The sequence below is a fragment of the Sminthopsis crassicaudata genome, chromosome 3, assembly GCF_048593235.1.
Source record: "Sminthopsis crassicaudata isolate SCR6 chromosome 3, ASM4859323v1, whole genome shotgun sequence".
Taxonomy (NCBI): Eukaryota; Metazoa; Chordata; class Mammalia; order Dasyuromorphia; family Dasyuridae; genus Sminthopsis; species Sminthopsis crassicaudata.
In genome coordinates this window covers 516,330,588-516,474,766 of record NC_133619.1, presented here as the reverse complement: position 1 = coordinate 516,474,766, position 144,179 = coordinate 516,330,588, and the positions used below count along the sequence as shown (strand labels likewise).

The 144,179-nt window shown below is 36.6% G+C and overlaps 2 protein-coding genes and 1 long non-coding RNA gene across 4 annotated transcripts in view; 1 reads left to right on the top strand and 2 right to left on the bottom strand.

Annotated features, from left to right (window-relative positions):
• Positions 1-25,914: 25,914 nt before the first annotated feature.
• On the bottom strand, positions 25,915-27,729 carry LOC141563285 (uncharacterized). The gene is made up of 2 exons (XR_012488385.1): positions 27,409-27,729; positions 25,915-26,195 (listed from the first exon to the last, which is right to left on the bottom strand). It is a non-coding gene; the product is annotated as an uncharacterized LOC141563285 (long non-coding RNA).
• On the top strand, positions 27,717-89,983 carry GDPD4 (glycerophosphodiester phosphodiesterase domain containing 4). Of its 2 annotated transcripts, XM_074304141.1 has the most exons (18): positions 27,717-27,754; positions 29,373-29,519; positions 36,211-36,302; positions 37,185-37,254; positions 38,438-38,646; positions 44,719-44,822; positions 47,017-47,110; positions 50,054-50,113; positions 54,854-54,952; positions 55,031-55,124; positions 56,145-56,222; positions 65,885-66,030; positions 73,501-73,583; positions 75,338-75,488; positions 81,828-82,052; positions 84,161-84,318; positions 88,336-88,483; positions 89,897-89,983. In XM_074304141.1, exons 4-18 carry the CDS (start codon positions 37,209-37,211, stop codon positions 89,981-89,983), a joined length of 1,782 nt encoding a protein of 593 aa, XP_074160242.1. In that variant the 5' UTR covers positions 27,717-27,754; positions 29,373-29,519; positions 36,211-36,302; positions 37,185-37,208. The 2 variants fall into 2 exon arrangements, with proteins under 2 accessions (XP_074160242.1, XP_074160241.1); XM_074304140.1 differs by lacking the exon at positions 29,373-29,519 and having other exon boundaries at positions 27,728-27,754.
• A 28,820-nt stretch (positions 89,984-118,803) lies between these two features.
• MYO7A (myosin VIIA) overlaps positions 118,804-144,179 on the bottom strand; it is a 152,982-nt gene continuing 127,606 nt past the window's right edge. The window contains exons 39-49 of the mRNA XM_074304138.1: positions 143,982-144,135; positions 142,866-143,021; positions 141,633-141,738; positions 139,716-139,829; positions 137,260-137,347; positions 134,306-134,412; positions 130,846-131,031; positions 129,605-129,721; positions 123,841-123,924; positions 121,392-121,511; positions 118,804-119,635 (exon numbers count right to left, since the gene is read on the bottom strand). Coding sequence (XP_074160239.1) covers positions 119,546-119,635; positions 121,392-121,511; positions 123,841-123,924; positions 129,605-129,721; positions 130,846-131,031; positions 134,306-134,412; positions 137,260-137,347; positions 139,716-139,829; positions 141,633-141,738; positions 142,866-143,021; positions 143,982-144,135 — 1,322 coding nt within the window. The 3' untranslated portion in view covers positions 118,804-119,545. The remainder of the gene's footprint in view (positions 119,636-121,391; positions 121,512-123,840; positions 123,925-129,604; positions 129,722-130,845; positions 131,032-134,305; positions 134,413-137,259; positions 137,348-139,715; positions 139,830-141,632; positions 141,739-142,865; positions 143,022-143,981; positions 144,136-144,179) is intronic.

Below are 144,179 nucleotides of genomic sequence, written 5' to 3'. Positions count from 1 at the left end.
AAAGCCACTAAGTGTCCAATAATAGTGTTTGAAGTCACTCATAAAAATTTTAATCTCGGCTCTGAGCCAAAAACAAAACAAAATAAAACTTTTTTCTCTTCTTGTTTTAACATATTATACAGTGGTGATAAAAAAAAATTTAAATGGCACAGTTCATATTGAAGTGGGTTGGGAGGTCCCTTTAAGAAATTGTATTTCCTATTGATCTGTGATTTCTTTCAGATTCCCAGACCCTCCTCACTGAGGCATATCCTCCCCAGTCCAGGATGCTAGAGCCTTTGATTTAATTACAAATCCTGGTCAAAAGCATCCCTTTAAATATAATATGCTACTAAGATAGCTAATATAATAAGCTTCCATCAACTAAGGCCTTCATTAGCATAATTCTTATCTAGCAAAACAAATTGAAACATTGGATGTATCTAAAAATGTAATGGACATTCTCTATCTCTCTAGTCTACCAAGAGATGGAGGAATATGATTAATCGTCAGTCATTTATTAGTCAATCCAGTTTTGTCATTTTTTCCCTTTATAATGTTTAATTTTATCAATTGTTCTCTTAGTTCTGCTCACTTTATTGTATATCAGTTTATAAAAGTTTTTAAAGGTATCTCTGAATTTATCCTTTTTCATAATTTTTAACAACACAGCAGTAATATTTCATGTTTATGTGCAATAATGTGTCCAAAGATCTTTCAATTATTGAGCACCACTTGTTTGCTATTACATAAAGTATTTCTGTGAAATTATAGATCTTATCCATTTTCCTTTGATCTCTTTGGGGAATATGCCCACTGAGATAAAAGGGTATGCATAGTTTAGTGACTTTTTTTTTGTATAATCCCAAATTGTTTTCAATTTTTGTCAATTCTATCAACAGTCTCTTAGTGTACCTGTCCTCCCAAAGCCCCTCCAATGAGAAATCTACCAAGGAGAGTTTCACCTGCTTAGTAAATCTGACACAAGCCATTTCTACTAACAATTTATAGTCTAATAGACAAGACAAAATGCTATAGAAAGATTAAATAAGGGTACAAAGTTTAGATAGAGGTTTTAAGTGACTTCAGCAGAACAGTAGGAATGTCATACACTGGAGAATTCAAGCTGGTCAAGGGTCAAGAGATACTGCTTTTAAGAAACAAATTTACATTTGTATGTATATCTATATTTTATTTATACCTATCTTTTGTTTTTCTTCCTGCATCCCAACTCCAGGTCCCAATCAGAAAGCCATACTACTTGACAAAGACTATATATATATATATATATGTATATATATATATATGTATATATATATATATGTATGTATATATATGTATGTATGTATGTATTCATGTATATATATTAGAAAAAAATAAAGGAGGGACTAAATCAGCAAACCATTATCGTAGTGAAAAAAAATCTGAAAATAAATAATGTTCCACTGCCATGGATTTCCTAATTCTTCAAAGCACTGAGACCTTTTGGAATCTAGTTTCATTTTTTGTTTGTTTGTTTGGTTTTGCTTCATTTCTCCCCCCCATTGCTTGTTGGTCTCATGGCCAAGCCAATTCTTACTCTGTGTCTCTGCTTATGTTTATTGTGACATTTTACCTTTAATCAAGGATTACTTCTTCAGTTTCTCTAACCATATTATGCTTTATTATTCTTAGTTATCACACTCCTGACATTAATCTTCTTACATTGCATTCTCACTATCTTTGTGTTGACTAGATCTTAAATGGATAAAGTACTCTGGTCACCCTGGTTTTCTTCTGTCTGAGTATGTGTGGAAGGGTTAGGGGCTCTAGTACATTGTTTATTGCCATCTTAATCAGAAGTTTTTATAAAATGTTTCCAAGTTGGTGCCAGGAAGCCATCCAGATCCTCCCAGGTGCCCTAAATCCTTGTGGACATATTCTTAGGGAAGATGATTTTCCTCAATACTAGAGTGAAAAGGAGGAAGTCATTTAGGAACAACAGGACCTGGACTAGTTCTTAATTGTTGAATTCTCTTGGTAGATGGAAGACATAGGTTTTCCTTTTAAGCCCAGTGAGAATTCAGGCAGTAAATAAGTCAGTCAATAAACATTAAGTAACTACCATGTTCCTGGCATGGTGATAAACATTTAGGATACAAATGTAAAAAAAAGAAATAATCCCTGCTCTCAAACAGTTTATGGTTTAATGGGTAAAGACAATAGTCCAAAAGAAGATGAAAAGTTAAGGGGAGGGAGAGCTGGGCAGCATGGGAGTCATAGTGGAGAGATCTAAAGGAGTATAGCTGGGTGGACTGGGAGAGATGGCTAGCCTGAGGGCTCTCCTTGAGACCGGGCTTCTGGGCTGCATCTTCTAACATCATTTACATCTCTTTACATTCTCAGGCCACACCTGTGGACAAGACCATATAGTTTTCATTTATTTATTATAGTTTGTATTTATTGGATTGTATAGTCTATGCAGAGAATACATCAGCCTTGAAACTCTCTGTCCTAGAAGCAGAGGCACTCAATTAATTGGTTGAGCAGTTTTGCAAAATGACTGCCACAGTTCATATGAATTGTGTGCTTTTTAGTAGAGGAAATAGAGTGGAAAGGGAGGCCTGGCAGTTATCAGATTCAATAAAACAAAAGTGTTTTAATTGCCTATTTGTTCAAGGCACTGTGTTAACCTTAGGGCTAATTTTTTTTAAGTCCTGCTTCCCAAAAAAACTTAACCTTTCTGTTTGGGAAAGTGGGTAACATGGCATTGAAATAAAGATATGAAGAGGTACAAAATGTAGAGCTACAAACTGGCAAGAAATTCTTGGTATTTGGAAAGAGCAAATAATCTTGAAGATCAAAAACTATTTCTGAGGAAGGCTTTATTTTCACTTGGGTCACGAACTAATTCCTGTGCTTCTTGGGTGCTCTAGTCAGAGGGGGAAGAGGATTTTCTTTCAGCTTGTAAAGAAGAGTGCATTTTGAGTCAAATTAGTGAAGGAAATTTCTCTGTTTCTAGTTGTGATGTTGATGCATTGCTTTGCCATGATTAGTGTGGGAACAAGAGAGCTAAATGAAAAGTGTCTTTCTAGTTAGGAAGATGGATTGCTGTTCCATCTCTTCTCCTTAAGGCTGAATCTATTCATAACAAACTTTAGTTCTTTCTAAAACATACAGATCATCCTATAGCAGAAGAGGAATATACTGGTATAGAACTATCTTTCCTGGATTCAAAGGTGACTTACTTCGTTACTTTCTATAAGGACTGGCTTGGTTCAGACAATCCTGTCCTTCAAGAGCAGAGCAAACAGAGTAGAAGGTATAAGAGGATGGAATCTTAGAGGCATAAGTACTTTGTTCTGGGGAAACTGGCAGGGACTATCCCCTTTGGTTCTTTTTTTATGGGAGAGAAAAGTAAGAGTATAGACTTTTGAAGGAGCAAGTACTAGACTTCCACAAACCTTTATTAACTACTAGTTATATACAATAGAAGGTAGGAGAAAATATTAATTTTTTTCCTTAAATCGAACTCTCTGCCTATAGAATCAATGATCTTAGTTATAGGTCACAACACCTCAACGTAGGCCATCCATGTATTGCAATTAGAACCTTGACTTCAGCAGTAAATATATAGGCAGATTTTACCATCAATGTAAACGTAAGCCCACTGATGACTTAATTCATTTGTCCCCAGGTATATATTTAAAGGAATATGTCCTAAATAATTGAGATGTGATACCTAGGAGCTTGAAGATGCACAGTGAGATAATATAAGTGATTTATCACAGATGATGAATTATCTTTAAATGCTAATTCTATATGATCTTCTAGATCATCCTCTGAATATCTTTTGACAGGACACATTTCACTCAATGGACTTTTGCAACATATTGTTGGTAAATCCTGCATTCTTCTTATATGAATATAATCCAAATTGTGACCACATATTACAGATGGCCTCTATTGCAGAATTTTATTCTGCTTTTAGACATAAAAGATTGTAGCATGAAAGAGGTACTCCCAATTCATCCTGCTCCTTAGAATAAAAGCAAGTTACTACTACACTTTACTCAGGAATAAATCCAAGTATGAGTAATCTAAGATCTAGTCTATGTCTACCTGCATATAAGTCAGAGTAAATCACATCCTTTAATGGTGAAATAGATCCTTTATTTAAATATATTACTGATGTTAAAACATGGCAAATGTCAATGCAAACATTCATAGGAATATCAGAGCCATAACAATTCTATTTACTGTACAAATAGCACAATACACTTTAATATACTGGGCTAATGTGATAGACTTTTTTATGCTGCAACTTGTATAACTGAAATGGGTTAAAAATGGACTCATTGCAATATATATTTGTAGATAATAATGGAGTGGTACTTGATGGATTTGACTATAGATATGTATAATAGATTATACTATAGATAGTATAGATATATATTATAGATGGCTCTCTCTGCTGTCAGGCTTTCTTGATTGTCCAATTTTCCAATTTGCTTAAGCTTATTCGATGCTCCTTCACAATAAATCCACTGTAAGGAGCTATAATAAACTTAATGATGACAGTCTGTTGTTTAGTATATACTGGAAAACTTTCTCTAAATAAATCTTAACTAAGTTCTGCTCTTGAAATACAATATCAGACATTGTTCCTAACATCCAAGTTAATGTGGAGCTAGTTGTTGCTTTTTGCCTAACTTTAAGAAATTTCCAAATTGTATAAAAAGTTTCTTTTTATAAGCAGATACCACAGCTTCTTTATCACAACTTAGTTCTAATAATGTTAGGGTGGATTTTGGAGATATCTACTACAACTCATCTTGACTCAATCCAGAGTTTCTGATCTATTTCATCATCAATTAGATGTGCAGCTGTGGTATATGGATGCTATATTTCAATTATTCTTTATCTCCTAATTGTGGTAATTTCTACATTAAATATGGTAACCCCTGATAAGTAAGCCTAAACTGTCAGCTAAATTCGTCTGCACCTATTTTAAGAATACACATATAGCAGGTTTCTGACAAAAATTGTTTACCATCCATTGTTTTCTGAGACATCACAGCTATAGAAATTAGGTTGCAAGCAAAGATAAAGGCTTGCTGAAAGTGTATTGTATGACCTTTCCCTGATCTATTGTATGCAGTCATGAAATCTGTTGGGACATTAATAAATGTACTCATTGTATTCATATTTCCAGCAAGGCCTTCTTTATGTCCTGCCATACTGGGCAGCCTAGGAATTAAAGTTCCTCCCATCATGATATCAGGAGGAACAGCTGAAAGGTCTTTCTCTTCTAAGAGTCTTTTCAATTATATAGTTAAATTTCTCTATTCAATGACATCCTTGATTCTAAACCAATCAAATAAATAAACAAATGTTCAGCCATGTTTCCAATTCTGGTCTGTGGCAGATTGGTTATACTATCCCTATTAACTTTAACTTGCGTCTTGGGTCCCAAACAAAATATGCTAGATTATTCTGCATTCAATAAAATCTTATCCAGAGGTTTGAGGATAGAAAATACAATACTCTCATTCATGGCAGAGGGATTAATCTTTCTGAATAAATGAAATTACTCAGCAATAAAAGGCATTGTTACTTCTTCCAGTTTTTGTCCCCATTCTGTGTAATCTAGATCATTAACTTTTAATAAGTTTGCGGTCCTAGCAGTACAATTTGTAAGGATATTCAATATTGACATGTCCATATTCAGTCTTCACTAGTAGTTTGTTCATTACATCTGATCTGTATCTTTTGCTTTCAGATACAATATCTCCAAAGCATAATCTCTGAATAGCTATAATTATAATAGATTTTTGGAATTTATCTAATAAAAATAATCTGTAAGCCACATTACTCATTTCAAATATTGTACTCATCACTCTTGGATAAAGCGGCTCCAGTGTGGCTAGATCTGATGCTAAGATTTTTGCCATCTTTGTTAACAACATAAAGAACAGGTGAGATAACTGATTTAGCATCCACAAGCATGGCATCTTCTTCCTATTCCTTTAAAACACTTTTTGGCCATATGGACTAACTAATGTTAAGATAGATAGGGTCAGCAATTAGAGCAGTATAGTCTTTAGAAAATGGAAACAATCTTGATAATTATATTAATTGTATTCCTTCTTCAATGGAAGTTTTAATTACAACAAATTAAAAGAGTAAAAGGTCAGCAACACCTCTAAACACCTCTAAACAGAATGGATGGAGCAACTGCCCAGTAGATAACCCATCTAAAGTAGGCTCAATTATTGATGTTGCAATTATTCTATCACACTGTGCCATAACTCTTGAGGCATCTGATATAACCCTCAGCCTATGATTAACATAAGCCATGGTGAGTGATCTGATTGTGGAGCAGCTTCAGTGATGATATAGTACTGGCTAATTTGGAATGTAAATTAGGAAATATCTCTCTAATGCTGTTTGATACTCTAGACGTTATTGTGAAGAGATTTGGTATACAACTGTGCCTTTAAAATACTGCCTGTTCCCATATTCATAGAGAAAGTAATTAGTCCAACATTCATCCTTTTTTAGTTCATGGTTCATTGCTTCTGCATGTTTCATAATTAATTTTAATATGTTATTGATATAGTTGGATTGTCTCCTTACTCTAGAATGAAGCCTTTCACATTTATATCCTCAAGAACAAGTAATTCTGAGCATGATGACATAATAGTCCATAATTTTTGAATCATTCTTTCTCCTGCTTGTTTTGCACCATGAATACGGGTTCATTGATCCTCCATTGGTGTTTTGTCAGGAGATTGTTTAAGAACATTGAACTTGTCTTGAATTATAAATGTCCATCTGAGTCTTATACTTCCTAATTGGAAAAATTGCTCTCTCCCTTGTAATGTATTTAACTATTTACATAAAGCTTTTTTGGACTTCTGCTCTGAAGTAATTGCACTAAGATGAATAATTTAAATTAATTACAAATTTAGTATGGTCAATTGAGACACTAGCCAATTTAGCCAAGGCATTGTTTAATCTTACTGACATCATTGTTAAAGTGGGTTTGAATATATTAAATGATCCAATTCTTGATATTCATTCTGAAACAACTTGATATACCTGATTGGACAATGACTGAACACTAAAATACTTATCTTTCCTTTTTAATTCCATTTCTTTTGGTACTAAAATAGTCAAGTAGTGGTTCATATCTATTTGTCCAAAGCAAGATGGCTCTAAGATCATGAGTGTATCATCCAAAAGATCATCAATTAAGGCTTTGACTAACCTTTTGGCTCCACGAATAAGAGGATGTCTTAGAGATATTTTTAAACTTTTCCCTGTAAACTGCTATATTATATTCTTGGTCCAATGTTCTCTTGTTTCAATACCAGATTTATTGGAATCCACATCATTTATGGTGGGATCTAAATCCAATAGTTTCTATGTTTCCAAAAGTTAGATGTCTTCAAATTTACCATAGGATGCATCTTGCGGCCAAGTCATATTTGTATTATAATGAGCCACTCTTGGAGAAAATAATAGACTATTTGGCCAGGTTCCGTGTTTAAACCTTTGTTATACTCATCAATAAAAAAAAACAAAAACATTTTTAATCTTTTTGCCATAAGCAACCAAATCAAAGAAATATCTTTTCTTTAATTTCATGTTATGGAATTGCTCTCTACCACTATCTTCCGAATTGATTTCTGGTTAGAAATATATTTCGTAAACTGAGAAAATTTCCAAAGCAATTGTAGGAGTAGTAGATACAATAGTTTCTATTAAATACACAGTTTCTATACAATAGTGTTTCTAATCAAACATCCTTTGATCCAGCAGTGTTTCTACTGGGCTTGTATCCTAATACAATACTGTGTATCGTATAGAAATTATCTCTGAGCAGAGGTGATACATAGTTGAAAGCAGCTTCTGTAACATGTTTGAATTCTAAAGGTAAATCTAGACTGATAGGATTATAAATGAAATGCCCTTGATAAAATTGAACTATGGATTTTGCTTCTTCAAAATAAGTGTCTGTCTCTGCAATCACAATAGCCATCATCAGTCCAGTTTAAGAACTGCAATATCATTAGATGAGAAGTAGTTCATGATATAAAATCAGTGATGTGGCTTGATATTATAGTAAGTTCACTTGAGACTTAATAGTATTGGCAAATGCTAAAAAATGGTGGTATGACATCAGACGTTATACATTTTTCTGGCCTCACAAGTACCAGAGGCTGGATAAAATCCATAGATAAGCTTCCTAATGAAATATTTTAAAAGTTTCTTTGATGAGTAAAATTGATTTTATCCCTCACTAAATTCAAACATGTTTATTAGATTTAGGATCTCAGGTCTTACTAGACAACTATTTATTGCATTTGTTTCACTCTTCTTAAAATCCAGATCACATTTCCATGATCTAGCTATGATTGCAGACATACCCACTGCAGCTGATGATAAGGTACACAACAGCAGTTGAGCCCTAAGATAGGATGTGAAAATCCGGTAGTAGTAATGAAATAGTAACAAGTTGCTTGTTAATTAAATTCTATCAGGCATTCTTTTATAATATTCTAACCACACATTTGATAATATGCAAAATGCAATTTCTGTCCCTAGCAGTGAAGTTTTAATGTCTGATATCTCTTATTATTTTGGTTTTCATGATAATAACTACTTTGATTAGTCATGGTGATTCCTATTTAACACAAATACTTGTTATATATGTGTGTGTAGTTTACATGGTTGAATATTGGTAGATGTGTTGTGGAGGTTTAGGACTGGTGATCCTGGTTTCCTGAGTTTTTAGACAAATATTGTTAATCTAAACAAAGTAGACAAAGGCCTCTAGGAGCCTAGTTTCTAGTTGAATCAATGGGTAACTTGGCATGGGGGAAATAACATGGACTGGTGGTTCTAGGCAATGAATTCCTGAGATTTTGTCAAAGGGAAAGAAAACTATTTGGGGAGGACTAAAAACTTTTGCATGCACAAATTCTAAATTCACTGTTACCAAGAATTCTTCATGGACTGTGTGGAATGCTCCTATCCCTAGTAACCAGACTTTTTTGGAATAAGATTTTCCTTTGGCATTTGTGTAAATAGGTGGGTGGACATCTTCAGAGAGGTCTATGTTTCCGTGGTGAGGATGAAGTCTGGTTGCTATTACTAGGCTAATTCTCTGGTAGAGGTGATTTATTCCCCAAGATAAATGCTAGATACCTTCTGGGGCAAGGAGTTGGGTGATATTCTACATCTCTGCAGTTACATCTCAGTTTTCTCAGGCTATACCTATGAGCAAAAAGAAATAGTTATTACTAAGGTGGAAAAGTCCATCTCAGAGTGGAGAGAATTTCCCATCTTCTCTTTCTGGACAATGAGGTATTCACTTCAATGGTGTAACAGTTTTCCAAAAAGACTGACCTGATTCTGATTACTTGAGTCATCTATATGTAGAAGAGGTAGACCAGAAAGGGCAAGAGGGTAAAATACCCTAAGGAGTATTCGTTGTCTTGGGAAAACAGTAGGAAAACTGTCCCCATTGTTCTTCCTCATGGAGCAGGAAGTAGGAACTTCATGAAAGAGGTACCCATGGATAATTAAGAATTTTGTTTCCTTTTCCGTAAAAAGAGGCGAGACACCAGGATTGGCTTCAATAAACAGTTTTTAAATTCCCTATCATGTACAAGCAGTGTGTTTAGCTTGGGGATATAAACACTGAAAAACCAAAGAATTCCATTGATTAGAGTTAAGGGCACGGGAAAGAAAATCATATTGGAGAGTTGAACATTCTTATCTGTGGAAGATTTCTAAGTTTAGTTACCAAGAGCTCATTTGATATTTCCTGGGTATACCAGTTGCCAGTAAATGGTCTTTTGGAAAAAAGATATTTCTGTGCCCTGTGCATAAAGAAAAGCCTACCTTTAAGCCAATTACTGAAGGAAATGTCAGTTGTTTTTAATTGTGACAATAGGGCATGATCTTGTCATTACTAGTCTGGAATCCTTTTGTGGAGGAGAGACATTCTTATCTCCCTGAGTGAAAAGTGCCTTTTTGTGGTAAGGAGATGAAGGTGGTGATATACCTTTTAATCTGTTAAACATCTCATTTCTCTGAAACTGTATCCATAGAAAAATCATAGAGACCACAAGAAGTTTGGTTAAGAAAGGAAAGAGTGATAAAGGGCAGTGACTAAAGTGGATAGGTAGGGACAGTAGAAAATTTTTTAAGGATGGGTGGAGACTTGGATATATTTGAAGGCAGTAGGCCAGGAGCTAGTAGAGACAAAGAAATTGAAGATTTAAGAGTAAAGGATGACTGAAGAATGCAATCTACTGGAGAAAATGGGAGAGTATGATGCTATAGGTACTAATATAAAAGATTTGTCTTTGGCCAGGAGAAGAATCACCTTTGTCAGTGACTGGGGAAAAGGAGAGAGTAGGAAATAATATTTGGGATGTTGAGACAAAGAGGAGGGAACAGGAATTAATTTTGGATGGCCTCAGTTTTGTTTGCCTTTTTCACGGTAAAGTAAGAAGTAAGGTCCTCAGGTCAGAGAAAAGGAGGAGGAAGAGTTTGGGGGTGGAAAGGAGAAAAAGTTTGAAATAGCTTCTCTGGGATTTAATTAAGGACTGGTTAAGTTTGAAAAATATGCATTAGTAATTTTTCAAAGTCAGCTTTGTTGTGGGATTTCCTTCAGCTTGATTCAATTTCTCATGAGTAAGACTAGAAGAGGCTATTGGTGAGACTAATTCAGAGCTAAGGTTTGTCTAGAGTAAGTGATTATAGGACCAGGGGGCTAAGGGACTCAAGAATAGTCTCAGTGAAGGCAAAGAAGAAAAAGAAAGGTGAAGCACAGCGACAAGTTGAAATGATAGCAAATTGTGGTATGATAAAGGAATGTCAGAATTTCTAATTAGGAAAGTAAAATAATTGTGGGTAAAGAGAAGATCTAATAATGTTTGCCCAAGATCATTATGCGTGGCTGAGGTATGGTGAAGGACTCTAGAAAGCTGAGAAAATGGGAGAAAAGGAAGTCTGAGGGAGCATCAAAGTCCTTTTCATAGGAATGCAGGAGCTGGGAAAGAGGAGGTATAGAATACTTGAGGAAGGAGGGAGAATGACTTAGGGGGTCAGTGTACTAAGCATAATTTTGATATAAAACTTGCTGGGTGAACTTCCAAAGAGAAAAATATGCCGAATGAAGGAGGCAAAAAAAAAAAAGTCTGGAAGTGACAACAGTGAAAAATCATTCTTTTCTTTTCCCCTCTATCACCAATGATTGAGTTGTATGAGAGAAGGTACAATCAATGCTGGAGAGACAGTCTTTAGAAACAAGTGTCATCTGAGATCAGCCAGGTGTCTTTGGAGACTAACCTTTGGAAAGAATGAGAGGGAGAGGTTCAGGATGAAAACATATAGAACATAGTCGGATTGGGGTTAGGGGAAAATGGAGATGAAAAACCTGAGAAGAGAGAAGTAACAGCTTTCTTCCAAGTAGACACTGGTTAATTACAGGGATGGTAAGGAAAATAGCAGATTAAAAGTGGGTTTTAGATGGTTTTAGATTTAAACTTAATTCTAGAAAAGTCTGAGCTCAAAGTTATGGTCCTTTACTTTGGAAGCAGGCAAAGAAGGATGGAACTGATTGGAGGCATCTCCTAGAATTCAGGGCTTCAGCCTGGATCCTTCCAGGTACCAGTGACCCTGCTTTCCTTCTCTAGAGTGTGATGACTCTAGGCTGACATAAGGCCCTGTTGAAAGACCATTTATTATATTCTAGCATAGTGTTCTCAAACTTTTAGACCTCTGGTCCCCTTCATGTTCTTAAAAGTTTTTCAGGACCCCAAAATAGTTTTTGTTTAGATTTAAAATATTTCTCAACTCATTTAAATAATAATAAGCCCATTATATGATAACATGAATAAAATGTTTTATGAAAAATAATTTTTCCAAAACAAAATTTTAGCAAGAAGATTGGCATTATTTTGCCTTTTTGCCAATCTCTTTCATGTCTGGCTTAATAGAAGACAGCTGCATTTTCCTATCTGCTTCTGTAATCAATCTGTTGTGATATGTTGGTCTGGTTGAATTATAGTCAGAAAATGTGATTTCACAGACATAGGCAGTTGGGAAAAGGAAGCATTTGTAGGTAATTATTGATATTTTTAGACACTACATCCAAATATAATAAGTGATAGTTTGTTAAAGATTAGTTGCAGTGTGGACTGAGATAATATCAAAAAACTTTTCATTCTCTATTAAGTGATAATCCATTCATCTGTCTTATGCTTTTAATGATTTTCTAATATCAGGCATTGGTCATTTGAAAAATAATGTTGTGCAGATCTTCCCTATGTAGACGCATTTTATGATGTAATATCTGAAAATCACATTTGTTAATATCACAACCAATCTATCAGAAAAGTCTTTGTGTTGGGAAGTTGTCAGACTTACAGCAACATATACAAGCTTTCCAAAATTCTCATTTTTGCTGGAAAGCCTGAATTTTATCATTGTCAACAAATATTTTCAGTTGTTTTCCAATGAAGTGACAGACTCACTTTATTTGTATTTGAGAAAACATCTGCCGCATATACAAGTCTGTACAGTTTGTCCATCACTCTTTGAAGTAAAAATGGTGTTCCATTAAAAAAAAAAAGTGGCTAGTTTAGCTTCCAATAAAAAAAAATTAGAACAAATGCTTTATCTTGGGATATCTATCTACTTTCAGCATGCCATAGAAGGGCTTTATTCTGACTTTCTATTTCCTTATACAGAATATAAAATATATGGGACTATAAGGGTAACCTTATACCCTTGATAAATGCAGGTGACCCTGCTTTCCTCCTCTAGAGTGTGATGACTATGGACTGCCATAGGGCCCATGTCATTTTTACTTCACCAGGGGTGTTTTTAAGTGAAAGTGGTGGTGATTTTTGTTTTGTTTTGTTTTTTAAACTGTGATCTCATACTGTTTAGTACAGTAATTAGGTACAGATTAGTGTTATCAACTGGATTTGTGCTGCGATAAATGAGTCTGTAGGACCCTAGGTGAACATCATTGCCAGTTAATTCCCCATCAGCTTGCTCAAATAACTGCAAGAATGATGACAGCACAAATTATATAGCCTCAGGATAACTCCACTGTATACTAATAAGAGTAAAAATAGGCAAATAATGTCTTAGTATTATTATGAAAATAGTTTTGGAAAAAATTTTACCCATTCAAAACTTTCATGAAAAAGACCTTTTCATAAGACCTGGAGAGGGTCTTAGGGACCACCCCTCTGCCAAAGTCTGGAGATCATACTTTGATAACCACTTGTCTCCTTAATCCCTGAATTTTTTCTAGATGTTTCTAGTATTTTTTTCTTTGAGAAGTTCTGGATTTTAGTTATGACTTTTGTAGGTGTTTTCAGCTTGGTGGGTTTTTTTGGCATATAACCAATGAATTCTTTCTATTTTGACTTTTCAGTCTGATTTTCTCATTCTAGTGAAGGATATATCCACCACATTCTTTCCAGAAGTCCGCTCTGTGCTTGTTTTTCTCTTTGTTTCAGTGATTTTTTTTTTTTTTCTGAGGCAATTGGGGTTAAGTGATTTGCCTAAGGTCACACAGCTAGGACTGGTTAAATGTCTGAGGTCATATTTGAACTCAGGGTCTCCTGAGTTTTGGGGCTAGTGCTCTATCCACTGTGCCACCTAGCTACCCCTTGTTTTTCTCTTTGTAAAATGAATATGAGATATATAATGAAACAATTTTTTTCACTCTCTGTTATATATTAGGAATTCTGTTAAGCTGGAAACATCAAAGCCCCCAAACAAAAGGCTTAAATTTCAAGAAGCTTACTTTCTGATAGCATGATTGGTTAACATGGCATTGGGATAAAGAAAGTGAATGGTGGTTGCAGGCAAAAAATTCTTGGGATTTGGGGAAAGTCAGAGAAAACCATTTTGGAATAATCAGTTGTTGTATATGGAAAGTTTTCTGGAAGGTTCACTGGTTTTAAAAGCTCATCCCATGCTTCCAAATTCAAGATGGCCACATTTTTGGGAACAATATTTACCTCTAAAATCTTTGTAAAGAGATTCCCGTCTTCATACAGATGATAGCAGGAAGCTTCACCTGTGGTACTAAGAGGTCTTGGCCTTTTTAGCCTAGTCCTTTGGTGGAGATGAGAGACATACATATCTTCAAAATTAAATGAAGCACTTTGTGCCTGAGAGGTTAAGGAGGTACTCTGTATCTTCTAATCTGTTTGGTATTTATCTTCATTATTTCAGACTGAATCTACAAATAAGCCAATTTGTTCCTAAAAAAATGAACACGTCAGGCCTCAACATAAGAGACATATGTTGGTTTTTTTTTAAAAAGGAATTACTTTGTTGAGCATAATGTGCCCTTTACATATTGAGCAGGTAGGTTAAAAAAAGGAAAAATGTGAAATCTCCAAGGTAAGGCTACCTTGTCTTTGGGGAATCAAGGAGAAATGGTCTTCTGTTCCCCTTCTTCATTGGGAAGAAATCAACAGTATTCTAGAATTCAGATGTGTAATTTGGTCCCTTAGCCTTTTTCCCCCTCTTCTCTACTATGAAGGGCAAGGGGACATTTTAGATTTGCTTCAATAAACTTTACTAACTTCCTGTCATACAAAAACAAAACAAAACAAAGCAAAAAACACTAATAAGCTTAGGGGGATTAACACTAAAAATAGAAGGAATTCCTATGATTGTGACAAAGGGAGAGGCAATTATTTGTGGGGAGACAGCCTGAGGCAAAAAACTTGTCTTTGGAAGGATTCTGGGCTCATTAATGGTAGCTAAGAACTTATCCCCATTTTTCTTATATACTCTAGTTCTCCATAACCATGTCTTCTGGCAAGGCAATATTCCTTAGACATATGTATAAAGAAGTGTACATTTTCAGACAGATGAGTGTAGAAAGCTTCACTCTTTCTAATAATGTTGATAAGGCCTGGTCTTGTGTTTACTAGTCTAGTCCTCTGGTGGAGATGAGAGATGCTTACCTCCCAAACTAAGTGAGAGGAGCCTTTCTGATCAGTAAGTTGGATTGGGGATATGGAGGGACTAACATAGCTGTCATCTCTCTTATTTCTCTCAGGCAGCAACCACAGATAACAAATCATAGTTCTTCATAAAAACAGGTAGCTTAGACATTAGCAAAAGAGCAGACGGACTACTTGGCATTGTTACTATTTTCAACTCTGGGGTACACTCTCCTTATTGGTGGAACAGTATTCCAAAAGGAAAAGACAGATCAGAACAGATTAGGAGCAGCTGGATTAGCATCATGTCTGCCCTGTATTTCCCTAATTGTTCTAGATGTTTAATCAGAGGACCGACTTGATAAATGTTGCACTCCTTCTTGTAGAAGAAGTGAGGCAAAATCAGTATTCCAAAAAGAATTCCAAAAGTAGATTCTGTGCCCTTTATGGGTAGAAGAGGCAGGCCACTAAAAATAAGAGTGAAATTTCTGGGGCAAGAGGAGGAATCAATCCTGGAGGAACCAATGAGAGGATTGTTCTAGTTGATTCTTCCTTAGCCTTCTGGGAGTCAAAATTGTATCTATGGACTCAGTCTTTGTTGTCTCCTCTTCAAAAAGGATTGGAGGTGGAAGGGGCTGTGTTAAGCTGGAGGATATTAAGACTGAAAAGCCCAAACTAAATAGTCAGCCCATGGGGAGTTTAGGTGTAATCTCCCACTCAAAGCCTACTGATTGCCAGGGCCATACATACCAATCTTCCAGGATAGACATGGAGGTGAGACGGATATTAAAGGTGCCAAACAGCCTTTTATTGGTAATCTCATTGGGGGTTATCAGGAAACAAGAGCAAGTGTATGTATGTCTCTGTCTCTGTCTCTGTCTCTGTCTCTGTCTCTGTCTCTCTCTCTCTGCTTCTCTGACTTTCTCTACATCTCTACTTCTCTCCACATTCTTTTCTTTTGCCTATGGCAAAGCTGGCCATTTATGACTTAGTCTCCTCTGGGATTACCCTGTGCCTAGCACACTCAGCACTTCGTAGGTGGATCCGAAGAAGGGAGGTACCTTCTTCTATAGCATGTGAAATTTAACAAAAGGATAAGCTGAGGTAATTCTTTACACAAGATATTATTTATTAACAGTGGCATGAACCCTGAAATTAAAATATAGGTCAAATGGTACAGTCTCTGGCCAGAAAGTCCCAATTAAAGATGCAACTCAGTTTTATAAGTATAGAATAAAGAATAGAACAGAAGTCATATTGTTGGCTAGCATCATAGAGATTGGTTACATCAAAGTATGGGGGGCCTAGCCTCACTGTGGAATGAAGATCACCTCTCTCTATTCTGTAAGGAATGCTTTTGTGAATTCTATGGGTCTTAGCTGCATTCTGAGGTTACAGATATATATATTTTTTTAACAAAAGCTTTTTATTTTTTAAAACATATTCAAAGATAATTTTTTCAACATCAACCTTTGCAAAACCTTGTATTCCAATTTCCCCTTTCCTTCCTCCCCCTGCTAAATGGCATGTAATCCAATATATGTTAAAAATGGGAAAAGTATATGTAAATTGAATATAGGCATACATATTTTTACAATTATCTTGCTGCACAAGAAAATCTGATCAAAAAGGAAGAAAAATTAGAAAGAAAATAAAATTCAAGCAAACAACAACAAAGAAGTGAAAATGCTATGTTGTGATCCACACTCAGTACCCACAGTCCTCTTTCTGGTGTAGATGGAGCTCATCATCACAAGATCATTGGAATTGGCCTGAATCATCTCATTGTTGAAAAGAGCCGAGTCCACAGAATTGATCATCTTAGATTCTTGCTGTTGTTGTGTATAATGACTCCTGGTTGTGCTCATTTCACTTAGCATCAGTTCCTCCAGGTCTTTCTGAAACCATTCTGCTGATTGTTTCTTATAGAACAGTAATATTCCATAACATTCATTTCCTATGACTTATTCAGCCATTCTTAAACTGCTGAGGGGCATCCATTCAGTTTCCAATTTCTTGCCACTACAAAAAGGGCTACCACAAATGTTTTTGCACATGTGGGTCCCTTTCCTTCCTTTAAGATTTCTTTGGAATATAAACCCAGTAGGAATACTGGTGAATCAAAGGGTATGCACAGTCCTTTGAGCATAATTCCAAATTGCTCTCCAGAATGGTTGGATCAGTTGGATCAGGATTATAATTTCACCAACTAGTTTTCCCATATCTCCTCCAAGATTCATCATTATCTTTTCCTGTCCAGATATATAGATTTAGCAGATTAGACAAGATTTTCTTTTTTAAAAAAGACGGAACAATTTCATCTACTGATGAATTCAGCTACTGAAGGATAACATATACACCTTATATGAAACACAGGAATGAGATCTTGGTAATGGTGAACTTAGAAATCTTCCACAGACAAAATGTTTTGATTACCAAAATGATTATTTTTCTGTTTGCTCCAGGATCTTAATAAATGTTTGGGAAAGTGAATCCTATATCTTAATGTATAGGAAGGAAATCAGGTTTCAAGAGTTCAAAGCCATAAAGGCCATTTTAAGGAGATTCCTACTTTCTCCCACTGAGGAGGAAATGCTGAGATAATATTTTATGAGAGTGTTGAGAACAGATTTTTCTTTAACTGTGATTGTGGAAAGTCTATCTTTTGGTATCTATTTTCAAAAGAGAAAGGGAATTGAACTTTTGAATATGGTCTTCACTCAGAGATCTTAGGTTTTTTATTTAGAATATAGAATATGGTTACAGAATGAAATCACTTACAGAGTAAAAAATCAAATATGAATATAGAATAAAATCAAATAAATGAATGAAAGTTCTCTCACTTCTGCTCAGGAGTTTGGGAATAATGCTATATAGCTTTTAACCTGTTAGGATTTTTACTTTTTTCAGTGTATATCCATGGACAAATGGGCATTTTTGTTCCTATGACATAAAAAGACAGATCAGAAGAGATTAGGAGCAGCTGGATTAGCATCATGTCTGCCCTGTATTTCCCTAATTGTTCTAGATGTTTAATCAAAGGATCGACTTGATAAATGCTGTCCTCCTTCTTGTAGAAGAAGTGAGGCAAAAAGAAGTGAGGAAATGCCCTGAGAAAGCATACTTTTGTCCTGGAGAAACTTGAGAGTGAATCTACCCTGGTTAGTTCCTCCTCAGTGGGAGAAAGTAGGAATCTCCTTAAAATGGCCTTTATGGCTTTGAACTCTTGAAACCTGATTTCCTTCCTATACATTAAGATATAGGATTCACTTTCCCAAACATTTATTAAGATCCTGGAGCAAACAGAAAAATAATCATTTTGGTAATCAAAACATTTTGTCTGTGGAAGATTTCTAAGTTCACCATTACCAAGATCTCATTCCTGTGTTTCATAGTAATCACAGGGAGCCATGTTTTTTGGAAAGAATATTTTCCTCTTGCATGGAAAGCATACATCTTCAAACAGGTGAATGAAGAAATTCTAGCTACTTTTTGATAGGGCAACAGAGCTTTACCTTGACATTGTTGTAGTCTAGCCTTCTCCAGTATGGAAGACATTCTTCTCCCACAAGCTAAGTGAGGGGTGACATTTTGATGAAGAATTTGAAGTGGTATTATGAAGCTTCCCACATGTGTGATAGCTGTAGAATGTCTTAGGGTTTTTTTTTCCCAATTTGGGTTAGGTCCTAAGAGGATGGCTACTATTCATTCCCTTCCACAACCTTGGACCTTGGAAGGTATACCTCCCCCAGAAGTCCAACAGTAGACATAATTAGCTTTTAATTAATAGTATTTTAAAATATGGCCAACTAGGAAGAATCACTAGAAACCATCTGTTCATTTAGGACACACACTTCCACAAAAAATACATACCTTCTACCAGAAGAATTGGCAAAAATTTAAGAATGCAACCGGAATGGAGCATACATATAAGAAATCCATGTAGCAAAAAAAAAAAAAAAAAAAAAAATCCCAGTCCTAGTACCCTAGAACCCAGAAGTTTTTCTTCCCCTCTGGGCTTTCTCTCTGTTACTTCATTCTGGATTGCCATGGCCAACTCCCTCCTGAATCCATGAATTCACAGGTGACTATATTTTCTTGAGCTAGCGGTCACACATCATGGAATTGATTCCATAGTTGGCAGTCTCTCTGTCTCATTCCATGGTATCTCATTTTCTTTACTGTCTTTGAGTTGACTAACCATCTGCTTTTTTTTCTAACAAGAATTACTACTGCTAGATGCCATGGCTGATTTGGTGTGGGGGAAAAAGAAATGCTGTTGTCCCCAAGATGGATGTTCCCTGAGTACTCAGGGGCTTAGTTCTTCTTCCACTCCTGGCTCCCTGCCTAGATTGGATGGCATTGCTTACTGCTCAGGGATCCCAAATTTTCTTCAATAAACCTTTATTAAGTGATTTATATGAAAGGTTATGTGTCAAGTTTAAGAATATGAGAATTAAAAAGAAATCACACATGAAATAGTTCTGGCTTTCAGGCACATTTTGTGTCAAACACTATGTCCTTAAACTTATGTTCTAAGGAATGAGAAAGAGATCGCCCAGAGTGAAGTGGTAACCAGGGATGGTATTTTGGTTTGTAAAAACTATAGGACTTGATATGTGAATCTATAAGAGGGTAGATGGATACTTTGTTTCCTGGAATGATGATGATGTTGCTTCAGTTATGATTCCAGAACTGGAAAGAAGGTGGGATGTGGGGAAGATAGTACTGAAGCATGGAGGCTAGTGAAAATATAGTGGCAAAGTGAATAGGAAGTTTTCAAAGGAAAACATGCAACCTATTAACTGCTCTCCAAAAAAAAATGTATCAAATGACTAATAATAAAAAGCAAAGTAAAACAACTCTGAAATTCTACTTCACAACCATATCATATTGACGAAAAAAGCTGGAGATTTTCCTGGAAAATGGGAGTACTAATGCAACTTTGTTGGAACTGGTTTGGTGAGCACATTAAGAAGACCAGAACAAGAAGAAAATTCGCAGCAGAGTCAACATGTGGCATTTCTTGAACACACATAGAATTCTATCAGAAATTATGCCTCAGACTTTACACCCTAGTTACTGATAATTAGCACTTGTACTTTGGAGTTTTGAAATTGGAGATAATATAAATACTTGCCAATGTCCACTGATTAGCTGTGATTTCAGCTCAGAAGAGATTTAATAAATAAATAATATTATGCCTGAGTTAAGATCAATAAGGAGACAGAAATTGGTGAAGTAGTTTTATATATATATATACTTACATATATATTATTATCCAATTTATATATATATATGCATATATATATATAAATTGGTAATAATACCAGTATTTATTTATATGATGTAATACCTTGAATGTAATTTCATGTATTAAGACATGTGCTCATTGCTCTTTGTTCTGATTCACATTTGTTTTATTATTTTGCTGCTTATATTTACTTGTTAGGGCCATTTTATAGCTATGCATTATTTGATAGTTGTTTATCTGCTAATGCTACTCCTGTTTGTTGCTGAATATCTTTCATCCTATTGATAGTTTAGGGAGAATGAGGTGGTGTGGTAGATAGAGTGCCGGACCTAGAGCCATATTGAACTAGACCTGAATTCAAATCTAGCTTCTGATACTTATTAGTTGTATGATCTTGGACAAGTCACTTAACCCTGTTTGCTTCAGTTTTTTCTAAAAATGACTAGAAAAAGAAATGGCAAACCATTTCAAGAAAGCCTCAAATGGGATCACAAAGAATTGGACATGACTGAAACAACCCAACAATCACATTGTTAATATTTTATTACTGCCTTTCTATTATGTTCACCCTTCAGGACTGCAAAGAACAAGTCCTAATCATCAATAAGTATGGTGTTAATTCTGAGTCATGGATATGTAGGTACGAATATGATATGAACATCTAAAATGTTCTGCATATAATTTAAATAAGCTGTTCAAACAGCTTGTCAGGAGTTACTTTACATTGAACTATGCCTGTTTTATATATATATATATTGCCATTGAGGACTTAATGTAGGTTGCCCTACATGAGATGTGGGAATAATTGCTTTAAAGTATTTACTACATATTTCAGTGCTTGAGAGATATAGGTGTAGATTTCCAGTTCAGTGATATTAAAGCAGCTAAAAGCAGAGACTAGCTTTCAAGGAAAAAGATATGAGAATCAGCCATATTCCCTCCAACCCTGTCCAGAGATGGGATAGAATCATAATCATTGAGCCTTTTGAATCATTGCTCCTTTGCCTTCTTTGACCTTGGAGAACATCTCACATGAACCACAAGTACTGACTCATACATTGGGAACCTTTCCTAATTTCCAGTGGGAAACCAAGAATGATAGGATAAAAAAAGGGAATGGGGATATACATTTGTTAAATGTTTACCATATGCCAGACATTGAATTAAATATTTTACAAATAATATTTTCTTTTACATTTTAATTCTGTTAGAATACTCTGTTCACATACTGGGTTTCTGAATCTGTGAGTGCTGAGGAAGAACTGGGAGCAGTAAACCATCTTGAAGAATGAGCGGGAGCCCAACATAGTGTAACATAGCAATATAATAAATTCTTTGTTTTCATATTCTGTCACTTTTTCATCCCCTTAAACTAGACTTGGGATAATAGAGGTTAAAAGCTGATTTTAAGCAAAAATCTTAAGCAGAGTTGCCATAAATGGGGAAAGTAGGCCAAATGTTTATATCTTGAGAGCCCTCTATTAGCCAATGGTGATATTGCAGTCTGGTTTAAAGAAAAAATGTGGACAAGCTTTTTTCATATACAGTGTCTGAATTCTGTATCTTAAGAAGAGTGCTACTTGGTGGTTAAGTCGGATGTTGCACTCTGAGCTAATTCAAACCCCTTGACTGAATTTTTACCTGTAAGTTGGTTGTTGTCTTTTGTTCTCAAAGAGGACCAAAATGACATCACCATGTTAAAGTTGAGTTACAGTGTGTCTGACTGACTGACCTTGATCTCAGAATGCTCTGCCACAGGTCAGACACAAATTGTCCCTATGAACATTTGGGGTGGATTCTCTAACTTTGTGCACCTGGTTTCTTCTGACCTAGTTCAATTATGCTAGTCCTGTGCCAGTGTCTCCCATGAGAGCATATAAAAGCCAATATTCCTACCTGACTGTAACTTATTGGTATTAGTTCTTATATGAATATATATATTTCCATATATGCATATTGTCACAAGTCAGATACTTGGGTTTTTATTACCCTCTCTGGCATTGATTACCTTTGTGACTCAGTCTTTTAGTTTCTTTCTCTTTGAAAGTGAAAATTCAATAAAAGTTCAACAAGCCACTATGAAGTGTTTGCTATGGGATGCACTATGGTAGGTGAGGAGGATACAAAGATATGAAGAAATAGATTCTGCTTACAAAGAAATGACATCTACAAATTCACAGATTATAATCTGTATTATAATTATAATTAATAATAATATTAATAATAATAATGTAATTATAAAGTACAAAATCATTTAGGAATGTGGGAGTAATAATAACTAGTAAGAGGCATGGAGCAGGGAAAACTTTGTATAGGTTATAACATTTATAGTACTGTTCACTTTTCTTTTTTAAGTCATGTCTGACTTTTCATGACCCAATTTGGGGTTTTCTTGGCAAAGATACTGTGGTGGTTAATTGTTTTCTTCTCCAGATCATTTTACAGATGAGAAAACTGAGGCAGATGGAGTTAAGTGATTTGCCCAGGTTCAGACAGCAAGTGTCTGAGGCCAGATTTGAAGTTATGAACATGAGTTTTCCTGTCTCAGACCAACAATCTGTCCATTATAATACTCTTATACTATTTAGCTTATGGTTTTATAAGGACAAAGATTTGTGATTTTTTAACTACAGAAGAAATGGGAATTCTTTCTAGCTTCTCAAACCCTCTGTGCATTGGTATTAGCCTAGGACATGAGGTCTTGACACTGTATTAGCCAACTTGCATTAAAATTTCTTTTTGATAACTGTGTTTTAATATAGTTGGTTTTCTTTCAAATATATGATTTTCTTTCAAATCCTTATTTTATACATTTAAAAACATGCTTCTGAGAAAGGGTCCATGGAATTCCCCAGATTGGCAAAGAGGCTTTTGACTTGTGTAAGGTTAAATATCTCTGGCATAATCCTATCCCTTTTGCCTGAGGCAGATTCTTTGGGACAGAAGAGAAATAGTTCTGGGAGGAATCGGGGTGTTTTGTCAGATGAATAGGGGAAGAATGATCAAAGATTCACTTTGAGCTTGGGAACAGAGAAAAAGAACATGGAGATTTGAACTCAGGTCCTCCTAACTCCAAGTCCAATACTCTATTTACTGAGTTATCTAGCTATTCATAAACTGTCACTAACTCTGATATATTGACTAGAACTAGGATAAGCTGTGCTGGTTCAAGGACCAATGGGGTCTGGGTTGAAACATCAGACTGTTGATGTTGGTTTCTGTAGTTAGTAACTGCAGTCAAAGAGTGATACTAAATGCCCTTTGCTAGAAGTTATCCAGAACTTGGAGAGATGTCTACTGGGAGCCCTACCAGCTAGGACCGATAAAGACTACAGACATTTTTGGGAGGTATTTGTTTTTTGGAAGGAGCTTGTTATCCATGAGTTTTGATGAATGCTCCATTTCCCTCAGATTTTCAGTATTACTCTCTTTTATTTTTTGCTAACTTCATGCTAGGTAGTGGCAGTGATTTTTTTGGATAACTGCTATGAACCAGGGAGAAAAGGGATTTGCAATAAAAATTTGGGCCTCCCATGTGTTGGGAGGCTTTTAATATAAAGATTGTAATTGTTGAACCATTTTTTTGGTGCCTTTCCCATGGGTAGTAAAGACTGATGATAGACAAGAATTGCATGATTAGCTCCAACATCAAACTTATCATATGATCAAATTATCTTTTACTTAACTTATAAGAACATCAGTTTTAAAATGTGTCTTTTGGAGGCTCCCCCCCAACCTTTTTGCTTGCTTTTAATAATATATACACATATGTATGCATACACACATATGAGTTGGCTCTGTTATCTCTCCAGCCGAAGTTTTCTTCTGATGGGGTGTGTGTGTGTGTGTGTGTGTGTGTGTGTGTGTGTGTGTGTGTGTGTAAAATGTCAGTTTGGGAATTTTTCTGAAATCCTGATAGGAATGAGCCTCCAATGAATTATGGAGCTACTGTTTCATAGCAAGTATGTTCCTCTTCATAACCCTATAGTATTTTACAGTTTCCCACAAGCTTAACATATTTCATTTGATCATCACAATGACCTAAAGTAGGACAGGTGTTACCCCAATTTTATAGTGGAGGAAATGAGAGCCACAGGTATAGTGACATAGCATCATAGAGAGGATCCGAGGCTAAATCTCTCAGAATGATTTGAAGATAAGCATATTTTCCCTTATATTGAAGAACAGAACATTTTCCCTTATATAATATTGCTTTCTCTCAGAATCATTATTAGGATATAGGGGCTGAATCTTAGAAACCATTTTGTCTAGTCTCTTATAGTCATCTTTAAACTCAAGCTGCAAAAGAAAAATAACATATTAAAAATGATGATTTAAGAATAAAATTAAAAATAAAAATTCTTGCAATAGAGGTATAATAATTGGACAAGAATACAGATAAATCCATGTAAGGAAAATGAAAGAGAAAAATTGGGACTATCTCCAAACAGAGAAAGTGAAAAAAGATCATCCCAGTATAAGATTCATGTGTCCAGTAAAAGTCATTATGACTGATCCAGAATGTGACCTTTTATTAAAGGTTTGCTCTACTCTCCCTTTTATCTCTTGTAGAAAAAAAAAAAAAAAAAACACAAAGACCTTTGGTGAGAATCAGCCTGTCTGATTAGGTATGGGATCAAGGAAAAAAGATGGCATTGGCAAGGAAAAGGGACACATCTTCCAAGATTGGAGCAAAGAAAAAAAATGGGGATGGAGGATAGAATAATACTAAAATAATTTGAAGTGTGGAACTGGGGAGAAGTAGTGGCTTGAAATGAATTTCAATGAAATATTGAGATAAAAGTATTGAAAGAGACGGATGAATGAGAAGGAGGTTTGGAATAGCCCAGGTGGGAGAAGCTAGTGAGAGATCAATAAATGGATTAATAGTAAAGAGCAATTGGGATACAGTTGAGATTGGATATCGCAAATTTATAGTATATCCAGCCAGCAGTTGAAATTTGAACAGCATAAATTTGTAGAAGACCTTGCCAGTATGGTTGTGTGATTTTCTCCAGGTTGTGTGAGAGTTCCAGTTGTCTGACTCCTTCAGTAACATTTGATCAGGACTAGAAAAGGCAAATGATGGCAATTATACTGGATTGAGTTTTAGAAAGGGATCATTTATGACAGTTGAAAGTTAAATTTGTAACTAAAGTGAATACAAAGATGATGACTTGGGAGAATAGGAAGGATGTTAAGAAATGACATCTGACACCCTGGCAGAAGGGATGAGATAGATAAAATAAAAAAGCAGACACAAACTACATTGTATAAGCAAACACCATCCCCTTCCCCCCTCTATTGATTCTGAGGGCATCATCATATATAGTAATCAATGTTCATTCATTTATTAATTTGAGAATTCTTGAATACCAATAATGAGGTATAGACCACTGTGTTACTAACTGGAGGAAATAGAAAGATAATTATAACATGGTGCTTGCTTTTATGGGATCAATAATTTAGCTACCCTGAGACCTAGAAATGGTAAAGAAGACAGGAAAGAAGGGGTATGATATAATTTAGAAAAAAATAATTCCATCCAATATATATTTCATGAATTAAAGAACTCCAAACATTTGAGGACATTAAGTTTTCTTGATGATCTAGAAAGACTCATTAAAGAAAAGAATTTAACTAAAAATATATTTTCCATCCCATTTTTCTCTACTGGGGAAAAAAGAAAATAAAACAGAGTCAAGCAGAACAAATTCTTTATTGGCGTTGTCCAAAAATACGTCTCAATCTGCATCCTGAGTCCATCTTTGTTCCATCAGGAGGTGAGAAGCATGTTTTATCGTTGTTAGAAAGACTTATTTCTTGAGAATTATAGGAAGTTGAGGTTAGAGAGACTCGTGCAGTAGTGGAAAGAACGCTGGATCAATTGGATTCTGATTCTACTTCTCTACCCCTCTTCATTTGGTGGATTTGTGACCTTGGACAAATAATTTCGCCTCTCCGATCCTCAATTTTTTCCTCTATAAATGAAAATAATAACATTTGCACTACCTCCTTCATAGAGTTGTTACGAGGCAACTATTTTATAAACTCTAAAATGCTGAGTTATTACCATACTCTTCAATTTAATGACATATTCAATTAATAATTAACTATAATACTCATCAATTTAATCTTATATTCAATTAATAATTTTAATAATTATAAACTATACTATTAATTATATAAATTATAAATTATTTTTATTTAGTTATTGTATTTATTTTATAATTTAATATTTCTTACATTGAATAATTTTGAAATTTCTTTTAAGTTTCTAGAGGCAACTGGTAGAATAATGGATAGAGTGATCAGCCTAGAATCAGGAAGACTTGGGTTTAGATTTGGCCTTAGACACAAACTGTGTAATATCAGAAAATCACTTAAACCTCTGCCTCAGTTTGCTTAACTGTAAAACACAGGTAATAATAGCAACTTACCTTTTTGTCAGGATCAAAAGATATAATATTTGTAAATTGCTTAGCTGGAGCTCTATCATATAATAGTAGCTATATAAATGCTTATTTTCCTTTCCCCTCTACCTTTAAAATTAAATTTTATTATATTTAGTTCTTATCCCATTTATATTTTCTAAGGTCCTTATTCTCATAGCCATTCTTTATAATAAAAATTAAAAGCCAGTCAATAAGCATTTATTAAGTACTACTAAGTTCAAGGCACCGTGTTAAGTATCAGAGATACAAAGGCAAAAGACATTTGGCCTCACGGAACTTACTGGCCAGCAGGGAAGACAATATCTAAACAGCAATGTACCTAAAGGATAGATGCTGTGTTAATGGCTGGTGATCTTGGAAAGTAGAGGGGAGAAAAAAGGTGAAAAAAACAGTCAAAGAAACAGCCAGTACATGGAAAATTCTGATATTTTTGGTACTGCTCTCAACTTCTGCAAAGGAGGAAGGAAAGTACCTTCTCCTGCCTCTTCCTAGAGCCAAGCTTCAGCTTTGTAGTTTCACAGCCTTGAGTCATCTTTATAATTTACAAATTCTGTTCTCCTCAACACATTTTGTGAAGGAGGCAGATCTTATATCGACTTCCCCTCTTTTGAAGCTGAGAAAATTGTGGTTCACATGGGTTTAGGAATTTTTCAGAGGCCCCATAACTGATGTGTCAAAGTTGGGACTAAAAACACATCTTGGGATTGATAAAATCAACATTTCCCCCCTCTATACTCACCTGCTGACTCTAATGGCAGGACTTCACACACTACTGCCGATGGGGGAGGCATAAGTTTGGAGTGCAGGGAGCCCATGATCATATGGGGCCCATGAGAGATATCTGCTCTGCTTTGTTGCCAGACAGGAAAGGCTCCCTCATTCTTAGGCTTGTGAAGAAGAAAGGTGACTTCATGTCTCTCCCCAGGAAGGGGGCTCCTTCCCACATCCAATATCATAATGGGAAAGTCATCAAGAGCTAAGGGAAGGGGAGTAGAATCAAGGACCACTGGTAGGAGGAGGAAAGGTTGGCGTTGCTTAGCAACTGCCACTCTAGTTGCCGACACTTGGAAAGAAAGTCTGGTCAGGTGAGCAGTTGGCCCAGAGAGGATGTGGGACTAGGAGGCAGGGGAAACTAGACATATTAGGGGATGGGAGCCATCTCTGGTCTGAGAAATGAGCAAGGGTGGCCCTTCATTTCCACCTTGTGTTTATGTGTTTCCCTCAGGAAATATTCCTCTTTACCACCTTCCCTTGTTCTCCCCAAATCCCTTTATACAGAATATGTCCACAGATTTAATGCTACCAGGACTCTGGCATCCAATCTGAGGGAAAGACATCAGCCTATCAGACTGCTGCCATCAAGATGAGGGTTAGGGCAGAAGGTGCAAGAAAGGCCCAAGCCTTTCCTGCATCACACTATATTATCTGGAAGGGATTAATTAAGACTGATGTAGATCAGGTTCTCAAACTACAACAGGACCTGTTTTTAGCTATTGATAAGGCTTAGAGTGGGGTAGCAAAAGGCTGAGAGTCTAGGCACTGATCTAGGAGAGGCCTGTTTTGAACTATGAACCACAGGTTATTATTGTCTGGAAATCAGAGAAAGATGGGTAGGGCTGGAAATCACCTCTCTCCTTACTAATTCATCTGTGCCCTGTTCTTGCCAATACAACTTATGCTAATAGTGAGAAAAAGGGCTCCTTCTTAGCTCAGCATCTCTTCCTGAGCTGCAGGAGAAATATCAAGAGTAGTAAATAGCCACTTTTTCCTCTTCTTCCTTTTCTCCTCTCTTCATCTTTTCTTTCTTTTTTCTCTCTTATTCTATCTCTTCCTCCACAAGTTAGAAGTGTGATTCGAACTCAAGTTTTTCAAGCAGAGCAAATCAGCTCCTTCCTAAGCAAGAAAAACATAAGCCATGGTCTTTCTTCTTCTCTTCATCCTTTTCCTTTCCCTCTTCCTCTTCTCTTCCACTTTCTCTCCTAAAAAATTCTTGATTTGGGATATATATGACCTGGGTTAGAGTACTAGCTTTACTATCTTATTTGATTTTTGAATTTGTCCAATTCAGCTTTTCCTTTCTGGACCTCATTTGTTTCTATACAATGAAATGTTGGCATTGGACAATTTTAAGGTTGCTTCTCAGGTCTCAAGTTTTGTAATCTTAGGGATATAAAACCATACAAGAGCCAGCAGTTCTTGACCTAGATCTGTGAATTAAAAAACATTTAACTGTATTTTAATGTAATCTATTTTATGTGTACATCATTTTTTATTTTATTTTATATGTCAAAAAAACATTATAGTGAAGAGTCTATAGGATTCGCCAGATTGCCAGAAGATTCAAAACACAAAAATGATTAAGAACCATCTCCTTAAGCAAATTAAAAAACATGTGTTGCCTGAAGATCCAAAAGGAGAGATTATTCCTGTGGCACACATTCAAATAATAGTTTAGGGAGGAAGGGGGCATATTTTCAGACAGAGGAGCCTCTGGAAGAATTGCCCAGTTCTCAAAATCCAAAAGGCTATAGATTTTAAAGAATTTCTATGAAAACTCTCCCCATGAAGAAAGGAATATCCACCTTTCAGCCCTAAGTAGAGAGGGGAAATCTTGGCAGACCCTGCTTGCTTTTCCCCAAATCACTTGTATAATAATCATAAATTTTCACCTTTCTTTAGAGTTCTATGGATTTTTTGTTTCAGTCATGGCTGACTCTTCATGACCCCATGTGGGATTTTCTCTACAAAGATGCTAGAGTGCTTTGCCATTTCCTTCTCCAGCTCATTTTTCCAGATGAGGAGAAACTGAGGCAAACAGAATTAAGTGACTTGCCTAGGATCATATAACTAGTAAGTGTCTGAGGCCAGAGTTGAACTCAGAAAGATGGGTTATTTGTTCACAAAAACCCTTCAACTTCCATAATGCAAATATTATTTTTTTACAGATGAATAGACAGAAGCTTGGAAAAGTAGAGTGAATTGTCCATGTTTATATATTTTATGTTTCTGCTGCCTCCAGGTTTCTCAAATGCTTAGTTGTTGGCAGGTTATTTTTTGCTTGTTTTTTACAAATAGTTCTCCTAAAAAGATTTTTGTAGAGAGGTCTCTCCTCCCCCATTCACACGCTTTCTGGATGTAACCTCTTTAGGGTGGCTTGTACTACTTGGGTGAATGGATCTGCACATTTTTGTAACATGTTTAGTAATTCCATCTGCCTTTCCAAAACAAAGCATCACAAAGGTTGTGTGATATAGAAGCACTATAGTAACATCCATACCTGTGTGACTATAAAACATGAGTTTTATAGTCTGATGAAGCAGATTTAAAAGGATCCAAGTATTTAGTAATTCTGTCTTTGGTAGGATAGTTATGGAACATATGAATGACTTATGAGGATCCTCCCAGTTGAAGAGAGAAAACAGAACAATGGGCAGGGGATTAGTATCTATCCCTGTTCTTGGAAAGGTCACTCTCCTCTATATGTCCTATTATGCTACTGTGCTTCAAAGAGTACAAGGAAATGCTAAGGATAGGGTTGGCTACATGAGCTTATTAGAAATAAGATTATATCTATGTTTTTAATCTAATAAAAAGACAGGGTTGGAGTAAAGACTACCAGTTTCTCCATGTTGGTATTTGGGTTTTTTTCTCAGTGCCTCAGCCTCCTAAGCCAATTATCTTGTCCTTATTACTTGCCCCTTCAGATTTTTTACCTTCATTTGAAGGGGGGAGGGGAAATAGCCTCTTCTCAGTTCTCTGTGTTCTTTTTTCTCCCCCTTGAAGCAGATAATTGACACAGGTAGAACACTGAACCTGGAAGCATTTGTCTTAAACCCTTACTAATTGTGTGTCACTTAACTACTATTTGGCTCTGTTTCCTTGTATAAAATGGAAATAATAGAAGTACCTGTCCTCCCAAGGTTGTTGTGAGAATCAAAGGAGATATTTGCAAACACTTTGCAAATCTTAAAGTACTATGTAAATGTTAGCAATTATGAGTATAAATTCTTAAAACTCCCAGTGTATGGGGAAATTTCTGCCTTTCAGCCCATATTACAGGTCAGTTTCCTGTCCTGTGAGCTGGAAAGAAATATGGCTTCCAGACATAAAGCTTATGATTTGGCTTTATCAGGTTTTAAGTGACTTTGGCCACTCTGTGTAAGAACCTTTCCTGAGGAATACTTCATTTTTTAAATGTCTTGCCATTTATAATCTGTAGAGGGCTGAAACTCCAAAAAAGTGTACTTGAATCAGACAACTGAGCACTTAAGGCTAATTACCTATTCAATGTGAGACAATGACTCTATTAGCATATATTTGGATAAATGGCTTTTCTTACTGTTGGTGCTTGCTGAATGTTTGGTGTTAAGATAATCATAGGCAAGGATTGGAGGGTGGAGGGAGAGAGGCCAGAGGACTTGGCTGTAGGAGGAGGAAGAGAGAGACTGGTGACTCTGGATTCCAGAATGCAGGATTTTGCTTGTCTGCCTTCTTCATTTCTCCTCTTAAAGACCAAGGTCTTTAATTTATCCTGACTCTGGCCAACCCTGAGATCCTCCAGGGAGTGAGCCTATACTCCACAATAATCAAAAGATCATCATTATCTCTGTTACATTTGTCAAAATATCTTGGGTTTTAGGGTGGAACCAAGACAGCAGAGACAAGATAAAAGACTTTTCTGAGTTCTCCCAAATTCTCCAAATAATGGCTCTAAAATTAATTCTGAAGTGGAAGGACCTAAAAAAGGACAGGGTAAAAACAATTTTCTAACTCAGGACAACTTAGGATGTCAACAGTAAAGTTCTGTTACGCTGGGGTGAGAGTAGAGCAGAGGCTATACCTCCAAAACCAGCAGCAGAAGTTGGGGACAACTATTTCAGTAATGGCAGCTTCTAGATCTCTAAGTCCACACATAGAAAAGGGATTGAGCAACTGATCAGGAGATTATGGGTTCTTTTGCTAGCACTGGGTGCCGGACACTGTTGCATTGTCCATATATGGATCTGGGTCACAGGCCCAGGCATACCAAAGCTTGCAGCCACAGGGAAGTATGGGCCCTAGTCACAGTTCCAAGGCTGAAAAGAATGCTGTGGTTGCTCACAGACCAAAGCCTAGGCCAGGAGAGCAGTGACCACATCATACCACACTGGAAGAATTGGAAACTAAAAGATTTTCAGAACTAACTCTGAAAGCAACAAGAAAGGCTTGAAACTTGAGACAGTGCTTTCTTCACGCTGGGAACAGAACCCAACTTTAACATCAAGTTAAAAGTTAAGAAATAGATTAAAAAATGAGCAAATAACAACAAATGAGCAAAAAAGAACCTGACAGAGAAAGTAACTATGGTGAAAGGGAAAAACTTAAAAGAAGAGAACAAAATCAAAATGGCTGTATACAGAACCTCAAAAACTTGGGTCTAAAGCCCAAAAGAATTCCTGAAAGAGCTTAAAAAGGATTTTTAAAAATCAATGAAAAGGTTGAAGAAAAATTAGAAAAAGAAATGAGAGTGATGGGAGAAAATAATGAGAAAAAAGTCAATAGCTTGGTAAAGGAAGCAGGAAATTAAGAAAATAATTTTAAAAGCTGACTAGGCCAAATGGTAAAAGATATACAAAAATTCATTGAAGAGAGGAAAGCTTTAAAAAGCAGAATTGGTCACATGAAAAAAGATGTACAAAAACATAAAGAAGAAAATGACTCCTTAAAAAATAGAATTGGCTAAAAGAAAAAGGAGGTACAAAAGCTCACTAAAGGAAATACCTTAAAAATCAGAATTGGACAAGTAGAAGCTGATAATTATCTGAAATATCCAACAACTATAAAACAAAATCAAAACCATGAAAAACTAGAAGAAAATAAAAAATATCTCATTGAAAAAACAACTGATCTAGAATACAGATCAAGGAGAGATAATTTAAGAATTATTGAATTATCTGAAAACCAAGATCAAAGAAAAGAGTCTAGATATCAGCATTCAAGAATGTATCAAGGAAAATGGCCCTAATAGTCTAGAACCAGAAGGCATTATAGAAATGGAAAGAATCCACTAATTACCTCCTGAAAGGCATCCCCAAGTGAAAACTCCCAGGACTATTTTAGCCAAATCCAGAACTCTCAAGTAAAGGAAAAAATATTGCAAGCAGCTAGAAAGAATTCAAATATTTTATGGAACAACCATCAGGATAACACAAGCTTTAGCAACTTCTACACTGAAGGATTGGAGGGATTGGACACAGGACAAAAGAGCTAGGATTACACAAAAAGAATAATCCAGAAAAACTGAGTATAATCCTTTATGGGGGAAATGGATATTTAATGGAATAGAGGACTTTCAGACATTCCTGATAGAAAGACAATAGCTAAATAGGAAATTTGACATTCACATCTAAGACTCAAGAGAGAGAAGCATAAAAAGGTAAACAAGAAAGAGAAATCAAAAGGAATTCAATAAGGTTAAACTCTTTCCATTTCTACATAGAATGATGATACTTTTAACCCTTAAGACCTTTCTCATTACCAGGGAAGTTAGAAAGAATATATAGTTGAATATGATGGAATGATATCTAAATAAATAAAATCAAAGAGTAAGAAAGTAGAATGCACTGGGAGAAGAGGAAAAGGGGAGGTAGAATAGTGTAAATTACCCCACATAAAAAAGAGTTTCTGTGGTGAAGGGGAAGATGCTTGAACCTTAATCTCATCGAAATGTCTCAAAGAAAGAATAACATATACACTCAGTTGGGTATAGAAGTTTACCATATAAGAAAGTGAGAGCAGAAGGGAATAAAAGAAGGGAGCAGTGCTGATAGAAGAGAGGGAAGATAGGAAAGGCATAATCAGAAGCAAAACACATTTGAGGGTAGACATGTAGAAAGGAGAGAGAGAGTAAGATGAACAGGAAACAAGGTTGTGGGAAATACACAGTAATCATAACTGAAAAAAATTATGGCAAGTTTTTCTGATAATATATAAAAAACAAGTCAAATTTATGACAATAAAGAGCCATTTCCTCAGTGATAAATGATCAAAAGAATGAACTGTTTTGATATGAAATAATCAAAACTATCTAGTGCTCTAAATCACTATTGATTGCATAAATGAAAATTAAAACAAACCTGAGGTATCACTCCACACCTATCAGATTGACTAATATGACAGAAAAGAAAAATGACAAATGTTGCATGCGATATGGAAAAATTGAGACACTAATGTACTGTTGGTAGAATTGTAAACTGATTGAAAAAAGCAATTTGAAACTATGCTCAAAGGGCTATCGAACTATATACATATATATATATCTTTTGACCTAGTAATACTAAGTCTATATCCCTATAACACACAGGAAAAAGACATATATACAAAAATATAATAGCTATTTTAGTGGTGACAAAAATTGGTAATTGAAGGGATATCCATCAAATGGGAAAATGGCTGAACAATTGTAGTATATGATTGTGATGACACACTATTGTACTACAAGAAATGATAAGCAGGATACTCTCAGAAAAATCTGGAAAGACTTAAGATGAACTGATGCAAAGTGAAATGAACAGAATCAAGAAAACATTGTACACAATAATATTGTGTAATGGAACAACTGTGAAAGACAGCTCTTCTCATTGATATAGTAATCCAAGACAATTTCAAAGAACCTATGATAAAAAATGATAGCCATCTCTAGAGAAATAATGGAGAACAAAGCATATTCTTTTTTATTTTCTTTGTTTTCCTTTGGGGGATGGTCTGTGTTTCTCTTCCCCTCCCCCCCAACATATCTAATGGCATAGTTTGCATGACTATACTTGTATAACCTATTATAAATTACTTGCCTTTTCAATGAGGGTAGAAAGGAAGGGAAAGAATTTGAAAGTCAAAAATAAAAAAAAAAAAAGATTGTTAAAAGTTGTTTTTACATGTAATGGACTAAAAATAAAATATTAAACTTTTAAAAAAGAAATCTTGTGTTTTTAACATATATAGGGGAAACACCCTGTTGGAGGTGTTAAGGTGGCATTTTGCTTATCCCATTTGTCAATAAAAGTAATATTGCACTCAATTATCAAATATTTATTAAGCACCTTTTATATGTTAGGCACATTAGCAGCTAGAAAAGCAAAGAACATGAAAATATCCTTTCCATGAAGGAATTTATATTCTAAACATTCACCATTCTTTTTAGTCAGAAATGATGTCTGCTATGTAATATTGTATGGGGAAGCTTGCTTGATTTTTATCAAGGATTTCCCTGACAACTCTCTGCCTGTCTATCTACCTACCTACCTGTCTCTATAGATATCTAACTACATAGATATTTATATCAGTATATCTCTATATCTATAGATACCTATTATCTATGCATATCCACCTATAGATACCTAACTATAGGTATTTTATCTCTATTATTTTCATAAAGATTTTCTAGAGGTAGGAAAGTAGGCATAAGGATCAATAATTATTGAAACACCTTTTTTTTTTTTTTTTAGGAAGTAGTCTATGATTTTTTTCCTCTGAGAATTGGGTATTCTCCATTTCAGTCAGTCATTGGGAATTAGTACTTATTAAATGCCAGACACTGTGCTAAGAACTGGCTATACAAAGAAAAGCAAAAGACTCTCAAGAAACACATAGTCTAATGTATATTGGTGGGACAGAGAGAACAACATGTAAATAACAGTGGAAATAAGATATATACAAAGTAAATCTGATCTCTCACTGCCCTTAACATTGTGTCTTTGTTTATGCTTATCTGTCCTAGATAATGTTCTCATTTTTAGTACTTTTTATATTTCCTCATGCAGCATGTCAGGAATATTATACTCTAATATGTATTCTAATAATACTCTATGATATACTCCAAATGCAGTGGTTCCAATTGTTATTAGTGCTGAAAAAAAGTTTGTTAAAAGAAATTGTGACTATTTTAGGAAGAAGGAAGAAAAAGGAGAAAAATGAATGCTAAATTAAAATGGTCTATATAAAATTGAAAAAATGCTATCAAAATTTTATTCTGAAAAAAATAATAGATCTTTAATGTTTATTTTTTGGTTTACCAGTTTGATCCTAAATGTTCTTAAGATGATTTGACTTAATTGGCTCTTGTCAAGCTTTTTAAAAAAATCTATCCTTCCCTCCACTACTCCTTGCTATTTTATGAAATGAAAATGCTTTTAATATTTTCGGTCAGATTGTATAGACAGATTTATATTCAAAATCCATATTGCCTTTGGCTGCCATAACTATATAGTAAAGAGATTAAGATTTTCTGATTTAGATGACTTCTAAGATCTTTAGAAGACTTTGTGAAGACAATGGTGATGGTGTGGCTATTTGTTCTTTCATGCACTTCCTTTATTTATTTATTTTGTTATCATCAGCATGTTTAAGTCCATTTGTTGTTTCTTCAAATGTGTAACATCTCTTTACATCTGACAGCAATTTGATTTTGAATTTTGTCTCGACAATTTGATGGTCATTCCATATATTAAAAACTGATTCAGAAATGTTTTTTATATTGGTAACCTAACATTTGTTATTTTTTTAGGCCATAATCCATTTCATTGTGACCTTATTTGATGCTTTCCTTGTTCCAGCACCTATAACTGATTCTCTTCTTGAATAAAGTGTTCATGTGAGGTAATGAATTCAAGATGTAGAATGAAACATTTTGTTTTGCCTGATCCTGTATATTTCTTGTAAGGTATAATTTTGCTATTTTTTTTTTCTCTCCAAAGAGAAAATAAATACTTGTTAATTAAAATTTTGTTTAAAGAAAGTATTGGTAATTTATAGGCTTGAGATTTATTGGTGATTTATCAGCTTTTTGACCACTCTTATTTCTTATTCCAGAATCATTTCCTGTTTTTCCCTTTGCTCTTCTATTACCAAAGTCACAGAATATTGAAGTATATAGATTTCATTTTCAAATGCATATCTCTTAACTCATTGAATTTCTCTATGTCTCCTTAAGCTCTGCAGTATGTTTGTTGCATATTGGCTACAAATATTTTAATAACGGTTCTTAAAAAAAAAAAGAAATACATGTTCATTCAAGGATCAATGGAAGGATTAGTGAATTTATAGTCAGAGGAGTTGGTACAAATCCTGGTCCTGCTATTTACTATTTGTCTGACCTAACATGTATCTCTTCATCTTTATACCATTATTATGAAATAACATTAATAAAAATGATTAACAAAATTGTCAGCACACTTCTCCTTCACCAAATGGCTTCTTTTAGGGCAGGAATTCCTTTGGTTTACATGGAATTCTGGGCTTGGAGTTTGAAAAACTTGAGCTTGGCACTGCTTGGACATTATCTTCCTGAGCCTTGTTTTCCTCATTTGTAGAATGAGAATGATATGTTATAAAGTGCTGTGTAAATGCTATTATCATCCTCTTATAGTATTATTATATGATGTGATATGCTATCATCAAATCATAATGTTATCATCATAGTCATCATCATTATTATTTCCTGATGTTTTTTTATCCTTTCCTTTTGTTTTAAAAAATCAGACTACTCTACTGGGATTTGGAATAATGAGTTCCTCTACTCACAAGAAGAGCAAGATTACAGTTTACCCAGGTAAATGAGGCCAAGTGAAAGAAAGTATCCCCATTTAGAGATCACCTAGTTTACCTGCCATCCATTTAGTCAAAAAGCAAACACATCCTAGTCTGTTATTTATGATGTACAATAAATGTTCTCTCTTCAGGACTGGGAATTCTCAGAAGTATGATTTTACAAAAATGTCTGCCTAACTTTAAAGGCCTTGGCAGATATGTGTGTATGAGAAAGATGGATGTATAAACACATCACACACACAGATAGATAACTACAGATGACACCATTCCCAGTTTATAATCAAACTGTGGTCTAGTACTCTAGTAAAACATAAAGTGACTTAGGGCACTTAATGGATGATTTTTTGGGAGAGCAAAGAGCCCTCAATAGTATTGTGTTTTTTAAATGGCAAATCTTAAAAGGTAGAGGGACATTGTCATATGATAGAAACAGTGAAGATTATTATCACCACTATTACTTTTGCTGTTGCTGATAGTATTAAAGAGCTCACCTGGGAGTCAAGAAGACATTTTCTGACCCACACTGGCTATGTAACTCTAGTTGGGCAAGCTGTTTACCTCTTGACGTCTCTCAGGCAGCTTCTGCCTGGGAAGATGCTGACCTCAATTTGTATTTCCCAATACTAATTAAACTACAAATCTCCTCCATATTTCTGTTCTTGGATGCCAGTTTTAACTTTTCAAAGCATTTTCCCATCCATCATTTTAGTTACACAATTTTTTTTGAGACGGTGTGTCTCTTTTAAGCTTGGAAATACAGTGACCATTCACAGACCCAGTCTCACTTTTGATGGGTCTTTTCTCTTCCTCACACAGTGTAGTGATTCCCTCTTGTTGGTGCATAACCTAATATGGCTCTCTAACTGACTGAGCCCAGCTGGAACTCGGGTGATCTGTCAGCCTCCCTATTAGCAGATAGTAAAGGTGTATCATCACCATATCAGCTCAATTTTGTGAAAGACAATTGAGCCCAATTGCAGGGTGGCCATACAGCATATCTAACCAAGGCCACAGAACAAATCTGTATGGGAGTAGCATTCCATTTTGGGGTTCCTAGTCCAATGCCCTGCCTTGTGGGAGGGCAGCTTCTTGTTGGGCTGTGGGAGTAAGAACCAGGTTAGAAACTGACTTGGCCAGAGTCCCAGATCTTGACCCTGTCACCTTGATCCTTAACATCCTTCCAGGGACACGGATACTTTCACTGCCAAGTGAGGGCAATTTTTTTGATCCTAACATACTGGAGATGAAAAAAATTAAGATAGTGAAGCGGAAGATGACTCAGCGTTATGGACGGCATCGCTTCATTGCTCTCCTGCAGGGCATATACAGCTGTCACTGGAAACGTCACCAGTGGGTGCACATGGAGGATGGTACCCAGGCTTGCTGTGTAAGGGTAAGGAATGATGAGGGAAATACCTCCCCTCAATGCAAGGGCCTCCCATTCCCTATTTATCCCGAGGCAGCTTGAAGAGGGGTGGTGATCACAGGGATAAGAATGGGGCATTTGCAGACCTAAATCCCCACTTGCCACCTTTGAGAAAGGACAAAGTGAGTTCATCTGTCTTATCATGGAGTCACAGGACTTCAGAATTGGAAGGGACCTCAGTCACCATCTATCTCTTACCCAAGGAAAGACTCTTTACCACCATGTCCCCTAGAAATAGACATTCAGCTTAAGCCTGAAGACCTCTAAGGAGGATTTCAAATCTCAAGGCATCTTTCTGGTTAGCCCTAATTGTTAGGGATTTAAAAAAAAATCAAACCTTAATTTGCATGCTTATAGCTTCAACCCCTAGCTCTTGGTTCTCTTCCTAAACCCAGCCAGAATAAGTGAAGTTTTTCTCAATGACAGCATTTCAGATCCTTGAAGACCTCATTTGTGTCCTCTTACTTCTCCAGAATAAATATCCCAGTCCCTCCAACTAATTCTCATAGATATGAATTCAGGAATTTTCAGCATTCTGCTTCTGTAATTTATTAATATCCTCCTTAAAGGATATCTCTTCTTGTTCTCTTAATGTTTGGTCTTCTTTCCTCCTTTCAGTTGCTTCTTTCTTCTTGGAAGAAAGTATTTATGAATTACCTGCTCCATACCAGGTATTATATTAAATGCTTTTTACTCTTACTCTCATTTGATCCTCACAACAATCTTGAAAGATGGATGCTCATCCTCATTTTACAAATGAGAAAACAGGTTGAGTGACTTGCTTAGGGTCACATATCTAGGAAATGACTGGGTTTAGATTTGAACTTGAGCATTCCTGACTCCAGACCTAGCCCTCCAAACATTGCACCTCTTAGCTGTCTCTTCCTCTTACCTCTTGGTCTTTTTCACCACTCTTCTTCATCTTTTCACTATAATTACAAAGAAAAAAGCAGTGAACAGAATAGGGTTCCTTCCCCCCGCCTCTCTCTCCTGAAAACCAGAGCTTCCCCAAAGAGGGAAGGGTCAGCCATGCAGCCTGTTAGAGTGAAAAGATGATGTGGAAGGCTTGAATTCTATACAATCACATATCACAGCTGAAAGAATCTTTGGAGATGATCTGATCAAAATCCTGAATTCTACAATTGAGGAGTCTAAGTAACTTCTACTTTCTGACCAGGAGCCTGAAGGCCCATATGTGATGTGTTTGGAGAACAACATAAGTCACCTGTCATCAAATGCCAATAAAAACATACAGATTTTAGGCATGCTGCCGAAGATCTCCAGTCTTCAGATTAGAAAAAATTTTCTTGATACAAGTTGGAGAGGATGATCCCCTAAGTCCTTTCCAACTCCAACATTCTGCTAAAATGAGTGTGGTGGTATTGACCATTCATTTATTGTATTTACTAATTCACATTTATAACAAACACACATAACAAACAATAACATCTCATGGGACTCTCACAACAAGGTAATTTTGTTTCACGTAGGAAAAAAAAACTAAGGCTCTTATAAAGGTGGACAAAGAAATCTAAAGCTCAGAATGGGGACGTTCTGCTGTGGTCACATTACATGTGTAGTAGTGTTCGGTTTAGTGCTGTATTTGAAGTAGGGTATTAACAGGTAGCACAGGGAACTAAGCGCTGCACCATATGGGTACTAGCTGAATGAATTATAAATAGTTAGCTTGGGCAATAGGAGACTTGATAGTGGGGATCCATAACTGGTCTTTCTTCAAGTATCTATTCAGGGGCTCTCAAACTACTGCCCGTGGGCCAGATGCGGCAGCTGAGGACGTTTATGTGGCCTGCCGGATTATGGCAAACGGGCTGAGGGACAGTGACCTGGTCCCCTATTTAAAAAGTTTGAGGACCGCTGATTATGTTGCGGCAGATCAGACCTAGGATTGTATTCTCATAAGCTGAAAACTAGAAGGGACTTGAGAGATCACCACCTTTATTTCACAGCTGAAGAGCTCTAAAGCTAAGGCTCGGAAAGTACTTTTCCCCAGGATCACACACACACACACACACACACACACACACACACACACACACACACACATACACACACACAAACATACACAGCCAGTAAGCTTCTGAAGTGGGATTTAGATGCAGGTTGGTCTGACTTCAAATCTAATGCCATACCCTACCAGGTACTAGTCCTAACCTTTTTGTGTGTTTTGAATCTTCTTAGAATGTTTGTTGCCTCTGTTTATGATGGAAGGAAATAATAAATTTCAGTTAGAAATTAGTGAAAATAAAGATGCAATTTTTTTCTCCATTCAAGACTATGAATCCCTGAAAATCTATCCAAGGATTGTAGGTTATGAATCCTTGCCCTATGCCATTCTTTACCCCTGAGGTTGGAGTGGAGGAGAGTAGGAGAGGAGGGAGGGACACACAGAGAATTACAGAATATAGCTTTCATAATATAACAGAGAACTTAGTAATAGCTATCCTAAAATGAAATGAGCTGCCTAAGTAAGGAAAGGAGTAAATTTTTTCCTTTCCTAACATAGAGCGCGTAGTTGCTGGTACATGATAGATGCATAATAAACATTGAAAAAAGTGACCACAAGTAATCAATCAGAATGAGATTCTTGCCCTGGATGAGAGTTTGGGATGGATTACCATTAATTTCTTTCCCAATTTTAGGGGAACATATTTTTTAAATCCTTGGGGGGAAAAATTCTTGGATTTTTCAGGCTAAATATTCCTAGATCATTCAAATGATAACCAAAGAATATGGTCTCTAATCCTTTTTGCTCTCTGAAAAATCTCTTTTACAAAACATGGGGAATGTAGTGGAAAGGGAGGCTTTCTCACAAGCAATATGCTTTAGATTACATCCTACATTCCTTTCCAAAGTGCTCCCTTTTTCAACACTCCTTCAGTTCTAATTACACCAGAGACAGAGCTTCTAATTTCTCTCTAACATCTGTCTTATTATCTTCAACCAAGGAAGGTTGCTTAACCTTTCTTCTGAGCAAGGAATATTTTAAGGAAACCTAAAGGAAGGGCAAATAATAATAATCCTTGAAAGATACAGCTCTTAAGGAGGAGGCATATTGCTGGCAACTTCATGAAAAATTGTTTGGCTAAAATCTCAGATCCCCAGACTCACATTCAAAAAGTTGGTAAAAGTTGGACTGAATGATATCTGAAAATCTTTTAAACTTCAATATTTTGTGAAAAAAATGAGTGGTATGGGCCATTTATTTAAAGGACTAGTTCACATTTATATATATATATATATATATATATTTGTAGCAATCTTCATGACAAGATAATAGTCCATTTTATGGATGGGAAAACTTAAGGTTAAACCAAGGGAACACAATGAGGAAACCTAACAACTTCATAAAGTAGAGCACAGAGTTTCTATGATTATCATTTTTATTAGAACTTTTTATTTTTCAAAACATATGTGTGGACAATTCTTTAACATTAGCCCTTGCAAAACCTTGTGTTCCAATTTTCCCTCCCTTCCCCCATGCCCTAGATGGAAAGTAGTTCAATATTTGATAAACTTGGTAGAAATATATGTTAAATCCAATATATGCATATATATTTATACAATTATTGTGCTGTGCAAAAAATATGATTATCATTTTCATAGCAATCAAATTTTTTTCCTCCCAAATTTCTTTCCATCATCTAATTTTTGTCTTTACAACATTTTATGAGGTGGATAGGGTTGGTGTTCATATTTTCTGTGGAGGTTAACATTGTTCCACCTATGATAAAAAAAGATTAAGGCAGAGCTCTGCACCAATAGAATTTTTTTAAAAAGTTGGTGGTCCCCTTTAATAAAGTAGACTTTAGATCTTCCTCATAATCTGAGATACCCCTTCTTCCCAGGAAGCTATTTTTATTGTTACACATCATCATTCAAGAGCAACTATACCAAATACATTCCAATACATTCCAAATAATTCCATTGATTAGTATATTGACACATAAGCTAAAATAAGCAAAATAATATATCAGGAGAGGCATGGGTTTTCGCAAAGCAAGGAACATTTGACTAAATAGTCATAGGATGGATGGACTTTTCTCTAGATTGGACAGGAAGAAATGGTACGTGCTATCACAGTTGGGTAAAACATGGGACATCTCCACTGATTAGGTGGTTATAAGATGATCACCTACTCTTGTTGGGTAAGAGGGAATGGTCTGAAAGTACAAAACTAAATTGAAAGACTTTCCAAGTAATTGAGTCACCTCTCCCACACTGTACTTGATCACCATGACAAGGAAAAACAAGGGTGGAGGGCCTTTAGTTAACTTCCTACAATTAAACAAGTAAACTTAAAAGCTGCAGCTCATGTCACTAAGTCCTAATATACTGAAGCAGAGGGGCATTGTGTTTTGTTTTGGGTGTCACATTTAGGAAGGACATTGGCTTCTAAAGCCAGGAGTCTCACCTATTTTTATTTATGGACCCCTCTGGTTGTTAATTTGGTAAAGCCTATGGATCCCTTCCCAACATCATGTTTTTAAATGCACAAAATAAGAGACAACAGATTACAAAGAAAACCATTATACTACAAAAGAACTATTAAAATATATATGGGTGAATACACATATATATATTTATATAGATGTACACACACACACACACACACACATCTTATTTATGTAAGTTTACCAACTCTAGGTTAAAAAACTCTGGTCAAGATTGTGTCTGGAGAAAGACTCCTGGGATAATGATGAGAAGGCTAGAAAATTTTGAGATTCCTTTCACCTCCCTTGAATTAGATGATTATACACTTTCTGGTCCAGTGCTTTTCCTCATCAGCATGTATGGGGAGATGTAGCATGCTATAATTTTGCCTCTCAATCAGCATTTTTATGAAAGGGTTCCATTGGCATGTTCCTGACAGCACACATGCACGATTAAGCTATTTGGATGTGCTCTTTGAGAGTATATAAGAGTATATAATATATACTCTTTGCCTTTTAAGAAAATCAGGTACTTTTCCCCAAAATGCTGCTTCGCACTCTCTCCCTCTCTTCCAATCAGAAATCCCAGAGGCAGCTGTTTGTTTCAGTATCTAGAATCAGGAAAATCAGGTTTCAAATCCATCTTCAGATACTTACTAGCTGTGTGGCAATCTGATTAGTTCTGTTTCCCTCATTTTCTTCAGCTGGAAAATGGGAATAAATAATAACACAGGATTGCTATGAAGGTCAGGTGAGATAATTATAAAGTGTTTAGCTCAGTGCCAGGCACATAGTAGGCACTTAACGCTTGTTGCCTTCCTTTCTAGAAATGGAATAGTGTTAGGAAATTTTGAGATACAATGGAAAAAGCACTAGGCTTGGGAGTCAGAAGAGCTGAATTCTAATCCTAGGCCTGCTGTTTATTTATAAGCTTTGTGGTTCCCAAAGCCACCTAACATTCTTGAGCTTCAGCTGGTTCCTTTAAGGTTCAGGGGGCTGGTGGGTGGTATACAAAGGAGGCTAACAGGACAGAAAGCTGGATTTGGAATTCAAGGACCTGAGTTCAAGTACAAGAACTATCACTTATTATTATGCAACCCTTGGACCTTAGAGGTCTCTGGGCCTCAGTTTGCTCATAAAATGAGTGGTGGTTCTCAATGACTTCTGAAGTCCCTTCTAGCTCTCAATCTGTGATTTTATTATTTATAAAACAAGAAAATTAACTAAGTATTGTGCTTTGGATCCATGTTTAAGAGCATTTCCAGAGCTAAATTTTATGGTCTCTTCACTAATTCTCTCTTTTGAGGACTCTTGCAGCTCCAATTTACTTCATCCAAATAACCCCAATTTAAGAATAGTCTGAGCCAAACAGTAAGAAAGGCAATCTGTAACTGCCCCCTCCCCCAACACACACACACACACACACACACACACACACACACACACACACACACACACACAAAAACCTCTTGTCTGGCATTCATACCATTGCTCCTGTGCAGAAAATCCATTGCCTCTGATATCCCGAGATTCCTTCAAAACTGCTTGAATCAGAAATAAGCCAGGCTAATTTTCTTTTCTTTCCCAGGAAGATCAGATATTTTTCCCCTTCATGGTTGCAGCATTGTGCATGTCACTCATATTTCTGTACATGTGGCTGGAAGCAAGGAATGACTACGCCAGCTTTGACGAGTGAGTTTCCCCTCTTTGATGTTGTCAGTGCTACTCAGTCTTGCTGCAGCTCCCCTTCTCCGGGGCATTCTGGGGCCTGAGACACCAGAAGCCTGGCTCTGAGCTATCCTGGCTCTGCCGCTCACTCTGTTGTGTTTTTTTTTTTTTTAATGGGTCTTTTTTCTTTTGGGTCTCAGGTTCTTGGGTCTCTGAGGTCTTTCTGAGGTCCTTCCTGTGCTCAGCATGTGGTCCAGGTACAGAATGGGCCAACTGGAGCAGTGAGCATCTTACACTGGTCTCCATAGGGATCTGACTTCCGGTCCCTTCCATCTCCAAATAGAGTGGTCCAGTTTTTTTGCCTCCAGTTTCAAGGTCATTGTCTCAAGTGATGAGTGATGCGTAAGTTGTGTCTGGTTAGCAGAATTTTGCGAAGCATAGGGCTATACACCCTCCCCCTCTGCCCACCCAGTAAGTCCTCACTAAATGGTGGTTAAAATGGTTGCTATTATCGAATCGCCTGGAGTCATTGGCCTGGAGCTCTCTTCTCTCTTCTGTCTAATAATTTGTTCTCTATCTGAAAATAGATGCTGTTTCTGCCCCATCATCCTGATTCCCCTCTTGCTCTCTGCCTCCTGCTGCTGCCCTGGGCAGAGGGGAGAGCTGGGACCAAAGTGTGAGCAAATTGAACTAAATGTAGCTTTTCCCCGGTAAAGGAAGAATATAAGTATCAATACAAACGTTTAATTCTAGTTTTATGTTCTTTTAAACTATTTTTCTTTAGCTGATTTAAATAGTACTCTACAATTGGACTTCTATAAATAAAAATAAGATTGATCTTAATTGCTTTTGATTTTGTGATGGGGAGACTGCATAGAAGATAGCTGATGGGTACCTAGGATTTGGTACAGAGATGAAAGCAGAGATCAAATCCCTTTATTTAAAATCGTTAGGGGTGTGTGTGTGTGTATGTGTGTGTGTGTGTGTGTGTGTGTGTGTGTGTGTGTATGTGTGTGTGTGTGTGTCCATCTTAGCTGTGGTCTTAAGCCAATTGAGAAAAAAAATAGGTTTTCCCTCAATAAATAGAGAAAAGAATTAGATTTATTAATTTTTGATAAATGTTCCCAAAGTCAAAACTAAATTAAATATATAGTTTTCCCTTTCCCTAATCCAAAATAAAGACATAACATATTTTGTGGGCTGGAACCTCACTTATTCTTTCCCCCCATCTCAATATAAGGAAGGATTTAAGGATAATGACTAAGGAGTAGAAATTGCCCTATAAGAAGAGAAAAGTTATGTCTAAATCTGCCTGGCAATTCCCACATGCCCGCATTCCAAAGATATGAGGGATATGAGGGACAAAAGAGAGTATAGTCACTTTCAATCCCCTATCTGGACAGGAACTGAAAGTTCCATAACACCAATTCTTAAGACTTTGTTATTGTATGTTTCCCTAGAACCTATCTTTGCTTCTATTTAACTCCTCCATATTTCATCCTCCCTCCAATTAAGTGTTCATGGGTTTTTTCCTTCCTCCCTCCCCCCTTCCTTCCTTCCTTCCTTCCTTCCTTCCTTCCTTCCTTCCTTCCTTCCTTCCTTCCTTCCTTCCTTCCTTCCGTCCTCCTTTGTTCCTCTTTCTCTTGTCATCCTTCCCTCCTCACAATGTTCTATTTATTAGCATTTAAATTTTAAAAATTAATTCCAAATTCTATCCTTCCTTGAAACCCCTCCCATACCACACTGAGAAAATATCATGATATTTTTTTCTAGAAGTTTATTAGAGAACAGAGGATAATAACTAAAGAATTTGAAGAATATATTTCCTTAGATTAAGAGACACCTTAAGATATTTACTGAAAATGGAAGGGGCTAGGAAAAACCCACTGAAAATGAAGGAATATTGGAGAAATGTGGGAAATGATTGAAAGAACAAGGTCTTGGAGAAGATCAGAGTTTATAGCATCAAGGATACAAGTAGAGGGTTTAACCTTGGCCTGAAGGAAACAGGAGAGGAAGAAATGAGGGCTGAGTTTAGAAATTTGGGGAAGTCAAGTGATCTCTCAAGACCATTCATGAGCATTTCCATGTTCATTTTCAACCATTCTATCTAATCTCTTCACAAATCTTTCATCTTCTACAGCCAGACTGTTCCCCTTATAAAGCAATACTTATTCTTAACATGTTTAAGATAGTGCAATTCCTTGCTGTGTTTCAGGTTTGTTTACCAGTTCACAAATGGTTGGTTTTTCTGGTCCTTCTTTCTGGTGATTATAGCCTCAATCATGTTCAGTTACATCATGCTGCTTATGGTGAGTATTGGTAAGCTCCCTCCAACTTCACCACTGTGGTGTTTGGGGCTGGGAGCCCAAAAGAGGAGCCCCAGTCCCAGTTGTCTCTCTGGGGATGATGGCCACAAATACCACCAGCTATTCATAGACAGACACCCTTGTAGAGCCCCCTGTAGCTTTCCTAATAGATCCCGTTTTAATTGAAATTCTCTTGGGTCTCCCCAAATGCTGGGATCCTATATCCTTAGCACCTTATTGTATGATGGACCACTTAAGGTGGCAAATTGTGATTTGCATGAATTTGTCTTTTATCCACTAAAGATATATATTTTTTGTTTTTCTTATAAGTCTCTGAAATTTTTATCATCTATACCCCAGAAATGGTAAGATGTATTTGCAGATATATGATCCCCTGAGAAAATAATCAGTGCTTTCATACCTTACCCAATTCAACCTTATTTTATACTTGCAGAAAACATAGAATGAAAGCATTTAGAGCTGGTAGGGATTTTAGAAATATTTAATTTTACCTCCTTATTGAGGGAGAAATTGAAGTCCTGATTACATAGTATTTTCAACATTCTTCTCCTAATCCTATTTCCATCTTTGGGAAGACTTGCTCTCTCTGATTGGTACCTAATACTGCCTCTTAGCCACCTATAATTGTTGCTTTTCTCCTCTTCTCTAATTTGAATAATCTGAAATTACTTAGTTCTTTCTTTTATTCCTTAGGGATCAGATTCTTTCTGCCTTCTGTACTGACAGTTAATTGAATAAAGGCTGAAAGAGGCTATCTTTTCTTCCATAGATTCCCTTTCTAGATGATATGTACATTTAACTAGTAGTTTTACTGTCAAAATAATTAAAATTTTAAGGAAGTGAAATGGACTCATTATGGGAGATAGTGAAGATATCTTGAATCAGATGAGATTTTTGGTATTCCCACATCAGACTATGTAGGCAGCTATCTACACCTATAAATAAGGCTGATCTTAGTCCTTTATATGAGTCTGCCATTTTCCTATCTTACTACAAAAATGACCTGTGACTTTTGTGACATGGAACAATCATATAGATTTTGGATCTAACCTGGTTCAAATAATGCAAATTCATAAAATAGGTACTAGAGATGAACAAATTTAGTCTTTTGGTTGAAGGGTTTATTCTAGATCCCATTTTCAATCCAAATGGAGTACCATTCTTTTTCAAAAATCACCAAGAACTTTAGAATTTTATCACATTACCACTCTAGTTCCACCCACGATCATTGCCACTAACTACTTGGTCATGGTGTAGTGGGAAGAGCAGTCATTCAGTCAATAAACATTTACTAAGTGCCTACCTCCTATATGTTAGGCATTGCGTTAAGATTTGCAAATACAAAAAGAAGCAAAAGACAGTTCTTACTCTCAAAGGAGCTCACAATCTAATAAAGGAGACAAAGAACAAATATGTACAGGCAAGCCACATACAAGAAATAATGAAAAGAAAGAAGGCACTAGAATTAAAGAAGGGTTGGGGAAGGCTTCTTGTAGAAGATGAGATTTTAGTTTGACTTAAAGGAAACCAGTGTGTGACGTAGTTGAAGTAGAAGGAGACAGGGAGATAGGGAAGAAGTAGAAGGAATGCACAACCATACTCACGTAGGAAAAATAAGCAAAGGAGACTAATTTCCCATTGGAAATCTCACCTTGTCTGAGGATCATTTAAAGAAACCAATGGAAGAGCATATGACTTATCCTAGAGATTGAATAAAGGGAGGAAGGGATAGAATTCAATGTTTTTGGAAAATGGGAAAAAAGGAGTATGTATATAGGGAGTCAGATCTCACACTATTTGCTGGACCAGGAAAAGGAGGAAAACTTATTGTCTTCCAAAAATCTTAACAACAACATTATGATGTTGATTTACATAAAATTTATATTTAAAACATTTATATCATGATATTACAATATGTGGATCACATATAGCATTTTAAGGTTAAAAAAATCATTCTACAAATACCCCTTTTTTGATCCTTGCAACAACTGTAGAAGACAGGTGGAATTATTAGCTCCATTATACAATTGAAGAAACTTAGGTAGACAGGTCACAAAGCTAGTTATGTGTCTGAGGAGAATTTTTGAATTCAGGTCTTCCTAATTCCATGAAGAAGGAAATGGCAAACCACTCTAGTATCTTTTCCAAGAAAACCCCAAATGGGGTCACAACGAGTGAAATGACCCAACAACAGATTGTAAATCCAGGATCAATGCCCAACCACTAAACCACCTTGTTGCCTCTCCATTGCCTTAGTTTTGTATTGAGATTATAGAGAACATCTCTCTTTAAATCTCTTGTAAAGAGAACAGTTTCTAGGGTATCCACAGCATCTGGGACAGGGTAGATGTTTAATCTATGATTTATTTATCTACTTGTTTTATCTATGTATCTATTCTATAAAGATTAAAAAATGAGGAAAGGAATGAACTTATTTCTGGAAAAGAGAACCACAAATGAAAGTTATTTAAAACAAGAGATGAGATAAAGAAAAGGGTAGGGAGGATTCTAAAATTCATTCTTATCTGGGAGGGGCAAAAAAAAAAAAAGTAACAATAAAAATAAATTTGAATAATCTGAGTTTAGGCTGAAGAACAAAACATTGGGGGTGGTTAAATGGGTTAGAGCAAGGATTCTTAACTTTGTTATGACATAGATACATTTGGCAGTTTGATGAAGCCTAAAGAATTTTGGAATAAGTGCATAAAATAAAATGTGTAGGACTTTACAGGAAACCAATTATACTGAAATATAATTATCAAAATATTTTTTTAAATGTTTACAAACCCCATATTAAGAAACCCTGTTAGAAGTGGACTGTTATGAGATGACTAAGCCAAAAAGAAAAAAAAAATGGCAGGGATCCAGTGCTGGTTTTAATGACTTTCAGAATTCAGTGATCATCTTTTCCATTTTTCTTTGCAGATGATAGGGATATGTTTGGTGACAGATGGGCAGCAGCTACATCTGCATTGGTGCAATAAGGTAGGATATAAGAAAGCTTTCCACCCTGACTTTTCCTAAGATCTGGGACAGGTCAGTGGTCCTCAAGCTTTTTAAATAAGGGGCCAGTTCACTGTCCCTCAGACTGTTGGAGGGCCGACTATAGTAAAAACAAAAACTCACACTCTGTCTCCGCCCATTTGCCATAACCCAGGGGGCCTTATAAACGTCCTCAGCGGGCACATCTGGCCCACGGGCTGTAGTTTGAGAACCCCTGGATACTTTCCTCAAACTTTTCTACAAGGCCTGAGAGAGAAATATATAAAAACTGTACCTGCAAAAGGAAGAAGAGGAATATTTGTCTGAAGAGATTAATGGATGGGGAAGCAGGGAGGTGGGAGTGAGGGGAGGTTTAGTTGGATTTAATATGATGTTAATATTTGGGTTTTTAAAAAGTGATCTTGATTCCTTGTTTTGCTGCTTAGATTGACTGGCAAGTCTAAACTTCCTATTTCCCATGGCAGTATGGTATCCTCTAGGGCCACTTCAGTTTTATCATGCAATAGGCATCAAAGCTTTTATTAGCCATCCTGCTAATGAAGTATCCTCGATCATTATTATCTCCTTAACATTCACCTAGCCTACATCTCTGTCTTATCCATAAAAATATCATAAGACATCTTAGGTGCATTAATGCAATCGAGATAATTTGTGCTTGTGATATTCCTTGACTGGCCAATTTAATAACTGACAAAAAAGGACAAGACCTCTTATTTGTAAATGTATTGATTATTAATGATTATTTTTTTCTAAGTGCCCACAAATCATATTAATAGCAATACTGCCATTTTGCTAGAGATCTATGGTAAATTTAGATATCTGTAGTTCCTGGGATATATCTTTCCCTTTCTTTTGGTTTCTCTCTTGTGTTTTTCTTAAAGCTTCTCAACAGAGATCTTTTTGTCACATTTGCAAATTCTTTCATAGTTTTTATTTCATCTAGCCCTGAATTTCTGAAGTCATTTAAATTAGATGCCCTGCTTGTATTGAAGAAACAGGGGGGTATTTAAATAAGGTAAGTAAAGACTAGCAATACGAACTGTGTCCAAAAATTGATTGTCATGCAGAAGAGAATTCGATTTATTACAACTCTCTGTCCTCAGGAGACAATGGATAGAATTTGCAGATAGGTTAATTTTGGCTTCCCTGACTTTCCCCCATACCTGTAATGTTCTCCATCCTTACCTTTTGCTCCTTGGCTTCCTTCAAGGCCTATCTTGGAACATTGCCTTTCTACAAGAGATTTTTTCCATTTCTCCCAACTGCTACTACCAACCTTCTAAGACTACACTGTATCTGTCTCTTTTTATGAATGTAATTGCATTGTTGCATGTTATCTACCTCATTAAAACGTCAGTTCTCTGCAGGCAAGAATTATGTTTTGGTCTTTTTTTTTTTTTTTTTTTTTTTAAGATCCTTAGTATTTAACATAATGCCTGATATATAGCAAGAGTCTAACAAATAACATGATGATAGTGATGATGATGATGATTGAAGGAAAAGTTTCTCAAAAATTAAGAATTATCCTAAAGTCATTTAAGCCACCTTAAGCAGTGGATTCCTTCTCATTGAGGTGATCACTTATTGGGCTTTTTCTCTTTCTAAGATGAATAAATGACCACCATGAAGTTCTGTGATTCTGACTTTTGCTTTTATGTTCCTTGAGGGCAGGGACTTTCTCTTGCCTCCTTCTGTATTCCTATCATTTAGCACAGTGCCTGGTACATGATATGTGCTTAATAAAGCTTAACTGGCTGACTGTTTCCCTTCAGCATCGTGAGACTCCCCTGTTTTAGGGATGATTAATGGCTTCACAATCATATCTGATAGTTCTCTCAGTGCCCTGAGATGTGATTTATCCAGACCTGTAACTTGAAGTTTTTGAGGCTATCTAGGGACCCTCTTACTATTCCCTCACCTTCCTTTCCGGTCCAAGGACCATACTCTTTGTCAGTAAAAACCAAAGCAAACTGAGGTGATCCATGGTCATCATCCCTTGGAGCACCAGTTCTGGCTTCACATTTTGTTGTCCTCAGTGTTCCTTGCCAACCTCAATCCATTTTGAACTTCAGTGATATACTTCAGGACTATGTGACCTTCAGGACTATGTGAAGACAAAAAGGTCACCCTCAGTGACCCTTGTCTTTTATCTTTGATCTATCTTTTAAAAATATAAATTGATCAGCAAGTTGTTCACGCATCCACATGTGATAAATAATATCTAGCGCTTACATTAGCACTGCAGGGCTTCAGCAGGACATTCGTTATCTTACTTGATCCTCATAAAAATCCTGTGAACTATGTATATAATTATTACCCATTTTACAGATGGAAAAAACCTGAAGTTTCAAGAGATACAGTGACTAGTTTAAAGGATCACAGAATAACAATCATTTGGGATTCAAACTTCCAATTTTAAGTCCAGAAATTTTGTCACCATGTTCTTTCTAAAGACACTTCCATCAATATTTTCCTTAATAGGATTGTTTCTGCTTGTACCTTCAGAATGTTACTTCCCATCCTACTTGGGCTGATTTATTATCCTGCAGAATTTTAATCCATTAGCTCCTACTTACCCTTTCCTAAACCACTTGAGATTGAATCTCCAAAGAAAAAGCAAAAACAAAAAACAAAAAAGTGTGTGACCATACATGTGTTTATACATATATACATATGTATATTTTAAATCATTGAAGATAGCAGAGAGAGCAATAGCTATTGCAAAAAGAATGCCAAGAATTCACAAGAGACACAATCGAAACCCATAGGCTGAAGTGTTTATGAATAGATGTACAAATATAAAATGACAAACAATATAAACGATAGCTCTTTATGTGAGAAAGTAAATTTGGTCTTAAAACTATAACCAAGATTTTCTGGGTTTAAAATTGTGATTGGAATATCACTCTGGAAGAGATTAATTTATTTGAAGAAACATAATTTTCCTAGTAGCTCAATAATCAAAGGATATGAATAGATAGTTTCCAAAAAAAGAAATCCAAGTCATCAGAAACCATGTGAAAAAAAATGTTCTAAGTCACTAAGAGGAATGGAAAACTAAAACAACTTTGAGATTTTACCTTTAACTCATCAGACTGGAAAAGATGACTCTATTGGACCATGGATGGGGATGTGAATAGGTCCTGCCATTTGGAATTGTGCCCTCAAAGTTGTATAATTGTAACATTCTCCTTTGGTCCAGATAGAGCAATGTATCAACTAACACTTGCTTATCTTCTCCAGAATAAAATATAAATTTCTTGGTTTTCCTATGTTTTCAGCTGAACTTGTATATTTGATCTAACTTGGTTCTTCCTTCTCATAGCTCTCCTTGACCCATCTTTGTTCTAGCCAGGTTGGTGTTATTGCTATTTTCTTGGACTCACCATTCTATGTAACACCGGTTTTTGCACAGGTTGCTTTGTAAAGTTGAAATGTCCTTCCTCCTTCACTTCTGGCTCTTGGAATCCCTAATTCCCTTCAAATAAAACTTATCTCAGGGCCAAATTATTATTACTTCCCTCCAAATTACTTTTTATTTTTCTGTGTTTGTATTGTTTGTTCCAATGGAACATAAGTTACTTGAGAACAAGAAATATTCTCATATTTGTCTGTGTCCCTACTGCCTAGTCTTGCACATAGATGATTCTTTCTGATTCTAGATATTGTGATCTATCTACTGTGCCATTTAGCTGTCCTTCCATAGCATTACAGAAGAATGAAATCTGTTTCAAGCAAACATCTAGGACAATCTTTTGGAGAAGAAGGTGAAGGAAGGTTACAGAGATGTGTGACAGCCTACAATACTAAAGCAATTTACCTTAAGCTCTGTCTGCGTGTGTCATCCTCTATCCAATAAAATCCTTCCAGAGTCAAATATAAAATACTTTGTTTGGCTTTCAAAGCCCTTTTTAACCTGTATTCTTCCTACCTTTCCAGTTTTCTCATACTTTATCCTACATACTCTGATCCAGTGGCACTGCCATTCTTTAACAAGTCAATCCATTTCCTAACTCAATGCATTTTCAGTGGCTGTTCCCTCATTATTGTAACTATTTCCTGCCTAATCTCTATTCCTTGGCTTTCTTAACTTCCTTCACATTCCAGTTAAGGTCCCATCTTCTGGGGGGAAAAAAAAAACCTTTCTCAGTTCTTCTTGTTAGTGCCTTCTCTCTGAGATTATATCCAGTTTGTCATCCATTTGCCTGTCTGTCCATCTATCTTTTGGTCCACCCACCTACCCATCCATTCATCCATCAATCTGTCCATCCATTCATCCATTCCTTGTTTGTATATACTGGTTTGTATATTATCTCTCCTATAAAAAATTAGACTGTGAGCTTTTTGAGAGCAGGGAGCTTTGTTGTTGTTTTTCTTTTTGCCTTTCTTTGTTTGCCCAGCACTTAGTACAATGCCTGGCATATAGTAGTTGCTTTTTAAATTCTTGTTGATGATAATGATTATCACGAGGCAATTGGGGATAGCTTTGTTGGGCTTTGTGAGTATATGTGATTTTATACACTTATAATATAACAATGACTTTTTAGTCTTTTGATTGCATCTCACTTTGCCACCTTTTTTCTCAGCTCTTAATATCCAGTGTTATCCTGAGTTACTGGATTCTCTATTCTCTCTGACTCTATAGTTGCATGGGGTTCTGTGAAGCTTGGGGAGTGGTCACCCTGAGCATCTTTCCAACACAAGAGATGTTTGTCTCTGCAGATTGCGGTCCTGCTGGTCTTGAGCGTATGCATCTTTGGTTTTCTCTCTGTAAATTCAGTTTATGAAGAAAAATGGAAAGCTGCTGAGGTATCACTACAGGTAAGCATACACAAAAGAGTCACAATCATATATCCATCTGAAACTGATCTCAGCCTAATGTTCTAACTTTTTTGACAGGTAACTGCTCCCTACATACATTTCTTTGGAATATGTGTGATGGTGTTATTCTCATGGCCCATAGCCATCTATTTTGCTAAGCTGAATAAAACAGGTAGGCCAAGTTGAATAAATTTGGGGTTTAATGGGTTGGGTTGTAGGAAAGAATACATATAGAAAATGGGGACCCTTAGAGATTTTTGCCAAAGGAGGAAGGCTTGGGAGGATTCTTGATCAGAGCCATCATTGGAGATACTGACACTCTTGCCAAATACCACAAAATGTGTTTGCAGGAGGAAGAACTGTTTTTCAAGTCCAAGTCTCTTGACACACACTTGATATAAACTTAACCTCTCATTCTTAGCTCTAGGCATCTCTTTAAGACTTTAAATTGCAGGGAAGGGCCAATGTGGATAGAGGAAGGTACTTTTCTCACCCCAAGAGTTCTATCAATGCAATCACTTATCCAAAACCTAACTCATGGGCCCTGCTAACTCAGAATTAAACTATGCTGTTTGTTGTTGAAGGACTGCAGATTCCAGTATCAGTTGCTTCTAAATTAGGACAAAGCTCTGGTTTGCCACACTCCCTTCCCTGTCTCACTGACACAGCTTTGTATTTGATTTATTCTCAACCCTTTGTCTAGCTTTGCCACAGTGCCAGCTCTCTTTGAGTCCATCATGGATAATGATGAGCCCAAGCGTGATTCTATTCTCTCAGTTTCCTTTGGCCCAGATAGGGTAATATATCAACTAACACCTGTTATCTTCTCCACACTAAAATGTGAATTTCGTGGTCTTCCTAAGTAGAGGCAACCTCATTGGTAGGGCTTTCTGAGTTGACTGTTTAATCTGAACAGAGTGGAAATTCCTGAAAGGCCCATCTGATATTACAAATTCTGCCAGGGCCAAAGAGAAAGACTGGCTGACTGGTAAACCATAGTTGCAATCATAGGAACATGTATTTGGACTTGACAAGGATCCTGGAGATCATCTAGTTCTAACTCCTAATTATACTTGTAGTGTGGGGAGGATAGTAATGCTTGTGTAGAAGAGAAGGAAGGTCCTATTGAGGTATGGTAGCCACAGAAGAGAAGCTAATAAACCTGTGTGGTTCTGTTTTCCCTTTTGTTAAGCATTGGTTCTTATGAAGGAGGACTACACCGATCAGCAAGAAGTCCCTGTTGAATCTAGGAAAATAATGAAGATTAGAGGTAAGAATTGGTGCAACATATTGGAGTGTTTTAGGAGATAATGGGAACAATAATGAGGACAAATTCCTACCACTGAGGCAGAGAACACTGACATGCCTAGACCTATTAATTAGGTTTTTGAATGATACAAAGCTGTGAGAGAAAAATTAATGCACTGGATGAGAGAATGCACAAAGATTAAGATCTTCCATTGTTCTAAGATCTTTTCATTGTTCTAAAGAACAATGAAATGAATCTGCTACGATGACAGCCATAAGAATTAGTGCAGGTTTTATACAAGGGTTAAAGAAATTAGCTTTATAAATACCCAATAGGGGAGTCATGGCTAGACAACATTAAGGCTGTAAAAAACCATTTATTAAATGCCTACTATATTCCAGGCACTGTGCTAAGTTTGGGGGATATAAAAAAGGCAAAAGGCAGTTTTCTAGGAGCTTGCCCTATTTCACTTTTGCAAGTCAAAAGAAAGTTACTGCAAATTCAATGTGAGAGTGATAAGTCAGTCGGAGACACTTTAAACTGAATAACAAACTGTGGAGATAAAGACTGTCTCTACTGTACTCCATGTATTGTACTGTCCAAACTCCATGTAGAATTTTGTGTCTGGTTCTAGGCCTCTTTTTTTTTTTTTTTTTTTTTTCCTGAGGCTGGGGTTAAGTGACTTGCCCAGGCTCACACAGCTAGGAAGTGTTAAGTGTCTGAGACCAGACTTGAACTCGGGTCCTCCTGAATTCAGGGCTGGTGCTCTATCCACTGTGCCACCTAGCTGCCCCTCTAGGCCTCTTTTAAGAGGGTCTTTAACAGACTGGAGTGGATCCAGAGAGGATCTGGGGAAATATTAAAAGAAATGGATATCAATGTTAAGCAACCTGCCTCTGGCACAAAAGGGGATGACCTCTGATATAGGGATGGTGGAGCTCCAGATGACCAGGGAGAGCTGCTGATCTGTGGATGGAAGGTGGAATCTCAGTCCTGCCTGGATTCCTGAGCACAGAGATCTGGCAGCAGCCCTATGGAGGGAAGGAGCTTTCCCTTGGAAGCTCTAGGCCAGAGCAGGAACATGGCCAGAAAGATGGAATTTTCAAAATGGAGCCTGGTGACCTTAACTGATTACTAACAAAGCAGGGTACTATCTAGTAAAACCTTCCAGTAACGGTGAGAGGAAGATAAGGATTCATAGTAGTCATCACTACATGCTGGAAGTTGTCCATTGACCTGATTACTCCAATGAAGATGATTACTGTTTTCCTGGAGCATGGATCCACGATGTCCTGGGAAAACCTCTAAGATGTACCAGATCACATGGCTACTACCCACTTCTGGTGAATCACGGGATGTAAATTAAACTAGAAAGCCTTTTGGAAAATAAGAAGCCTCTGAGGGGCACACAGGGTGTATCATAATTGCTTCCAAACAAGGCAAAGGCTTCAGAACAGAAGCTGCAGATTTGGGAAATAAGCAGCTGCTGGATAAGAAAATGAGACTTGAACAACTGAAGGATTTGTGATGATGAATGCTATCCATCCCAAGAGAAAGAACCAATGGTGTCTCAATACAGATTGAAGCATATATATATTTTATTTTATTTTTGTTGAGTTTTGGGGTTTTTTTTGGGGGGAGATATCTGTAATGTTCTCTTTTCTAAATTATAATGTTCTCTATGAGCAGGTTTCTTGGGGAGCTTCTGAAGGCAGCCTTAGTTTCAGTTCAGTTCAGTAATCCCAAATGCAGCCAGGAGTCCAAATTCTTTACTGTCTCTTTCCAAATCTTATCTCCTTCACTTGGGGCTCAGCTAGTTTTCTGGAGGCCTTCCAGATCTTGGTTTCAGTGTTCTCCACAGGACAGCCTGCCACCACTTCCTTTGTTCTGCTCGACTTGTGAATCTCCTTGACTGAATCCTGACTCTGAATCTCCCAAAGATCCCCTTGGCCTTGAGAGCTTCTTCCTTTTATGCTCTATATTTTAGTATAAATCAATCATTATATCACTAGGAAACCATTATTTCTTGTAGGATTAAATCAATGCTAAACTAGATTTCACCACTGTCTTCTCAATTCCACTCAGTAACTTGTTTCAAGTTCTGGCCTATAATATCTCCTTGTAGAGTCAGATCAATCATACTGAATTGTGCTAAATTAGATAATTATTGTCTCTATCCATTCCAGTGACTTAGTACCTTGTAAGAATCCTAACAGACATCTATGTTTTCTTTTACAACATGACTATTATGTAAATGTTTTGCATGACTGCACATGTAAAATCCATATTGAATTGTTCGATTTCTCAATGTGTGTGTGGGGGTGAATCTGTATCTCAAAATTTTAAAAATGGATGTTAAAAATTTTTACATGTAACTGGAGAAAAATATAGTCCCAATTCACTTTACTGCATAAAAGATACCTAGAAGCCCATAGTTAAAAACAGATAAGAATGGACCAATAAAACTCATTATCACAGATGACTAATAACAAATGCAAAAAATGGGGGGGGGTCAGAAAAGTAAAGATTCTAATGTACTAAGAAATTTGATCTTATAATTAGAACATGGCTCTGAAAGAGTTTACTTTATATCCTCCATTAAGTCTCAATATGATCTTACAGTACAAGTCTGATTGTCACTACCCTGTTTATTGAACTCCAGTGGTTCTATATTGCCTCCAGAATCAAATGTAAAATCATCTGTTGCCATTGATAACCTGACCCCTTTCTATCTTTCCAGTCTTTTTATATCTTCCTCCCTTCCATGTTCTCTGTGATTCAGTGACAATGATTTCTTCACTGTTCCACACAGAACATCTTTAATCTTCTGACTTCATCCATTCACTAACTTTCCCTATACAAAGAATTCCCTCCTGCCTCAGATTTACCTCCTGTCTTCCTTCAAATCTTAAATTCCCTTTTGTAAAAAACCTTCCCAGATCTTCTGTTGTTTTAGTGCCTTTCCTATGAGATGATTTTCATTATCCATTATCCATATAGTATCTATATCCATATATTATCTCACAAGTGTATATATATATATATACACACATGTATATATATATATACACACACACGTGTATATATATATATATATATATATATATATATATATATATATATACACATATGAATTTCTACATAGTTCTTTGCTTGTTGTTTTTCCTGCCCTTAGCCCCTATTAGACTGTAAGTTCCTCAAGGGAGGAACCATATATTTACATTTCTTTTACATACTGGCTGTTGCATAGTAGGGCATGCTTGGTGATGATTGATGTGAAATGTGAAAGAAAAGGAGCACTGCATATTAAGAAGACATACTTGTATAAAGAAATTAAGGGAAAAAAGGGAGAAATATAGTGGTGATCATTTGGGTAAAGTTTAACAGAAGTAATAACAAAAAGGACCATCAGAATTTTTGTCACGTACCTGTCCAGAAAGAGGAAATAGATGCGGAATTTGGGAGATGCAATCTAGGCACAAAGACATTCCACTTTCTGGACATCCATTGGGACACTTTTTCTGCCAAACACACAATAGCTAATAATCTTTTGACAGGATAATTTCCTTCCCAAAAAAGGAAACTGCTCTTGTGGCTATAATTCTCACCAATAAGGAGGAATTGTTTGGCGAGAACATGAGTGATTACAAAGAATGCATGGTTGTATATAGGGAAAACTGAGTCATCCTAGATTAAGCTTATTTACTTAAATTTTTTTCTTTGACCAATCTCTGCTCTTATAAATTTGGACACTGTTGTAGAGATTGTTGCCCAAAATTTTAACCAAGCATTTGATGATGATGTGCTATAATTGTGGAAAAGACAGAGAAATGGACTCTAGTTAGTATGACAAAGTAGATTTAGAGCTAATTTGATGGATGATGAATCTAAAGAGTAGTCAGTTATTGATGGTTTGATATTGGTTGAAAAGGACATATCTCCCCCAGTACCTCAAAGATCTCTCCCTTGTGCTGTCCAAGGTTTTGAATCATGACTTGGATGAAGACATAGTAATAATAGGCTTATTAGATTGTTGGATGACAGAACACTAGGAGACAGAGAAAGCTCATATTTATGATAGGATCTTTGATTTTAGCATCATAAATTCAGACCAAAAAGGAATCTTAGAAACTAAGTGCTTCAGATAGACTTAACCAACAAGATGAATTTTAACAGGATAAATTTAAAGTCAAGTTTAAAATTTTGAACTTCATAAGTATGTTTATGTGAAAAACATTGAGAGGTCTTAGGGGAATTGATGGTCACATTAATTATTGCTTAGTCATTTTCCAGTCTTGTCTGACCCCTTGTGACCCCATAGGTTTTTGTGGCAAAGATACTAGAGTGGTTTGTCATTTCCTTCTATAGCTCATTTTACAGATGAGGAAACTGAGGCAGACAGGGTGAAGAGACTTGCCCAGGAAGCTAGGAAGTTTCTGAGATCTGATTTGAACTCAGAAAAATGAGTCTTCTTGACTTCAAGCCCAGCCTTCTATCTAGTGTGCCATCTAACTGCCCTTCACTTAGCAATATCAGCCCCAAAGTTTATGTGATTCTAAGCTATATTGAGAGGTGATAATCCCATTATCCTTTTCCCTGGCTCATCACATTTGCTGTATTGTGTTAAGTCCTGTGGTCAGACTATGATTTAGGAAAGATGTTGATAAGCTAAGAAACAGAGGAATGTGACTATACTGATCAGTATGGATCATGCCATAAGAAGGTTGCTTAGAGAAATAGGGAACAATTAGCTGACAAAAGAGACTTGTGGGAAAGCTTGGTATCTATCTGCAAATATTTGAAGTGCTAGCTGATATGGAAAAGAGTGATTAGTCTTGTTATGTGTGGCTCTGGAAAGAAGCAAGAGAGGATGTAAGCACTTAGGAAGTTCCCACTGTGTGCCAGGCATTGTGCTAAGTGCTTTACAAATTCCATCTCATTTGAATAGCCAGAACTAGAGACCATTGGCGGAAGTTGTCAAGGGATTATAATTTTAGGTTGGTGTCAGGAAGGGCTTCATGGTTAACTAGAAATGGATAATGGACAATACATGGACATCTGTGGGAGATACTGGAGACCACTTGCCAGGTAAATTGTCAAGGGCCTTCTTGTGGAAACCAGAGGCTCCTGAAGTTCCTCTCTACTTTGAGACTCTGATTTTTGAAGATCTAGAATGCTTTGGGGGTCAAAGTGGGAAAATCCCAGTGTTGAATTGCATTGTCTTCAGCTTTGCAGGCAAGGGACATCCCCATGAAGACGAGCATAGGATGGAGTGATCTGTAGTAAGGCTCTATGGTCACAAAATATTTCATATACATCATCTCATTTGATTCTTAAAATAACCTTCTGCTGGAGATCGTTGAGGTAGCCTGCCCTCAGTTTGTCCATAGGATCACCCTTGTCCTTGCTATGTGACCCAATGCATTTCCTTTTCTAATGTGTGTTTCCTTGAGAGTGGGAGAAATATCTTTTAATGATACTTGTATATTATCTACCATGTGTGTCTCCATTATTCTTTGAGTCACCTGCGTTTTGATTCTCTTAAAATTCTAGCACCCTCTAATTGGCATCTATATAGAATCACTGAAAGGACATTGTTGTTGATGATGATGAAAGAAATAAAGAATTTATTAAGTACCTACTGTGTATCAGGACTGTGCTAAGCACTTTATAAATATTATCTTATTTGATCCTCACAAAAACTCCGAAAAATAGATATTATCATTATTCCTATTTTACAGTTGTGGAAACTGAAGCAATCAGATTATGTTGACCCAGAATCACACAGCTTGTAAATCTTTGAGACTATATTTGAACTTTGTTATCCTGATTCCAGGCCTGAAACTCTATCTACTTAGACACCTAAATGCTAGGGAACTTCTTGAGATTTTTTTTAAGGCACAGAGTCATTTTCCCTTAGTGCAATCTAGCTTATTCTCTTCCTATTAAATTCTGGGCCTGGTTTATTGTTTATCACTTTTCTATCAAATGAAGTAATATATGCCTGGTGTTTTGCAGACCTTAAAGTAGTGTAGAAATATGGCCTGTTATTATTTTTATTATCTATGGATAATATTCAAGACATAAACCTTTATAGACACATCTAAACATGTGCTGGAGCCAGCTCAAATCAACTCCTCAGAGCTAATGTAAAGTTTAAATTGTTAAATTTAGAGTTTGAGCATTTACATCTTTGAAATAGGTAAACACCACAAATAATGGCTTACTTTATTATTTGTCTAGACTTAAGAAAGTGATGAAAAATTTTAAGTAATGCAGATTATTCTTGAGTATGTCAATATCTTTTTTTTTTTTGAGAGCTGGATGTTAAACATTTACCAATACACCCCTGTAAATATGCATGTATATAGCTATAGACCAATCCAATCAGTTGCTCATCTAATCACATGCTATAATCTAGGCAATAGGGAATTCTTTCTGGACTTATTTATTTTGAATTATTCATTTTGAGTTAGCTATGAACTTCATTGAGGTCCTATAATATTCTGTGGCTGGATGCTGTCAATACCATGTTAAAAGAGGAGCATACAGAGGACTTTACCATCTTTAGAAAATCCTTCTTTAATTTGGACTTGATGTGGGACATCTTCAGTGACACAGGTGAATACATTTATTGAGAACATGCCTCCATGTTTGATGCCTTAACTGATATTGATAACATGAGAATTTAGGAACAAATTTCATCTGTCAGAAGAATATTGAATGATCATAACACGAATGAGAAGCTCTTTGTTTTTTAGGAGAATCATTATAACTAACCTTTTTTGGCAGAGGAAGAAGGAATTTTACAATTATATGTGTATATATAGATAAATACACGTGTATATATTTTAATACCTTTCAGGCAGTTGTGTGACTGTGACAAAGCCAAATCATATGCAAAAGCCTTCATTTTTCCTTTCTCTTTTTTCTTACTAGGGATATTCTGTCTTCCATATGTATGTAGATCATTTCTTATAGTGACTGAGAAGCAGGAATGTGGGTTTTTCAATTGCTTATTTCTCTCTCTCTCTCTCTCTCTCTCTACTCTCTCGTCATCTCTCGTCTCTCTTCTCTCGTCTCTCTCTCTCATCTCTTCCATGATTTAACAGAGTATTTTGTTTTCCATATGTATGTATATTTATACTTTATAGAGAAAATAGGACATGTGAACTCTTTAATTGCTGACTTTTTATCTTTTTTGGTCGCGTAATAAGATCCATGATTTTTTTTTCTACTCATTTGGTATGTTTCCTTCCTTAAAATGTCTTGACAATTGGTCCCTAAGTGTTCTCAGAAACTCTTTCATCTTCAGCATGGATCTTGTCATGTTGGTCTAGCCCAATTGCCTTTCCTGATTTCATCTTCCTAAATACCATTCCTATTTTTGAGATGTCAAGTCTAAGTGTCGTGGTTCTGTTTTCTTCAGGGATGAATAAAAGTTCTTTAGACCTCTTTCCAGGTTCATTATAATCTTCTGCCAACTTCTTTTGTAATGCTTGTTATTGATTTTTACTTTTGTTTTTCCTAATCAATCCTTTGATTCTTGTATGGCTAATTTGTAAATGATTTTTTTTATATTGGCAATTAGCTTCCTGCATGTTAATGTATAAATAGTTCCATTTGTGTGTGTGTGTGTGTGTGTGTGTGTGTGTGTATGAGTCTGTGTGTAGGTGAAAAGTTAAACACATTTCATATCTAGTACCTTTAGACTCCTTTCTTAATCTATCAGTCTTTGATCTTTGTTCCTTAATTTCCAGTTACATTGACTGGCCCTTGTTGTCTATGCTCAATTTGGCAAATCTTGTCAAATATTTCTTTCAGTTTCTCTGCTTAGTCATCTTCAGCAACAGATGTTAGCTCCTAAATTGCTGTTATCACGAGAATACAAAGCAAGGTGACCAAGTATTCCATGACATATTTCTTGTTGCTTTTGGGCTTGTTGCTTGATGAAACCAGCTTCCTTATCTACATATCTAGGAAGAACCTATGAGTTTGTATGTAGCTGCAACTTTTTAAGGTCTCCTGCTTTCATTTTTTTGTGTGTGAAAATGTTAATATGGATATAGTCCATTTCCTCTAGTAGTATGTCAGCTTAGCAGTCATTAGACAAAGATCCTACATTTAGAATGACAACATTTTAATTAATATTTTAACTGATCTAAAATCTGTTGTGATTCCTACTTCCTCCTATTACTTTTACTGCCTTTTTACTACCATTATGGTAGCAACAGATGGAAGACATAGAAATGAAGGCAGTTAGTTATATACCTTCTATTAATTTTCCATAGGCCAGCTAAAATCCCATTTTCTATTAGCAAGTCTTCTCCATCCTCTCTGAATTCTCATGCCTTTCTTCTGTTAATTTCTTATTTGTATTGTATGTATATATTGCTTGTTTTTATATATTTATTTTCATGTTGTCTCCCCCATTACTGTAAGCTTCTTAAGGACAGTGATCCCTATTTTGCCTCATTTTGTATCCCCAATGTTTAGCACAGTGCCTGATACATAGTAGGTGTTTAATGTTTATTGATTGATTGATTGGCCAAAGTATTCATTTTCTGGTGAACAGCCGTCTGGTATTGAATCCGATCCTACTTAGCAATCTCTTGTAAGTCTGTGTGGTCATAATATATTGCTGGGAGATTGTAGTTTGTTGACAAAGCCTTTAAGAACCCCAAATTACTTCCATAATTCAGTGTGAAACATTGGCACAAGACTGTAGTAGAGATTAAGTGCTCAAAATATCATTTTTTTTATTATCATTGTCATTTTATAAGTAGGGACTTAGACCTGTGTTTTCATTGATACGGGAGATTCTCATGTAAGAGAACTCCCTACCAATACAGCAATGTAAATGACCTCTTTTTTACTTTGTAGTTCGGGAGTTGCTGATATATTGGGAAATTAAGAGGTTTGTCCAGGGTCATATAGACCTGACAGTATATATCAAAGAAGGAACCTGAGGGCAGGTCTTCCTGACTCTGAAAAGTCCTCTTCCCATAATTCTTTGCTGCCTCTTCCATCCCTCCTTTGAAGTTAAACAGTTCACCCAAGATCATAGATGTAAAGAGGGGCGGAGCTGGGGTTTGGAGTCTGATCTGTCTCTACGTCCATGGTTCAAATCAAATTGTAAGGAACTCAGTCACACCTTTCCCTCTACCCTTTCTGTAAGTACATTTGTATCTGGATAACAGCAAGTTAAAGTATATCTAAGGCTATGACAAGCAGAAGAAAGCATAATATACAATCTTGCGGGGAAGGATATTGAAGGATAGGGTGACATACCTGTTCTGCTTGGCAATGACAGGGAACATTGTAGGACATTTGTATTCATATGGACAAATTCTCCCCTTTCAGCATCTCTGCCTGACTATTGACTTCCCAGGAGAGAGAATGGGAATAAGCTTGGGCCCTAAAAAGCCTCCCCTCCTGATGTGTAGTACTTAAGGGGTGGCTGGATCTTCTTAGAGCTCTGATGATAACAGAGTAGAGGAATGTCTTCAGCAGCAAAAAAAAAAAAAAAAAAAGATGAGGGAGGAGTGGTTGAACATCAACCAGCCATTGGAGAAAGTAGAACTTTTGGGGTGTATGTTGAGTCAAGCACTTCATGATGTGAATCCCTTTGACTTGGCCCTCAGTGAATGAACCTCTCTCTTTTCTGCTTCAAATTCTTGCAGCCATTCAGTTCGTCAGTGTTATTTCCTTCCTGGTCGTTCTTCTCATTATATACATCATACCCCTAGGGATGCAATCTCCCTGTCTCCGAGAAAACAAGACCCTGGGACCCAAACCAACTTTCATTGGGCACAGAGGCGCACCAATGGTAGGTCTGAATGTGTGGGGTAGGATAGTAAGAGTACAGTCAGGGACTGCTATGACGGGGCCACATCTTTGACTCATAGTTTTCATAGGACTTTGAGCTGGAAAGGACCTTAGGGTTTACTGACTCCAACCTCTAGATCCATGAGTTAGAAAACAATATAGAAGAGTTGTGAGCTCAAAGCTAGAAAATCTGGGATTCTTCCTACTCTTTCTCTTTATTAGCCACATGTCACTGGCATAGTGATCTCCTATCTAAGGGCTTTACTTTTGTCTTCTGTAAAATCTCACAGGGTTGCTGTGAAAATCAAGTGGGATGATGGAGGTCATATGAATAAAGCAGTATTAAGGGTGTCATAGGTTCCTCTTTACAATAGCTTGACTCAAACAAAGGGCAGAACCTTTAACTTAGTTTATATTTACTTGAGAGCAAGTGAGAGATAAATAAAATCTCTGCCCAATTCCAGTCTTCCTAGAAGGCATTTTTTGGAGCAATATTAATAAAGCAAGTTTAAATAATTCAGTTAATTCAAGGATCAATTCTTTTGCCAAATGTATACTCCTTCCAGACTGATCCTGACCCTTTTTGCTTTAGGAGACTGTCTTCATGAGTTGATATGGCTGGGGAAAAAGTTGTAACTAAGATGGTGGTTATCTCTCTTGAACTTAGCCAGCATGTTCTCTTGAATAACAAATATGGTCCGTTATTGACTTTCCATTTAGGGCCTTTGTAGGATCTTTGTAGCTTGTGGCTCAAGAAACAAGGTCCTCTCCACACTATGATGAATAATTAGAGGAAAGCATCAGTGGAAGAGGGCAGGTTTAGCTCAGATGGATAATGAAAAAGCATTAAATCAAAAGCTTTCCTAATAGTTCTGAAGGGGGAGGAGGATGTAGTTTTCTTCATAGATATGGCTACACAGGAACTTCTCTGTTGAATTCAGATTTTAAAAGGACATATTATAATAGGATCGAGAGCATGTAATCCTGGAAGAATACAAAAGCATTCTGTAAGAATGGCTAACTTCTATGTGTAAAAAATTATAAGAACAATAAAATAATTTTTGCTGCGTTTTTTGAGACATAAGAACAAAGAATGCATAAACTTGGGGTGAGTAGGATATTAAAAGAAAATAGAAAGCATAACTACCCAATTCCTATTTTGCTTTTTTTTCCCTCTATTAAAGAGACTACTCCTAAGACTGAAAAGGATAGGAAAGAAAAAAAATTAAAAGGGAATTGAAGCTGAAACTAAAATGGGATCAGAGTAAGTGCTTTCCTCATTGAATTCATAGAATTCAGAAAGGACCACATGATTTTCTGGCCCAAAAGTATTTTCTTGGTTCAAGTTATCTTATCTGGATGAACCACATATCACAAGAAACTTATGTATGTGATGGCTGAAATACTGTCCATAGTCTTTGAGGAATCCTGGTAAACCAGAGAGAAGGTACAAGAATGAGTTTGTCTAAGATCATTCCCATTTTTTTCAGAGTTGAATTCTTTTCACTCTGGGCTAGTTGATCTCTGGCAAAATTGTAGGTTATTAAGCAGTTTATAAGCCCACAGAAAGGAAAGTGGTAATCCCTAGGAGCCAACAAAGGTTCCTAAAAAACAAATCACATCACGCTTGCATGGTTTTTGCTTTATTTCCAGTGTTACCAAATTAGTAGCTCAAGGAAATGCCATAGATTTTAGACCCCTGATGCTAGAAGTGCCCACAGAACATTCTATAGAGGAAGATATAGCATTAGGTGAGGATTGGACAAGATGACCTAACTACTAAAGACCCTTCTTTGAGATTTTTGTGACTATGATTGAGAATGAACTTGGTTTCAAGGATTTTAAAAATAATTTCATGACATTCTTTTGATACAAGTATCTTTACACCTAGGAGGAGCCTCAGTCTTGTAAAATGATAGGACCTACCCAACTCTAAAATTATTTAGTTGGGGCTATCGTTAGGAACCACTATTAATTTATCTTAGTGACATGTATATAGTAGGATGAATGTGTTGTTGAAATATTTGTTAATTTATATGAAGAAACAAAAGATCAAGAATATCAAGGGAATTGATTAAAAAAGGGGGGGGGGCAATTGACCTAGCAGTACCTGATCTCACATTATTGTGCAAGGTTGTAATTATAAAAACAATTTGGAACTGAACAAGAAATGGAGTTGATCAGTGAAACAATGTGTAAATATATAATGTGTAGAAGTAAATGAGCACCGTAACCTAGTTTTTCCCAGTAATTCACTATTTGATAAAAAATTATTGGGAAAACTGGAAAATTGTGTATAGACCAACATCTTGCATTGTACATACTAAGATAAATTCCAAGGGGCAGCTAGGTGGTGCAGTGGATAGAGCACTGTCCTGAAGTCAGGAGTACCTGAGTTCAAATCTGGCCTCAGTCACTTAATACTTCCTAGCTGTGTGACCCTGTGCAAGTCACTTAACCCCAATTGCCGCAGGGGAAAAAAAAGATAAATTCCGAATGGATATATGATCAAGATATAAAAGGTTACACCATAAGCATATTAGAGGATCATGGAAGAAAATCACCCATCAGCTCTGTGAATAAGGAGTTTGTGGCCAGCCAAATGATATACACAGGTTCATAAATGGTTAAATAGACCGTTTTAATTATGCAAAATTAATAAATTTTGCTACAAACAAAATCAATGAAACCAAACTTAGAAGAAAAATAAGAAATTTTTCTCTTATTAGGTCAAATATTTAAACATAGATAAAATATGCAGTATCATGACCATTAAGTAGCAGAGCTGGTACTTGAACTCATATCTCCTGATTCCCTTTCCTTTTTTAAAAAATTACAGCTTTTTAGTTTCAAAATATGTTCATGGATACTTTTTTCAATACTGACCCTTGCAAAACCTTGTGTTCCAAAATTTTCCCTCCCTTCCCCTCACCCCCTCCCCTAAATGGCAAGTACCTGATTGCCTTTTTATTTCCTCATGCTAGCAGCTTGAATGTCTTCAGATAGGAGCTTACAATGTCATGAACCAATTCCACATCTAGGTGGTTCAGTAGACAGAGGGCCAGGACTAGAATTGGGATAAACTTGAGTTCAAATCCTACCTGATTCAGATACTTATTCGCTGTATGATTCTGAGCAAGTCATTTAACCTTTGTCTGCTTCAATTTTGTCATCTGTAAAATGGAGATAATAACAGCAGCCACCTCTCAGGGTGATTGTGGAGATCAAATGAGATAATATTTGTAAGGTGTTAATTTTATGTATGAGACACAGTAGGTGATATATAAGTGCTCATTACCTTTCCTCTTCCTCTTTCCCATTCTTTGTCGATTCTAATTGATAGAATAGTCTTTCTTACATGGAATGAAAATTCATTGGTTGATTGTAATCAACTCTAAATGGCAGAGAGTGGTACCCTAAATAAATCAAATCCATGAATCCGCGCCTTTTGATTTTAATTTGAAAAAATATCAAAGCTATTTAAATAGCTTTATTGATCTGCTGGATTTTGGCCTCCTCAGAACCCATCAGGCCTATTTTGGAACCTTGAAGAAAGCGCTCTGACCTATGTTTCCTTCCTATTCTTTATTTGACAACTGGAGAAAGAGACGATGTGGCAAAATAAGCATCATATTTGAAGTCAGAAGACCTGTTTGAATTCTAATTCTGCTACTTAACCATTTTTATAACTTTGTACTAGTCACTTATCTTATTTTGGGCCTCAGTTTGCTCTTATTATTATTATAAAATTCCAGAGTTGAAAGGTATTTCTAGTTCTAAAGCCTATGCATAAGGTCTTTATATAATAGGTCATAGCAGTCAATAAAAAATTAAGTAGCTTCTATGTTGCAGGCACTGTATTTAAGCTCTGGGGATACAAAAAGAAGCAAAAAACAATCCCTGCCCTAGAGCTTATAAACAAATGGTGGTTGTAGCAATGGAGAGATATTTTAGAGGTCAACAAGTCCAGCATTTCCCAGGCTAGAACCTGGAATTCTTGTTCCCCAAAATATAGAAGTGATTCAGTGAGAAAAAAACTTGTCTTTTAGAACCCATTGGTCACTGAAGCCAGAGCCAATATGAAGTGGTGTCTTTGAGATGGAAAGTTGTTAAAGGGAGAATAAAGTCATTATAGCCAATCTAGTGGTCTGGGGGAGAAGGAAATCTCAAGAAGTGCAATGTAGTGGAAATAGCCCAGGACTTGGAGGCAGAGGATGTAAGTTTGAGTGAGCAAATCTCTTAATTCTAAAGTAAGTGCACCCACTATGCTATGATATACTCGAATGATTGAGCGTCAAGGTTTTTAAGAAACTCTTCTTCCAATTTAAAAGAAAAAAAACCCTCATAACCAAAATATGTAACCAACCAGGCAAAACAAATTCCCACATTGCCCATGGCCAAACATATATGTCTTACTTGGCATCTTAAACCTGTCACTCTTACCAGAGGATGGATTGCACACATTATCATGAATCTTATGGGATGTTGATTAGCTACTACACTAATCTGAAGTCAATGCAGATTCTTTGAAAGGCACATATCTTGGTAGATAGATATGGTGTTTGTTCTCTCTGTTTCATTTCATTTTAAAGCCCTTTTGATTAGACTTACAATCTTCTAGGTAAGTAACTTTTTACCTGTAGGTACATTTTATTTCTGATCAGAAGTCTATCCTTATGTTTTATAACATTATCTATAAACTGAAAACCCATACTATTTTCTTAATGACCCTTCCAAACCTTTTCTTTTCCAAAGACCTTTGCTTTTGCTTTTTAAAAATTTTTATTTATTTTAAAAAACAGAATAAAAAAAGGAAAAAACAGCAAAGAAAAGCAAAACAAAACAGAACACAGTCATATATACCACAGAACATCAGAAAGGATTAAAAATATATAACAAATTACTAGTTCAAGAAAGGATAAATAATAGTAGAAAAATATATTGAGTGTCCATCTTTTCTTTACTTCCTTGTAGATTGTTCTTTTGTTCTCTGCTGTACACTTGCTTTTTTACTTTTAAAAAATTTCCCCTTTCATCCTCCTCATCATAGGTTATAATTTATGTATACATATATAGATATATACATACACACATACTTACCACTGCCCATCCCCATCCTCACCATTGACATATACCCCTTTCCTATCCCTGTTAACACTTTGTTTTAATTTTACTATTTAACTTGCCTAGGTATTTCTTAACTTTCACTGTCTTCTTCCCTCACCTTTTGCTCCCTCCTCCACCCATAGCTCCCCGCTTATTTTTTTATATATCCTTGGTATATGTAGGGTTACCTATTTAACCCATTCCCAATGTGAGTAGGTTTTCAGAACTATAAGTCTTTCCCACCTCCCACTCCCATGTCCATTCTTTTTCTGTACCTCACTCATTTGTATAACATAATTACTATTTTTACCTTTACTCTGCCCCAATCTTTCTTTTGAACTGCCCAATTGCTGATGTCAATTTTAAACATATGGCATGTGTTTCCATGTAAAAAACATAAACAGTTTGTCCATGTTAAATTCCTTGAAATTGGTCTTTGATATTGATTACAAGCCCAGTTCTTTTGATTGCTGGTATATATGATTCCAGGACCTGCAGTTTTTTATTGTGACTGTTGCTAAGTCCTATACAATTGTAACAGTAGCTCTAGTGTATTTGAATGCTTTTTTCTTGTTTCTTGCAAAATTTTCTCTTTGATCTGGGAGTTTCAAAATTTGGCAATAATATTCCTATGTGTTTTCCACAAAGTATCTCTTTGAGGTGGTGATAGGTGGATTTTTTTCTTAATTTCTACTTTCTCCTCATGTTCTATCACACTAGGACAACTTTCTTGAATTATTTCTTGCATTATTGTGTTGAAGTTCTTTTTTTTGGGGGGGGGGTTACAGCTTTTAGATAGTCCAATTATTCTTATATTTTCTCTTCTTGATCCATTCTACATATCTGTTGTTTTTCTTATGTTTCATATTCTATTTTCTCATTCTTCATATTTTGTTTTGTTATTTCTTGGACTCTCATAGCTTCACTGGCTTCCCCTTGCCCAATTCTAATTTTCAAAGAGTTATCATTGGAGATCTGTATCTCCTTTTCTACTTGGTTAACTTTTTCCCCTAATCTTCTTGGTTTTTTTTTCTTGCATGATTTCGTTTTAGTTGTAGTTTTTCCTCAATGTCTCTTATTTGATTTTTAAATTCTTTTGTGAGTTTTTCTATAAATTCTCTCTGGAAAGGGAGCAATTTATTGTTACTCTTTGGAGTAAAAGAAGCTTTTTTAAACTTTAATGTCTTAACTCCTTCCCTGTTCCCATAGCGAATTTCTATGGTTGAGTTCTTTCTTCTTTGCCAGTTCATTTTCATCTTTAATGGGAAGTATTAGTATAAGCATCTCTAATCATGAAGTTGGATCTGGTGCCTCTAGCTTCACTTCAGCTCTCCCCTCTGACCTGGAACTCCCAAACTAAAAGCTTCCTCCTCCTCAAGTACCTGCAGTCAGAAGCATCCCTGCTTTACCACTTCTGTACTCATGGGTGTGCTGGTTCCTTCTTATGCAGGGCTGTGTCTCTGCAGCAAGTTGGGCCTGGCTTTCCTGATCAGCAGTGGTTCTCTCAGTCTTCCTGGTCTCAAGACCTCCAAGTCTGCAGGATGTATGGGATGTGAAAGTGTCTGTGGATCCTGCTAAGGCTCCAGTGAAACCCAGCTTGCCCCAGGGATCCCTATTTGGTCTTTCTGCAGAGATAGCTCAGATGTGTCTGCCATTCACACTGATTAATTCCCTGCTTGGGGTCTTTCTTTGAATCTTCTTGAGTTGTACCAGAAAGACTGCTGTCCTGACTAAAATCTTCTTGATCTTTCTCACCCATCTATGTTCACACTGAAGTGCACATTTGTTCTGCTTATGTGGGAAATCTGGAGAGCTTGAAATTTATAGATCTACTCCATCATCTTTCCAGAATCCTGCAACCTTGCTTTTGATTGACAGAAGTGAGAAAAACACTTTTTCCCATAATACCTTTCATATTTTTGGTCCAACATATATAATTCTTACTACTGTTTTCTGGATTTCTATTGATTGTGTCCTGTGACAAACTTGAAGAGTTTGGTAGCCATTGTAGTGACAAGTTTTGAGATTGGGAGACTCTCCATTACATCCTCTGGATATACCAATAGACATCCATTATTCATGACAAATTAACAAATAGTCATCTCAGCCATGGAATCATCCAAATTCTTCCCCTCCACATAAAAGTTAATAACTCTTCTTGAAATCTGGTAAGTGTTAGAAAGGTTGGACTAAGGCTATTTTATTGGGCATTGCCACATCAACACGGAAATGACCTAAGCAAATAGGGGCTTTCAGGAGGCTAACTGATCTCTTTCTCCTTTTGTCTCCTTTCCTTCCCCTACTGTTATGGAAGATAGAAGAAAAGATTTGCTACTCATTCTAATTTCCTGTTACTTTTCATTAGCTAGCACCAGAGAATACTCAGATGGCCTTTGAGAAAGCTATTGAACATGGTGCCACAGGGCTGGAGACTGATGTCACCCTCAGGTAAGAAGGGAAAGCAGGACATTTTGTGTCACAGAGACTCCACCTTACCAATATAGACATGTCACCTCTTCTCCCCACTATGCAGGCACCAACTAGTTACACCTTCCACAAGAGCAAACTATCTTCCATTCCACAAAGAATTGTACCCCCCCAAAATCAGACATAAATACACAGTTTCCTTCAATGTAAGCAAGTTACTTAACCCTAAATATACATATACATGTACAAAACCATGTACAAATAAACCATGTGCAAAAATATTCATAATAGACTCACTCTTTCTGTACATTTTCTAGCATCCTTCTCCCACACCAAATAAACGCCTCCAGCACACTACATTTCCACACAAACACACAACACAACAACAATATACAACTTCTCTATGTGTAGTTGTGATGGCCCAGATTGATCATAGACCCATCCCTTCAGCATCACCTTTTTTCTACGTCCATAGACAGCTTAGATCATGGCTTGACATATATCCAGAGAGAACACATATCCTCAGGCACATATAGAAAGACAGGAACTAATGTTAAGAGTCTTTGATAAGAGCAAGAGAAAGGTGGAGAAAATTGGGTTGTACATGGATGGTGGCAGTGGGATGGACCCTGCAGAAGGGAGAGGGGGACACAGAGAGTTAGAGACTAGAACCATGAATTCAAGGTCAACTTATTTCATAATTTTGCATGTCTTGCCAAGTATGACAATAGCAACTATCAGCAGACCCATGCTGGCCCTTTTAATAAGGTCAGCTAGTTTCATCTTCTGTCTACTACATTCTAATGATGAAAGCTTTCTCCACCCCACACCACTCCACCCCCAACTCATGCTTAACCAACTATCTGAGACCACATAGCATCAAAGTTGGGGACCATAATTCATTCCAATAAACATATACTCATAACCCAACAGCTACATGGAGACTCCTATATAGTTCTAGGGTCCACCACTATTTTGACATATAACAAAATATAGTCAAGCTCTTTATAATAGCAGAGACCTGTCAGCCCAGGCAGTAAGCATTTGAACAGAGAGAAGACTTCAGACTAACTGGGCATATTACATTAAGTACAACCTCAAGATAACTGGAATATAAATGTCAGAGCTTTTCAGGTGCTGATGGTGTTCTAAAATGGGCTACATTATTGTAGGGGAGCCAGAGAATATGGAAGCATTTCTTGGGGTGAATGAGAATTCAGGGTAGCTCTGGCTTGTGTGAATCTTGAGTTCTTTTGATTTTTAAAAATAAGTTTTATTGGTATCATTTGCTTTTTTTACATCACCATAATTTCCTCTCACTATTCTTCCCCTTCTGTTTCCTAGAGTCACCTCATATAACAAATGATATTTTTAAGCTAAAAAGAAAGTTTTTAAAAATTAGTAAAATTGATCATTATACCAAAATGTTTTAAAATATGTGTGCTATATATTGTAGTTTATTTATATGGACCAGGGAGTTAATTTTGTTATATTTCAAAACAGTGTTGGACCCTAGAAAGATTATATAGGGGTCTCCATGTAGCTATTGGGTTATGAGTATATGTTTGTTGGAATGAATTATGGTCCTGAACTTTGATGCTATGTGGTCTCAGATTATTGGTTAAGCATGAGTTGGGGGTGGGGTGGCATGGAGAGAGCTTCCATCATTAGAATGTAGTAGCCAGAAGATGAAACTAGCTAACCCTTCCAATTATCCTCCTTTGGAAAATGCCAGTCAAGTAAATGCCCCTTCCTTGCCCTCTGTCTGTCCACAGTTATGATGGTGTTCCTTTCCTCATGCATGACCCCACCCTGAGGAGAACAACCAATATCCATGAGATCTTGCCGGATTTCTCTGACATGCCCGCCGCTATGTTCACTTGGCAAACCCTGGAAACCCTGAACTCAGGCCAATGGTTCCTCAAGGTAACAGGACCCAGGTCAGAACTAGCCAAGCTGGAATGATATATAAACCACACTAATTGGGTCCTCATATTGTCAAAATTACAGTATTTTAGAGTTCTAAGGGACCTTAGCAACTATTTAACCTTGACCCATTTCCAAAAAGGGATGCCCACTATAACCTACCCAACAAGTGAGTGTCCTGCCTCTGCCCTTAAAGTTCATGCTCATTTGGGTAAGTCACCATTAATGTGACTGTTGGCAGGAGAAGAGAAAAAATAAAATCATAGACTTGGAAAGGGAACATAAAGTTCATTTATTTTGTCCTAACTCCTTATTTTATGAATAAACAGATCAAGCAGGAATAAAACTAGTTAATCAGATCTGGAAAGATTTTAGGGAGTGAACTGAGATTCCTTTCTCAAACAAATACTCCTAAAATCTTCATCCAGTTCAAAGGAATACTTTAGGTCAACTTCTATTTCAAACCACAATCCATGATCCCCCTGCTGATGCTTCTTTTAACCAGAACCACACCATAGTACACATCATCTCAAAGGAAAGGCATCCAATTGAACACAATATTAAGGTAAATAAGGAGGAAATTCCTCTCTGACCTCTTCAAATGACATAGTATTTTTTTAAAAATAGTTTTTATTTACCAGATATATGCATGGGTAATTTTACAACATTGCCAATTGCCAAACCTTTTGTTCTAATTTTTCCCCTCCTCCCCCCTCAAGATGGCAGTTGACCAATACATGTTAAATATGTTAGAGTATAAATTAAATACAATATATGTATATATGACATAGTATTTGTAAAGCACTTAGCCCAATGCTTGACACATAGTAGGTATTTAATGTTTATGCTCCCATCCACCCTGCCTCTTTCCTTTCCCCTCTATTATAAAATGCAAGAGTGCACCCTCCCAAACATGCAACATTTTTAGTGAGAAACAAAACATGTAAATCTTGGATAACTCATGCTCTTAGGGCCTAACACAGAGGCCTCGTCAAACAGATTCATTAGTCCATGCTTCCTTCAATTAAGGTTGAACAAAACAAGTTAGAACAAATTAATAGACTTAAGATACGGATTTAAACATGCAGTTTGTATAACTACATACTTTCAAAACTACAGGATTATATCTTAAAGATGTTACAAGGGATTGATTTCTTTGATCAGAAATTTGGAGAAGTTATTGCAGTATGGGCTGGAACATTTTGTTTGTTGATTTTTTACTTGTGTTCCTTTGGTAAATGTGTAATCTTGGGTTGTCTCTATGTTTTGCCTGTATTGAGATGTTTTATTTCAAAATTACTTCTTCTCTTTTTTTCCAGATTGTCTTTCTCTTATGTGTATTTGTACTCCCAGTAAGTTTTTCATTTATTTTTTGAGGGAGACTTGCTATCCTGAATTAACATTTTTTTACTCTAATTATTTCTGCTGTGCACACCTTAAATTATACATTCATAGTTTTTATTTCTTTTCTAAATCAGTCAGGAACATTTTGTTGTTGCATACTCTTTAGAATCCACAGGTCTTAAGACTCATAAAGTGTTAATTCATGTTTCTTTGTCTTGTGATATTTTTTAAAAAATAGTAATAGCTTTTTATATTTCAAAGTACATGCAAAGATAGTTTTCAACATTCACCTTTGCAAAACCTTGTGTTCCAAATTTTTCTCCTTCCCTCCTTCCCTCCCCCCTTCCATAGACAGCAAATAATCTAATAGAAGTTAAATATGTGCAATTCTTCTAAAATTTCCACATTTATTATGCTATAGAAGAAAAATCATATCAAAAGGAGAAAAAAATGAAAAAGAAAAAAATAAGTAAGCAAACAATAACAAAAAGGTGAAAAAATTATGTTGTGATACTCATTGTCTCTTTCTGGATGCAGATGACTCCATAACAAGTCTACTGGAATTGGCCTGAATCACACCTCATTGGTGAAAAGAGCCAAGTCTAGCAAAGTTCATCATCACATAAGCATTGTTATGTACAGTGTTCTCCTGGTTCTACTCATTTTACTTATCATTAATTCATATAATTCTCTCCAGGCCCTCCTGAAATCAACTTGCTGATAATTTCTTATAGAACAATAACATTTCATTACATTAATCAGTCATTTCCCAAATTATAGACATCCATTCAGTTTCCATTTCCTTGCCACTATAAAAAGAGCTGCTACAAACATTATTGTACATACGGGTTTTTTTGGCCTCAGACACTTAGTACTTCCTAGCTGTGTGGCCCTAGACAAGTCACTTAATCCCAATTGCCTCAGCAAAACAATACAAAAAAAGTTTTTTTTTTCCTTTATTATGATCTCTTTGGAATACAGATCCAAATAGAGACTAGATTAAAGGCTATGGACAGTTTGATAGCCTTTGGTCATTGTTCCAATTTGTTTTCCAGAATGGTTGGGTGAGTTCACAACTCTACCAGCAATGTATTAGTCCCAGTTTTCCTACATTCCCTCCAACATTTATCATTATCTTTTCCTATATCTTAGCCAATCTGAGAAGTGTGAAGTGGTGCCTCAGAGTTACCTTTATCAGAAATCTTGAATGCAAAAAAATTTTTTCTCAATTTTCTACTTCCCTTCTAATTGTGGCTGCATTTGTTTTGTTTATACAAAAAATTTTTAACATAATCAAAATTATCCATTTTGAATTTGGCCATAAATTCCTTCCTTCTCCATATATGAGAGGTAAAATAGTCACTTGTTCTCCTAATTTGTTTATAATATCACCCTTTATGTCTAAATCATGAATCCATTTCAACTTTATCTTGGTCTAGGGTGTTAGGTGTTGGTTAATTCCTAGTTTCTGCCATATTGTCTTCCAATCCCAGAAGCTGGAGTTTTTGGGTTTATCAAACTTTAGATTACTATAGCTCATTGACTATTGTGTCTTGTGAACTTAACCCATTCCATGGGTTCACTCCTTTGTTTCTTAGCCAGTACCAAATGGTTTTGATCACCCCTGCTTTATAATTTTAGGTCTGGTACTAGGCCACCTTCATTTGCATATGTTTCATTAATTCCCTTGAAATTCTTAACCTTTGTTCTTCCAGATGAATTTTAGCAGTTTGATTGGTATGGCGTTGAATAAATAGGTTAATTTAGGTAGAATTGTCATTTTTATTATATTAGCTTGGCTTATCCATAAGCACTTCAGTTGTTTAGATTTAACTGTATTTGCATGAAAACTGTTTTGTTATTGTGTTCATATAATTTTTGGTTTTGTCTTGCCAGGTAAACTCCCAAATATTTTATCAACAGCTATTTTAAATGGAATTTCTCTTTCTATGTCTTGCTGCAGACTTTGTTGATAACATATAGAAATGCCATTGATTTATATGTATTCATTTAGTAATCTAAAATTTTGTTTAAGTTGTTTCTAGTAGTTTTGTAGTTGATCCTCTAGGATTATCTAAGTATGCCATCATATCATCTGCAAAGAACAATTTTGTTTCTTCATTACCCACTAATCAATTTCTTCAATTTCTTCTCTTATTGATGAAGATAACATTTCTAATACAATATTGAATAATAATAGTGATAGTGAGCAACCTTATTTCATCTCTGATCTTATTGGGAATGCTTTTAGTTTATCCCCATTACATATGATACTTGCTGATGCTACTTATTTTAAAGAAAACTCCATTCCTATGCTCTCTAGTGTTTTAATAATAGGTATTGTACTTTGGCAAATGCTTTTTCTGCAGCTACTGATATATGATTTTTGTTAGTTTGGGTATTGATATAATCAATTATGCTAATAATTTTTCTGATTTTGAACCAGCCCTGAATTTCTGATATAAATCCAATTTGGTCATAATGTAATATCCTGGTGATTAATTGCTGTAGTTTTGTAGTATTTCTTCAGAGACATCTGTATATTTTTACTTGATCAGTAGGCCATATTCTCTTTTGTTATTGATATATTCCTGTTGTTTTATCTGCTTATGCCTAAGGTCTCACTGAGTTTTCTTTTTAAAAAATTTGGCAATATTATTATTTTTTCCTTAATGGTTCTCCATTGCTCACTACTTTTGATTATGGTTTTCCTGGGGACTGAACCTCAAATCCATTTAGGCCCCCTCCTTTACTGGGAGGTTTGTGATTTCATCAGGACAGATTTGACTCTAGCTGAATGCTGAACTCTTCCTTCAGACTTAATAGGGTCCCACCTAGTCACATACATGTCCTTATGTTTCTCAGTTCTTTGGCTGAGCTCTTTCAATAGTCATCAAATAACCTCTTTGCTTAACCCCCCTTTTTTTTTTGAGGAAATTTTTCATTGCTTTTCCATCGAAAACAATGCTACCTTATGATTTTGACTACATAATTTTGAACTTGTTAAAAATGGGACCTTCCATGGTTGTGGTTTTTAGAGTGATTCTTAAAAATCTACAAATTAGTGCCATATTTTGTTAAGACTTTTTCTGTATTTATGTTATCATTTTTTCTTGTATTATATTTTCCTACTTTCAGACTTATCACTGTATCCTTGGTATAAAAATCCATCTTATTCATTATAAATAATGTTGTGGTAGATTAATGCATTCTCTTTCTTAATCTAATTTAATTTTTTTACATTGCTGATCATTAATGAAATTACTTTGTAATAATCTTTCCCCTCCATTATATTGCATTAGTTTGAATTAAAGGGAATTTTCCACAATGTACATTTTAGTTGTTGAAATTTTTGTAGCCTAATGCATTGTTGGTGGAGTTGTGAAAGAATCCAGCCATTCTGGAGAGCAATTTGGAACTATGCCCAAAAAGTTATCAAACTGTGCATACCCTTTGATCCAGCTACTACTGGCTTATATCCTAAAGAAATACTAAAAAGGGGAAAGGGACCTGTATATGCCAAAATGTTTGTGGCAGCTCTTTTCGTAGTGGCTAGAAACTGGAAAATGAATGGATGTCCATCAATTGGAGAATGGTTGGGTAAATTATTGTATATGAATGTTATGGAATATTATTGCTCTGTAAGAAATGACCAGCAGGATAAATACAGAAAGATTTGGAGAGACTTACATGAACTGATGCTGAGTGAAATGAGCAGAACCAGAAGATCACTATACACTTCAACAACAATACTGTATGAAGATATATTCTTATGGAAGTGGATATCTTCAACATAAAGAAGATCCAACTCACTTCCAGTTGATCAATGATGGACAGAAACAACTACACCCAGAGAAGGAACACTGGGAATTGAATGTAAACTATTAGCATTACTGTCTTTCTACCCAGGTTACTTTTACCTTTGGAATCTAATTCTTAACGTGCAACAAGAAAATTGGATTTACACACATATATGGACCTAAGTTATACTGTAACACATGTAATATGTATGGGATTGCCTGTCATCTAGGGGAGGGATTAGAGGGAAAGAGGGGAAAATTTGGGAAAATACAAGGGATAATGTTATAAAAAAAAATTACTCATGCATATGTACTGTCAAAATTTTTTTTATAATTATAAAATTAATAAAAAAAGAAATTTTTGTAGTAGCAAACATATTACTATTTGAGTATTTGATAGAATTCGCTTGTAAATTAATTTGGAATAGAACTTTTCCTTTTGATGATGAATTTACTTGCTTTCCCTTTCTAAGATTTTATTTTTTATAATCTAATTCTTATTTTCGATAAGTTTTCTGGTCTTTAATTAGAGATAGTTTTGGGATTTAGATTTTTTTTTTGTTTCCTTTTTGTTCAATGTAAATTCAACTTATTCATTTTTTTATGTTTGATAATTCATTTTTCTTTTTTAGTTATTTAATAGTTTATTGATTTTATTGGTCTCTTAAAAACCACTCTTAAATTATTTATCATTTCAATCTTTTTTTTCCATCTTATGTAATTTTCAATTTCTTCTTCTGTACTTGTTTAACTTTTGACAATTTGTTTTCTGGTTACTGAAATTTCATGCTTAGTTCTTCAATCTTGAATGGGCAAAGGTTTCAGAGGCAGAGTTAGGCTCAGTATAGTTTAAAACTTTCTAATGCATTGTCCAAATATGGAATGGGCTTACTTTTGACTGGCAGTAGAACAATAACTGGAAGTTTTAGAGAGGAGTTTGGAGAAACACTTCTCAGATAATTTGTAGTATTGAGGATTCCTACTTAGGCATGAATTGGACTAGATAACCCATAAACTCTCTTCCAATCCTGATTGTGTGATTTTGTAAGGAACATAAGAGCAGAAAGATTATTTAAGGAGATTTATTCTACTTAGTATGTGAGTGACACATAGCATGGGAAGATAGGAAATATTTGTCCTCACCATTATGTTTGTCTACACCAATATATTTATTGCCATCATCCCTTTATTTTAGGCTAAACCATATAGATACATGGAACCACTGACAAAAGAAGAAGAAAAGATGGCAAAAAATCAGTCAATTATGAAGCTAAGCAATTTCTTGAGGCTTGCAAACAAAAAAAATAAATTGGTGATATTTGATCTCTACCGGCCCCCAAGGAAACATCCTTACAGAGATACATGGATCATGAAAGTGTTAGAAGTGATGATGAATGAAGTTGGGATTAAAAGCCATCTGGTAGGTCAATTAATCAACATTTTTTAAAGCACCACACTGTGCCACACATAGTGGGTTAATACATAGTGCCACACACTGTGGTTTAGAAGGAGGGGTAAGGGAGAAAGAAGAAGGGGATATTTAGCAGGTAATTTTAATGTCCAATAATTTCTTTCACTTTCTGAAGACTTGAATATACATGAAGGTCGGGCAGCTGAGGAACTCCTAATGTGCTGTGGAAAAGGTATTATAGTTGGTATTGGAAGACCTAGATTTAATTCTACTTCTGCCACTTACCGCCTTATAACTTGGGGAATCACTTAATATATATTAATTAGATCTCAGTTTTTGTCATCTGGAAAAAAGGGGTAATAATACTTTGTGGGGATTTGTAAATTATAGAGTGTTAACTAATCCATGCATGCTAATTTTTTAAGTGGGTTCTTCCTAATAGGAATATTCATTTGTAAATGTGCTAGCCTTGAAATGGTAATATTAGCCAAGTTTTACTTGGAACCAAGTGAAACATCCACCTTCTTTTAAGAGAAGCATAACTATTCTAGATGTAGCTGTTTCTTTGCCATTTGCCTATTTTATGCTCATTGAGTTCCACTACTCGAACCAAACTTTTAAGATTTATAGTTACAAAGGACCTTAGACACTATGTCTTCTGACTCTATTTTATAAATGGGGAAAACAGTACCACAGTGGGGAATGGCCTGTTCAAGATCACAGGGTAACTAAGTAGCCCAAGACTGATCTCTCATGAAGATATTGGGTGGTATCAACTAATCTCCAGCTTCAGTGATAACCCTCGCTCAGTTGGGACTAGGTTCATGGTATTGTCCAACTGAAAAAATAATATTCTTGGAGTACTCCATTTTGAAAAAACTTCAAGGAGGGTTTCTGGAAGAGCTTACCTGATGAATATTTGTTGGGATGTCATTTTCTTTTTTTAATGCTGTTAGCTTTATAAGGATGGAGCCAGTTTCCAAATGAACTTGGGGGAGGTTTGATTCAGTCAAGAAAAAGGAAGACTTGGGGACAGTGAGTGCAAGAGAAGAGAAATTAAATTTGTACTTCTTAGCCTTTGAAGGCATAACTAGAAGCATCTGATAAAAAACTGGAGAGGTGACAGATTTGGACTTGATGTAAGGAGAAAATTTCCTAACAAAAATGGCTGAAAATAGAATTTACTGGATACTTTAAGTACAAGTGATTGGCATTACAGAGGGGATTCTTCTTTAGACATTGGTTAAATTGGATGTTCTCTGAAGTCCATTCTGACTCTTTGAGGCTGTTTTAGGGACTCTTATTTCCTCTTTACCCCATCCCCTCTATTTGGTGTAGTAGAGAAAACTGCCTTTGATCCCTGGCTTTGCCAGTTACTGGTGTGCAGTGCCTTTTCTCTTATCTGGGCTGTAATTCCCTTATCAAGGAAAAAGAAGTTTTAAATTAGACCCTTCTAAGGCCCTTTTCTAGGGCCTATGACTCTTGAAATTTCTCATCTTGATGAGGAGTAAACTGAGGTTCTAAACAGAGATGGGTCAGTTCCTTTTCTCTCTCTCCTTCCTTCCCCAAAGTAACCAAGGGTGGGGTTCGGCAGCAAAGGAATTTGCTACTTAAAGCTGTATGGAAACAAAGTCTTTATTGATAGTAAAGGGATAGACAGGCATTTGGCCTTCAGGAAAACCCAAACTGCCTGAAAGGGGGATGTCAGTTGATGGGCATTTGTCTGGTATACACCAAATGCAAAGATTTCATTTTTCAGCCTTCGTTATATACATACATGATGACTAGAGTCATCAAAACAATGTTTGCACAGAGATGTTATCAAGAGGTTCCGGAGATATTTGTCAATAATACAAAAATTCTCTATTGTTGTATCTCCTTCAGTCTCTCCCAAAAAAGGAATTTCCTGTTGGTATTTTTTATCTTAAGCTATCTCCTTTCCAAATCTCATCAATCTGTCAAATGAGAATACTAAGACTTGATTTATTTGGCATTTCTATGAGGATCAAATGTGCTAGTATTGGCCTTCTGAATCTGAATTAGAATGCCTTCTAATATACCCATGAGCATATCTTGCCAGTGATCTGAAAGCTGGTGGTCTCTCTGCTTTTTTATAGGTTCTTTGGTTACCAGGGCAGTTCAGGGCAGATGTTCAAATGATAGCTCCGGATTACATACAAGTACTGGGAAAGAAGTTGCCTCTTCCTGACCTTTTGAGAATGGGAATTAAAGGATTGAACCTTGCTTATAAGGACATGAACAGGAATGATATCAAGTAGGTGATTCTCCACAAAGGGATGGGGATATCACTCTCCCCTTCTACCCTAAACCTTTCTTATATCTTAGCATTCCTCTACACCAGAGGGTTTAATCTGGAGGTCCATGAACTTGAGTGTTTGTTTTTTTTTTTTTTTCATTATTAGCATAGTTGATGAGGTTGAAGATAGCAATATGTAGTTCAAAATAAACATGTGATGAATTCACAATGACCATTCTCTTTTCCAAAAGATTGATTTATTTAGGAGAAAGGGTTATAGACAAAACGAAGGGATACAATAGACACCAGGAATGGCAAATATGAAATACAGTTGGGAGAGCATATAGTTAGGAAGAAAAAAAATAGGCAGGTTCCCCTGGGGAACTCATAATCAGGAGAAAGGAAATACTCCATGTGGTGGGGAAAAAGCCATTGTCTGGCAGGTTAGACTTAACAAAGATAGTTTAAGTAAGAGAATGGTGCCATTAGAAAGAAGATACTATGAGGGTGAGAAAGAGAGTACCTCATAGTAGTAGGCTTAGTCCCTAAGAGAATTTAACAAAAATTTTCATCATAAGTAGATCTTTTATAGGGAAAATATAACCTCAGGGATTTCTCAGTTGCAAAATCTAGAACTCAAAAGGGAGAGTCGAGAGAGCTAGTCCACACTTGGAAAACCAGGTCTAAACCCTGCCTAAAGATATGCTAATCAATATCTCAAAAGGTTGTTTGAAGTTAGGGATAGCAACTATGGGAGCTGCTAAAGAGTTCCTTCATAATCTGGGAAAGGTAAATTCCCTTCAAGGTGGTCTCAAAGGTTGAGGGGAATGTTTATTAACTATAGACTCTTGACTTCACATTATTCTACAAAATCATAACTTAGCAATTCACCTCATAGTGATAATTGAATTTCACTATAATTTGTTTCCTTTATATTCATATATATTTTATTTTATTCATATTTTGTATATATTTTATTCTGAGGAATCCCTAAGCTTCAAATAGATTGCTAAAGGGCTCAATGGCACAAGACCTCTTAGCAGACCCTTTGTTCCAGTCAAGTTATTGTATTCTCACCTCCATTTCTCTATTTATGCAAGGATTTATTTCTTTTAATCCATCTTTCTTCATTGTATTTCCATTGATCCATCCCTCAATTTTCTTCAGAAAGCCTTCATTGATTAAATCCAATCAATCCTCTGAAATTCTGAGGCATCACTTTTCATTTATCTGTTAATTACTTTTGTGAACTTTTTGAGAAAAATGATTATTAATAGCCATTGACTTGGGAAGAGTCAGATTTCTCCCTTTTTCTTTTATTCTTATTTCAAGACCCAAGTCTAGAATTTGGCCCTCAAATCAAATTAAAAGTCAGAAAGCAGTCCTGAAGAATGAGCAAAGAATTAAAAAACAACAATAAAAGAATCTCACTATAAAAAATTATCATGACAGGGATCCTCAAGGCCCAAATGGAGGAAAGGAATAACTCCAAAACGGCCAAACACCAAGCCTTAAAGGAAAACATAGCTCGGGGGGAAAAAACAAAATTCTTGGAAAAGATGTAAAAAAATAACTTAAGTAAAATGAGAGTACAAGAGGAAATAATTGGAAAAGAAATGAGAGCTATGAAAAAAAAACCCAAAAAACTGGCAATGGAAGTAACATTGTTATAAAACCTCACCCAGCCAATAAACTCCATGAAAATTTAAATGGAATAAATAGAAGCCAATGACTCCATGAGACAAGAAATATTGAAGCAAAGTCAAAGGACTGAAATGTAAGGTATCTTCATAAGAAAAACAACTGACCTGAAAAACATCATATAGCAAGAAATCTTAAAATTGCTCAGATCTTTTAGAACCAGGGGGCAAATTAGAAATAGAAAGAAATAGAAAGACCAATGGGTCACCTTCTGAAAGAAACCCCAAAAATATAAGCTTCCAGGAACCAGGAACCGTAACCAAATCTAGATTCCACGTGAAAGAAAATATACCAAAAGCAGCCAGAAAGTAAGAATTCCACTATGGAGAAATCACATTCAGGATCATACACAATTAGCAACCACTGCTCAAGGAGCAAAGTGCTTAGCATTCACTTTTTCAGGAGGCAAAGCACATTTGAGCTTTCATGCAAGAATAAATTACCCAACAAAAGGGACCAAATGTTACCAGGGGAGAAATATATATTTAATGGAAAGAGGACTTTCAGGCATTCCTGATAAAGACCAGAGGTGCAGAGAAACTTGGAAGTTCAAACATAAGCATCGAGGGAAATATAAAATGGTAAACAAGAATAAACAGTCATAAAGTACAAAACAGATAAATAACTTACATTCAGTTAGGAGATGACAGAATACATGTATCCCTCTGAATGTCATCATCATCAGTCCTCAAAGAGAGAATCCAATTAGTCAAGGTCTGAAAGTATTTCTGTCATGTCCTGATGATCTTAAAAGAAGATTGTAAAGAGAAAAGATGATGAATACATTGGAGGTGGGGAGAATAGAGAAGGAAAAAGAAGGTTGGGAGTAATTATCTCATATAATCAAAGTGTGCAAGTGGACCTCTATACAAATTAGGTGGTAGCTTTTATAAATGTGCTAAAGGAAAAAAAAATTTAAAGGACCCCTCATCAATCCCTAGTTCATGATTCTTTTGGCAGTCATTTGGGAGAGGAATTCTGTCCACAGCAGTAAGTTCCAAAAAATTGAACCAAAATGTTATTAAAATTTGTACCAAAAAACCTCCACAAATAACTCCTGTAATGACTATCAGAGAATAATATAAACTAATGAGTTCAAGTGGGTCCAGGAGGTACTGTTTCAGGAAGAAATCTTAAAGAGTATGATCATGGCAGAATCAGAGTAATTAGCCAGCCAGCCAGCCCAATCTCTATAGCCATTCTCTAATTGCTGGACTTCTGTTGTGCTTTTAATTCTTTGTCCTTACCAAAAAAATAGTGTTGGAGTATTTGGGGCCTTTTTACTTATTAATTTCCTTATAGTATTTACATAGCAATTGTTCCAATTAACTGAATTGATTTTAATTGCTGACACTTAAACTGGGGTCTCCTTGAAAAGGAGGATTTCAGTAAATAAAATAAATAAAAAGAAATAATATTTAATAATGAAATATAATTTTATATAAATAAAAATAAAAAAGAAAGTGCTTTCTAAGCAACGAGGATAGTCTATGTATTTCAAGACTCAAAGATAAGAGGGGAAAGATGAGATTGGGAAACCAACCTATTTCAAACTACTTCCTTCAGAAAGCTCCTTTGTATCCTACCTTCTTAACTGTGATTTGTGATCTCATATGAGGTCATATGAGAATTAAGAAATTATGATTTATTCTGAACATGTTTGATGCGTATACCTATTTTATATGCTTACGTACCTAGGAATTTAGCTTATTTTCAAAATATATGCATAGTTTTCAACATTGACCTGCAAAACCTTGTATTCCAAATTTTTTCTCCCTCCCTTCGTAATCCAAAATATGTCAAATTTATGCAATTCTTCTCTACATATTTCCACAATTATCATGATGCACAAGAAAAATCAGATCAAAAAGGAAAAAAAATGAGAAAGAAAACAAAAAGTAGGCAAATAACACATGTAAAAATTTCTTGAGAATGAATTGCAAGTAGAAAAAGTTTAAGAACCCTTCTATATTATAAAAAGATCATGAATGGCAAGGAAGCTGCTTTTCTGCTTTTCTCTCCTTTTTAATTTCTTCTGTCTTACCAAATGCATTTTTTGCTTGGTGCTCTAAAGTTAGCAGATGTTATTAACTTGCTAAAGTGTGTGTGTGTGTGTGTGTGTGTGTGTGTGTGTGTGTGTGTATGTGTGTGTGTGTAGCTGGTGAGAATATTTTTTTGGCTAAAATCCCATCCATTATATTTCCAGCCCCTTTGTTCCTACTGAGTCTCCACTTTTTCTTTTACTTGGTGGATTTTTGGTAACACCAAAGTTCTTTTTGATCTCTCATTGATAGAAGGAACAGTCAGTCATTAGAGATTTTGTTTTCCCTCCAGAGAATATGAGAAACATGGCATCTTTACCAATATCTATGTCATCAATGAGCCCTGGCTATACTCCCTGGCTTGGTGTGCTGGGGTTCATTCAGTCACCACTAATACCATCCAAATACTGAAGAAGATTAAACGCCCATACTTCTTAATGGTAAGTTAGCTGTCTATATTGATCTTTCCTGGGGCAGTTAGATGGCCAATCTTCAATACTCACCAGCCTTGTGACCTGGACACATCCTTTAGCCTTATTTACATCAGTTTCCTCACATGTAAAAAGGACTTGGAGATGGAAATGGCAAACCACTCTACAATCTTTGCCAAGAAAAACCCAAGTGGGGCCTCAGATTTGGACACAATTGAAGAAAATTGATCTTCCCCACGGATCTGGTCTAGCAGATACTCCCATAACAGCATCATACACTTTTCAAGCTAGAAAAGACAACAGATTAAGTCTAAACCCTGTCTAAAACACATTAAGTCCTTCTATTTGTATACATCACTGTCTACTGAATGCATTTTGGGAATTTCCAAGTAAGAATTTTTTTTCATTTGGATTTTTTTTTTCCTGAGGCTGGGGTTAAGTGACTTGCCCAGGGTCACACAGCTAGGAAGTGTTAAGTGTCTGAGACCAGATTTGAACTCGGGTCCTCCTGAATTCAAGGCTGGTGCTCTATCCACTGTGCCACCTAGCTGCCCCCTCCAATTAAGAATTAAAAAAAAATATTGAATTGAAATCTACCGTTGTAGCTTCTATCTCATTCTGTTCTTTGGACCCAACAGAATAAGTCTCTTCTCTGTGAGTCAGTGTAGTGTTGTGAAAAAGCATCTTGGATTTGAAGTCAGAATCCTGGGTCTGCTCCATACTTCCCATGTGACTTTGGATAGTCATTTAGCTATTCATCACCATAGTTTCCTCAAATCAAGTGGATTAGACTTGATGACCATTAAGCTCCCTTCCAATCTAAATACAATTGATTCTGTGACCTCTTTAAACATTTGAAGTCAGTAGTAAAACTTAACAATTTTCTTCTCTGGACTAAATATCCTAGCTCCTCAAGTCCTCCTTTATGTGACAGTTTCCAAGCCTGTCCTCATCCTGGTCAGCCTCCACTCACTGAGTTCCAGCTTGCCAATACCTCTCCTAAAATGTGTCTAGAGCCGAATGAACAGAACAAAGGACAGATATGTGTTTTGTTTTGATTTTTTTGCAATCAGGGTTGAGTGACTTGCCAAGGGTCATGCAGATCATAAGTGCCAGAGGCCTTCTGACTCTGGTACTCCTACCTCCAGGGCTAGTGCTCTATCCACTGTGCCATCTAGCTGATCCCCATCCCATATATATATTCTTACAGCCTGAGACTGAATTAGCTTCTCTGACCACTATCCCTTCCTACTGATACAATGTGGAACTCCTCCACTCCCATCACAGGGCCCTGGTTCATTAGAGGCTTGGTATACTATCCAGTATAGGATCTGAGATTGTGCGCCAATGGGGGAATCTAGAAACTCTTTTCTCTATCCTTCTACCTTTACAAATTGTACCTACCTCTGTCTTGCTTTCTAGACACCGAATGAGTACATGAAGACGTGGATACTGCTGGACTTCATTTCTGCCTTCGTCATTACAATTGTATTTTTTTTCCACTGGTAATTATTTCTTAAGATTCCCAATTCTCTGACAAGAATTTCTGGAAACTTGTCCCCTGCCTATTCCAGCAGAAGCTAGAGACTTGGATTTGAACTCAGACTTCCAGGTGCCCCTAACAGCAGAGCCACTGCTAGAGGCCAGAGTCCATCCCTCTGATGGAGAAAAATGCACCCCCTTTTTTCTGATGCCTTGGAGTCGCTGCCTTCCTTACCATATTCAAGGTCAAGGAGAATGGTGCAGCTTTAAACACACAGGTGGAATGACAGTAGGAAATGGGTGTGGGAAATTTTATATATATATATATATTCCTTTCCCAAGTAGACCAAACCGTATTCACAAACATAGAACCCTGTGTGAAACATTGCATCCAAGGCCCAATTTACAGCTTTCTTCACTGGGAATAGAGAGAGACAGCAGAGTATAATGAAATGAGTAATGGATCATAAACACATACTTATTAACTATGGGATCCTGATTAGTCACTTTACCAGTTTTGCCTGTTTTCTCATCTGGAAAATGGGCTCAAGAAGGAAATGGCAAACCACTCCAGTTATCCTGGCCAAGAAAACTTCAAATGGGATCACAAATTGTTGCTAAAAACTGAAAAATGACTCAAAGGAGAAACTAAAACTGAGGGATGACTGATGATCTTATCAGCTCACATCTATTCTCTGCATTTTAGTGTAGATGATGTCTCACATTTGTATGTTCAGTCCCAGACTTTGCTGACCCTCCAGTCTCCTATTTCCAAATGGTTTTAATGAAAAAAAAATTTCCCCATTTATATAGCATTTTATTTTTCCCAATTACACATAAAGGTAGCTTTTTTAACTTTAAAAAATTTGATTTTTATTTCTCATCCTTGAATTGTAAAAAGTCACAAGCAACTTCTTAATTGTAGTGTAGAAAGTGAGGAAAAGAATTTAAAATACAACTAGACTTAGAGGCAAATAGGTGGTGTAGTGGATAGAGCACCAGATCCTGAGTCAAGAGGAACCGAGTTCAAATTCAGTCTCAGACACAAAGGTACATTTTTAAAAGAGTTCCGTATTTTTCCCCTCCCTTTGTCCTCTTCCTCCCTCCCCAGAACAGCACTCACATGTACAATCACATATTTCCATGTTAGTTATGTTGTGAAAGAAGAATCAGGATAAAAGGAAAAAATCATGAGAAAGAAAAAAGATTAAAAATAGTATGCTTCCATCTGCATTCAGACTCCATAGTTCTCTGGATATGGATAGCATTTTCCATAATGAATCCTTTGGAATTGTCTTTTGTCATTGCATTGCTGAGAAGTCTATCAAAGGTGCTCATCCGCATAATCTTGCTGTTACTTTGTACAATGTTCTCCTAGTTCTCCCTTCATTCAGTATCATCAGTTCATGTTAAAAGTCTTTCCAGAGTTTTGGGGAATCTGTCTGCTCTTTATTTCTTATAGTACAATAGTATGACATTACATTCATAAACCACATCTTCTTTATCTATTTCCTAAAGTGATGTGCATCCCTTCAGTTTCCAATTCTTTGTCATCACAAAAAGAGCCATCATAGACCTTTTTTATTTTTCATCTCTTGGGGATACAGACCTAGCAGTGGTATTTACTGGATCAAAGGGTATGCAGTTTTATAGCTCTTGGGGTATAATTGCAAATTATTCTCCAGAAAGGTTGGATCAGTTCATGACTCCACCAACAATGAATAGTATCCCAATTTTCCCATATCTTCTCCAACAGTTAACATTTCAAATGCCTTTTAGATATCAAACAGCATATGGTTTATAGACATCTTAAACGCAACATGTTCAAAACTGAACTTATTTTTCCTTCAAACCCTATACTCTTCCAATTATAGAGGACACCCTTCTCCTAGTCACCCAAGTATCATCCTTGACTTTTCTCACTGCACCCCCATATCTAATCTGTTGCCAGTTATAACTTTCTATCTTCTCAACATAACCATGCCAAGTATAGACCCTTATCATGTCATACAAATAGCTTGCCGGTGGGTTATCCTCAAGCCTCTTCCTACTCCTAAATTTCTAAAATCTGGTTCCTCCCTACCCAGTCTTCTTATCTGTACTGTCCTTTCTCTTCCTTAATCCACTCCAATGCCCGTCTCCTCTCCCCCATACTCCAAGGACAGTCTCATTATCCATTCTTCATAGTCCAGCTCTGGGCATTTTTATTGGCTTTCCCCCATGCTTGGAATTCTCCCCCTCCTCATCTCTTCCTGACTTCCCTGGTTTCCTCAGATCTCAGGTAAAATCTCACCTTTTACAAGAAGCATTTCTTGATTCCCACCTTCACTCACCCCCTTTAAACTTTTAGTGCCTTCCCTCTATCTTTTATTCTATTTACATCATAGTTCCTATGCTGTCTCTCCCATCAAACTGTATGTGAACTCCTTGAAATCAGGGTCATGCTTTTCTTTGTACCCTTCACACTCAGCCCATAATAGATATTTAATAAGTGCTAGTTGACAAACTTGGAGGATTGCAGGCATGGGGATAATCTATGCAAAGTGAGAGATGGAATGTTGTATACAGCAAATTGGCAAGTAGGCTTTGCTACAATATGGGATATGGAGGGTCATCAATGTGCTATAAAAATAGGCTGGATTTTTTTTCTCATGGTTTATTTCCTTTTTAGTCTGATTTTTATTGCACAGCATAACAAATATGAAAATATGTTTAAAAGAATTGCATATAATTGCACAACCTAACAAATGGGCTGGAGCCAGATTGGGAAGGGCTTTAAATTCTAGACAAAGGAGATTATACTTCATCCTGGAGGCAATGGGGAACTACAGAAGCTTTCTGAGCAAAAGAATGATACCCTCAGAGATGAATTTTTTAAAAATGTGAATTTGGCCCCTGGTTGGCAATGGATTTGGGAGAAGAGAGATGGGAAGTAGAACAACAAATTAGGAAACTACTGCAATAATCCAAGCAAGAGGGCATAGAGATCTAAACTATGGCATGTGATTGTGGAGCTTCTAATTACATAATTCTTCTCATCTTAAATATCCCAGTTTAGTTGAAAATTTCAAAGGCAGCATTTAAGAAAATTGTCCGAATAAAATATCTACTACCATATGTAATTCATTTCCTTAATTCTTTTTCCTGATCATCTTTAAATGCAGGAGACATGGGAAAGGGGAAGGACTCCTTAAGACACCTTACTCCCAACTCCCATTTCTATTCATACCTACTAAAAATGACAAAAATTATATATATATATATATATATATATATATATATATATATATATATATATATATATATATATATATATATAAATTTGCTAAAGAAAATCAAGGAGACAGGTCTTAATTTGTAACCTTTCTCCTTTGTTCTTCCCACTCCCAGTTATAGCAGATGTATCAGATGTCTTTGCTCCCCACTTTCCAATTTATTTAAGAGTTTCAGTCTGTCAAGCATTAACCAGCCACCATGTTTAATTTCTGGCATCTTGTCAGTTTCAGCCCTGTATCCTTTGGAGAGCAGCTGATTTTAGTTTTGACTGTTGGAATAAACAAAAGGATTTTGAGCAATTCCAGGCCTATATCCTTTTCTGGTCATGTGATTTTAAATCCTATCTCTGGACCAAAATTGCTCTTTGTCTCTGCTAAAAAATATAGTGCAGTTTTTATCAGGTTTCATCCTACTTCTCTGAAGTTCTTAAAGCTATCTCATTTTCATCCTGAATACTGTCCTCCTCAAATTTTTATATTATTACTTTTTTTCTGGCTTTCCTGCTATTTCTCTGGCCTCAACTTTCTTGGTTGAGTCATCATCTATACTCTGCCCTTATATGTGAATGTACTCTAGTTTAGATGCCACATTCTATAGGAAGCCTCTTCTGACTCTTCACCCCCAGAGAGATGCTAAGCCAATGTAGAAATCGCTTGTTATGTATCCTGAATTTACTTGTGCATGATTTTTGTGTTTGTATTCCCAATGTCTAACACATAGAAAGTGTTTGATGATTGCTCACAGAATGCATGATTGATGTGAAAAGCTATGTAGTGGAGGTCAAAATGAGATTTGATTGGTTTAGAGATAAAGGAGAGCAAAGGATTGAGGATGACTCTGTAGCTATAAAGCTAAGATATTCAGAAAGATTGTCCTTTATAGAAATAGGGAATATAGAAACATGCTGGTTTAGAGAGAAAGAGAATCTTATTTGGGGACGTTGAATTTGAGATGTATGGGGATGCTTAGGTAGGTATACAATTAGCAGTTGATGCTACAAATACTTGTTCAGAAGAGAATTGAGGACTGAATATGTAAATTTGGGAGTAATGTTCTATATAAATAGGATCATTTGGTGAGATCTCCAAAATAGTGTAGAGAAAGAAGAGGGCTTGATCAGAGCCCTGAAAAATGATCCAATAAAGTAAGTGTGTACTTCATAAAGTCTTGACAAGCAGGAGTAGTGTAGGGTTGGCAATAACAACAAAAAACACTAGGGAGGAGACCATATCTCAGAGAGAGTGATCATAGCATCAAAAAAGAGAGATATAGAAATGAGATTTTTGATAACCTTGGAGAGAGCACTTTGGAGTGATGGATTCAGAAGATGAATTGCAAAAGGTTGAGTAGGAGGGGAAGGGAAGAAATAAATGTATATTAACTTCTAGGAGTCTGGCTCCTGGAGGAAAGACAGATACACGGCATGATGGTTTGAGGAGATGATGGCATCAGGTAGAAGGTATTTTTTTAAGAAAAGGCAGATAAAGAAGTAAAATTTAAGATTACCAAAAAAAATCAGATGATCAGAGGGAAAAGCTGGAGGAGATGGGATCATGGTAACAAGTAGATGGGATTGACCTTGGCAAGGGAAAAATCATTTTCCTGAAATGGGAGCAAAGGAGGAAAAAGGGAGTAACAGTGAGGTTATTTGAAGACAGAAGGGAGGAGAAGAAATTTTCTCTTAAAAATTAAAGTGAGGCAACTAGATTGCACCGTGAATAGAGCACAGCCCTGAAGTCAGAGGACCTGAATTCAAATCCACCCTCAGATACTTACTAACAGTATAACTCCAGGCAAGTCACTTAACTCCAATTGCCTCACAAAATGAATAAAATCATATAAAGCTTGCCCTCTTGAAAGAGATATGGGAATAGAGGGGAAATGGGTGACTTGAGAGAACAGAATAGTTGCTGTAGGGTCTATGACAGGAAGTCAATCACAGAAAAGTTCAAATATCCTTATGTAGCAGTGAGGGCCCCATAAAGATTGAATGACCACTATGGCCATTATCAAAGGAAGCAACCCCTATGGTGAAGGGACGTGTCCTTCTTGCCACCACCAACTCCACTTTTTACTGATCTGCTCCAACTCTGCCACTGATGAGCAGATACACGCAGGAGCCCTGATATAGCAGTATCCCCTAGCCCATTAGATCTGCTACCAGCCAACTGACCATTGTCTAGGTTGAAGAATCCCCTATGGATAAGAGGCTCCACCATTCCTACCACCACCAACTGCCAACCAACTGCCACTGACAGTCAGGTAAGCCCAAGAACACCGGAACACCACAGCTCCCCACAGCGTTATCTGCCTGGCTTCCAGCCCGGCTCCCAGCCCGGCTCCCAGCCATCATCCAAGGGAGAAATCCCTGAGGATAAAGGAGCCCACCATTCCTACCTTTCATAATATTAACTGATGAATAACTACCATGTATAAGCAGGTAAGCTTAAGAACTCTTGAGAACTGCAGCTTCTCCTTACCCATGTTTCCCATGTGTAAATTATCCCCAAACCACCATCATCCAGGGAGGCAATCCTTGTGGAGATACAATCTGGCAACTGCTCCTGCCATACTACAGCTCTTCTTTCCTCATTGGCCATAGATATTGAAGACCCAGAAAATACCATTCTAGATACCAAAACCATTGGCACAGTCAAGTGGTGTAAAAATAATCTGCCTTTATTAATGGGAATGATGTCACGGAAGATGACTATCTCCTACTTCTTAACAAGGCCTTCCTTTCCTCCCCTCCTAGTTTCTCCTCTCTGAAAATACTTTCCATTTACTCCATATACTTTGTGCCTAGCTATCTAGAGGTGGTCTCTCCTACTAAAAGAGGTTATTTGAAGGTGAAAAACACTTTCCCACCTTTCTTTGTGTCCCCAACACATAGTTCAGTTCTTAACAAGCAAATACTTAATAAATGTTTACTGAGTAACTGGTTGACGTCATTGTTGCTAGATGAAACCTAAAGTATTATATATCCTAATAGATTGTGAGCTGCTTGAGGGTAGGAATTGTTTTTTCTATATATATATATATATTCCAGGGCTTAGTACAGTGCTTTGTAATAGAGAATATTTAATAAATACTTTCTTATTCATAACACATTTTTATTTCACCCAGTCAATCTAGTCATATCTTGGAGCCAGGGACTGGCCCATTTTTGCCTTTGTGTTTGTCTCTCCAGCACTCAGTGTTTTGTAAGTGATAGATAATAAATATTTCTTGAATTAGGGTGAACTTGAGCAAAGGCAGAGTGATCAGTAAGTATAGTAATTCAGACAGTAGCAGAGTATAGTATTTCAGTTATGCTTAAAACATGTATGTTTGGAAAGGAACGCTATGACATGTCTAGGATAGACTGTGTGGGACCTTGAAATCCTGGCAAAGCAATTTGAACCCTGTTCGGAAGATAATAACAAGGGAGTTGAGCAGAAGAGTAAAGACATGACCAAAATTTATGCCTAAGAAAGATTGTTTTGGAAGTAATATGGTTTGAAATGTGGGGCATGGAATGGAAGCAGGCATACACCTGCAGGTACTTTGGGAAGGCTATGACAATAGGAGATAGGGACCTACCCTGGCACAGTGACAGTAAGATTAGAGAGGAAGGGACAGATGTGAATGGTGTTGCAGAAATTGAATGAACAGGACCTGGTAACTGATTGAATATGAAGAATGAGGGATAGAAAAGAACCAAAGCTTCATTGCGACATCTCCATGAGAGCCAAGGCAGCAAAGACTATTGAAATCCTGCCGCCTTTTGTCCAGCAAGCTGTTTCTCCAGTACTGCCATCTTGTCCGAACCATCCTATCCCAACATCTTTCTTTACTCCCATGGACTTTTATTTTCCAGTGTGCCCTACTATGAGACATTAGAGATCACCCAATTCTTCCACTGCATTTTATTGCAGTGGAGAGGAGAAATAATTTATCCAAATTAGGACTATACTTCAATTCACATAATTGCAGAAAACTGCTCCTTCCATCATACTGTGTTCCTGCCTCTTCCTATAACTAGGTGCAAACATTTACAGAAGACTAACGCCCCCCCCCTTTCCAGTTTAAAGCCTCCACAGCAGGGACTCCTTGATGAGCAGCTCAAAGTGGATGGCTCTGCTTTGCCCAGGTTGGAAGATTTGGCTCTAGTCAAATTTAGGCTTCCCTCCATAGAGGCCTTCATATGTCTAATCACTTGCAATTGCCTTTTCCCCTTTAGATTCATAGAGATGTAGAGGAGGGTTTGTATAGGATTCCAATTTACCTATTTGGTGATAAGTTATCAGAGCTGGAATTCAAACCCAATTCCAAACTCAAATCAAGCATGCTTTCCCATGCCTTGCTGCCTTTCTTCTAGTTTGATCTCATATAAATTGTTTATAACTTAGAATTGCTAGCATTTATATAGCAAGGTATAAAGCACTTTGCTATTACAATTAATGGATGGTAGTTGTTTTCAAATACTTGAAGGGCTCCCATGAGTGATTAGACTTTTTTTCTATTGTCCCCAAAGGGAAGAACTGAGGCCTTGGATGAAAATGACAGCCTTAGGAAAACTTAGGCCTAATGACAGGAGGAGCTTTCTAATAGCTGCCCCAGAGTAGACCAGCCTTCCTTGAGAAATGGAGAATTCCCCCCTCTTTAGAGATTTTCAAGTAGAGGCAAGAAACCACTTTCAGGGTGTGTGTGTATACTTGGGATTTTCTGGACTCTAAAATCCCTCCTGATCCTGAGATAAGGTGATTTTGGAGTGACTTCACTTCCACAGGTAAAGTGCTTCATTCTGTGACTGGTCTGCTTTATTCCAGGTGGAGAGAGAAAGGATGGTGTGAATTGATTAAGAAAAAGAAAAACCCAGGTGGGTAGAGGTAGGAAATTTGTGAGGTGAGTCAGCAGGGCAGCCCCACACCAGGGGTTTTGAGTCCCTGAGATTCTGGGATGAGCTCATGAGCAGGTCCTCCATCCCCAGCCCCTCCAAGACATGGGCCATAACAACAGACGGGCCCGTTAGGAATCTCTGTAAAATGTGGTTTTCTTTTCTTTTCTCTTTACCCTCTGTGGCATTAGCCCTGGTACTTTGCTTCTCCCTAAACACTATGGTCTTTGGAGGCAGCTATGCTGAGTTATGGACAGTGGCTAGACTTGGCAGACAAGACTTCAAATCCCTTACTTAATTGTGTGTCTATGGGCAAATTGCTTAACCTCTTTCAGCCTCTGTTTCCTCATTTGTAAAATAAGGATAATAGTAGCTCTCTCATAAGGCTGCTGTATGGATCAAATGAGATTTTTAAAAATATATGTTATCATATTAATAATACAACATAATATAATGTTGTATAATATAATACTAGGCACAGCTAGGGGGTGCCAAGTGCACAGAGTGTGGGGCCTGGAGTCAGGAAGTCTTATCTTCCCAGGTTCAAATCTGGCCTCATAAGGGTAAATGTTGAAAACTATCTTTGCATGTATTTTGAAAATAAAAAGCTAAATGTAAAAAAACCAAAAAATCTGGCTTCAGACACTTTCTAGCTATAACCCTGTTTGCCTCTGTTACCTCATATATAAAATGAGTTGAAGAAAGAAAAGTCTTTCAGTATCTTTGTGATATACCAAAAACCTAGAGAGAAGAGGAGGGTCAATAGTCTCAAAGGCTACAGAGGTGTGGAGGAAAATGAGGATTGAGAAAAGACCTTTGGATTGCAGAATAGATCATTGGTGCCACAAATGGCTGAAGAATATAGGATTACAGTCAAGTGGAGTTGGATGTATCAAGTAAGGAGTGAGTTTGTTTGTTTGTTTGTTTGAAAATGAGAGAGACATAGGTCATGAAAGGACCTGATAGACAAGGAGAGATAAAAATAAAGTGGTATGTGCAAATATATTTGTAGCAGCTCTTTTTGTGTTGGCAAGGAATTCAGAATTGAATGGATGCTCATCAATTTGAGAATGGCTGAATAAGTTATAGTGTATGAATGTAATGAACTTTTACTGTTCTATAAGAAATGATGAGCAGGCTGATTTCAAAAAAGCCTGGAAAGACTTAACATGAATTGATACTGAGTAAAGTGAATAGAATCAAGAGAACATTGTACACAGCAGTGACAAGATTATGTGATAATTGTGATGGACTTAGTTCTTTTCTCCACAATTCAGTGATAAAAGATAATTCAAATAGACTTTGCATGGAAACTGCATCCAGAGAAAGAACTAAGGATGCTAAATGTGGATGGAAACATACTACTTGCACCTTTTTGTCTTGTTTGTTTTGGCTTTTCCCTTGGGTTCTGATTTTTCTTTCCCAACATGATTCATGTGTGTAGAGGGCCAGAACTCTGGAGAAGTATATTTGAAACAAGGATTCTTGCAACAAGGTGTTAACTCAGTGGAATTGATAAGATGATGGTTCTTTAGTATACATATACTTATTAGTACTTAGCATGGTGATGTAATGGTTCTCTAGTTCACACATACATAGTATGCTATAATGATATGATCATACCAAGGTATTTAAGGGGTGAGAAGGACTGGAAATGAGGCATTCCATCTTTGACCATCCTCCTGCCTCCGGCACTCCTCCACTAACATCAAGACTGGACTGTGACAGACACAGACTGTGAAGGAGACAGACTGTGAAGGAGACAATAAAGACCTAAGACTCTATTCCTGTCTATTCTCAGGGTGACTACCCTGCTGAGACGAAGGCCCGTCGGAAGGACCTCCAGAAAGCTAGCTCATACATTACATATGTGGAAATGTGTTAAAAATTAGTGTACATGTGTAACCTATATCAGATTGCTTGTCCTCTTGGGAAGGGAGTAAGAAAAAAATTTGGAACTCAAAATCTTATAAAAATGAATGTTGAAAACCATCATACTTGTGATTAGAAAAATAAGATACCATTAAAATTAAATTTTAAAAAAGAAAAGTGAAATCAGGAATGACAAAGGGGACAATTTGTTATAGGAGACAAATGAGATGGGGTTACTTGATCAGGTGGAAGGGTTTAGCCTTGGTAAAGAGGTAAGTCTACCTCTTTGTGTGAAATAGGAGTCAAAGAGGAAAGAATGGAAGAAAGGAGATGAGAAAGAGTAGAGAAGAGGGAGTTCATGGTGAATGATTTCAATTTTTTCTCTATTTGACACAATGTTCTCAACAGAAAAACTAGGAGGAGGAACCATGGGAATTTTGCTGTGGAGAGTGGGACAATGAGTCAATAGGGAGGTTTAGTAGGATTGACTAGCAGCAATGAAGACACAGTTGAGGATATCTAATATAAATTTGTCCTGGACCCAGTCAGAATAGTTTTGTGATTTTCTCCACCTTTGTTCAGCAGCACATAGATAGAAATAAAGCAGCAGATGGAGAGATTTTATCTCTTGCTGAGGTTTGGTCAGGGGAAGCAATCAGCAAAAAAATGCAGGGGCCAGAGCCTCGAGAAGAGAGGGCAGTATGGAGTTTTAATTGGTTCACCAAGGGTCATAGGGAGGAGAAACTTGGGAGAGAACTGATTGTATGTGACAGTATGGACAGAGTAAAGTCTGGTAAGGGAAGACAGAAGAGATGGAAAGCCAATAGATTATGGTCAGATAAGGGGATTTTGGAATTCTTGAGCATAGAGATAATTGATGCATTTGTGGGTGAAGGCAAGATCAAGACTATGTTCATCTTTGGTGTGGCAGATAGCTCATCAGAGCTGGAGAAATTGAATTAGTAGGGTGGGTACACTGATTGAATTCTATCAGAGATTGGTATTCAAAGCTCTTATTACTTTATCCCAAACTACCTACTTAACCTTGAACAGGCACTAAAGGATTAAATTAGATGGCCTGTAGGGTTTCTTCAGTGAGTTCTAGATCTGTCTCTGTGATTTGAGGAGAGATGGAATATGTTGAGCCCAAGAAGCCCAGACATGGGGAGCTCTCATATGTCTGTGATTTGCCCTTTCAGTCTCCTTTAGATCATCTATTTATTTGGCTTCATTCCTGCTGACTTCTCTCTTTCCTTAGTATTTCCAATGTCCGGGGTCACAAACATCGAAGAAAATATAGAGGAGGTCCAAAAACAAAGTAAAGACAATGAAAGTCAGGAAGAAATTCAAGGTAAGGAGACAATAAAATAATGAGCAGGAACATTGCTATGTGGACCATTCACTTGGTAGTCTGTTTTCTCATCTGTAAAATGGAGATAGTTCTGTCAATCTTTCAGGGCAGAACAAATTAAATTATATATATGTATGTGCATATGTGTGTATGTGTATATATATATATATATGTGTATAATGAAAGGTATTGAAAATATGAGATACATATCCCATGCCAAAATAAGGTAAAAATGGATACATGATTTGGGCATAAAGAATGATACTATAAACAAATTAGGAGAACAAGGAATAATTTACCTAGAGAGGAATTTATGACCAAAGAAAAACTAGAGAACATTATGAAAAGCAAATTGGACAACTTTGATTACATTAAATTAAAATGTTTGTGCACAAACAAAACCAACAAAAATAACATTAAAAGGGAAGTAAAAACCTGGGGAAAAATTTTTATAGCCAGTATTTATGATAAAGATCTAATTTATAAAGAACTGTGTCAAATTTATAAGAATACACGTCATTCCCCAATTGATAAATGGTCAAAGGATATGAACAATTTTCAGATGATGAAATTAAAATATGAAAAAATGCTTTAAATCACTATTGATTAGAAAATTGCAAATTAAAACAATTGTGAGGTACTATCTTACACCTCTTAGGTGACAGGAAAGGATAATGATAAATGTTGGAGGGGATGTAGGACAATTGGGACAATAATAATGCATTGTGGCTGGAGTTGTAAAATGAGCCAACTATTCTGGAGAGCAATTTGTAACTATTTCCAAAGGACCATAAAACTGTGCATACCCTTTGACCCAGCAGTGCCATTATTGACTCTGTATCCCAAGGAAATCATAAAGGAGGGCCCACATGTACAAAAATGCTTGTAGCACCTCTTTTTGGGATAGCAAAGAATTAGAAAATGAATGGATGCCCATCAACTGGGGAAGGGCTAAATAATTTGTATGTGAACAAGCTGATTATAGAAAGATCTGGAAAGATTTACATGAACTGATGCTGAGTGAAACAAGCAGAGCCAGGAATACTTTGTACACAAAGCAAAAATGTGCAATAAACTATGAAAAGCTTGGTTTTTCTCAGTAATTAGTGATCCAAAGAAATCCCAATAGACTTTGGAAAAAAAAAAAAAACGCCATCTGCAACTAGAGAGAGAACTCATGAGACGGAATATAAATCAATACATGCTATGATTAATTCTTTTTTCCGTTTTTTTTTTTAATATCTCCCATGGTTTTTCCCATTTGCTCTGATTTTTCTTCCCCAACATAATTCAAAAAACAATGTGTATTAAAAATAAACTTATAAAATTTTTGAAAATGAGATTATGAAAATGATATCCACTTCCACAGAAAGAATGACAGTCTGAATGCAGATCAAAGCATATTATTTTTCAATTCATTTTTTTCCTATTTTCCCCCCTTAGGACACTATATATTTTCATAATGTAACTAATATGGAAATAAGTATTTTTTTATTGTGTGTGTATAACCTATTTCAAATTGCTCATCTTGGAGGGAGTGAAAGTAAAAATTTAGAACTCAAAATTTAAAAAAATGAATGTGAAAAATTGTTTTTAAATGTAATTGAAGAAAATAAAATATTATTTTAAAAAAGAAAATATATGAATCAGTAGAGAATGTACAACCACCTAAGGAACTAAAATATGCCAGGGACTATGGCCTCTTCTGTAGAAACATAATGGTTTGCTCCACTGTTGGTTTTTATAATCTCTTTCCTTTCTCCTCAGTATCACCGAGTCCCTCTGATAAAAACACAGGAGATTATTGGGATTCCTTCTTAGAAATGAAATCGCGTGAGTAGATGGAGTTGGAAGAAATGTTAGGATCTCACTTCTCTATCCCTTGCTACCTGGGTGACTTTGGGCAATGATGTAACCTCCCTGGGACTCAGTTTCCTCACTTGTAGAATGAGGGGATTGGAGTAGGTGTCTTCTGAGATCCATTATCCTCAAGACCCTGCAGCTTAAGAGTCCTCTCAAGCAAATTTCCTGACATTTTGATTTGAGAGCCCTAGTGAGCTAAGTAGGAGGAGGTAGGACTTTTGCTCCAGGATTCAGGATGTTATTTATCACTTGTCAGATCTCTTTCCCCTTGATTTTATTATTTGGAGGTAGCATGCGTCCCTGGTTGAATTACTAAGAATGGGATACAGAGGTGTACAAGACACAAGTTTTACCTTTGGAGAGCCTCCACACCAGTGGAAGGGGGCAAGCCGAATACAGGTGTATCACTAGTGAAAGCTGACATGTACAAAATGCTTTGTGGCTCAAAACAAATTATTTCATTGAATTTCACTGAAGTTACTATGAAACTCTGTGAGGTAGGTCTATAGAGCAACTCAGTTCAATTCAATAAGCATTACTTAATTAAGCACTTACAATATGTAAAACTCTTTGCTGAAATAAGGGTATAAAAATAAAAGATATCAGTCTCCATCCACCAGGAACAGTAATGATAGTGGTGGCCATGGGGGCAGACATATACATATATTTATCATTCAAAGGAGCATTAAAAAATAAAGAAAACAAGCTTGGAAAATTTAAGAATGTAAAGATTAACTTTCTCCTGAAAATTAATGGAGAGATGGGTCAGCGAAGACTCTCTGGCATAAATATATCTGAGCAGAAATTTGATGAAAAGGATTTAAGAAGATAAACTTGGGGAAGAGTCCATTTCAAGTTCAAGGTGGGAAGGACAGTTTAAACCAAGACATAGAGACAGAGGTAGGCAACAGAAGACTTATCATTCATTCAGGATAAATACAGGATTAGAGAAAATCAACAAAGGAGCCCTAGGAAAAAGAGACATCAAGAAAGTGTTTCTGTATAAAGTGAGACTTTAATTGAGCCAGGAAAGTCAAGAGGTCAAGATGAAAAGAGATTCCCTCCCAACATAATTACTGTGGGCTACTCTTTCAACCTAGGGGAGATAAAGTGGGAACAGTATCTGGCCTCCCCCAAGAGGAGCCACCAATTCCTTGAGGGAACATTCTAGTGTTTTGTCCATTCTGGGTCCTCTAGACCTCCTGTCTATACACAATTATCTCTTCAGGTGCTTCTAAAGTCTCTATGTTCTATGTACCCTTCCTGCCTTGCCATCCTCCAGCACCTAGGTATCTGCTTCCCCCTGATTTGGATTTAGTGAGGCAGTAGGGTTTTGGAGAGGCCTTCTGGGACTTTCCCTTTTTCAATTTATCTTTGCTACTCTCATTTCCCTTCTGGGGAGCCAGGAAAAATTAATAAAATTACTCTGAAATTCAGACTAAAATTAGCAAGAAAGAGCAAAGCCAATGGACTCAGCTGGCTATATAGAGAGGAGCTCAGAGAAAGAGGAATCAGATCTTTCCTTTCTATAAAATAGGAATAATTATTCATACCAAATCTTAATTTTTTTTGGAGTATCTTTTACAAGTCCCACAATTACCACCCTAATTCAAAATTCTCATCTTCTTGTCACCACAAATTTTTTAACTGAAAGCCATGATTAAAAAGAGCCTTGACAACATATTTCAAGAAATTATCAAGGAAAATTGCTCCAATATCTTAGAATCAAAGGCCAATATAGAAATTGAAAGAATCCACTGATCACCTTCTGAAAGAGATCCCAAAATGAAGACTCCCAGGAATATTATAGCCAAACTAGAGCTCCCAGGTCAAGGAGGGAATAATGAAAGCAGCCATAAAGAAACAATTCAAATATTGTAGAGCCACAGTGAGAGTCACATAAAATTTAGCAGCTACTATGATAAAGGAGCAAAGGATTTACTACAGAAGGCACTAAGGATTAAGGAACTAAGATTACAATCAAGAATAACTTGTTTAGAAAAACTTGAGTATAATCCTTAATGGGATAAAATAAATGAAATAGAGGACTTTCAAATATTGCTGATGAAAAGACCAGAGTTGAATAGAAAATTTGGCATTCAAACATTTGGCCAAGAAGAAAATGGTAGAAAGCTACCAGAAGGAGGATAGAGGGAAAATCTTAGATTTGCAACTTAATTTGCCTTACTTGCTGGTTTCAATTTTCTCCTCTTCTTTTTAGAAAATGTGAAAATGACAAGGAGTTTGAGCACAGAGAGCGTTATAGGATCAAATGATGATGACTTGCAAGGTAACTTGATCTGAAGTTCCTAGAACCTCGGATCTAGAAGTAATCTATCTCCTTCATTGCTCCCTTCTCCTGATTTGATTGTTGAGAACATCTAAACCCTTCTCAAAGAGAGATGGCAAACTCCTCTTAAATCAGGATCAGAAATGCCTTTTAATTTATTCAACAAATCTTTGTGAGCTAATTTTGAAACATTCAAGAAAGCAAAGTCTTCCCTCCCCCAGATATGTTTCTTGCTATCAGAGCTGAAGACCATCTTGCTATAAGTTCTATCCACTGGTATTAGTATTTCCCACCTGAGGCAGGCAGAGGTCCTTTCTGTATGGGTGTTTATCAGGTGGGCTTCTCCTAAGGTTTTACTTTTTAAAGTTTGGTGATTTTTGCAATTTTGTGACATCATACTCAAGAAGTGTCCAATGTTTTAATTATATGTAGTTCCCATCCCATTACTAGGCTATTCCTCAAATTGAACTTTGCACTGACAAATTGGGGCTCCAGAGGGGAGGAGTTCATGTGGCCTTTGTGAGTTTGAACTCTTAACTCAACATCCCAACAAGTGAGCTCACATTCAATAGTCAGTGAATAGATACAGATACCTCAGAGTGAAGTGAAATGCTTGGGTGTCCTAGCTGTATTACATTCCTCTTTGAAGTATGTTCCCCACAAATATATCATCTGTGGGAGCAGAGGGCATATCCATAGAGTCCAATGGCATTGAGGCCTAAGTGTGGCTGGGACAGCTTACACCTGCAGTACAGTGGGGCTTTATATTCTTCTCTCGTTGGGGCCCCACTACTTCCTCCTGAGTGCAGAATCTCTGCTGGGCAGGTTTCTCAACCAGGCTTCTGGGTCTGCCCCTCTTTGCAGCTTTCAACTACCAGACAAAACTATTCTTCCTCCTTAGATGGCTGCCAGGTTCACCGTCTTTGTAATCATTTCCACTGGTTCTTTCTCTGTCTTTACTCCTTGCTGGATAATGTCTCTCCTCCCACCAAGCAGATCTTCTATATGATGCTACTGAGAGGGAGAAGGGAGGAGAGAAAAATGGTCTTCTCTCCACTGCCCTCTGGGATAGACAGAAGGGGAAAAATTCCCTCTCAAGAGATGGGCTCTTCTTCTATAATTTGCTGTCCTTTTTACCAATAGAGATCACACTTGTTAGAGCTGCTCTCTGCCATGCCCCTCTCTCTACGGAGTATGTCCTGGTTTGTTTTGTTTTGTTTAAGGCTTCTAAGATTGTATCTGGTCTTAGGCTATCCAAGGGCAATTCCATCAAAGAAGAAATTTTTTTATACCTTATAAAAGGGTAGCAAAATAAAAACCCTCATTAATACCTTGTTATTTATGTTGCCTGTTCCTTCTGTATTTTAAATTAGTTGGGCTGTAAATATGAATTAATTTAGTCAAGGGTTTGTGGACCAATTATCCTTCAATTCCCACCAATATAAAAATACTTTATTACCGCTCAACCAATATATAAAATAATGCCTTATTACCTCCTAGCTATTCAGAAGGGGTTTGGGAAGAGATAATTACTCCTCTGCCAGATCTAAATAGAATAGGTTTTTGGAAACGGTCCATAGTTCCTATGGTAAGCCACAGGAATAGAAGGAAGGAAGGCTTTGTGTGGCTAACATGTTAAGCCAGGTCTCCTTGATTCAAAACTGACCTCCTTATTGAAAAGAAGTTCCCAGAGTTTAAAATGTAGAAGGTGTGATTTTTGCCTCAATCCTTCAGGAAAAGCTGAGAAGCAAGGTGAGTAGAGATGCCAATAAGAGGAAGAGAAATTACACTTGAGCTAAATAGACTAGGAGGAGGAAGTAATTCTAGGGAAGGTGCCCACAGAGACTTCCCTTTCTCTCTCAACTAGAATCTCACATACTGGTGAAGAATGTTTATAGTGTGGTGTATAGATCTACAGAAAATTTGGAAGAGGGGTCAGCAGCATCAATTTCCAGGCCTCTCATCATTCTGTTGCCTTTTTGTGGGTAACCTCCAACTTGTCAAGAGTCCCTCTAAAAAATGACGCCCAAAATGGAATTCCATACTTTAGATATCCTCTAAACAGACAAATAACCGATAAGACTATCACTTCCTTCATTTGGATACTAGGTATTCTAATGCTATATGCAGAGCTGATGCCTGAGAACTTTATATATATATAAAATATGGATGGTACATATTTTTTGCCAGTCTGTTAAAAGAAAATGTAGCCACCACTCAACCATCCTAGAACCCTGACTTAGTTTCTGATTAAAAATGGGTATTGAATTTAAATGTTGAAAGAGATGAAGGGAGATGAAGAGTTAAGAAATCCAAGCAGAACCTGGAAGACTAGGTAGAGAGAAATCTTAGAATTCCAGAGCCAGAAGGGGCACTGTAGCCTCCCTTCTTCAATTCTCACAGCCTGCCCTCTTTTAACTTCTCTTCCCCCCTCTCTTCAGGAAATATGTTTCCTACAAACATAAGCAAAGATACTGGGAAAGGATCAGATGAAGAAGAAGTACTAGGTATGCAGATGGGAAAATCCCAGAACGACAGGGCAACAAGGGGCACTACAGTCTCTAGTTTTCCTTCCCTCTTGTGAGCTCAGGGGCATAGCTCAGAGCAAATCTAATCTCCAAGATAGCCAGCCCTTCAGTTATCTGAAGAGAGGAATCGGGCCTTCACCCAATTTCACTGTTCTCCAGGTTAAAATTTTTCCATTTTCTTCAACCCAATGATATCTTTTAAATTTATGTTGCTATCTTTTATTTTTACACCATCTTTATCTCCAAAAATATCTCTTGTGCTTCCCTCCTTATGGTACTCTACCTTATAAAAAAGAATACCAATCAAAGGGGAAGGATGCTTCAACAAAACTAACCAAAGCATCATCCAAGTCTGACAGTGTATGAAGTGTTCCCTCTCTGGAGTTTCTCAGCTTTGCAAAGGAAGGAGATGCACTTTCTCATTTCTTCTTTTGAAGGCTAAATTCTTAATCATAATTGCATAGCATTTGGTTTCACATTTTTGTCTTTTAGAGGATTTGAATTGTACATACTAATTTCCTGGTTCTGCTTTTTTCCATTTATATGCATTTCTATACTTCTCTAACTGCTTCATATCCATCATTTCTCACAGCACCATCATATTCCATTACATTAAAGCTTTCATAATTTAACCACCTCAGTCCAAGGCCAGATATTTTGGTTTCCAGTTTTTTTTTTTGCTATCTTAAAGTACTACTAGGACCGTTGGTGGATATGGTACTTTGTTTCACTCACTCTCTTTAGTCTCAAGGAAGATGCCTTAGTGGGATCTCTGGATCAAAGGCTATGGACATTTTAGTCACTCTCTTAGCAGAATTCTATATTGATTGCCAGGATGGTGGGACAAATTCACAACTCCACTAATTGTAATTTTAGTGTACCTGCCCTCCCCTAATTCCTCCCAACACTGACTAGCCCCATCTTTGGCCATCTTTGCTAATTTCCTAGGTATCAGATGAAACCTCAAGATTGTTTTGAGTTGCTTTCATCTTTTAATTAGTTATTTCACATAATCGTTAAAAGCCATATGGCTGTCAATATTTTTAAATGCTTTTTTTGTGTGATTCTTTTGAGGATTGGTTTGTTTATATCATATAACCACTTATTCATTGGAAAATGGAATATTTGTGTTAGTTTCCCACACATCTTGGATGTTAGACCCTTAATAGAAATCTTGGTTTCAAATATTTTTCCCCAGTTGACATTCTAGTTACATTATTAGAGCAAAATCTTTTTAATTTAATGGAATTGAATTGCTCTATTTTATCTTTTATGATTACTTACATCCTTTGTTGAAGTTGAGAATTCTCTCCCTAATCATAGCTATTCAAGGTATCAGATACAGTTTTTCTCTCATTTTTTAAAACAGTGTGATATTTTAATATGCAGGATATGGATCCATTTTAAGCATATCCTGTGGTATAGTGTATAAGAAGTTTATCTAGATTTCTGCTGGGTTTTGTCCAAATTTCTTTCCACTAAAACCCAGACATTTTAAGTTTTCTCTCCAAGTAATTTATGTTTCAAGTTTATAATATACTGGGTAATAGAATTTATTGTTTTCTGAGTCTTCCTTTGCTAGCCTATTTCTCTGATCTACATTTTGGTTTTTAATCCAGTACAAAATATTTTGATATGATTGTCACTTTATGTGGTATAATTTGAGATTTAAAGTTGCTATGTGCCCTTTACTCTTTCTTTGAAAAAATATTTTTCTTGATATTTTTCCAGTGAATTTTATTATTTCCTAGTTGTGCAAAGTATCACTAGCAAATAATGTATCTACAAATTATTTTAGGTGGTGGTGTCATTTTTTTTTTTCTATTGAGGGGAGCAATTGCAAACAAATATGCCTCCTAATTTATGTAGTTTTTCTTTAAGTGTTTTGTAAATGAATGCTGTGTAATTATAGTGACCAAACTTATCTTTGAAGAAGAGATGATAAAATATATATCATGCCATCCTCCCTTTCCTGAAGAGGTAGGAGAATATAAGTGTGAAACATTGTATGTGCTGTCAGAACATATTCATGTGTTTAGTTTTGCTGAATCGATTCTCTTTTTTCTTCTTTAATTTTTGTTACAAGGAATGTCTCATTGTGTAGAAGAGAAAGGGGGTACCTTTGGATGAAGGTGATTTAGAAAAAAAAAAGATATCAATAAAATTTTCTTAAAATGTTTTATAATTGTATTTCCATAACTCTTAAATGTGCCTTGGTAGACTGATGATACCCTTCCCACCACTACCCCACACACAGATTTTTTTTTTTTTTTTTTTTTGCATTTTGTAGTTATTTTAATTGGAACTATGCTTTCTATTATTTCTCCATGGATAGAAATGATGTGGAGTTTTGTGGCTTTATTTTGTGACTTCCTATTTTACCAAAGCTATTAATTGTTTCAGTTAACTTCAGTTGCTAATTATCTGAAGTTTTCCAAATCATCAAATCATCAGCAAACAGGGATAATTTTGAATATTCTTTATATCTCTATGGTTAAAATCTCTTTTCCCTCTATTTTACTGTTATTAGCATTTCCAGAATTATGTCAAATAACAGTAGAGATTAGGAACTTCCGGCTTTCCTTCTGTATTCATTGGGAAAGCTTCTATTGTTTATCCTTTGTTTAAAAAAAAAAAAAAAAAAAGGTAAAATAAAATAATTAGCTTTTGGTTTTTGCTACATATATTATGTAATATTAAAAATGGCCCTTTTGTACTTATGCTTTGAAGGGTTTTGAGCATAGAGTTTCGCACTTTTATCAAGGACTTTTTCTATATGTATTGATCTAATCATGTATGAAGTTTTTAAAAATAATGATTTAAATATGATTAATTATGTTAATTTTGCCCTATCATTGAACCATTCTTGGTATAAATCCAACTTGATCATAGTGAATATTTATTAAAAATATATATTGCTATGGTCTTTTTGATAGGATTGAATTTACATTTTTAATCAACATTCATTAGTGATACTCCTCCAGAGTTATCTTTGTTACATTCTTACCTGGTTAGACACTAAAACTATATATAGAGCATTTTCTTTTTATCACTTTTTGAGACTAATTAGACTAATAATAACAAAAGTATAATTTTTTACATTTTGATGAAGTCCATCTGTATACCCATCTGAACCAGGGTTTTCCCCCACTTTTTGGCAATTACCTTGGAAATGGTTCAATTCTCTCCCCTCCCCCAAATTGGATTGTTTAAAATTGTTACTTCATGAGTGCTAATTTGGGTATATATTTTTTTAAGTCCTCTATTTCCTTTAGATTCTCAACTTTATTAGCATATACTTGTGTACAATAAGTTCTGAAAATTATTTTTATTCTCTATTTGTTGTGATTTTGCCTTGTTTTTTAAATTTTGGTAGTTTGAGGTTAGTGTGAGGTTTGTTAAACTTTTCAAAGCCTTTTGTTCTTTCAAAGAACCAGTTTCAAATTTTGTTTATCCATTCTCTACTTTTTTATTTTCCATTTTATCTCATCTAATTTTTAAGATTTCCTTTTTGTGCATATTTGTTACTTTTTATTTTTTAATATCTTAATTGCATATTCATTTTATTAATCTTCTCTTTCTATTTTGTTAATGTATGTTTTCAGAGATGTAATTTTTCCTTTGAGGATTGCTTTAGCTGCATCTCAGAAATTTTGGTATGTAGTTTCATCATTATCATTCTCTTTCACATAGTTATTAAGTATTTTTGTGATTTGTTCTTTTACCTATTTATCATTCAGGATGTCATTATTAAGTCTTCATTTAAATTAGTATTTTTTTGTTTGTGTCCCCTGTATCAGCTAATAAGTATCTGAGGCCAGATTTGAATTCAGGAGGAAGAGTCTTCCTGACTCCAGGCCCAGCTGGTAGCCACCTAGTTGCCCTGTTTTTTTATATTCCTTTAATCATTTCTACCACAGGGGCCATTTTTTTTGTAAAAGTATTTTGTAAAAATAAAAAAGGATGTTTTTTTTTTTTTATTGATATCTTTTGTTTTCTTTATGACACCAGAATTTCTCCTAGTACCCTTCCCTGTTGTCCTGTTAGAAAGGCATCCAAAAAATGTAGGTGATGGCAGTGGAGAAAGCATCAAGCTTAGAGTCAGGAAGACTCATCTCCCTAAGTTCAAATCTGGCCTCAAACACTTCATTAGCTGTGTGACCCTGGACAAGTTACTTAAACCCTGTTTGCCTCAATTTCCTTTTCTGTAAAATAAGTTGAAGGAAATGGCATAGTTTCTTTGCCTTTGCCAAGAAAATGGTAATGGACTCAAAAAGAGTTACACATGACTGAAACGTCAGAATAACAACAAAGAAAAAAAAAGAGAAAAAAATCAGCAAAATGGATCAATACATAAAAAAAAATCTGAACATGCAAAATATCACACTTACTGACTTCCTACTTCTTCAAAGGAAGAGGTAGGGGCTACCTTCTCATATCCTTTCTTTGAAGATAAGCTTGTTTTTTGTAATTTTTAAACATTTACTTTTTATTTTTGTAATATTTCCTCCCCATTTGGATTGCAGTCATTGTAAATATTGTTTTCTTGGCACTGCTTACTTCATTCACTCTGCTTTATCAGATTGTTCAAATCATTCCATACTACTCTATCAGTCATCATATTCAATATTAAAGAACAATGCTACTCCATTGCATTTATGTGACACTTTAGTTAAACATATCCCAGTCATTGGGTAACTGCTTTTTTTCAATTCTTTACTACCAGAAGAAGTGCTGCTCCAAATATTTTGGCATATATGGGGAATTGTTTTTTTTTTTTTTTAATTAATGGCATATACTTTTGGTGTATACTTTTAACAATTCCATTTCTAAGATTTAAATTATCCATTAAGTTATTCAGGTCTATATTTTCTTTTGTGTTTATGTTAGATTTGTCTAGCTCCAAGAGAGAAAAAATTAAAGTCTTCTGCAATTATTGTGTTATTATGTCATTTTGCAATTCAGTTAAAATGTCTTTATGAATTTAGTAATTATCCCATTTGATGCTAATATGTTTAACATTGATTCATGATCTACAGTTCCTTTAAGCATAATGTAGTTTACCTGTTTATCTTGATTTGTGAATTTGTTTTTATTATACTAATAATTTTTGGTTTTTCTTTGTCAAAAATTATGATTGTACCTCAGGATTCTAGGAATTCATTTTATGCATAGTAAATTCTGTTCTACCTCTTAATATTATTCTGTATTAATATAATAGTTTGAACTCAATTACTTTCTGGAGTCTACTATTCCATTTTTTTTCTGGTTATTTCTCATGTATGTGGGTTAATCGTACATTGAAAGTCTTTTTATTGATTTTTCATTCAAATTGTTAAATTTAATTCATATTTGGAATTAGAGTTTAAAACAAGGCCTTTTTTCTCATCGGCAGAAATTGTTATTCTTTCAATCCATGTCATACTTTTTGTATTTAGAAATTCTAGATTGTTATCTTCCATTTCCTGCATTATTATGTTATTTAGGTCTTTGGATTTATCATATTTTCCTTGGAGATCTATGATCCTTAAAGTTATCTCTGCTCCTCCTGTTTCTGAGGTCAGTACTTTTAACTTCTGTAGAATTTGTATATTCCAACAAGGTTGCCTTTTGTCTTGTGCTAGATTTTTTTTTCACTTTAGTATTCTTGTGTTCCAATTATATTATTTCCTCAAGGCTTCTTTTAACTTCTTTGAAAACCTGTTCAATCATTAGTTCATTTTTTTTTTTTTTTCTATTTGTGCATTTTTTTTTTTTTAATTTAGAGCTCTGGTTTTCTTCCTAAATTCATTATTAATTTCTTTTATAAGTTTTCATTTCTTGTTTGAATCATTCTATAGTTTCTTAATGCCATCACATGACTTGATAGGCCAAAAGATTCCCTCTTATCTTTTTATGTCTTATATTTTTTCCCTTTAATTTGGGGTGATTTTCCTTAGAAAAAGTGATGGTTGTGAGGACCTACTTTTTGCACTTATTCATGCTTACTGTGTGAGTTATGTTTGGCAAGACACAACCTCTCCGTCTCATTCTTTCTGTCCCGATGTTTTAGGTTTTTCATCTTATCATTTAAATTCCTGCCAGTCACTTACTTTTGAAAATCTTCCTCCTTCTGTAGCATCCTCTTGTTTCATATCTGAATATTCCTTCCCTCCTGCCCCACTCAATTCATGGCTGAGGTGCTGGGCAGCCTCACCTTCCTTACATTTGAGGGTGTATCAGAACCATGTCCTGAGTGTATTTCCTGAGGAAGAAGATCTGGGTTTTCAGGTATCTGTTTGTCTCCTCTCACCTGTGACCTTGAGCACCGAATTTGGCATGTCTTTGACCTTACACAGTCTTCTTTTCTCCCTCCTCTTTATCTGCTTTTCTTATGACAGACCTGCAAGGAGGTGATGCTGATGTTAACTCCATTTTACAGTGGGGGAGACTGAGAGAAGTTAAATGTCTTTCCCATAGTCACATGGCTAGTCGTTGGCAGATAGGGGACTCAAATTCAAGTCTGTCGTCCTGCCCCTTTCTGTCTCACTGTCCCTAGACCAAAGCTTCTTAAAAAGTGTGTATTGCAACCCCATTTGGGGTCAAATAACTGAAGATGGGGGTCACAAAATGATGAGTCATCACTGGTAAATGTATGGTTAGTATACCTATTTTGTGTATACCTATGTACTCAGGGTCATGTAAAAATTTCTTGGGCAAAAAGGGGTTGTGAATGAAAAACAAGCCCTGCCATAGACCTCTATTAAATCTATAGGAATCTCCTTTATGATAACACAGAGCATTTCTATAGGCTCTCAAAAGTCTACTATAATTCCTTTTTCCATGGGGCTCCTTCCTCCACTGATGTAGAGCCCAACCTTTCCATGTCTTAGCTGATGATCTGAATGGCTTGTTATGGAACATTTCAGTGTGACTCTTTCCAGAAGTTAGCATGGTCCTTAAAAGCCAGACTACATCATCAGGATTATGTTAAAATCCTTTACAGCTTGGTAGAACTGGCCAGAGTGTGAGCTTCATGGTCATAAGGGATGCCATGTTGATGAAATTCAGAAAAATGTTTCACTATCTAAGATGGTACATGTCCATTCAAGTTTTCTTAAAATGTATTTATGCTTCATGGAGTATATGTGTATACTAGATATGATTTAAAATGAATACTCGTGTAATATTTTGGCATCTGAAGACTATGGCAAAGAGGACACAGAATAAAGGCTCAGTGCCAATTTACTACTGGACTTGAGTCCCAAAGGTGTCTCAGTGCCTTTTGATCCCAGGCATTAACAAATCAGCACTTAAATAATGGAAAGGATTGGGAGAGTGAAAAGTTTGCAAACCAGTGGGAAATAAGTTTCCTGTGTCACATGCTCCTTTTGACTAGATTTGGGGTGAGGAAAACATTTTGTAAAGCTGAAAGTTTTCTCATTTTTAATTATGATTATCTCCACAGCCTTGTCCAGCCTCACGTTAGGGGACTCCAACATTGACACATGCAGTGAAAAGTTTCCCAAGCCTTCTGTCCTGTCCAAGTTCTGCTGTATCTGCTGAGTTCGGGATCATGGCCCGAGAAGATTGCCTAGACTCCATCACCCCTTCTGCCTGCGGACATTAGTCAGCCCTCTCTCAACCTCCTCTTCCATCCATCTCTCTCCATTTGATGGTACTTATAAGAGGAGGGAGGGAGGAAACTGAAGGCCAATCTAAGATGGTTTCTTAAGAGTACAAGTTATCATCTGCTTTGGCCTGGAGTAAGATGGACTAGGCTGATCTCAACTCTGGATTCCCATTCCCTTCCACTACATCCCCAGAAAACCCAAAAGGGGCAAAGGCAAGGCTTCTCTTCCACCTATCACCTCAGCAGAGCAGTAGGCTACTGTGGACCTGGTTTGATCAAAACCAAGCATGGGAGCGGGGAAAGGTGGGTTTGATCCCGTCATCCCTACTTCCCGACATCCCACCCAGGGTAGCAAAACCAGCTTTGGGGATGAGGCATGGATACCTTCGAAGTTCCCTTCTGGTCACTTTTGGGGTGGGAGATATCCAGGAAAGCTGAGACAAATAAGACCTTCACAGAAAAGGCTAAGTACGACTTCTTCACCATGTCCTACAGAGGCTCAGGACAGTTTTACATCAGCCACTGAGACCCATCTGCCAAGATGATGAGGCCCCATGTGGACACCATCAGTGGGGACTCTTGACATCATAATTTGTATTCTTACTGTAGGGATAGAATAGGCTATCTCCTGTCCCTCCTCAACTCTAGCAAATAACTTCTGGAGGTCAGGCTTCGGTTAACATCAACGCTTCAATAAAGGAGACAACGAACCTCTTGTGAAGCCTTCAAAGGCTGGGGTGTCTTTGGAGTCTGTACTGTGCTTTCTAACCCGCCACCTCCATGGAGGGGGCCTCTGACGTCATTTCTGGGAGACAAGACGGCCACAGGAGTCACAGGGTCTGAAGGCTAAACTCAGTTTCTCCCTCCATTCACTTTGTACTCCCTACCTAACGTGACTGTCCCGAGGTTTTTGACATGTTGTGGGGCCTGTAATAATAGATAATTTTGGTATTGGGAAGACTTGGGACACCTGACTGGGCAAGGGACTTGACCTCTCAGTGTTTTGGGCAACTCAATAGACAGTTGCAGGGAAGTTGCTTGTTTTCACTGATAAATGGATGTCCCTTAGAGCACTCTAGGCCAGGGCAAGAATAGAGATCTCCATGTTGTGTTAGCCAGGATGGGTTTGCATGTATAAGGAAACAAGAGTTGAATCCAAGACCATAGTGCTCAGCTTCCTGAGCATAGAGGTTATCTTTGGAATCTTTTTGTATCCTCCAGTACTTCCCACAGTGTCTGGCACATAGCAAGTGCTGAGAGTTTTATTCTTGGAGAATTGGAAAGAGCCTTAAAAATTAAACCCTGATATTTGTGGATATATTTATAAATACAGATATTTGTGAGGCATGCAACAGGCTATTTACATATGGCTATATATGTAGTCTAATAACATATGTAAATATGTAACAGATATGTATATGTGTGCATGTATATATTTAGTATATATTCCTTAAACAATGCCCTGTGGGGTATAAGGTACAAGGATTATTTTTCTCATTTAACTGATGAAAAGCCAGAAGCTCAGTGTTTAATTCCCTTAACCTATGGTCACATGGCATCTCCCATCACAAGTGCAGCCCATTATTTGCCAGATAACACTGCATCATGGTACACTGCATCATGGTATAGTAGGTCTAATCCCATTGCTTTTCTTTTGTTTTTTAAACAGTCTCCATATGTCACAAAACTCCCATCAAGGGAGCAGGGTGCTATTGACAACCTGAGCTTGTCCACTTCTCCCTAGGCCATTTGGTATACCCATCTCTTCTCCATTCCTGAGGGTTCACCTTGAGATGCTGGATTTCATGTGAACACCTAAGATCATTTAGAACTCCACCCGCCTCGGCCTTCCCAGTAGATAGTGTGTACCACCATGTTTGGCAGCTTTGTCATTTGTCAGAAGAGGAAACTTGAGTTCCAGAGAAGAAAAGTGACGTCCTCAAGGTGACACAGCTAGTTAACCGCTAGAGCCAGAATTGGCCTTTGACCAGTACTTTCTCCATTCTGCCTAATTTTTCTTAAAACAGGGTGAGAGTACCTAAAAGAATTTGAAGATGGCAAACACCCCATGAGGTCTCCTTTTCTATGTTCCCTTGCTTCCAAACCTGGCCCAACTAGTTCACTCATTTTACAAATAAGGAATCCAAGACTTATGGAAGGTATAATTTGCCTAAAGTCATGTTGCCAATAAGAAGCCCTAAGAATTGAGTCCTATCACTTATCTAGACTTTGGTTTTCCCCATCAGTAAAATAAGGTTGAACTAAATGAATTCTAAGGGTATTCACAGAATCAAATGGTATATAAACTGAGGGACTAAAGGGAAGATAGCAAATTCCAAGTAGGCTCTAGGTATCAGGGCCTAGGCTGGTAGCTTTTTTCTACCATCTGATGTTTATAATTTATGGAGAGTGCAGTCCAGAACCCATACTCCCCTCTGACTTCAAGTGAGAATGGGACCTCAATTTTTTAGGGTTCAGATTTCCCCAGCCATATCTGATGACTTTTGTAGATCTCTGTTCTGTCTTGCAAGAGCTGCAAAGGGTGGCTTTGACAACCATTCTCTGCCAGGACTGGAAAAGCAGCTTAGAACAATGCAAGCCCCATTGTTGAGTCTTGAGGGTAAGCCCAGTCTTTTACATTCACAAAAGGATCCCTACAACCAACTCTTAGAAGCTGCCGTCGCCCCTTCACCTTCCCAGTCCCTATTTTACAGCTTACTAGGTGACAGCTTAAAAAATCTCCAATCCCAAGAGATCTCAACCTAGATTAAGCCTTGTGTCCAGAAGGAAGGTAGTAATAGCTTGGCCGTGTTTAGGCCTGGCTAGAAGTGCTACTTATGACTGAGGTCTATGTCCTCCAGCCTTTGTGATTGGGAGATCTGAAGGGACTGGAGCTATTTAGCCAGTAAAGGGAGGGCTGGGGGAAGGACTCCAGCAGGTGATTTTCAAGAATTGGAAGGGCTGGCTGGATGGCTGTCTCATGAAAAAGATGGCGCTTGCTCTACTTTTATACCAACCAGGAATTGTAAGCTTTAACATCTGCTTTGCTGATTGTACCCTAAGGATCTTAGAATTTTATTGAAACCTTTTCTGTGTGGTGTCTCCCATAAATTGAGAGCAAAAACTGCTTTGGGTTTCTCTGTATCCTGGGGTTAAACAATTGGTTTATACATAAGCACTGAATGAATGTTTTATTTATGAGTGGAAGTGTCAGATGTACAATTTGGATCAGCAAACAGGAAAAAGTTCCAATTAAGAGTCATCCACTAGTGGATGAGACCCATGTCCTGGAGAATTTTGGGGAGGGGGAGGGGAACAAGACTGTGGGTGAGATTGGAGGACCTCTGAGAAGATCAGGGTAACATTTCATGGGTACATTTTCTGGATAAGAGGCCAACAAGTGTCTTCCTGAATGTTGGGCTGCAAAGAGCTCTAAGACATCATGTGGAAGGCTTTCTCGGTGGCTCTAAGCATCACTGAGTGGCTTCAGAACGGGACCAGAACTGGAAAATCAGAAAATCTCAGATCTGGAAGGTGCCTTAGAGACCTCCAAACCTGAGATCATTTTACAGAAGAGACTGTGGCTCAGGAGGAGTGTAATTTTCCCAGTCACACAGCAAGTCAGAGGTCAAGCTAACACTAGAACCCAGTGCTCTTCAAATGTCAAAGGTGAAGGGTGTCCCCTATAAGGCAAGAGAGTGGCTCTGAGCCTAGTCACAAATAATCATCTTCACTGGAGGCAGAATCCAAGTCTGAGTCCAAGCTGTCCCCATCAGAGACTGAGACCTGATCCATTGAACCTTCCCCCATCGTCCGTCTCTGTAGAACAAAGGTCCTTCCCCAACTACAGGGGTAGCCCACGGGCCTCAGCTGGCGGCTCATCAGGGCCAGAGCCAAGTGCCCGTGGTGTGTCTCCATTCATCTGCCAGCCCTGCTGCCCCTCTGTCTGCTCATGGTAGTGAGCATCTGGCTGATGTAGGAGGTTAGGAGGTCATCCATTTTGTAGCCCTAGACAAGAAGGGAAGCAGAGAAAGACAATGAAATTTGTTGTCACTTCAACAAAGGGCACTATTCTGGGCAAGTCTTACAAACACATTTTTTTTTTTTTGCAGCCAGATGTTAACTGGGAGCACAGAGAGGCTAAATCAGGCCTTGAGGTCACACAGTGGACATTCACCCTTGTTTTTCCAAATGCCTTACCTAATGCTTAAAAGTCACTAATTCAGGAAGAGTTGAAACCCATGAAAGGTTCTCTAGTCCATTCCATTTGACAGAGAAGGAAATTGAGTCACACAAATAGTAACTCTAGAAGGTAAGCTTCTTGAGAGAGTATTACTGTCAGAGCTAGGAACAGTTTCTAAGTCTCTTGACACTTGGTCTGGTATCCTATACTATGAAATTATTTTCTGCTCATTTAATAATCTTGGTACCTCCATGCCCAGAGTAATTTCCTGAGATTGGATAGCAAAAATCTTAATGGATTTTTAATTTGATTCCAGAAAAGTGACCCAACTTCTTTTCTTGCTGACTGTAGATAAGGGACTTTTCTTGTGTCGTGACCTTTTTGGACAAACAATCTAAAATGCCTATTAACCCCTTCTTGAAATGTTTTTAAATGTAAAAATAAAAAAAAATAGCATTACAAAGGATGTAAATTATAGTAACAAAAATTTTTAAAAAAGTTAAAATACTAAAAATGCCAATTGTAGTCAAATATTCAAAGAATCAATGAAACAATCGAATTTTTTTTTTAATTAAAAAATTAAAATTCATAGGTCTCAGGTTAAGAACCCCTGATCTGGATTTCCTTGATTTACTTAATGGAACTAATGAGCCAGAGCTTCAGATTCTGCTTCCCCATAAGAGAATGTACTTTTTTTTTTTTTTTTTTATCACAAGATCCCTAACACTGGCCTCAAACTGAGCCAAGTCCTTAGCCTGCACACGAATTGCAGTTTGAGTCCTCAAATCCTAAATCTTACCCCATTTCCAGGCTGAGCCCTAATTCTAGCCTCCAATTGAATCCTACTGAATCCAAACTGAGTCTTGAACCCATTCTCAATCAGAGGATGACTTTCCCTGATCCAGGACTGATTTCTTATCCTGAGCCCATACTGAGCTTAGCCCTTAGCCTGGACATCAACCCCAGTCTCAGCCCTGCCATTGGCTCTTGGTATCCTAATTTTTAATAATTTACACATTGTATTTCACAGCTAACAACCATTCCATGGGACAAACAGATAATATGTTTTAAAGAGGAGGAAACTGTTGCAGAGAGATGATGTGAATTGCCTTTCATCACACAGCTAGGAAACATCACAGCTGAATGCTTTACATTTAAACTTAAACTGAATTTTCTCTTTCCATTCCATCAGGCCACCCCAGCCTAGCCACAGAATGAACCCCTAAGCTTAGGCTCCTCACAAACATGAAACTGTCTTTTGCCTTTTACTGTGTCCCCAGGGTTTAGCTCAGTGCTGGGTTCATAGCAGGTACTTCATTAATGTTTGCTGACTGACTGATAGGGGCTGCTGGTCACTTAGGGATCCCCTGAGGCTAGAAAGTATGCATGATACAGGGTCAAATCATCGGTACAATAAGAACTCTATCTTGTATCCTCATTCCAGATTAGGAAACTGAGGACTTCCTTGAGTGAAAAATTGTCTTGCCCAAGATTACAATGGTAGAAATGGGATTTGAAGACTGTGCCTTCAGTCTGAGCAGTACAACCTTTAGCCCATAGGTGAATGAGAGGCATTCTTACCAGGGAAGTTTCACAGAGTAGCTTGCTCCCTCGTACCAGGTTCCCGATAGTAATGTGGAAGTAAGTGTTCCCACTGCTCCAGTTGGAGATCTTGGTGAAAGGATGAGTGGTGAGAATATCCTGAAAAAGAAGAGCAGTTTTATGAGAGGTAACAAGTCTCTCTCCCTTATCTTTGCTGCTGACCCTGTCTCTGCACCATCTCCTAACTTCTCAAAAAATGTGGATCAGGGACGAACCTCAGAGATGAGCTAGCGAAATGTCCCCATCTTACAGAAGGGGAGAAGCAGCAGCTGTGGAGAAGTCAGCATTGCTTTACAGTCACAAGTCCTGGGCTTCGAGCCCAGGTCTGATACCTGAACCACCTGAGGCTCTGTTTCCTCATCAGTGACATGAGGGAATCTGACTCAATGCTGTAGGAAGACCTGTCACATATAAATCTCCAACTTATGAAACTCAGGATTAAAGAGAAATTGCTTCTGGGATGTGGCCTCTCAGACCAGAATGACTCAGGTAAACTCTGACAATGAGGTTAATTAAACTCTGGAATAATTCCAGAGGGAGGGTCATTTGTATCTTCATTCTCCCCCCAAAATCACCCTAACATGAATTTGTCTCCTTTCCTGAAGCTATAAGGATGATTCTGATGATCTATGAAGTTCATGTCATTAATGTAAATAATATTTACAGAATACTTTCATTTTACAGATATATTGTTTAACCCTGGGAGATAGATGCTATTATCCCCATTTTACAGATGAAGAAATTGGGGTAACAATGATTAAATGGCTAGTTCAGGGTCATACAGCTAGTTTCTGAGGCTGAATTTGAACTCAGTTATTCCTGACATCAAGCCCATTACTTTTTTGCACTGAGGTACACACACTCACACACACGTATAAACACATTAATATTAATACTTTTCAATTTTGTCGTTCTATTCTTAGGATACTCCAGAGCTTAGCACAGTACCTGGCACACACTAAATGTTTAATACAAGTTATCATTTGATTGGTAGCCGACAAGATGAGCCACTTGAATTCAGGTCTTCTGACATCAGATTGAGTATTTTTTTTCCCTATTTCTCCTCAAATCATTTTAATTTCATTTTTCCAGTCATATGCATTTTAAGTATGCAAGAACAATGATACAATTATAGAATCTAGGCTCTTTTTCAAAGCAGCAGTGAGTATTCTTTCCCTAATACCAGCTCACTTGTCCATCTAGTCTATTCTCATTTCCATTACCCTTACACAGATCCTCATTAACACTTGCTTGAACTATTGCAATAACCTCAGATAGGCCTTCCTTCCTCCTTCCTCCTTTACCCTTCTCTGATGAATACTTTTGTCATAAATTCATGGCCATGGGGCAGCTAGATGGCACAGTAGATACAGCACCAGCTCTGAAGTCAGGACTACCTGAGTTCAAATCCAGCCTTAGACACTTAATACTTCCTAGCTGTGTGACTCTGGGCAAATTCTGGGCAATCGCTTCAGCAAAATAAAACAAAAAAATTCATGGCCATGTCACCTTAATGCTAAAAAAGTTTTCAGTGGCTCCTAAGGAGACCAAGGAAGTCTCTGTGTTCCTCTGTTCCTTAAGCTGGGAAAGTATTCTAATTTGCCTTCCTGCTATCCTCCAAGAAGTCTTTCCTAACCACCCCCACCCCCAGAAAAGGGGTCTTTCAAGTGTGTGAGGTCATGATGGACTCCTGGTATGAAAGTTCACTCCAGAAATGAAGATCAGCACTCCTCTGCACTTTATAGTCTTGAGCGGCCTAGGGCACCGATGTGACTGAGGATGACCTGCCTGTGTAACCTGGTGTTAGGTCACATCTTCTCTAAACCTCAGGGTCCTTATCTATAGAACTGGGGATTGGATCAGATGATTTCTATGGACCCTGCAACTCATAGAGCTCGGATTCTCTGTACCCAATAATCTTATACTTTCATGTTGTATGCCCTAATTGGATTATAAACTCTTTGAGGGCAGGTTCTATAATGTGATTATTTATTTTTATAGTCCCATTGCCCATCATCTAACTCTGTACAGAATAGATGGTAATGAATATTTGTTGAGTTGAATTGAATGAAGCCAGTCTTTAGGGACTTCATATCCCAGCTACTATCTGAAAGCAGACTTTCCCAGAGAGTCTAATCTTAGACTTGTAGAAAGAGTTTGAAGGACCTTAGAAACTATATAATCCTACCCCAATTAGAAGAGGGAAAGAAGCCCCTGAGTGGAGAAATGACTTGCCCAGGAGCATACTGCCAACAAGTGAGGAAGCCAGAAGAGCACCCTTCCTCTGCCTCCTCAGGCAGTCAGCATAGTCCCTAGGTTAGCCTAATGCCTCCCTGGAGCACTTTTTTGTAATAAATTGGTAATGAGCAGTACCCTGAACCCAACCTCCCTCCAGCCTTCACTTCTGTTTCCTTAATGCCCTCCTCACCTTGGTCCGGGGATCAATGAGGCTGACTCCATATTTGTTGATAGCGATTAGGAGAATCTCAGGGAAGTTTGGCTCAGTTGTTTGCTGGTAAAGAGGAAGAAAAAAGTCAGATTCCCAAAACATTTTGTGAAGGGAGCTAACATTATGGAAGCCAAGAAAAATGAAATTTTTGGGAGGCAAGAAAATAGCCAAGTCATTATCTCCAGAAGATAGTTATTCTCTTCCAGCTCTGGGGCTTTGTCTCATTCCAAGACACATTTCTTCCTTTTCTCCAACTTATCTTCAACTGGAAAATCATTCAAAGACCAGCAATCTCATCTTTCTTCCCTCAGTGCTCAGCTACTTGTTTGAATCATGCAATTGGATTGCTTGATTACCATATTAATCCAAATACATGCACACAATTCCCCATCCACATAGGTAATAAAATCTTTAGAAAGGAAAAAAAAAATGTATGTACACACATGGGTGTATATATCTCTATAAATATACATCCATAGATAGATATAGATATACAGCTATACACATAGAAGAAAAAAAATCCTGTGATTTCACTTATGTGAATAGTGCTAATACCTTTTCAGGCACAGATAGTATTGCCTCTGTGCCTTAGAAGACTATTTTCATAAGCAGCTATAACCCCCAAAGGTCATCACCCTCTGACTAGCCTTCTGGTGATAAGTATCTCTAAACTTAGCTCAGCTGGTTCTTAAATGACAGACACATTTTGGTCATTAGGCAAATACTGAAAGTCTTTCCAGCTTAGTAGATTTATCCAGACAAAGTTTTATGGCAAATTCATGGCAAAGCCCTTAAGAGACCAAGCTCGATTCTGTGGCCAAGAGGAACCATGATTAGAGGAAGTGTGGCATAGTGGATAGACAGAGGCAACTTCTAAGTCAGGGAGGCCTACCTCTGATAAGACTGCCTGCGTGACAGTTTTCAGAAATTAAAATCAGTCATAAAAATCAGAGAAAAGTAAATTAAAACAACTCTTTTACCTATCAGATTGACTAATATGTCAGAAAAGAGAAATGATAAATATTGGGAAAGATATGGGAAAATTGGAACACTAATGCATCGTTGGTAAAGTTGTGAACTGATCCAACTGTTCTGGAGAATGATTTGGAACTATGTCAAAAGGGCTATGCAACTGTGCCTTTGATATAACAATATCACTTCTAGGTCTGTCTCCCAAAGAGATCACAAAAAAGAGAAAAGAACCTACCCTACCTACAAAAATATTTAAAACAGCTCTTTCTGTCGTGGCAAAGAACTGGAAATCCAGGGGATGCCTATCAATTGGAGAAAGGCTGAACAAATTGTGGTATATGAAAGTAATGGAATACTATTATTCTATAAGAAATGATGAGCAGGGAGAAAAAAAAAACCTGGAAAGACTTACATGAACTGATGCTGGGTGAAATGAACAGAATCAGGAGAGCATTGTACATAGTAACATTCTGCAGATATCTGCAGATATTCTGCAGACTTTGCTCTTCTCAGCAATAACTGATCCAAGGTAATTCCAAAAGACTCATAATAGAAAATGTTATCTACATCTAAAGAAAGAACTATGGAGTCTGAATGTAGATTGAAGCATACTATTTTCATTTTGGGGTTTTTGTATGACTTTTTTCCCCCTTTTTGTTCATTCTTCTTTCATAACATGACTAACATGGAAATATGTTTAACATGATTACAAATGTATAATTTATATCATACTGCTTGCCATCTTGGGGAGGAAAAAGGAGAGGAAGAGCAGAAGAAAAATGTAGAAGTCAAAATCTTATAAAATTAATTTGAAAACTATATTTACATGTAATTGGAAAAAATAAAATACTATTTACAAAAAAAAATTGCCTGTGTGACATTGGGTAAGTTTCTTAACAATACCCTAGGCAATGCTAAGTCACAGAGTAAGTGTTGAAAAAAGCAATGTGAAATATTTTTTAAGAAAAACAAATCTGGAAAACAGGTCAAGAAAAGAAAATATAAGAATAATCGAACCACCTGTAAGCTGTGACCAAAAAGATTTCTGCTTACAAAGTTCACACCTGTATATAATAAATATTTTATTCACATAGAGAAGCAGGAGGCTTTGGGTTGCTTCCCCCTCAAATGAAAACTAACTTTAACCTTAACAGACCAGAACTAAAGGGTTATCTATGTAATTGTTGTTCAGTTGTATCTACTTTGTGATCCCATTTGGGATTTTCTTGGTAAAGATACTAGAGTGGTTTGCCATTTCTTCCCTGGATCATTTTACAGATGAGTAAACTGAGGCAAATAGGATTAAGTGACTTGCCCAGCTAGAAAGAGCCTGAGGTCACTTGTGAACTCAGATCTCCCTCATTTTAAGCTACGTGTCATTTAAGCTGAGAGTCATTTTCAAATCTTCCATCTACATATAGTCAGATCACTGATTTGTTAGAGCAAAGATTACAATTACAACCCAATTATGAGAATAAAAACAAGAGCATATGACATGTAATTAAAGCATAACCTTATTTAAATAAGTAGTTGGCAACTCAAAGGACAAAGTTCAGACAGAGGAAGCTCAACTGCTCAGACTGTCTCTTGGGTTGTAATTTGTACTAATTCTTCCCATTTAACTGACCTACTTCAATTTCCTCACCTGTAAAATGGTGATAACAGCACCTACCTCCCAGGTTGTGACTATCAAATGACATCATAGTTGTACCTAGCACATAGTAGGTACTATCTAAATTCTTATTCCTTTCCCCCTTTCCTTGCCCTGCTTACAACCTCCAAGACATCTTCGACTCATATCTACTTCCACACTTCCAGCCCCTATATTTAATTGATTGGGATTCTTATTCACTATCCATAATCTGTCTCAAATCCCTTCCCTTTTCTGCCCAAGTGGCCATGAGCTTCATTTAGCTTCACTTTACTTCTCAGCCGGACTACTTTTTAAAAAATAAATTTTAGTGACATCTTTTGTTCTTACATCACCTACATTTCTTACTGGATTCTTTCCCCATATTTTCCCAAGAGCTTATTATTATAATTATATATAACATATATAATTATAATATTCTTTATTAAGAATAGAGAGGATGAGAAAAAAAAAGTTCTTCAAAACTAACCAACATATTGAAAAAGTCTTATGTTATATGCAATATTTCACATCCATGGCCTCTACTTCTGCAAAGAATGTATCTTTTATCTATTCTTTGTAAACAAATTTGGTCAACTATAATCTCAAAACATTCATATTCTTATTTTGTTGTTTTGTTTTTGTTTGTGTTTTCCATTTATATTATTATAGTTACTAAGTATACTATTTTCCTGGTTGTCCTTATTTTATTTGTATCTGTTCATACATAGCTTTCAATCTTTCACTGTATTTATCATGTTTTTCCAGTACAGAAATATTTCATTGCATTCCTATACCACAATTTGGTTAACCATTTCCCACATCACCAGATCTTTACTTTGTTCCCAGTTGTTGTTACCACTAAAAGTGCTATTATAAATATTTTGGTTTATCTGGATTTCTCCCCCCCCCCCCCATAAACTGAAATATATGTCCAATAGTGGAATTGCTGGTTAGTATGTATGGTCATTTTTGTCACTTTCTTGGAATGATTCCAATTTTTTTTCAGAATCTTTTATTTTTAAACAATTCATAGCTTCATCAAAAATGTATTAGTCTGCCTGGGGTTTGCTTGGAGTCAGAAATCAGCAAATGCTACAAAATAGGGCTTGATTTATTGTTTTGTTGATTGACTAAACTCAAGAAAAAAATTGATGCAGAAAATGTTAATGATGCAGATTAAGCATAAAAGTGAGTCTTTCAGGAAATCAGAGCATACCCCTGAATGTGACTGACATTCAACTATAGAGGCTTCTAACTTGACTCCCAGATTTGGGTTTCTGCTTTCTCAAATTCTTCTACAAATAGATGCCAAAATAATCCTTCTAAAATGTATCTTTCTATGTTACCCCCTTGGCTAAGATCCTTCAGTGACTCCCTATTGCTTCTAACATAAAATATAAATTTCTCTGTTTAGTATAGAGAAAGTCCATCACAATGTAGCTCTAGCTTATCTTTCCAGACTGATTGTATCTCATTGCCCAAACTCTATGTTCCAACCAGAGCATTAGAAATCTATCTGGTGCTCCTTCGACTCCACATTCCATCTCTTGTATTTCCTCCTTATCTCCACTTTTTAGATACCCCAGTTTCATCCAAAGCTCATCAGAAGTGCTACCTCCTATGGGAAGTCTTTCTGAATAATAATAATAATGATCATGAAAATGATCATAACAATGATAGCTAGCATTTTATAGAGCTTTAAAATTTATAAAGTCTTTGCCTGTGCTATCTCATTTGACTCCTCTATAGATGTTAGGTCTTTCTCCTTTCTCAAATTATCATGTATGGTACATACTTTTATCTGTTTACACATTATAGTCTTTTGGTAGAATGTAAGCACCTTGAGGCTTTTTCTACCAGTTCCAAGTTACTGGTACAGTACCTTGCTCATAATGCCCACAATAAATGATTCTTGGGTTGGACTGGGATTGGATTCACAACCTGGAACCTCCCAGAAGTTTTGGAGGTACAAGAAGGGAAAGTCACAAAACCTGGCTACCTGGCTTCCTCAAACTCTTCTGTTGCCTGAGCCTTCACTGTTCACAAACTTCTTCTTATTTACTTCTGATTGATTTCCTATCACATTTCTGACCCAGACTACTCCAAATCCTAGTCAAATCCTACATCATAACATCATGATCCTACAGTTAATGAGACCCTGGAGGCTATCTGGTACAATCCCTTCATTTCATAGTGAAATAATTGAGAATTCAGGAAGGCTGAATGAATGACCTGCCTGACGTCACACACAATGAGTATATTGGACAGGATCTGAAGGCTCAACACTCTCTCAATCATATCTCTTTTAAATCTCCCCACCACTCACACTCCTTTGGGTCTCATAAGATGACCCCCGCTCTCTACTTTACTGAGAAGATTGAAGTCACATATCCTGAATTCCTTTGTCCTCCCCCATTCCTCAAAACCTCTCTGTTTTTTCTCAATCTTTCCTCCTTTGCTCCATTAACAGAGGAAGAAGTGTCCAGGAAAAATTGTGTCTAGCATGCTGAGCTTAGAGTCAAGAAGATCTGAGGTCTGATGCTTACTAGCTCTGTGATCTGAGCAAGTCATTTAATTAGTATCTACATCAGTTTCTTCAACTGTAAAATGGGAATAATAGAACTTACCCATAACCCTGGGTTGTTGTGAGGATCAAATGAGGTAACATTTGTAAAGAGCTTAGCACAGTGCCTGGCACACAGTAGGCACTTAACAAATGCTTATTTCATTGTTTTCTAACCCGAGTTTCTATACTTTAAAAAAACGTTCTATTGATGACCTGTGATTTTTACATCATACTTATTCCTCATATACACTCCTAAACCTTCCTTAATAACAAAAAAAAAAGGTAAACAAAACTAACACAGAAATTTTGTCTGACAATGTATAACATTCTGTACCTATAAGCTCTCATCTCTCTCTACCATGAGGAAAGGTTTTCTATCTCTTACTCTCTGGAATGGAAACTTCTCACTATATTTCATCTTAGTTCATGTTGTTTTTATTTATGTTATCATTGTTATGTGTATTCTCTTTAACCCCTTCTCTGTCCCAGTCCCCATCTCCTTCTAATTCCTTCTAAACAAGACCTGCTCCCACCTCCCTTCAAGCCCTCAGGTAAGAGACAAAAGTTCATACCTTCACTTCAAAGAAAGCTGAACCAAACGTTGGCCACTTAAATATTAGCTTCAGAAAGGCCAGCTTTGCTTCTTCTTTGCTCTTTCCTGCATGCTTGTTGAAATAGGCCACAATGGACTGTGGGAGGACACATAGAGTATATCAGTGGGTAGGGCAAACAATGGTACTAATATTATAATGTTACATCTCAAAGAGGGAAGGCACTGAAGCATCTATCATCCAATGGATTAGCTATCCTTCTGCTTTACCTACAGTGGGATAAGCCTTTTCACTTATGACATAATCCAAGTGATTGATAAAAATATTGCTTAGCACAGGGCCAAGGACAGATCCCTGGGATATGCCAGTAAAGACCTCCCACAAAGTTTAACAAAAAATAAATATATTTTTTGGACCTAGAAGACAATTAGCTTAAAATCCACTCACTTTTACTATCATCTAATTCATATTTCTTCATTTTAAAAATCACAAAATCTCATAGATAGAATCTTCATAAAGAGATAATGATAAATACTAATGCCTTTTATAAATGCAAATACAAATATGCAATATTTGTATTCCAATCCAAAAAATAGAAGACAATCCCTTCCAAATGAGGGAATGTCTATGGCACTCCCTTAATCTTCCAGCATAATATACATCAATACTTTGGATCTGTGATTTCACTTGTATGGGTATTTATTTCTTTTATTGATATAAAACATAATCCTCCAAAGTCTTAATAGACAGTCTTCATGAGTTGCTATACCTTAAAAAATGTATTACCTGGTGGCCAAAATTCTGTCCAAGAACCCATCATGGTGTCCTGTATACAATGTACTCTTAATAAATGTATACTGAATTAAATTGAATTGATAAGAACAGGCTAGTGATATTTTTAAAATGAGTTAAGATGGGGACCTGTTCTTGTTGAAGAATTTTTAATGAGCATCATCTCTTAGTGGTTATAATTTTCCTAAATGTTCACAAACTATCCCTTTAATAACACATTCTGGAATTAGAATTTTAATTGGAATCAAGCTTACAAGCTTATAGCTTGAAGAATCTACCCCTCCTTCTTCTATTTGAAAGTTAGGACTTATTTGTTATTTCCTCTACGCCAATAATTTTTAACCCCCTTCAGCCACCTCTGCTTCCAACTTTAGCCAATCAACAAGCATGAATTACTTAGTGTAGGTAAGACACTGAAGTATGTCAGAAAACAGAGGGAATTCATTATCTTTAGGGATAATTTTGCTCACCCTTTTCCAGTCATCTGGTGAGATCTGCCGAATAAGGTCCTGTGGCACCAGCTCACGCAGCATCTTGGGAATGCTTGGGAAATAGGATTTGTCATCTTCAAACTTGACCCTGTAGATCAGGGCTCCCAGCTGAAGGACTTCTTCCCGGGTGGATTTATGGTAACCACGAAGGTACTTGGGCAATTCCTGCAAGAGACTGTAGGATGAGGACAGGGAAAAATGGTTCCTTCCTTCAAGACCTTTTAATGGATCATTAATGCCAGGTATTCAAGACCTTCCATAATAATCATTCAAAGCTAAATTTATTTTTTTATTAAAAACTTCTTTTCTTTATTGATTTTTGTTTTTATATCATCATCTCAACCCTTCTCCTGCAGCTTAAACCCTGCTATGTAACTAATAATAAAAATCAATCACAGAAGTCCAATACAGTAACCACACCTGACATTGCATACAATATTCTTTTCTAGTAATTCTTCCCTTTCACTTCCCACCTGACACAAAGTGGTAAGAATGGGCTTTAGGACACTCATTGAAATTTTCAAATATTCAGAGACTAACTTCCTTCTAGAAATAACTTCCTTTACCATGTTGTTGTCATGTATATATCGTCTTCTTGGTGCTACTTATTTCCTTCTGCATCAGTTGATAAAAATTTTCCTGTTTCTCTAAACTCAGAATCATCATTTCTTCCTGCACAATAATATTTCATTACCTTCATATGCTGGAGAGTTTGTTTGTTTTTTAGCCATTTCCCTATTGAGGGGAATCTGCTTTGTTTACAGTTCTTTGCAATCACACATACAAAAAAAAATCTGCTATGAATATTTGGTGTATATGGGCTCTTTCATGATTTTGATTTCTTATGAGGTAGGAAGTTAACAGTAGGATCTCTGGACAACTGAGTTTCTTTGTTTGCATGTTACTCTAGAATGAATGAACCAGCTCACAGTAGCATCAAGAGGGAATTATTGTGCCTGTCTTTCGACAATCCATGAACATTTTCTCATTTTTGTAAATGTTTGACAGGTTGTAAGATGTTTTTTTTATTGGCACTTCTCTTATTATTTATTAATGATTTGGATAATGTTTTCATCAAATCATTTACATAGTTTGCAATTCTTCCTTTACAAATTGTTGAGATAGCATGATGTGAGAAAAAGATGAATCTGGAATCAGGAAAACCTTGGTTCCAAGTCCCTAACTCTGATACATACTACATGTGTACCTGAGAAAGTAATTTAACCTGTCACTACCCTAGGAAGAGAACTCTCTAAGACCAAAAGTTGCAGGAAATTTGCCAATATGTACTAAGAGTGGAATTCCTTATGGGGAGCTCTGTACACAAATGGAATCATAGATCCAGTTTTAAAAGTATACTTGTTCAAACTGCTAATATTCTTTGACTAAGTCAAATCTGGTGGCAAATGCAATCCCACCTTGGGGAAGATGCAGCTAAGTAGATCTCTTGAGTTTGGGAACTCTGAGATATAATGGGCTAAAGTGACCAAATGTATTTAACACTAGCACAATGAGTTCCTGGGAACAGGAATTATATTCCACTCCCTCATTCCTGATTACATCACCTCCCACCATAACTTGCTTTCCTAGTACTCACATAAATGTTTTGCCCTGCCTCTTAAACTGGGAGAACTCCTGGTTTAAAGAGGCAAGTTCGCTGCAGGGGATTCCAGTTCTCCCAAAGGATCCCCCCCAAAAAAGGAGAGGTGATCTAGCCCACATTGGAAATGGAGCAAGTTATAGCTTCCATGTTGATCAGAGTGGCATGAGGCTTGTGAATAGGCTTTGTACTTGTAACCTGAGTGAAATGGACAAATAATCTTTAAAAAAAATAATCTGAGCACTCATCCATTGGATGTTATTTTATTTATATACATTTTCTATATATCTTAAAATAGCAGATTTTTATCAATGCCATTTGAGGTAAACTTTTTTTTTTATTAATCTCTACTTCTTTTCAATTTTCATTGATTTTATTTGTGCAAAAGCATTTTAATTCTATGTAGTCAGAATTGTCTAGTTTATCTTTTATCACTCTTTGTTTAGTTAAGATTCTCCTCTAAGTCATTATTGTGAAATACACTTGATCTGAGATTCTTTTGATATTTTATGATATGCCTAATGTGGGAAGTTGTTTTGCTCAAACATATATGTATGTGGGGGGGGATGTATACACACATATTTATAATGGGCTTTGCTTTTTTTGCATTCTCAATGCATTGTTGAGGGAAAGATGGGAAAAGGAGGTTTCAAAACTGAAAACAAAATAAAATTGAATTTAAAAATAAATTAAAATTATATCTCCTAGAAATATTTTTGTGGTGGAACATTTTATCTTCTGGTTAGGTTTCCATTCTGATAGTATTATGAAAAATATTTGGAGCTAAAACTAATTTCTGCCAAGCATTTCTTATAAAAAGTCATAAATTCTTATAAAAAAGTGAGTATCCAAAACTTTATGTTACTGAATTTATTAAACAATGGACACTTTTAAATTTAAATTGCTTCTGTTTCTTACTTATCCAATCTACTCTAATGAATTATATTTATATTTTGATGACTAATGCTTTATTGTGTCATCTGAAGTTTGGTAATGCTATGCTCCTTTCATTTGTATTTTTTTGGTTGTTTCTCTTGAAACTCTACACCTTTTTTCAAATGAACTTAGTTATTATTTTATCTAGTCCCACACATTAATCCATTGGTTTTAATAAGTATTTTGATTAGTAATTAATTTGATTAGTATTCACTAAATTTGTAAATAAATTTTAATATTACTGTCATTTTTACTATATTGATAGCACAGCCTAATTTTAAATAATGAATCTCTCAAATTATTTGTCTTCTATTATTTCTGTAAAGAGAATTTTATACTTAAATTTATTATTTCTTATGTTTTCTCCTTATAGCTTCAGTCTCTTCATCTTTAAAATGAGTACAACAGAGACAGCTAAGTGGTACAGTGGATAGAGCACCAGTCCTGAAGTCAGGAGAACTTGACTTCAAATCCAGGCTCAGACACTTAACATTTCCTAGCTGTGTTACCCTGGGCAAGTCACTTAACCCCAATTGCCTCAGCAAAAAAAAAATGAGTACAACAATCCCTACCCAATAATAGAGTTCAGTCTCTAGAAGACTCTTCTAGAAGGGAGGAGGTGGGGGTATGTGTGATGGATTAGGTAAATGGGTTAGGAAACCTTAAATAAGGTCAATTTTCATATAAATCAATAAATTGATTATTAAGTAATCATTTATCATTTGATACTGCTTACTATATATTAAGCACTGGATCCCTTTGCCAAGAGCAAAAACCTCTCCAGAAGTGTCATCACTGAGTAGTCCTTAGATCTTAGAATTTCTCTAAGTTTAGGAAGAAAGAAAAGTCACTTCTATCCCTCCAGCAGCATGGATCCATCCAAAGAGAATGTCCCATGCCTACCTGATAATAGTGGAAAATAGAGTCTGCCATTGGGTCCTTCCCAGGAATTGTATTGGTCCAGAGCTTCTTCATGAAGAACACTTGGTAGGTAAGAGAAGGCACAATTCCTGCAAAGACAGGCCTAATATCAGCTTGGGTAAGCCTGGAAATGAAACTTATGGGCTTTGAGGGCCACTGGGCATTGTCAGCTTTGACATCAACCATCAACCAATTCATCAGTCAATCAATCAGCATTTTTTAAGGACCTCCTAAGGACCTCCATACCCAGGTAGTGCTGGGGCACTAAAGGTACAAATACAATGAAACAATCCCTTTGTGTTCCAATGGGAGAGACAATAAGGACTTATATAAATATGCATAACATACATATAAAGTAAGTGAACATACTATAGAAAGTAAATATGAAGTACATTGGGAGACAGAGCATCAGCTTTTGAGAGAGTCAAGAAAGACTTAATGCAGAAGATGGTACCTGAGATGTATCTCACAGGAAAAGAGACTATATGAGGTAGAGATAAGGATAGAATGTATTCCAGGTATAGGGATGGATAGACTAGAATGGAGGAAGACTTGGGGCAAAGAGACCAATTAAGAGGTTATTGCCATAATCTGGGGGGAAGGTGATGAGGGCCTGAAATACTTCTCTTGCCCCCCCCCTCCTCTAATTGGTAAATTCTTCCACGTTTATCTTGTAAAGCCTTTTCAAAAGCCACCTCTTCTAGGAAACTTTCCCTGACTTCCTCAATTGCTAAGAATCAATCCTCCCCTTTAGAACTTCATGTAACATATTTTTTTCATTTTTCTAAAGCATGTATCAGGTAACATTGGATGTTATACTTATCAGTTCATGTTTTATCCCCTACTAGACTCTGAGTTACATGAAGGCAGGAACAAATTCCTCACTAAGTTTTGTTTAAACTGCATTTCTTCCAAGCATCCAATGCTCTGCAGACTCAATATTTAAATGTGATTTTATATTTATATGTATAATATTAAATATTAAAGAGAATTGTGAGGAGAGCTTAAGGCTCTAAGCAAAAGAGGTGTATGATAGAAGATGGAAGTAATCTGACAGAAAACCTAGGAGCAGTAGACTTGGGCTGTGCTCCAGATTTCATAAGTGGCCGCAAGTGAGTTTCCTACTCTGGAGTTTAATATCATCACTTTTTTTTGTTGGTTTGTTTAGTATCATCTATAAAATTTGGTAGTATTGGTGATATGGGGGAGAATATGATAAAATAAAAATGAATGATAGCCCCCGAAATCATAAGATTTAGAGCTAATCTGATCCCCTCACTTTACAGAGAAAGAACCTGAAGCATAAGGAAATTTCTTATGATCCCTTTCAATCCTCACACTCTTTGATTCTATGAGAAGGTCAGAATTCAAGGTCACTGCCTATATAACTCTGGACAAGTAAGTAAGTCACTTTACCTCTTTGTATTCTAGCCAACTTTCAAAGACAAAAATGGCGCGGGTTAATTAATAGAGAGAATTTCCTTGTTTGGGAGTTGCATATACCAGTAAAATCACATGTCCTAACTTATCCTTATCTCTAAGTGTGTGTATTTATACATATACTTACATATACATGTATATATTTATATAGACACAAATGTATACATACACACATTCAAATAATTCATTAAGAATATAAATCTCTAAGATTTTTATTTTTAGCAGAGGGAATTTCCTTACTGGAAAAGTGTTTCCCAGGCATTGTATATATGTGTATATTCACATATGTATATACTTATGCAAATGCATAGATATGTATATGTGGGTCTATGATTGATATATATATATATATATATATATATATATATATATATATATATATATAAAAATCATGATGGACTATGATCTGGGGCCAGGACTGAATAAGAAGAAAGTAGCAGGTTGAATTACATTTGAGAAACTGTTCTGTACTTTCAATAATTCCAAGGAAAGTGGATCAGTCACGTAATAAGAGCAAAGGGACAATAGATGTATAGCACAGCCAAGCCTGAGAGCCACCCTGGTACCCAGTAAGCTAGAGAAAGACCTTCAACAAATTTTCTGCTTATAGGGCCGGTATGCTCTGGGATGGATAGAATGAGAAGTGACGTATAGATGGAGATCTATACCCATGGAAGGATATCACAAACAATCAAAGTACAGTATAGGCATATCATGGAGAACCACTGAAAGTTCTTAATTCATTTCAAAACACATTTAATTTTTTTTAAGCTTACTAAGTACAAAGTCCTCTGGAAGATACCAAGATTAACTCAAGACATTTTCTTAGACTTCCTTGAAAAATAATAAATTAAAGAATCAGGAAAGGGCTCGAGAGAAATCAGTTTATCCAGCCTCCCCACCCCCAGTTTCAGGAAGGTGATTGGACAAATAGTTGTGAATTGTGGAATATCTTTAGGAAGGTATATATAATTGACATACTTAAGTAGTAAGTAAGCATTACCATGCCTTTGCTTACATTGCATTTTAAAGAAAATAGCTCCCTAACTATTCTCCAAAACAGTCCTTTTCTTTCTTGTCCCCCATGCCTTTGCTCACACCATTGCCTGGAGTCTTTTCAATTCCAATGTCTAGTCATTTAATTCCTACCTGTCCGACAAGTCCTAGTTTACTAGATTAAGGTTTCTATCATTCTGCCTATTATTATGCATATGTATAAAAAGTAAATAAAGTATATAAATGATTAAGTATACAAAAGTATATAAAATGATGGATTAGCTTTAAGAAGGCATATAAGTTTACAGTATAAGTATTTATAAGGCATTAAGCCCCCAGATTCCCTAGATTGAATTGTATGTTTTTAATCCATCAAAAGTCAACATCTTAGAATGTGTGACAAGCCAAAGTCCCTTCTTGGACCTTAGTTGCCTTCTCTGATGATGAGAAAACTGTACCAGATGCCCACTTCCAGCTCTAAAAAATTCCCAGATTCTTACCATCTTTCATGGGTCTTGCTTTTTTAATCCAGTCTGTCAAGTGTCGGACGAAGTCAAAGAAGAAATCACCCTCAGGGACACTGATGACCTGGAGAGAAACATCTCCATTGGGGCAAGGTAACTGATAGGGGATCTCTTGTTTTCAATTTCTTACTATTACCCAAGTTCAAATCCAAATTACCTCCTTTTTTTTTTTTGAACAGGCAAATCTAAACATTTTAATTTTAAAGTTACTAAACAAATCATAATAAAAAAAGAAAAAAGAAAACCTTACATGGTCTTTTATCTAGGCTGTTGTAATAGTCTTTTCCTCCTGTCTCATCAATCCTCCTTCCCAGTTTATGTTAAAGAGGTTACCAGAACAACCCCTTCTAGGAACCAGCTCTGATCACATCATTCCTCTGCTTAAGAGCTCCCTCTACCTCCCCAGCAGCTCCCCACTGTTTAAAGGAAGAAGTTCAAACTCTTTAGCCTAGAATACAGTTTTCAATTACCCTTTCCAGTTTTAGGTACCACTCATTAGCATACTGATTATTCACCAAAACTATTCTTTCCTTTCTTGCCCTCATGACTTTTTTACACCATTGCTTAGCACCCTTTTCTTTTCAATTACTATTCATTTAATTCCTGCCTGTCTACAAATCCCAGCTTCCTAGACTGAGATTTTCAGAGGCAGCTAGGTGGCACAGTGGATAAAGCACCAGCCCTGAAGTTAGGAGGACTTGAGTTCAAATATGATCTTGGACATTTAACACTTTTTTAGCTGTGTAACCCTGGGCAAATCGCTTAAAAATTTTTTTTCATTATCCTTTCTACCAATACTTACTATTCTTCAAAACTATTCTTTCCTTTTTTTGCCCCCATGTCCTTTCTTATACCATTGCCTATAGTTCTTTTCCTTCCAATGTGTGTTCATTTAATTCCTACTTATCTACAAGTCCCAGATTTGTAGATTAACAGTTCCATTATTCCTCCTACTATATATACTTATCTTTATATAAATGCATGTATTAAATAGAAAGTTGTTATATTAACTTATAAAGTTACAGTTAACTTTACAATGTTAAGTACAAAGTAACAATATTCTGTAGCAAATACATAGTTCTCATTCTATAAATGTTTATATATACATATATATACACACATCATGTACATATATACATACTGCCCATATAGGTCTCTGTGTGTATGTATAGTTATATGTATATATGCACACACAAATATATTATATATGTGTATATATGCAGATATATATAAAATTTGTTATCCCAGCCTTTGAGCACTGGGTCTTTTTACTTGAATATGTGATCCTATGCAATGTGTGTGTGTGTGTGTGTGTATCCTTATGTGTACATAAGATCCAATGTATACCTGGATTATACTTATATATAAGTATTAGATATAGTTTATACTTAGAGATATAAGCAAAGTCCTAGAATGGAAAGATTACTTTGGCCTAAGGCAGAAATTGGTGGTGATGGGGTGATGCATCAGGGAAAGCTATTCACCATCTCTCAGTCTCCCTCTATCCTTTCTTCATGGCATCTCCTATGCCTAGAATGAATCCTTCCCCCTCTCCTAACCTTCTCCCCCCATTAGAATAGTAGAAAGCAGACCTCTCGAGGGCAGGGATTGCTTCATTTGCCTCTCTGTCTCCAGAACATACTTAGCACATTGTAGGCAAGTAAATGTTGAATTGAATTAGAATTCCTTCCTTCTTTTAAACTTAGGTAGCTCCTCTTCAATGAAGTGTTCCCTGATCATCCCTAACTAGAAACCCTTTATGGGTTTCTTACATCCTTTCAATAGATACTCATGTACTTCTTGCCTGAGTTTTATTTTGTTGATTTTTACCTTGTCTTCTCATCCTTACATCAACTTAAGATCCCTCTCACCGAGGTCAATGTCCCATACATTGTAGCCACAAAATGATTCTTAACTTAGATTTTCTGCTTTTCTGGAGGTGACAGTTTAAGCACAGCCTTCAATGTTGTGGTTAGAATTCCAATAGATGGTGGGAGAGTACAATGGAAGGTATAAACACTTTAGGTATAGGGAATGTACAAGCAAAGGTAGAGAGATGGGGAACTTAGGGCATGGGTTAATAATATAGCAGATCTTGCTATGAAGATCTTTCTTCTGTCTCTAATCTCTTTGAAGTATATATTTGCTCAGTACTGGTAGAGGGTAGAAGCATTTTAGTGATCATCCAGACATGATTCTAAATTGTTTTTCAGAATGAGTGGATCAGATCCACAGATCCACATGTCTGTCTTCCCAAAGTAGAGATATACAAGAAACAGTGAGTGCTTTACTTTATCTCTCTAATTGAATTATCAGCTATTCTACCAGTTTAAAATCTGTCTCACCACCACCCCACCTCTTCCACCTTCCCATCAATATATAAAATAATATATTCCACAACTGCAAACTGTCCTTGCTTATGACTGACTCACCTTGTCAGAAATTTTAACGAAGAGGCTGAATCCATCTGAGGCCTTCAGAAGCAGCCTAGTGGAGATGCTCTGACAGAAGTCTTTGGCCTTGGTGCTGGATTCTACCTCGAAGGCCTGTGTGAAGGGAAGACAAAAGACACTCAGAGTTCTTTTTCAACAGTGCTCTCTTGAATCCCAATCTATTCCCCCTGGAAATCTGTATCCATAAAAGTTTCCTCGGAATCCTCTCTTACCTCCCTACTCATTTTTCCCACATTTGCTGCAAGAAAATTGGGGAATTTTTTCCCCTTAAATTTCAGACTATTCTGCCTTAGTTACTTTGGTCTGGTAGTTTTCTCCTGATTCTGATCCAATTGTTCTTCTCACAACTGCCATTGTTCTCTTTCTGTCCTCATGCCTTTGTCCAAAGGCCCATCCTCCACCTCATGCCATCTTCAGGAACCAAATCTCTTCCACAGAGCCTTCCCTGATTTTCCTAGGCTGAAGTGCAGTTGGGGAAGTATAGAGTAAAGAGAACTGGGCTAGAAATCAGAAATCCAAAATGCTGCTACCATCTGTGTGATCTTGGACTTCACCTCTCGGTCTCAGTTTCCTCATATGTAAAGAGCTCTAGAGCTGGAAGGAGTCCAACTCCCTCATTTTGAAGATGAAGAAACTGAGGTTTAGGGACTCATCCAAAGTCATAAAGATAGAGGTAGAACTTCTGTCTTAGTTGTCTGAGTCCCAGCTTTTTTCACTATATAATTCTGAACTAGATAAATTTTAAATTTCTTCTAAACTCTAAAAATCTAAATCCTTCCTTTCTAAATCTCTGTGTTTGGCTTTTCCTATGCACTTCATCATTCTCTATCCTATATAATACTTATTTGTGCAATTTCCTCAACTGGAATAGAAGCTCCTCAATGGCAGAGATCATGCTGCTCATCTTCTTTGGATCCTAAGTGCTGAGCAAAAGGCAATGAATGCAGGAAACATTTAATAAATACTTGTACTTCACCAAGCTTGCCAGTCATTAAGAGGCCACAGCATGAGTTCATGATGCAGGAATTACTTGACAAGCTCCATATGGCATTGGAATGAAACAAAAGACTCTAAGAATAATTAAAGATTATTCCAGTGTAGAATGGGCTGCCTTGAGAAAGTAGTGAATTGCCTGCTATTGGAGGTATTTAAGCAGAGGCTGGCTAGCCACTTGCCAGGAAAACTAAAGAAGAGGTTCTTGCTTAGGTAGGGGTTCACTTAAATGCCTTTTGAAGTCCCTTCCAACTCTTTTTATGATCCTGTATTCTGTGAGGAGCTGATTTCTAAGCAGTTAACTTGTGGTTGACTTAGCCAACATACTAACAATAAGAAGGGGGGGGGAGGTAAGAAGGGATGCCAGCCATGGGATTTGGAAGTGACTAGAATAAGAAGGATAATCTTAATAAAGTAGCATCAAGAAAGTTATTGATAAGGAAGTCCTCCTGGCCTCCATGACCTCAGAAGAAAGAATGCTAAGAAAGACAGGGAAATCTTGCCATAGGTTAGTAGGGTAAAGGACATAGTCACTGGAAAAAACAAAACAAAACAAAAAAACAGAATTAGCAGAATTTCTAGTATGATTCCCACAAAGTTTGAGAACATTGGGTCAATTGGAAGTTGATTGTAATTAAGTAATGACAAGAAGAATGGATTTGGAGTAAAAAGAACTGGATTTGAATCCTAATGGCCAAGTACTACCTCCATAATCTTAAGCAAGTCACTTCTTTTTTGTTTTCCTCGTTTGTAAAATGAGAAGGCTGGACTGGGTGATCTTTAAGGTCTCTTTTAGCTCTAAGTCCAATGACAGCCATCCTGGAGCTCCTTTCTCCTATTGGGCCCCCCGGTCTAACAAGGGTTAGACAGAGAATTAATGAACTGCCTCAGCCTCTAGCTTACCTCATCAGTGTCATCAGGAAAGTAGACTTTGTGGAAAATCTGAGTGGTTTTGTGCTGAATGGCCTCCACTTCCACCAAATGGGGAGGATATTTCCTAGAGCCATTCCTGAAAGGCAAAAGATCTCAGTCATTGTCAGAGACCAGGAAAACCAGGGATGAGGTGAGGGTGTAAGAGCCTACTCAGAAACATGGGTACAGTCACATGGGTGGTGGATGAAGATGCAGAGACACCCATTCAATACAAGAGTTCATCAAACCTACATACAGATGGCCAAAATTCCCCTGAAGCCCCTTGGTTCTTTCCTTTTCTTTCATTTCTCACAACCATTATATTAATATAAATACAATTTATTCCCTCATGAAGTTTTCAATCTTATTGGAGAGATATGAAATATATCAACAAGAAGAAGCATTTACTTTTTCTCCCCATTCATGAGATAGTTCTAAGTTTTTTTTAACTAACTTTTTGTTTTTTCTTGGTCAGATTTAAAAAAAAATTGTAATAACTTTTTATTTTTCAAAATACAGGCAAAGATAGTTTTTAACATTCATTCTTGCAGAATCTTGTGTTCTAAATTTTTCTCCCTTCTACTCTCCTAGACAGCAAATAATCCAATAGAGTAAACTTGCAATTCTAATAAGGATTTAGTAAGCAATGTGTTCCAGGCATTGTGCCAAACATTGGATAAACAAAAAAAGACAAAAAAAGGGATCCCTGCCTTCAAGAAGCTCTCAAGATAATATGGAAACATTTAGGTATTATATCTGTAGGCAGCTAGGTGGCACAATGGAAAGGGTGCTGTACCTAGATTTGGGAAGACTGAGTTTGAATCTGGTCTTACTAGCTATGTGACCCTGAGTAAGATACTTAATCCTGTTTGCTTCAGTTTCCCCAACTAGAAAATTTGGCCAAGACGGGTCAGTAGGCTTGGCATTTTGCAAAGTAAGGCAAAAGCTCACCTGTTATGGCCCCAAGTGCCAGAGTAGACTTGGGGAACAGGTGGTGTGAGGGAGGGAAAATATATTTTTTCTACTTTAAAACAATAAACTAAAGGGAGTGGATTAGTTATCTAAGGATGCTTCTAGTTCTATTTCTAGTTCTAAATTCTATTATTCAATGATCTTTTGGAAGTTCCCTCATACATCTGAGTTTCCATGATTTAGTATTCCTATGTTTGTCTGAGAACTATCTCCCTGGAATTCACACTGCATTTTGACTTAGCCTGCCCATACCTGAGAGCCTTCTGGAGCCTCTGCATGCAGTCCGTGGACAGCTGGCAATGCTTCCGGGATTGAAGGAACCTTTGCACATGGGGAAGCAGGATGTTGCTTGGTGGGAAGAGGCCTGTGCATAGCCAGAGTAACTCCCAGCCTCGCTCCTCACTGTACCTGAGCACCAGAGAGATACCAGCCAAATGAGATGTCACAGCAGCACATTCTATCCCCCAATCACAGTAGGAATAGGAGGATGGGATCAGGGAGATTTCCTGTAGCTCCAGAACTAGCATGATAAAATGACAACATGCTTGGGGAAGAAGAAAACTGTCATCATGGTTAGCTATATTCTTCTAGTTGAACCAACTATGAAACAGGAGCAAGAGAGTGTTGGTTTAACAACTGGATCTCTAGGAGGAAAAGTAGGCCTGACATGTTATTTAAAATTCAATCTGTATTATCAACATCTTCTCCATCCCCTTCTTAAGTCTAGAACAATCAACAAAACAATAAATCAAGCCTTGGTGTGCAGTCTTAAATGTAAATAAATGCTTACACTGAAAATTACACAATCATCTCTCTAAAGAATACCAGTAAGATGAGTGCAGCACACTCCTGAAGAGGGGAAGACCATTCATCTGGCCATGAGAATACTTGGATTCTAACCCTGACTTGACCACTGCCACTCATTTATTGTGTGACTTTAAGCAATTTGCTTTATTTCTCTGTCTCATCTTAAATAAGAGGATTGATAATATCAGGTCTGATATTCTGTGAATGTTTAGGTCATATTTCAATTTCAATTTATATTTCAATTCAAAGAAAATTTTGGTAATCCAAGATGGCACCACAGCCAACTTCACAAACAGGCTTGGCAGACAGGCTTTCATGGGGCGTGATTGTGATAGTGCCTGCCTTCAAGACACTTAAAATTCTCCTAGGCTCTGTCCGTAGTAATCCCTGAATAAATGTTCATGGAACTGACTTTTCTTTTTTAAATGGAAGAGAAAATATTTGATCTGAGCCTTGAGAGATGGGTAAGAATATGGTATGTGGAGACACATACCTGGGTTGGCTCCTATCATCTGCAAATTTCCCAGCCTAACAACTGGGCCCATTCTGCTAGTTACAGACCTGATGTGGTTGTCGGTGAGCTGCTTAAGTATCTGTACGTAGATCTCGTCCTTCAGAGGTTCAGCCTTCAGTGCTCCTTCAAAGATCTGGTCTGTGAGCTCATTGACAGAGCGGGTCCTCTTGGAGGGGTAGTCACCCATGTACTTGAGCATGGGTAAACCAGCTGTCAAGGAAACACTAACCAACAGCCAACTGAGA

Coding starts and splice junctions, on each gene's coding strand:
- GDPD4 (XM_074304141.1), top strand. CDS start 37,209: ATGAGTTCCTCTACTCACAAGAAGAGCAAGATTACAGTTTACCCAG. Junction 55,125..56,144: donor TGCTAAGCTGAATAAAACAG/GTAGGCCAAGTT, acceptor CCTTTTGTTAAG/CATTGGTTCTTATGAAGGAG. Junction 88,484..89,896: donor AACGCCCATACTTCTTAATG/GTAAGTTAGCTG, acceptor CTTGCTTTCTAG/ACACCGAATGAGTACATGAA.